At 40.5% G+C, this 133,346-nt stretch overlaps 1 protein-coding gene across 2 annotated transcripts; it reads left to right on the top strand.

Moving 5' to 3' along the window:
- Positions 1–28,863: 28,863 nt before the first annotated feature.
- Positions 28,864–109,599, top strand: LOC134577368 (G-protein coupled receptor family C group 5 member C-like). Of its 2 annotated transcripts, none has more exons than XM_063436079.1 (4): positions 28,864–28,956; positions 107,060–108,139; positions 108,790–108,854; positions 108,967–109,599. In XM_063436079.1, exons 2-4 carry the CDS (start codon positions 107,077–107,079, stop codon positions 109,018–109,020), a joined length of 1,182 nt encoding a protein of 393 aa, XP_063292149.1. In that variant the 5' UTR covers positions 28,864–28,956; positions 107,060–107,076; the 3' UTR covers positions 109,021–109,599. The 2 variants fall into 2 exon arrangements, with proteins under 2 accessions (XP_063292149.1, XP_063292148.1); XM_063436078.1 differs by lacking the exons at positions 107,060–108,139; positions 108,790–108,854; positions 108,967–109,599 and adding exons at positions 75,981–77,060; positions 80,214–80,278; positions 81,231–81,841.
- Positions 109,600–133,346: the final 23,747 nt, after the last annotated feature.

The raw sequence follows: 133,346 nt of genomic DNA, 5'->3' as shown, positions 1-133,346 counted from the left end.
AGTATGTCTGTGTGTGTGTGTGTGTCAGTATGTCTGTGTGTGTATGTCAGTATGTCTGTGTGTGTGTGTGTGTGTGTGTGTGTGTGTGTGTCAGTATGTCTGTGTGTGTATGTCAGTATGTCTGTGTGTGTCAGTATGTATGTGTGTGTATGTCAGTATGTTTGTGTGTGTATGTCAGTATATTTGTGTGTGTGTCAGTATATTTGTGTGTGTGTATGTCAGTATGTTTGTGTGTGTGCATGTCAGTATGTTTGTGTGTGTGTGTATGTCAGTATGTTTGTGTGTGTGTATGTCAGTGTGTGTGTCAGTATGTTTGTGTGTGTGTATGTCAGTGTGTGTGTGTGTGTGTCAGAATGCCTGTCGGTGTGTATGTTAGTATGCCTGTGTGTGTCAGTATCCCTGTGTGTGTGTCAGAATGTCTGTGTGTGTCAATACATCTGTCTGTGTGTGTTTCAGTATATCTGTCAGTGTATGTGTGTGTCAGTATGTCTGAATGCATATAAGTATATATTTGTGTGTCAGTGTATGTGTGTCAGTATGTATCTGCGAATGTTTTAATATATCTGTCTGTGTGTGTGTATGTGTCAGAAGGTCTTTCAGTGTGATTGGGGGTTGGGCGTAATTGGGGGGGAGGGGCAGGGCCTAGGGGGCCCAAGAAAATGCTTTTCCCAGGGTCCTATTCATATTATAGACGGCCCTGACTACACACACTGCATCCACCACACAAATACGGCATATGCTACACACACTGCATCCACTACACAAACACAGACACTGCATCCACTTCCACACACACAGACAATGTATTCAATGCACACACTGCATACAATACACACTACATCAACAAAATAAAAACAGACATGATCCATGACACACACAATATGGGTTCACTACACACACTATGTCCACTACACAACACACTGCATCCACTACACACCTTGCATCCACTATACAACCAGACATTGCATTCCCTACACACACTGCATAACATAGTGGATGTTGGCGTGCTTTTAGTGCCGGGGGGCAACATTTCATTTACTCCAATGTCTTGGGCCGGCCCTGGCTGCCTGCCACTGAAGAGTTCAGCTAGGAAGTGAACAGTTCGATCAATCCCTTTCATCCTGTCCAGCACAACCTGCACAAAACAGTACGTGAATAATATGGGGTGCAGGAAAGCACACTTTGAGGGAAATGGGAGGTAAATTGTGTGTGTGGAGATAGTGTGTTTTTGATGGGGATGCGGTGTGTGTTTAAGGAATACATTGTGTGTGCTGATGATGCAGTGCGTGTTGGGAATATAGAATGAGATAGGGGAGGCAGTGTATGTGTGAGTGCTTTTGGATGCAGTTTGTGTATGCTGTGGGTGCAGTGTGTGCTGAGTATGCACTGTGTTTGTGTGTGTGCTGGGGATGCAGTATGTGTCTGTGCGTGTGTGTTAGGGATGAAGTGTGTGTCTGCAGAGGGGCTGATTTGGGAAAATTAGTGCTTTCCACCAGGGGCAGCAAAATGTCACCCCTGTCAAAGTGCTGCCTGGGGCCCCATCAGGATATATGGACAGGTTGACCCTGTACATATATAGAAACTGACATTCCACACAAGTACCTATTTTTAAACATGCACACGCAATTGTGCTACATATTACTCTGAAATCATAAAATTACCCTAGAAACACACTAAATACTAGACACTAGCAGGGAACGTCCAGAGAAGGATGTGGCCAGGGGCAGCAATGTATTTGCTGCGAGGCAAACAAGGCATTTGCCCTGGGTGGCACTTTCCAGGGGGCGACAAAAAATGCTGCCCCAAATGCCCAGGCAAATGCCTTGTGACATGCGGCTAGCTGAATTTCCGGCGGGTGGCGAGAGAGTGCTGATTTGTGAGCACTTTTTGCTCAGCTCCCTCACGCTGCAGAGTGATGACGGGAGCCGGTATATGACGTCATATTCCGGCTCCCGGCATCACTCTGCGGCGCGCGAGAGAACTGAGCAGAGAGACCTCACAAATTAGCGCTCCCTCGCCATCCGTCTTGACCTTAACAGGCCGCCCGACTGCCTGCACGCCTGCCTCCCTCCCTGCCCCAACAGCTCGACCAGCAGCCCCACTTGACCCCAAGTAAAATCCACCCAGCTCTCCCAAATGTAGGAGAAAATTAAATTAAAATGTAAAAATAACCTGTGAGTGTTAGGGGGGAAATGTGTGTGTGTGTGGCTGGCTGTCAGTGTGTGTGTATGGCTGTTACTCTGTGTGAGTGTGTGTGTCTGTCTGTCAGTGAATGTGTGTATGTCTGTCAGTGTGTGTCTGAGTGATTGTGTGTGTGTGTGTCTGTCTGTCTGTGTGTGTGTGTGTCTGTGAGTGTGTGTTGGTTTGTCAGTGAATGTCTATGTGTGTGTGTGTGTGTGTGTGTGTCTGAGTGATTGTGTATGCCTGTCAGTTTGTGTGTCTGTGAGTGGGTGTGTGTCAGTGAGTGAGTGAGTGTTTGTGTGTGTGTATCATTGTGTGTGTATGTCAGTGAGTGTGTGCGTGTCTGTCAGTGATTGTGTGTGTCTGTGAGTGAGTCAGTGATTGTGTGTGTCTGTCAGATTGTGGCGTTAGGAGGTATGATCTGGAGCTATGCAGACTGCGATGAGTATGTATAATGTGGAGATGTTTGCAAGTGGCTTTGGAGTGAGTTCAGGAATTGATGCCAAAAGGGAACCGAACATTCATTACTCGATTGCTCCCTCATATAGCACAGGTCATTCTAGGGAAAGTTATATTTAATGTCACAAAAAAAAACCCATTATTATCTTATGTCTTATGTCTCCTGCACCAGCCCAGTGGCTGCAATATGGTGATCTACAGAAATCCATGTTGTTTTATACATAGGTCTGTTATCAATCAGTGTTAGTGGACAAACCGGGCTGTGCCTAGTTTGCCCAATAGTCAGGGCCTCGTCTCTCCTGATGTCCCAATAAAAGTTGCTAACTGCATTTAAGAAGCATCCTTTTAACTCTTTAATGGATATTATGATCCACTATTAAACCCAAGTTTGTTTCTAGTGAATAAATTCTGAGACAGGCAGCAGTGTTAAACAGGCAGAGATGATGTGGTGTCAATCTGACATTATTACAAAATGTACGCTTCGCTGCAATAATCTTATATTCTCTCTGATCTCAGTGAAAAGAACAATGCACAGTGACTGTTTCGTAGCGTCTACTGAATGCTGATAAAACATATGTTTATGTGATTGGCAGTCACAATACATAGAAAACAGCAAAATATGTTTATTATGCAAATTAAGTCTAGTGCATTATGGTATGTAGGAATTGTTACGACAGGATTTGGTAATTGACTAGACAGAGAGCCAGCAAGGTATAGCTGATGGTAGCTGAACTGGAGGATGACAGACATGAAAGTAGCAGCACTTTAAGGAGGAAACACCACAAGTTCTGTTTTGTACATGTTAAGATTAACGAAGTAAGCAGCCATCCAGTTGGTGATAACAGACAGGCAGCCATAGACACAAGTCAAGAGGGGCAGCGAGAGATCAGAAGAGGACAGATAGATTTGCGTGTCATCACCATAGAAATTATATTGGAAGCCAAAGGAGCTGGTGAGTTTACCAAGGGAGGCTGTAGAGATCGAGAACAGTAGGGGACCAAGGACAGAACCTTGGGAAACACCAATCGAGAGGGGTTGGGGAGAAGAGGCAGAGCCAGAGAAAGAAATTCTGAAAGAGCACTGGGAGAGGTGGTTCGAGCACCAAGAGGTCAAGGAGAATTAGGATAGAATAGTGACCATGAGATTTAGCAGAGATTAAACGATTGAATACTTTGACCACAGCCATTTCAACAGTGTGACGAGCGTCTAATCCAGACTGGAGTGGGTGAAGTAGAGAGTTAGATTCAAGGAAATCTTGCATACACCTCTCTCTCAAGAATCTTGGAGACATTTGAACTATTATTTAAGAATTCTCTTTCTCTCTGGGTGATGTATGACTTATATTGTATCGAAATGGGAGGAAATTGCTCAAAGTCAATATAGAGGAGAAGAGAACCGCCCAAAAGACGCTTTGACATCAAAACTTAATGACGTCAGCCGCCAGGGTCAGAGAACCCGGAAATTACGTATGCGGAAGGAAAGTGTACATTTAGTGGATTTTAAAAATGGCGTGGGTCATGTAACGGATCACCTGGCACCCCGACTAGGTACCTCCGTTGAAGGATGCTCCTAGCACTTCCTGAGGACTCCAAGCACTGCAGCAGAACAGCTGAACAGGAAAAGCATACAATCAGCTTACACTCCTGGCAATCAGCATACAATCCAATTCCCTCAATAACGAGATGACACTTCGTTTTGAGGTCAAGCAGAACTGACTGTACTGGCACATGCAGCCTCTTTTATTCCCAATCCACAAACCTAGTACTGCCCACAGGGTTTTGAAATACAACCAATCAATCCGTACAATACATACAGACACTCCCACACAAAATCCTCCCCTCTGCCTGTGATATGATTACTGAACACAATGGTTAATATAATTATCACAGGCAGAGAAATACAGTATTAAAAAAACATATCACAGGGACCCAAAACATGCAATAACCCCATAAAAATAGATATATCCTCGGAACCGGGGGATCTGGGTGAACCACATATCCAAAATTCACATAGATCTGTTCAGTAGTTTGGAAGATACGGTTTAATGCAGATTCCGCAGAACATATACAGATTATATGAAAAATAATTACTGTTAAATGTGTCCCCTGTTCTGTAGTTTAAAACTACTGAACGATGTCTTTGTGCACCAAATACCGGCGAGATGGCACCGTGTAGAAAAGTCAAAACAGTGTCTGTGAGTTAAAATGGCCGCCATCCATTGTTCTCACCATGTGCTTCATCCATTGTTCTCACCAAGTGCCTCTGATACATGAAATGGTGGCCACCCAGTAACTCCACAGTATGTCCCCAGATGGTTCTTAAAGGGCCAGTAGCAGCATACTAAAATACAACATGCCCAAATCAGTTCCTAGAAGGGCAATACATCCCAGGACCATAGTCGCAGGGCAAGAGACTGGCAAGCAGTCCTCTCCAGGCACAAGTGGCGGGGCTGGTTGCGCCACAGGTCATAATGAGCATTATTGCACTTTGACAAAGACATTTCAAGTCGAAACGTGTTAGTGCTACCTGGTGGACTTCATGTTTTTATTTGACCCTGTTTGTTCTTTGTTCAAATGAATGTAAGTTTTAATCTTTCTCCCCCTCACTCAGCTATTTTATCTGAGCATGGAGGAGATTTCATCAACTTACTTACCATGAAGGAACTATCAATCAATTACTGAAGGATTCACCAGTGTTCTTTATTGAAACCTGTATATCCTGGGCTCACTTTGCTTATGTATATCATTTGATATACTACGATACCTTTTTATTGTCTTGTGTGCTCTCACCTAAATATTTATAGTGTTCTTTTTCACTATTTGCCTTTGTTGTAGAGTGTCCAACATATGGTAATTGTAGCTCCATTGGTTTATTGGCAACAATAGTCCTTCTCCATATTATCAGATTTTACAGAATTCCATGTTGCTTTCTACATTGGTTTCTTATCAATCAGTTTCACTGGGCAAAACCAGGTTTTTAATGCATAGTATGATTCACTATTAAACTTCAATTTATTTCTGGTGAATAAATTCTGAGACAGGCAGCAGTTTTAAACAGGCAGAGATGATGTGGTGTCAATTTGACATTATAACAAAATGTACGCTTCGCTGCTATAATCTTATGTTCTTTCTGATCTCAGTGAAAAAGAACAATGCACGGTGACTGTTTCGTAGCATCTACTGTATGCTCATAAAACATATGTTTATGTGATTGGCAGTCACAATACATAGAAAACAGAAAAATATGTTTCTGATGCAAATTAAGTCTGGTGTATTATGGTAGTTAGGAATTGTTACACTGATTTAACCGCATAAATGTAAACAGAGAGAAGAAATATATATGTAAGAAATTGGTTTTTTTTTTACCATATCATGTAGTCATATCAATTAATTACTCATTGTCTTGGCACATGGCAGACAAGACCGTTAAAAATAGGGCAAATGTAAAATAAATGCCTAATGTGTATTTGTAGTGTATGTAACGAGAACCCCCCGATATACAAATTGCTATATATGGAAACAGTGCCCTGTGAAGACATTATACATTTTTATAGTTATTTTTATATATTAAACGTTGTTATGGATGAAGCAGTCAACATAAGTAACAGTTACAAACATCACAAAACCTGATATTGCAAAAGTACTTTGAAATCTACATTTTGGAAGGGTATCACACTTCACGTGTATGCAAACAACTTGAGTACCGGAAAACTAGCAAATTCACAAATTTTTTTGGGGGGGACCCACTTTGCTTGAATATATTGCAGGAGAGCAAATAACAAGTAGTAGCTGCTGGGGTCAACTTTTCTTCTTGCATAATATTACACTGCTGGGCAACGCGTTTCATGGACCTCACGTTTGGTCCAAATGCTCGGGGAGAGTTTTTCAGTGATACACAGACAACATGTTTCAAATTGGGCTACTACCAGTGTATTAAGGGTTAGGCATCCCTATTTAGAGACAGAAGTTACAGCAAAAGCCACGTGTCAAGATTACATCAGCTACACACTCTATAGCTTATACAGCCACCAACAAAATGTATTTATGGTAGCTAATTTAAAAGGTCATCTTTCTGAGGGTCAGGAACAGGTTCTCTTTAAGCTGACATTTAACAATTGCATTATCTAAATGAGTCTATCCATCTTCGGTAGTCAAATACTAAAATGTTAACCATTTCAGTAGTATTTCAGTAATTTATATAAAGTAAAAAAGTCAATTATTTCAGAACTGTTCGGAACTATTTCAGATCACTGTTGGTCATTTGATGTCAGCAGTGCCACCAGCAGATGTGTTCAACCCCTACATATGTAGGGAGTCTGAGCCTAATTAGTTGAAGTCTGCCGGAACCAATGAGAGGTAATGCCTGAAATAAAGGAGGGCCCACTGAGATTGTAGTGATTGTAGTGAGGGTAGCGGTGGGAGGGTCACTTCACGCTGATGCTACAGGTAAGGGGAGGGATTGGTATGGTTTTTTATAGGGACTAAATTCCTCCCATAATTCCAGGTTTCCCACCTTTTATTTGTGGGAGGGACATACCAGTCGATAGAGTATAAATATGCATTCATACTATACATTTAATATGAAATAAGTTGGTTGAACTGTGAAAGAACCGACGAGGCATGAAATAAAAGAGGGCAAAAAAGATGATATGCATTGCGAGATTACAGAAGGCCAACCTAACTTCTTTCTCAGGTTGTGGCAAATACTTGCAATAGACCACTGACCCATGTTTTTTATAATGTGTGCGGGAGTATTGTGGCTAGAGGCTGAATTTTTGAGTTGTAAGAGAATTTCCATGAATTGCGAGTAAAGGGGAATTAGATTTAAGACTATGTAGAGAATGTTTTAATAAGTCAAACACATTGACAGGGTACCATTTATTACCTGTAGGATAGAAAGGTATCTGGACTGGGTATCCTATTTGAATAGTTTTAATATGTTGTAAGGATAATATATAATGATTGTAATTCTTAAAGGACCACTATAGTGCCAGGAAAACATACTTGTTTTCCTGGCTCTATAGGGTCCTTGGGTCCCCCTCACTCTCTGGGTCCCCCTCCCGTCATTTTCCAGCACCGGGCTCCCTCGGCGCTGGGGAATCTCTCCTTCTTCTGCGGTCATTGGTTGAATGCGCATGTGCGGCAAGAGCCGCGCGCGCATTCAGCCAGTCTCATAGGAAAACATTCTCAATGCTTTCCTATGGACGCTGGCGTCTTCTCACTGTGAAAATCACAGTGAGAAGCGCGGAAGCGCCTCTAGCGGCTGTCAATGAGACAGCCGCTAGAGGCCGGATTAACCCATATGTAAACATAGCAGTTTCTCTGAAACTGCTATGTTTACAGCAGGCAGGGTTAATCTTAGATGGACCTGGCACCCAGACCACTTCATTAAACTGGATCACTATTCCTTTAACTAAGTCTGACAACTTCAGGCATAGTTCAAGGTCAGAAATTTTGTTTGCCCTTTAGGTCTTAAGAAACCTTAAAAAGCCAGATAAAGCTTTGAGCTTTATTATTAAGTTAGCTTTGAGTATTTTTAGCTTTGAGTATTAAGTTGGTATTTAGTTCAAAAGAAGCTGAATCTAATAAGTCCAAAAGGCCCCTGACCTAACTACTATCAATAGGTAGTATTTTTGGAGGAGTTTCTATTTTTAGTTTTAATATGCCTTTTTCATAGGGTATGAGGCTAGAAAAGGTTTATTATTAGGGAAGGTGATTAACATGTGATGTTGAATCCCAGTCAAATATAACTTGATTGTGTTATATGCTAAGTTTAAAGCGACCAGTGTTTCAATAGCAAACATCTTTATTATATGAAAATCACAAACAAATTTATTTAATAGTTTATACGCTCTAGAATATGTAGTCCTTGTGTTAGAGGACAGACCTGCTTGGGGCAGAACTTTACTCTGGGACAAGAGTAAGTCTAGTCTATTAACGGGTCTTTGAATTCCGGAGGAACCATGGAGCGAGGCTCGGCTGTCGGGTGGATTAGAAAGTGTAACGGATCACCTGGCACCCCGACTGGGTACCTCCATTGAAGGATGCTCCTAGCGCTTCCTGAGGGTTCCAAGCACTCCAGCCGACACCAAAACCACCGTAGACTCCTCCAGAGAGCAAGGCAGGAACAAGCTCTTACAAGAGCTTAGTAGTGATTTAGCAAGGGAGTATGACAAGCATAGCAATCCCTAGTAGCAGATTCCCCCAATAAGAGACAGGACTCAGATTGAGAGTAAAGTAGAACTCAAGCTTTTAATCCAATACTCTGCTTTTATGTGCATTTTACAAACATAGTACTGCCCACAAGGTTTTACAGAACAACCAATCAATACGTAAAATACACTCAGAAACTCCCAGCAATTACACAGAAAATCCTTCCCCTCTGCCTGTGATATAATTACTGAACACAATGGGGTAACGTAATTATCACAGACAGGAAAATACACAATTTTACACAATATTAATAACTTTAAAAGTATACATCTCATTCACATAAAACTTACACTGTCAGAATTAGCATACTCCAAATACAAACATATGTCAAAATCAAACAAATTGGTCCAGGGGGTCAAAAGTTAGTTAGAAGTCCCTTTTTGACCAACTGCAAGCATGGCTTGGGTTTGGTAAGCCAATTATCTCCAGCATACAGAAAATATCTCCATTTACAACAACAGTAGAAACACATAAAAATACATAATTCCTATCATACTGAAAAGAACCCCCACATTCAACCTATCCCCAGATAGCTTAGATCTGAGCGCTCACTATATCCGAACAGCGTTCAGATCCCACAAACACAGTCAAATCGCCATGGGGTTAAACCATACCAAGGGCTGATGAGAGACAGAGGAGGGGAAAAACAGCAAGTTCCAACTGGTCTGGCAGTGTCCCTGGGACAACGCCCTGCTGGAGAACAATAGACAGGAAACGGAGGAGGGGCACACCTTCCCATGTATTCAAAGGGGCAGAAAAAGTGTTTCAAAATCCAATAAGCCCAAATAAGTTTCTTAAAGGGCAATACATTTCAGGGGCCATAGTCACAGGGCAGGAGACTGGCAATCAGTCTTCTCCAATGCCCAGTGGCAAGGCTGGTTCCGCCACAGAAAGAACTCCTGAAATTTAAAGCGTGATAGTGCCTCACCTGCCTTATTGCAGATACCAGGTACGTGAATACATTCAAGGTAAAACTGGCCGGATGCTGCTAACCTGAAAAGTCTCATGAGGGTGAGAAACTTGCCCTTGTTAAAGGGACACTCTAGGCACCCAGACCACTTCTGCTCATTGGAGTGGTCTGGGTGCCAACTCCCACTACTCTTAACCCTGCAAGTGTAATTATTGCAGTTTTTTATAAACTGCAATAATTACATTGCAGGGTTAACTCCACCTCTAGTGGCTGTCTATTAGACAGCCACTAAAGGTCACTTCCTGGGTTCTAGCACAGGAAACCTGTGCTAGAGCGTCGCTGGACGTCCTCACGCTGTGTGAGGACCTCCAGCGTCGCTCAAAACCCCATAGGAAAGCATTGAAATGATTTTTCAATGCTTTCCTATGGGGAGACGTAATGCGCATGTGCGGCATTGCCGCGCATGCGCATTAGGTCCCCTCGGCCGGTGGGTGAGATCAGTCTCGCCCACCGGCTGACGCAATGAAGAGGAGGAGCGTCGCGGAGGCGGAGACAGCAACAAGGGACATCGCCGCTGCCTCAGGTAAGTCACTGAAGGGGTTTTCACCCCTTCAGTAACCGGGGATTGGGGGGTGGGAGGGAGAGGGACCCTCCAGTGCCAGGAAAACGGATCGTTTTCCTGGCACTGGAGTTTCCCTTTAACTATATGAGCAGCGGACTGGCTTTCGGTAGAGAAGAAGTGCCACTTCAACAAGAGGGAATATTTCTAACAGAGCAGAGGAATTCAGAAAATTTGCCATTCGAAATACCTCGGCAGGCCAACGCGACTGAACCCATTCATTGCCAAATATAGCCGCGTAACCCACCGAAGCAGCTGAATCAGTACAAATTACTGGCGAACTATACGAATTACCGTATATACTCGAGTATAAGCCGACCCGAATATAAGCCGAGGCCCTTAATTTTACCCCAAAAAACTGAGAAAACTTATTGACTCGAGTATAAAACTAGGGTGGGAAATGCCGCAGCTACTGGTAAATTTCTAAATAAAATTAGATCCTAAAAAAATTATATTAATTGAATATTTATTTACAGTGTGTGTATAGAATGAATGCAGTGTGTGTGTATGAGTGCAGTGTGTGTGTATGAGTGCAGTGTGTGTATGTATGAGTGCAGTGTGTGTGTATGAGTGCAGTGTGTGTGTGTATGAGTGCAGTGTGTGTATGAGTGCAGTGTGTGCATGAATGCAGTGTGTGTGTATGAATGTAGTGCGTGTATGAATGCAGTGTGTATGTATGAATGTAGTGCGTGTGTGATGCAAAATGTGATGCAGAGCCTTGGTGGGGGGTGGGCATTTTTTTTAAAATTATTATCATTTTAATAATTTTTTTTGTTATATTAATATTTTTTACATTTTATTATTTTTTTATTAGTAATATTTTATTATTTATATATTTTTATTTTATTTTCGTCCCCCCTCCCTGCTTGATACATGGCAGGGAGGGGGGCTCTCACTCCCTGGTGGTTCAGTGGATGGGCACTGTGTAGGAGGGGGGCTGGCAGAGCTCTTACTTACCTCTGCAGCTCCTGTCAGCTCCCTCCTCCTCCGCGCCGGTCCGTGAAGCACCCTCTGTCAGCTCCCAGTGTAAGTCTCGCGAGAGCCACACTATGACCCCGCGGCTCTCGCGTGACTTACACTGGGAGCTGACAGAGGTGCTGAATGGACCGGCGCGGAGGAGGAGGAGGGAGCTGACAGGAGCTGCAGGAGAGGTAAGTAAATGCTCTCTGCAGCCCCCACAGCCCCCTGTCTGTATTATAGCAATGTAAATTGCCATAATACAGACATTGACTCGAGTATAAGTCGAGTTGGGGTTTTTCAGCACAAAAAATGTGCTGAAAAACTCGACTTATACTCGAGTATATACGGTAAGTGGAATTAATAATGATTTTCCATTCCAAGAGGATAAGAACATTTCCCCCATGTCTAAGTCTGCCCTGGTGTTTGTGTGGCAATGAAGATTCTAGTACCATCGTCAGGGAGACCGTGCAAAAGACAGAGTAGTCGTGATATATCGCCCCTGGGAATATCTCTCATTGCAAAGTTAAGTGAACCAATCAACGACTGGATTTCCTTCCTAGTACAGGAACCCTGCGTACAACAAACATTTACATACTCCATGATCTTGTTTACCTTATCCAAAGGCAAACTGGCTATCAAAGTCTCAGAGTTGAGCTGAACCCCCAAGAAGGTTATGACATGACTAGGGCCCTCTGTGTTCTCCAAAGCTACAGGGACCCCCAAGCTATCAAAAAGCTGGAGTGACTGATGTAACCCAGTGGGAGAAACATTATGTTTTTCCAAAATTAGGAAGTCATCCAAGTAATGAATCACCAATGGACATCTGCATGAATTAAGTAAGAGCCAGCACAACGTTTTCGTGAAAATGTCAAAAAGCTTCGGGCGGCTCTTGGAACCAAAGGTAAGAGCAAGGTGAAAAATCAGAGCATGGAATCAAGGAATTAAGGCAAGGTGTTGTAGAGGAATGAGGAGCCGAGAAATCTATGATCAGTCATTTTTTTATTGTTAAATTTACCAGATGCAACACAATGCGGACTGGTTCTCCAGCTGAAAAATGGGGGAGACAAAAAGGGGCCAGTATCAAACCCATTCCCTACCTCTTTGTTCAATGGTAAAGATACAGTAGGGAAATCTTGCAAGGCGGACTGTAAATTGGAACACTCCAATATACCAGTGGGTAAAGAAACTAAACCCGTATGAAATCCTTTTGAAATTCCAGTGCTCAAAACTTCAACCAAATGCCAGGAGGGGTGAGTAGACAGGAGATTTATCAATACGTCAACCTTTACTGGGGATAGTCGTTGCCTTGGAAAAAGCAAGTTTGGACACGTGGTTTTAGCATGTGCTCTAAAACACCTTGAGCATACATGTAACAACCTACATGCACTATACCCGCAACCCCCGGCATTAAAATTGTTGTAAAATTGTTACAAACTTGCGATTTGCCAAGAAAAACAGTAGTCCGACACAGCTTGTCCTTCAAGTCCTTTTGTGGTGGTATGTATGTGTATGGTGCCGCAGTCTGGCTAGCGGATGGGAAGCTAATAGACATGTGCAATTCGTTTCATTCTGAATGTTAATTCGGACGAATTTCGGGGAATTTGGAGACTTCCGAATGTCCGAATAGCTGAATTGCCGAAGTGCCGAAGTTCTGAACTGTCGAAGTTCCGAAGTGCAGATGTGCCGAAGTTCCGAAGTTCCGAAGTGCCGACGTGCCGAAATTCCGAAGTTCCGAAGTGTCGAAGTGCCGAAGTGGAAGAATGAAGAATGTTACACTGTATACCAGTTTAAATAAAAACTCTACAAACATAGCCAGGATTCAGCTGTAAGCATTTGCAACACTTACAACAATCAAGTAACACACATTCATATAAAATGTAAGTTACTTCCATTACACTCAATTGATGGGGATGAGTAAGTAGATAACTCCCTAATTCCCACGGTATTAGGGAGCTATCTACCAAAAGACTTAGTATTAGTAAATAATCTGCCTCTACTCTCTATACCACCACATGCTGCTCACTGTTAAAAAAAAAACAAAAAAAAAAACGAGTCCCCCCTCCCGAGCCCCCACCTGTGATGCAGACCTATTGCCCCCCCCAGCCCCCTCCCCTGAGTGACGGGTGAGGGCCCTAAATAAGGGATGGGGGCCCTAAATTAGAATAAGGGGGGACCTATTGTCCTCCCCTCGCCCCAGCCTCTGAGCGGCGGGTGGGGGCATTAAAGCAAAATAAAAGGGGGGGACCTATTGTCCTTCCCTCGCCCCAGCCTCTGAGTGGCGGGTGGGGGCCCTAAATAAAAATGCCCCCCCCAGGTGACTAGGGGTCCTCAATCCCCTAGTCACCCCTCCCCCAAAAAAATATTTAAATCCCTACCTACCACCCTCACCATAAAAATAGTGAGGGGGGGGGGGGGACAATAAATAAGTACCTGTAAAAAAAAAGAAAGAAATATTATTAAAAAAAGAAAAATTATGTTTTTTTGTTTGGCCTTTTCTGGGGCTGAAAAAAGAAGATTTTAGAAAAAAAGAAGAAATCAAATGGTAAGTTTAATTTCTTTTTTTTTTTTATAGGTACTTAGTTATTGTTCCCCCCTCACTATTTTTAGGGTGAGTGGGGTAGGTAGGGATTTAAATATTTTTTGGGGAGGGGGTGACTAGGGATTTGGGGACCCCTTGTCACCTGGGGGGTGTAGCATTTTTATTTAGGGTTCCCACCCACCGCTCAGGGGTGGGGGCCGGGGGGGAGGACATAATTCCAGGTTTCTTATATATATATATATGACCCTCTCATTCCCACAAACCCTGGCTTTCAGAGCGTTGCCATTGGTTACCATGGCAACATTCCAAATCCACACAGTGCCAGGGTGACAGCTGACACTCTACAGCGCCAACGGACCACCAGAAAATGCTCTAACTCTCCTCTTCCCTGGCCACAGGTAAAAATCAGGAGGGGTGAATAAACTTTACAGAAATTATATTTATAATAATAATAATAATAATAATAATAATAATAATTATTATTATTATTATTAAAAATAATAATTATAATAATATAAGGATAATATAAGGATATAAGGATAATATAATAAATATATGCTTCCACTCTCAACCTTCACAAAACTTAACACCTATGCTGCCCCACAACCTCTCTCTCTCACGACACACACACACACACACACACACACACACACACACACACACAGAAACACACAATGCATCTCTTACATACACACTGAAACACAATGCATCCATTACACACACTGCATCCCTTACACACACAGAAACACACAATGCATCCCTTCCAGACAGAGAAACACAATGCATCCCTTGCCCGTTACCTACTCCTGTCTGCTGCTCGCCCCCATACGGCCAACTCACGCTTGCAGGACTTCTTGCAGGCAGCTCCCTTCCTGTGGAATAGCCTGCCTACCGCCACTAGGGGAAGACTCCCCTAGTCTTCAATCGTTTAAGAAGTGCCTTAAAACCCATCTCTTTAGGAGAGCTTATGGCTTCCCAGAGTAACTTCTACCTCACATACCTGTCTCTTGCTCTCTACTAAAGGGCAGCACTTTACTCTCTCCTCCAGCTCTGCTTCACTCCCACCTTATTTGATTGCTATTTCCTGTCTTAACGTGTTTTATACCCGACCTCCTATAGACTGTAAGCTCATTTGAGCAGGGTCCTCTTCAACCTGGTTCCTGTGTTAAATCCCCCCTCTCATAATAATGTAAAGTGCTACATAATCTGTTGGCACTATATAAATGGCAATAATAATAATAATAATAATAATAATAATAATAATAATAATGCAGAATCACACAATGCATACCTTACACATAAACACAAACACAAGAACACACAACTCATCCCTTATACAAAAACACACACCACAAGTATCCCTTACACTGCATACTATGCACACACAACATCCATTATACACACAAGCATGGGCGTCCACAGGAATTGTTACGGGGTGGGGGGGGCATAATTATAATGACAGCCATGTTTGGCCCCTTTTTGACAGGGTCATTACAGCCTCTCTCAAATGGTTTAACCCCAAAGACTTCCTCCAGCTCCAGACCTCCAGGTCGCTCGGTGGTATTCGGATTCAAACGTGTCAGGAAGTGCAGATTGACATCAGGCATGGGTGCCACTGATTGGCTATAGTCAGCTGACACTCTAAGTCAATCGCTAGTTCCCGGTTCATAAAAATGTTGTACTTTTTATGAATAATGAGCTACTGATTGGCTTGGAGTGCCAGCTGACCGCTCTAGCCAATCAGCGACACCCCTACCCAACGGCACTCTGTGCTTCTTGACACAGTAAATAAAAGACACATTAACACTGAGATTTTTACCTGGGAAGATGAGAAAGCCCAAAGTTTCCCTGTCAGGCCTAGGTTCCATAGCCTTATCATGTGGTGTCCAGAATAAAGTGGAGGGATCACTTCACTTGTCCTTCTTGCTCCAATCTCCTTTTCTTCTTCTTCATTTGACACAGTCTTCTTATTCTTCTGACACTGTCTTCTCTCCTCCTTGGCTTCTTTTGCTCCATTACTTTTCTGCTACTTTCTGCTTCTTTTGCGCCCTTCTTCTCCTCTATCTTTCTGATCCCTTTCTGCTCTGTGCAGACCCATTCTGCTCCTTCTCCTACTTTACCTTTGTGCTCCTTCTGCCTCTTCCAGCTCATTGCCGCCTCTTTCTGCTCCTTGCTGTCCTTCCCTGCTCATTTCTGTTCCTTCTCCTTCTCCTACTTTACTTTGTGCTCCTTCTGATTCTTTCTGCTCCTTCTGTCCCTTCCTGACTCTTTCTGCTCCTTGCAGTCCCATTCTGCTCCTTGCAGACCCTTCCTACTCCTTGCTGCCCCTTCCTGCTCATTTCTGTTCCTTTCTGCTCCTTCTCCTACTTTAACTTTCTGCTCCTTCTGTCCCTTCCAGTTCATTGCTGACCGTTTCTGCTCCTTGATGTCCCGTCCTGCTCATTTCGGTTCCTTCTCCTTTCTGTTCCTTCTCCTACTTTACCTTCCAGCTCCTTGCCGACCCTTCCTGTATGCTGCCCCCCATACCTCACTTATTTCATATGTAGGCTGCATCCCCATGACTCACTTCCCTGATCTGTAGGCTGTCTCAACATCCCTCACTTACCTGATCTGTAGGCTACCCGCCCATGCCTCACTTACCTGATCTGTAGGCTGCCGCCCCATCTCTCACTTACCTGATCTGTAGGCTGCCCCCCATTCCTCACTTACCTTATCTGTAGGCTGCCCCCCATTCCTCACTTACCTGATCTATAGGCTGTCTCCCCCCATCCCTTACTTACCTGATCTGTAGTCTGTCTCTGCAGTCTGGGAGTTGCTGGCTGCACTCTGTGCTGTTCTCCTGCGGTTTCAGTCAGGTGAGAGAATCAGGGATAAGATGTAGATTCCTATCCCCGCCTCTCTCCATGCACACCTACTTGCCGGCACCAGTATTGCAGTGCCTAGTCCGCCTAACAGGTAGCGCCGGCCCTGGCGGGCGTTTCATGTGACTCAGGGTGCTGATGAGGTACGCTAGTATTGCCCGCTTGGCTTGCGCTTGTCGCGAAATACTAGGGAGCTTTTTGGGGAAGGTTTTTTTTATTAGAGATATGTTCCCTCCTGCCACTGGGGGTCCCTTGACTAAGAGGGACATTAGGGACTCCGGGAGGGTTGTGGGAAAATACCCACAATGATCGGATACACCCCATGACGTGCGGGAAGGGTGTCCGGGCATCGTATGTTCTGGATAGCATGGTCGGGGAAAGGGCTCCCCGAGAATGCTCCGCAAGGTTCTGCTGTCAGGACACTCTCTGGAACGCGTGTCGTCCCTAGGGTGAGCTGGGTTGGTGGATGAACGTCTTGTCAACACTTGGCGGTGCGACCCTTCTTGGCCTGGGACCGGATGGACTTAGGCCTCTGTTTTTACTTTATGGCTTGCCCGCCGCCTCAGCACGGTGCGTTTTTCCTCCTTTCTTGGGGAAGGGGTCATGGGGGGACACTCTGTTCCTCACTGGCCCCCAGCCATAGGCTAGGCTGTGGTTGGAAATTCACTGACGGGCATGGTAAGTGGTGGCCGTTCCAGCACGAGGGCTTCGTTTGCAGGGGGGCCCATCCTCCGCGGTTTCATGCGGGCAATCTGTCGGGATGGGGGCGTGGGTGCTCTCCGTGCAGGACCCTCAGTGGAGGAGGGGGGGTCGATATCGCCTGATTCCTTATTTACTCAGTTGTCGTTACCTTCCAGGGGTTAGGTATGTGTTGGCGTGGTATGACGCAGCGGCCTGCGTGGGTGGGACTGACGGTTTCTAGGAGCCTTGCTGACGAAGGCAGATGTGGAATCGGCTTTCCGGCTGCTGCCGGTGCGCCCGGCGGGTTATTGTTTCCAGGCTATATTTCTGACGGGCAAGGTTAAGTGGTTATGTGCTCCCAGAAGAATTGCTTCCAATGTCGCTTATGTGTGGGGCCGTCAGTGTCACATGTCCGCACTCTGTGTTTCTTGGGGTAGTGTTTCAGTGTTTCGGAGTTCCGTGGCCCAGGACATATCCGTGGGTCATGATACATGTTGTAGCCTCCTGGATAGTGGGATCGATTCCGGCCGGGGTAATGTCGGTTGCCCTGACTGTGGTTAAGACATCCGGCGAGAGGTGTCGGTGGTTTTGGGTGGCGTTGTGGGTTTCAGCTGCGCTACCCGTGGGCTCTCCTAGGTAAGCTGGGCTTTGCCTGTCGGTGTTGCCATTGGGGCGGTATAGTGTTTCCTTCTGGGCCTCCGTTACCGGTGGCTTGTGCAATCAGGCCCCCTAAGTCCCTTCCACTGACTTCCACCTGTTGCTGCTGCAGCAGGTTTGGGTTTTTTGGGGGCCATTTTGGGCTCTCAATGGTGTATTGACTCTTGCCCAGTAAGCTGGCAAGCATCGGGGCTCTTGCAGACTCTGGCTGTCTTGGAGCTTCCCCATTCTGGTGGCATGGTAGGCGTGGGGTACCCAACTCCCGGACAGGTGGGTAGTTCTTCCATTGAGACAATCGTGGGGTGGTGCAGGCTGTCTATATCATGTGACAGTACCCTCTACCCCAGTGGTACTCTGGTTGTGGTGCCTGGCTCGGCGCTGTTTGAGTCTGGAAGTGTCTGGTCAGGCGGGGTTTTCCCGGGAGTTCACAAGGTAATGGCCGATGCACTATCTTGTTCATTGTAGGACGTACTTCAGGCGGGGGCTCCGCGGGGCCAAATTATAAGGCAGTGGAGACATGATCACTTGGTCTAGATGCCTGATGAAGTCGGTCCATGGGTCGATCTCTGAGGCGGCGTGGGGCCCGCTACAGTAAAGTGTGAGTGATCGGGCCAGATGAGAGCATTTCCTTGGCGACTTCCCGTTCATGTTATGGTCATCTGCAGGCAGGGCCGGACTGGCCCACCGGGACACCGGGAAATTTCCCGGTGGGCCGTCGGCACCTGGGGCCGGGCAGACATCTGGGTCTGCTGGCGGCCGCAGAATGATCTGTCCTGTGCTGTCTTTGCTCCCAGCGCGCTACTGAATGAGACCGGGGCCGGAATATGACGTCATATTCCGGCCCCGGTCTCATTCAGTAGCGCTCGAGGGCGGGGGAGCAGAGACCGCACAGCTTCCCATGCAGCCGCCAGAACAGTTCCTTCCGCGGCCGCCTCCCCAGCTCCTTCTGCGGCCGCCAGAACAGCTCCTTCCGCGGCCGCCTCACCAGCTCCTTCCACGGCCGCCAGAACAGCTCCTTCTGCGGCCGCCAGAACAGCTCCTTCCGTGGCCGCCTTCCCAGCACCTTCTGCGGCCGACAGCACTCCCAGCTCTCTGCCCTGCATGACCCCCTAGCCAATCACCCACAGGTAATCACCCACAGATAATCACCCACATGTGTAATGCTGTCAGTGTATGCATGTGTGTTTGTGTGTGTGTCTGTCTGTCAGTGTGTGTGTCTGTCATGGTGTGTGTGTGTGTGTGTGTGTTTGTGCCTGTCATGGTGTGTGTGTGTCTGCCTGTCATGGTGTGTGTGTGTCTGTCTGTCATGGTGAGTGTCTGTCATGGTGTATGTGTGTGTGTTTGTGCCTGTCATGGTGTGTGTGTCTGCCTGTCATGGTGTGTGTGTGTGTCTGTCTGTCATGGTGTGTGTGTGTCTGTCTGTCATGGTGTGTGTGTGTGTCTGTCTGTCATGGTGTGTGTGTGTCTGTCCATGGTGTGTGTGTGTGTCTGTCCATGGTGTGTGTGTCTGTCTGTCATGGTGTGCGTTTGTTTGTCTGTCATGGTGTGTGTGTCTGTCATGGTGTGTGTGTCTGTCATGGTGTGTGCGTCTGTCATGGTGTGTGCATTTGTCTGTCATGGTGTGTGCATTTGTCTGTCATGGTGTGCGTTTGTCTGTCATGGTGTGCATGTGTGTCATGGTGTGCATGTCTGTCTGTCATGGTGTGTGTGTCTATCTGTCATAGTGTGGGTGTGTGTGTCATGGACTTTGTGTCATGGTGTGTCTGTCCTGGTGTGTGTGTCTGTGTCATAGACTGTGTGTGGCTGTGTCATGGTGTGTGTGTGTCTGTGTCACGTTTGTGTCTATCATGGTGTGTGTGTGTGTGTCTGTCGTGTTATGTGTGTGTGTGTCTGCCATGGTGTGTGTGTTTTAAAAATAGTGTTTTTACTCACTGACACAGGAAGCACCTCTAGTGACCGTCTGAGTGACGGTCACTAGAGGTGTCACTTGGAAGCAATGTAAACACTGCCTTTTCTCTGAAAAGTCAGTGTTTACATTGAAAAGCCTGCAGGGACAGGCTATAGACACCAGAACCATTACATTAAGCTGTGTGTGTGTGCGCCTGCTAGTGAGCTTGATTGCATGTATGTGTGTGTGTGTCTGCTAGTGAGTGAGCTTGTGTTTTTATGTCAATGAGCTTATGTATATCAGTGAGATTGTCTATGAGGCTGTGTATCAATGAGCTTGTGCGTGTCAGTGAGATTGTCTGTGTTGGCATGTGAGTATGCTTACTGTATAATTAAACGTTTTACTCTGAAAGGACCAATATTTTATATTAGAAAAAGCAATATATATACCGTATATACTCGAGTATAAGCCGAGTTTTTCAGCACATTTTTTGTGCTGAAAAACCCCAACTCGGCTTATACTCGAGTCAATAGTCTGTATTATGGCAATTTGCATTGCCATAATACAGACAGGGGCTGTGGGGGATGTCAGAGCTATAACTTACCTGTCCTGCAGCTCCTGTCAGCTCCCTCTTCCTCCGCGCCGTCTGTTCAGCACCTCGGTCAGCTCCCAGTGTAAATCTCGTGAGAGCCGCGGCACTCGCGAGACTTACAGTGGGAGCTGACAGAAGAGTCGCGGAGGAGAAAGGAGCTGACAGGAGCTGCAGGACAGGTAAGTTACAGCTCTGACAGCCCCCATAGCGAACTACCAATTCCACTGGACCACCAGGGAGTAAGAGCCCCCCTCCCTGGCCAGCTAGCAAGCAGGGAGGGGGGACGAAAAAAATAATAATAATAATAAAAATAAAAAAAATAATAATAATATAAAAAAATAAAATAATTAATAATATAACAATCAAAATGCCCACCCCCACCAACAAATACACAAAAACACACTGCATCACACACACTCACACTTCATTCATATACACACACTGCACTCATACACACACACACTGCACTCATACACACACACTGCACTCATTCATACACGCACTGCACTCATACACACTGCACTCATACGCACACACTGTAAATAAATATTCAATATATACACACACACAATGCACTCATACACACACACTGCACTCATACACACACACACTGCACTCATACGCACACACTGCATTCATTATATACACACACTGTAAATAAATATTCAATTAATATATTTTTTTAGGATCTAATTTTATTTAGAAATTTACCAGTAGCTGCTGCATTTCCCACCCTAGTCTTATACTCGAGTCAATACGTTTTCCCAGTTTTTTGGGGTAAAAATAGGGGCCTCGGCTTATATTCGGGTCGGCTTATACTCGAGTATATACGGTGTATATATATATATATATATATATATATATATACTCAATCATCTGGGGTGGCAAGACATAGCTTTACATATTACATGCGACAATATATGTCGCATTGACTTATGGGGCTGGCATAATTTTTTTTTCCAGGGCTGCTTTGCATCCCCAGTCCGGCCCTGTCTGCAGGTGGGAGGGTGTTTTGGTGGGTTAAGTAAGCATCGGAACGGACTTCCTTCAGGCTTTCGACGCTCGATGGCTGTTGTCTTTGGGAAAGGTAAGTTGTTAGCGGTTGGCTGATTCATCAATAGAATCTGTTCAATTCTTGGACGTTGCAGGGTTTAAATAACCAGGCCCTTCCGCATTCTCCTGAGGTAGATGTAATACATAGGGTAATAGTTAGGCTCCTAACAGGATGTACTAGGTTCCCAGGATAGTTGGAAATATACCGTTCTGATTGGGGGTGCCAGGTTCCAACATTTGTCCTGCTATTCCGTCCCCTGGGTTATTCAGCATCCTCACCCCTTGTTTGGTTCTCGAAGATGGGTTTTCTCTCCTGCGTCCATTTCATTGGGGTGCTCCACTTGGGGCTCCCCAACTTGGGTAAGGACGGTGGGGAGTTCAGGGGCATTCAGTCCGGCTAGGGGCGGCTACAGACACCTCCAGGCTAGGCGTGCCTGCACCACTAGTTCAAAGGGCTAGAATATTCTGTTTTCTTCCCAGAGGTTCTCAGGGGCTGGGCTGAGTCTATCCGTTCCTGTTGGCAGTGCGCTCAGCAATGTGAGTGCCCTGGTCCGCTGCCATCGGAAATCTGACGAGATGGGTCTCTAGGTGTGTCTTGGGGGCTTGGGGGATTCCAGTTCACGGGACGTGGCCTGGTTATCTCGAGGGGCTGGGTGCGCTTGCTGGAGGTCGGACTAGGCCTATGTTAATCTAATTAAATAAATTATGGATGTGTCATGCTGTATTTGTCAAATGTTATAATAAATGCTGTGGCCTGTTTCATCCATACTACGTTGTCTGTCATTATTTTGGAAGGGGGTGGATTTGGGTTGGTTTATGTATTATGCTGCATCGCGATTCCCCACTACGTACATACATGTTTGCTTGAAACTTGTCTCAGGGGTTTCCATAATTGGGATGCTCCCTGTATCCCATTTATGGAGACACTATGTGTTTGCTTACATGGAATCTAGTGTGTGCATAGGGGATCCAGAGTGTGTATGTCAGAAATGTAGTGTGTGCAGGGAATATAGTGTGTGTTTGAAGGATCCAGAGTGTGTATAGGAGATCTAGTGAGTGTGTGTGTGTGTATAGAGGATTCAGAGTGTATATGGAGATCTAGTGTGTGTATATCTGTAGATAATCCAGAGTTGGGTAACAAATCTAGGGTTTGTCTGGAATTTAATGTGTTTAGGGGTGCAGTATGTGTGTGAGGGGTTCTGTAGTATATATACATATATGTTTGGAAGTATTGTGTGTGTGTGTGTGTGTGTGTGTGTGTGGTGCAGCGTGTTTGGGGGCTGCTGTGTGTATGTGTCAGGTGTGCAGTGTGTGTGTGAAGGGTGTAGTGTGAATGTGTGAGGGTGCTGTGTGTGGGGGGTGCAATGTGTGTATAAGGGTGCTGTGTGTGTGACGATGCTGTGTGTATGTGAGGTGTGCAGTGTGTGTGAGGTGTGTCGTGTGTGTGTGTGAGGTGTGCAGTGTGTGTGTGAAGGTGTGCAGTGTGTGTGTGTGAATTTCCTATGGGGAATTGAGCAACACTGGAGGTCCTCACACAGCGTGAGTACGTCCAGCGACGCTATAGCACAGAAAACCTGTGCTATGAAGCAGGAAGTGCCCTCTAGTGGCTGTCTAGTAGACAGACACTAGGGGAGGACTTAACCCTGCAAGGTAATTATTGCAGTTTATGAAAACTGCTAAAATTTCAGCTGCATGGTTAAGGGTAGTGGGAGTTGGCACCCAGACCACTCCAATGGGCAGAAGTGGTCTGGGTGCCTGGAGTGTCCCTTTAAGTGGTGGGGTGGTGTAGTAATAGGGAAGTACTTCCTATCAAGGTGCTGTGGAATGTGGCTCCCATTATTCTCAGCAACAGACTTGTCTTATTTAAAGGGTCAAATAAAAAAAAATGGAAATGAAAACGTATAAGTGCACATAATTGCAATATGTGTTGAAGTATTCCTGGAAAGTAATCTGTAAACACATTTTTCCTATCTTAAATTTTAATTAGCTACTCATGTCTGGTTTCAAAGAATTGTGTCCTTATTTTTATTTTATTTTTTTGTTAATGAAAAACACTTACTAATCAAGGAATTAAAGAGAAGAAGACTAAACCATGAACCGAATTGTACCATTACCCTGGAATTAAACTCATTTTCCGCACTTTGTTTTCTAACTTTATTCTATTGTTGTGAAGTCAAGGTTCAGATCAAAGTTCTAGCCCCAATCAGAATTAACACTGCAGTCACTGTCTTACAGAGCAGAAGCATTATCCCAACATGTCTCACATAATCATGGTGTAGTGTTAAAAGCCACTGAAGCAATCTGATATAGCCTTCCCTTTTACATGTTTGCTAATTATTAAGCTGTGCATATTTTATTTTTAATGCTCTATTAATTCCAAAGCGGCAACCGTAGCACTCTCAATAATCTGATTATGCTACAGGAAAATACAAAGAATAAAAAAAAGATTCCAGAGACTTCAACCATTCATCAGGTCTTCAAAGGCATGTTTCCCTGAATAATATTCAACATATTGCTTAGTGATAATTGTGTACAAAGCTAGCGTGTTAATTAGGAAACTACTGAAACATTCAAGTTAATGACCCTTGAAATCTGGTGTTCTGTGATTAAAGCCAGTCCTCCCCCAAACCAGGTTGTTCATCACTTTTTTAATCTCTGGTACTTTTAGTTGATGTATTTGTGTTTTATGTGTACGGTCAAGAAAAAAGTGGCTACCTACCTGCAGAATTGAATGTATGTCACGAGACTGAGAACATTATAGGATAGGATTTTGCAAGAGAAACAATTTATATATCAGCACCAAAACCAGATATCATTTTATAAACGTCACAGATGAGCATTTATTGTAATTAACAATTAAAAATCTAGATTTTTAGAACAAGGGGCAAAAAGCAACAAAAAGCAGGATTAATACATTTACAAACTGAAACATACCTCTTGCAGCTGGACTCAGAATTTCCTTCACTAATACAATATCAAGAAAAACATAAATGAGAGAAAGATGACTTTTAAAAAGCGTTAAGATCATATTAACCATCATTAACCCTTTGACTGCCAATGGGAGCAGGTTAACATAGCTACAAAATAAACAGCCTACACATCTCATTAAAGTGGCATTGTCATATTTTTTTTCTTATCCTGCTTTTCTTTCACTATTCTTAACGTTTATGCTCCCCTTTGCCACCTGCCTTAAATGTATATTTCTGATCTTTCTTCCTTGTGCTGGATCTCAATCTCAATATCCAGGTGCCACCATTTTGTCTCTGTCTATTATGTCTGCAGTTTGCCCTTCAGTGGAATTCTTTTAAATTATATTAACCCCTTAAGGACCAAACTTCTGGAATAAAAGGGAATCATGACATGTCCTTAAGGGGTTAAAGGGATGCTCCACTGCCCAAATAAAAAAACAAGTTTAATACATAAATAAATAATCACTATTTAATAAATATACCCCAATGATAGCATCTGATTAGGCATTTTTTTCATTGGGGGTATATCTTTAGACTGTAAGCTCATTTGGACAGGTCTCTCTTCACCTACTGGTCCCATATGTCAAATGTATTTGGTTAGAATTAAGCGTTTGTCTTGTTTGCCTATTGCACAGCGCTGCAGAATAGGTTAATGCTATAAAAATGATTATATTGTAATCTAAAAACAGCTTACAAATGCTGAAGATAGCTTGGATACTGCATTTTCAAGCCCTTCCCTTCTTCCCCAGTAAAGACTTTCAGTGGCTGTCCAATTACAGATTTCCCAATGCCACTCATATCAGAAGTCTTTGCAAGACAGGTGTTCTGGGCAGGTGCTGCCTCTTGAGTGTAGCTCCACTTAGCTAACCCAACCAGGAAGTAACATAGGATTGACAGCCAGGGTGTGTAAAAAATATTAATTTATAAAAGTGACAAATTCTATTGAAATCTTCCATTTGTGTAAAATAAAGAAATCCAGCAAGCTGAAGTGCTTTAGGGGTATGCACTGTCCCTTTAACTGATGAGAACACCAACAATCTGGTTTTCCTCACAAAATAATTAGTCCCTACTTTTTCTTGTGTATAACTAAAACAAACTAAGGTGAATAATAAAACAAACAAACAAGGAGAAATAGAAGGGGGGGGGGGAATAATTAAAAACAAAAGTGGCACTACTGCTTTAACTCCACAGTAAATGTGGCAATAGTTCAGCCAGTTATATGCTCCTCGTCAGGGTCGGACTGGGACAAAAATTCAGCCTGGGCAATTAAAGGCAGAGCAGCCCACCAGGAGGTGCGGGGACAGAAAGGGGGCGTGTAATGTCACCACCATTGCAATGCACACCTGGCCCACCACCAAATGACAGTGTTTGTAAGATACTCTGTGTGGCTAGGGGCTGTAGTGTGTGTGTGTGTTCATTTCTGGGTTGTAAAGTGTGTGTGTGTGTGTGTGTGTGTGTGTGCTTATAGGGAATGTGGAGTGTGTGGGCATAGGGGATGTAGTGTGTGCATGTAAGGGCTGTACTGTGTGTTTGTGAGTGTATCTAGGGGCTCTAGTGTGTGTATGCATATAGGGGCCGTAGAGCACATGTGCATAGGTGCGGTAATGTATGCATAGGTGGTGTTGTGTGTGCAGGGAGTGTAGAATGTGTATTTATAGGGGATATAGATTAGTGTGTGTGCATGCAGGGGGTGTAATGTGTGTGTTTATAGGGGTATAAAGTATCTGAGTGCAGGGAGTATAGTGTATGTTTGGGGGGTATAGAGTCTGTTTACTGTGTGTATGTGAGTGCCAGGGGTATAGTGTGTCTATAAGGGGTATAGGTTGTGTGTAGTGTGTTTGTGTGAGTGCAGGGGGTGTAATGTGCATACAGGGATATAGAGTATGTGTATTTAACCTATTTATATATGATCTTGAAATAGGCATTGAAAGCCATGTTTTAGTGTTTGCAGATGACACAAAACTTTGTAAAGTAATAAAATGTGAGCAGGATATTGCTTTGCTGCAGAGGGAATTGGATAGATTGGGGGACTGGGCACTAAAATGGCAGATGAAATTGAAGGTAGAGAAATGCAAAGTTATGCACTTCGGGGTCAAGAATGCATAAGCAACTTACACCCTAAATGGTAGTGAATTAGGGATAACCACACACGAGAAGGATTTGGGAATTGTTATAGACAACAAATTAGGTAGCAATATGCAATGTCAATATGCAGTTGTTGAGGCCAGTAAGGTTTTGTCATGTATAAATAGGGGCATAAATTCTTGGGATGAAAATATAATTTTGCCTCTTTATAAATCGCTGGTAAGACCACACCTTAAAGATGCTGTGCAATTTTGGACACCTGTTCTAAAAAAGGATATCATGGCACTAGAAAAAGTGCAGAGACGAGCTACAAAATTGATAAAAGGAATGGAGCACTTTAGTTATGAAGAAAGGTTAAAAAATGTAAATCTCTTTAGTTTGGAAAAACGGTGCCTCAGAGGGGATATGATAACATTATACAAATAAATTTAGTGCCAGTACAAACCATTATCTGAGAATCTATTCATAAACAGGGCTACACATAGGACACAAGGTCACACATTTAGGTTGGAAGAAAGGAGATTTCATCTAAGGCAAAGAAAAGTGTTTTTTTTTACAGTAAGAGCAATAAGGATATGGAATTCTCTGCCTGAAGAGGTGCTTTTATGTTTAAACTGCAATTGGATAAATACTTGCAAAAACATAACATACAGGGATATAATTTCTGATTAGTGGTGTAATAGCTGCTTGATCCAAGGAGACATCTGACTGCTATTTTGGGGTCAAGAAGGAATTTTTTCCTAGTTTGTTGCAAAATTGGAAGAGCTTCAGACTGGGTTTTTTGCCTTCTTTTGGATCAACAGCAAAAACATATGTGAGGAAGGCTTGATGGACGCAAGTCTCTTTTCAGCTATGTAACTATGTAACTATGTAGTATGTTTGTGTGTAAGTGCAGGAGGTGTAGTATATATAAAGGGGTATAGAGTAGGGGTAGTGTGTGTGTGTGTAAGTGCAGGAGGAGGAGTGTGTATATAGGGGTATAGACTGTGTGCAGTGTGTTTGTGTGTAAGCACAGGAGGTGTAGTGTGTATGTATGGGTATAGACTGTGTTTGTATGTTAGTGCAGGGGGTGCAGTGTGTGCAGTGTGTTTGTATGTTAGTGCAGGAGGTGCAGTGTGTGTAGTGTGTTTGTGTGTTAGTGCAGGGAGTGCAGTGTGTTTGTGTGTTAGTGCAGGGGGTGCAGTGTGTGTAGTGTGTTTGTGTGTGTGTATATAATGGTTAGATATAGGCTTAAATGATTCATTTAATAATAAAAAAAATAAAATAAAAACATGTACTCCCACTTAAACCCTTGCAGAGGGGAGAGGGAGCATGCAGATACCTGGTGGCACAGTGAGAGGGAGCTTGTCGCACACAGATCCCTGGTGGTCCAGCAGGCAGGTTATTTGGTCTGTACCTCCGCAGGGTACAAACCACATCTCTCTCCCTCTCGCGAGCACCATTTTTTCAGAGCGTTGCTGTGAGTTACCATGGCAACACTCTGATAACCTGTGGATAACAGTGGATATATGCAAAAAGAAAAAAGGTTCCATCCTCACACCCCCTACGAGGTATGATGCAAGAAGGAGCCTGTGGAGACATTATTTATTTCTAAAATATTTTACCAGGAAAGATACATTGAGATTTCTCTCGTTTTCAAGTATGTCCTGGGTCCACAAAACATTGCATTGATACAACGGGGTGCAATAAAATACAAAAACAATATTAATACACAATATATACAAAATTTAACATAGAGCAGGTAGGAAATATATAATCAACCATGACACGTACATTACAAATCTTAGGCATAAATAGCTGAGTATAATGTTCTCAGCTCAGCTGTTTTGGGCTATTTGCAATTCTTTTGCCAAACCTCCAAAATCTGGTTTAGTAGATAAACCTTTTTAATTTTCATTGCTTCATTGCGTATATATTTTACAAAATGACTCTGACTCTTCCAGCCGTCCTGTTAAAAGTAACCAAAATGTCATACTGCCTCAGTGGCTCAGCATGGTGGGAGTTAGAGATTCCCAAATCTGGCTTACAAATGCAGCAGTGACAGGTGTGCGAGAAATAATATTACATTGAGTAAACCTCATGCCATCAGCTCCCTTTCTCCAATCACTCCTTTCTCTCTTTGTCTAGGAGGGGTTTGTTCTCCCTCCAACAACTTTATTAGAGGCTTGGCCTGGCATTGAGAAATGGGAGGGGGCTCACACTTTGTCTTTTCTGGATTGAAGAACTCCACGCTACAGGGTGATTGCAGAACTCCACACTGCAGAATAAAACAAGAAAGGGAAAGTTCATGGTAAGTAGTATTTACAATTTTACAGAAGCCATTCTAGACAATGCTGGAATGAAGAGTTGTAACAATAGAAAGGGACTAAGACCCCGTACAAAAGATGTTTTCCGCAGGGAAGCAGATGGATGCTGAGATGCCAGGATTCTACTGTTTGTTTCCAAGGGTTTAGTTTTGTTGCGGTATAATCAGATTAGATATTGTCTTCTTGTGATTGCAAACATTTCTGCAACAAAATAAGCAGCGTAATAATTGTGTAGCGTATTCTGGAGATTCTTCAATAAACATCAAATTCTACTGAATTGAAAAACAAAAAATTACAAAATTCAGGCTGAAGAAAAGACGAGCTGAGTTGGACAAAATTGACCTAAATGTATCCTAAAATTTAAAATTCTGTTTTTAATTCACAACAGTCATCAAATTCACCACAACTACTTAAACTCTGCCAGTGTACGTATACGTGGAGCTATATTTTAAATGTAATTTTAACAGATTATCGAAATTATGTCTTAATAATCAACTTTTGGTGTGTCTTTGATTTCCTTTTAAAAGTCTTTCCAATGTTTCAAACGATATTAACAATGGAGTTAATGTGATATAAAGCAGTACACTGGCAGTAAGTAGGTTCACAAGGAATGTAAACAAAGATCGTCATGTGAGATAAGATATTATTTGGCCACCTATGGTTTATTCGTTACGCTGGGATATTTTGCTGTTTTATTCTAACTTTATTTAGCCTGCTTTTTTCAATGCATTTCACTATTTGGTAGATAAAAAAACATTGGAAGCCCATTATCCTTTAACATCATATAGATTAGATATTTGAACTTGTGATTGTGTTAAACCACTTCTGCTGAAAAGTTGCTTCAGGTATCTACCACTGTTCTTGATAAACAGCACTTTCTCGTGCTCCCCCTCAGTCAGCTATCCTGACATTTTCAACTATGTGTTTTTGTTTAAGCATTACACTTTTTTAATAATGATTCATTGAACTTTTTAACATCTTCATTAAGGAGTTTAAGCACGTAACTTTATATTAGAGCTTACAAATGGTATGTAATTGACCATCAGGAGTTTAAAACTATTATACTGTTGAATTTTTTTTTTTTTTTTTAAATCTTAATTTAACCCCTTAAGGACCAAACCTCTGGAAAAGGGATTCATGACATGTCACACATGTTATGTGTCCTTAAGGGGTTAACCAGTGTGTATATTTTAAGTCTGTAGTCGCAGCTATATAACTCTTCATTTGGGTTCATCGTACATGCAGTGATTTTGACTGGCTAAGCAGAATGAGAGTTTCAGGTCGACATCAGTTGGGTTTCTCCAGGTTGTTCAGATCCTGAAGTCATTCTTGATACACAGCAGAACCTCTATTTCCCATTTAGATAGCTCACAGGTACTTTTATGTGGCACAGATGTTGCTGCATACCATCACAATGAACCACACAGCTGGAGTTATCTTTTTTTTTTTTTTCAGAAAAAGAGATTATAAATCTTTAGTGCTGGGCAGTAATAACAAACAAAAAAAACACACATACCATTCTGTGTTACAAAGGTTCTCTTATAGTATAATGCCAAACCAATGGATATTGAAAAGATAGCCAGGGTGCCAATTCTTAGTGACTCTTCAGAAGAATTGACAAGTTAACATCTTTTTAAGAAACATAGAAACCTAGACTGGGACGGCAGAAATGAACCGTTTGGCTCATTTAGTATGCTCAATTTTTTAAATACTTGCATTAGTCCCTGGCCTTATCTTAAGTCTAGGAAAGCCTTATGCCTATCCCTTGCATGCTTAAACTCTCTCACTGTGTTAACCTCAACCACTTCAGCTGGTAGGCTATTCCATGTGCCCACTACCCTTTCTGTTAACTAATACTTTATGATATTATTTTTATACCTTTGCCCTTCTAATTTAATACTATGTCCTCTTGTTGTGGTAGTTTTTCTTCTTTTAAATATAGTCTCCTCTTTTACTGTGTTGATTCCCTTTATATAGTTAAATGTTTCTATCGTATCCCCCCGTCTCGTCTTTCCTCCAAGCTATACATGTTAAGATCCTTTAATCTTTCCTGGTAAGTTTTACCCTGCAAACCACAAAAAACAGTTTAGTAGCCCTTCTCTGAACTCTTTCCAAAGTATCAATGTATAAAATAAAATATATGTATATAAATAAACAATAGTCTGACCCTCTGGCCATAAATTCCAACTATCCAGAAAGGGTATGATACCCGGGTGTCTTGCAGCGCTGAATATAGCAAATTCTTAATAAAGAACCAAACGCTTATCTTTTGTTGATTTAATACACAAAATTCCACAAAATTTCCACTCACCCACTAGCCACTTTTAAATAAACATTTAGCCCTGGTGAGTAGAAATCCCACCTGGTGAGTGTGCCTAGGACCCTTCAGGCGTGCAGTGGCAAGTGACTTTAGTGTAATGAAGCAGTTTTAATGTAAAGATCATACCCTTGCAGTCTCATTGCTTAACACTCTGCCATTTAGAAGTTAAATCACTTTGTTTATGTAGTCCTAGTCACACCTCTCTGCATGTGACTTGCACATTCTTCATAAACTCTTCCTGATCTAATGTCTACACGTCCTTTATTGCACAGTCTGTTTAATTTAGAATATCCTGCACTCCTGCACTGTTAATAGCTTTCTAGACCCTAAAGGAGCCTCCTATGTTTGAAAAACACTTCTTAAGCAAGTTAACATCTGATTGAAAATTCAAACTTTTTTTTCTTGCAGACTGTATTAGTCACAGCCAGAGGAGGTGTGGTTAGGGATGCTTAACAGAAACAGGAAGTGATTTAACTTTTAATTTAAAAGTTATTTAACAAAAAGAGAATTGGGTAGTGAGACTGCAGAGGCATGATCTATACACAAAAACTGCTTCATTAAGCTAAAGTTATTTTGTTGAGTATTGTGTCCCTTTAACTAGTAGTGTAGGGCATGAAATAAATAGTGTTTTAAAGCACTTGGACAGTACTTTGCAAAGCATTAGTGCATCTAAAATGTCTTTGCTGTAACTTGTGGCCTTTGGACTCTGCCTGCTTTCCATTCCTGTATACTGCCCTTCCTTTATCTGTATTACTGTTTTATTTGTCTTGTGTGCATTAGCCCTTCTACCTCCTGCAAAGGGGCCTTTTCCCATTTCAGTCCTTCTCAGATAGTCGTGATTTAAAGGGCATGCTGCTCTCCGCAATTGGCTTCCACTAACACAACATACCTTCCAACATGACATGCTTAAGCAGTGCTTATTTGGGACATGTCTTTGGTGGCCCCAGATGTGGGACCGATACCTCATAAGGACTGTTCCACTGCAACAAACAGAGGACACCAAATTCTGACATGATATTAAGTAATTGATAACACATTACGTGTCAGAACAGACAGCCAGGTCACCAGGTGCAGGGGGCAAATCCTTTATTTGCACTCCCCCAAAATCAGTTCCATGACCCTAAAAGATTGCTGCTCCCTTCTGGATTTTGTTTGTTAGTAATAATAATAGTAATAAAAATGACACAGGACAGATTCACTTTAATATCTGCTCAGTATGGCTAAAGGGGAAATTTACTTAAAAGTTAAGTAAGGTAAATTGATAAGGAAAGTGAGGTATCAAGGACTTGGAAAAATAGCTGAATTGGAATTTTGTTTTCCAGTTTGGCTACTTTGCAATTCCCTTGCAAGTTGGGGATTCAAACGGAATTTAACATGTAAGGCCAAACCAGAGAGACAGGGCTGGAAGAGTGTGTTGTGGTGTTGCTTATGTGGGGGTAGGCTGCCTGTGGTGTGTGTATGAAGGCTGCTTGTAGCGTCCATTTTGTGGGATATGGGCTGTAGTGTGTGAGTGGGGTTGTGAGAAGATAGGGGTTGTAGTGTGTGAGAGGATATAAGCGTTGTAGTGAATTCTTTATGGGAACATCTAAAGCTAAGCATTCTGATCTCATTCTGAATTATTATTGATTCTACTCCGGAAGGTCTGGAGATTTTTATTTCCCTGCTAGATGTCACAAGTTCAAGGATCAGTATTCTATAAAAAAGATAATTAAAAAAGTGTCTGATAAATAGCATTTCCAACTCAATTGTAAAAACCTTTTTTTTTTTTTTTACTTAATCTCATACTTACACGTTCTCAGAACGATAATAATAACATTCATGAACAATGTCAATGATACCAGAAGGGTAACATTAACTCTGGCAAAGTGATAGCGTTTGAGAAAACAAAAGAACGTGACGCAGAAAGAATCACTGGTTCATAGAAAGGAGATTAACGATCAAGTGACAGCAAAACTGAAACATAAACTTGTGATTCTGTACCTGGCACTAGGATATTATACTGATAGACTATGCTGTTGCTTTCAGGCAACAGCAAAGATCACAGTTATCTGGCAGTATGGCAACAAACCTCTTCGCTCAAATAAAGGTCAAATAACTGATTTAATGTATGTATGGTTAAGTAGATGCAAACATATGGAGCCAGGGTGTTTAAATAAGAAAAAAAAAAACATCATTCATTCAAGGTCACTTGCATTAATTCGAGTAAGTGGTTTTCTGTCTATGTTAAATTTAAATAATTCTGCCATTTAAAGCACACATTGATTTTAAGAAATAGGTTGGAATAATTATATTTGCCAGAAAGATAATCTAATTTGACTCATTCTGAAATATCGGTGTGTGTTCTATCTTACATTCCCAATGGTATAGTTATAGAAGGTGTCTTTTTCAAGTTCCAGGGGGCACTATGGTAGTGCAATCCCAGAGAAGGGTTTAGCTTGTACCGGACCGGGCCCTAGTCAGTTTACTAGTGTCACTTACCCCCCCCCCCCCCCCCCCCATTTCGTCACATAGGGATGGTTAATGGGGCCAATTAAATTCATGGCTCTGGAGCTCCAGTTTAAGCCTGGACCTAAGCCTAGTGTTGCCTTATGGTTAATTCTGCTCTGAACAATACTGTTCCCTTGCTCCTGGGGGTCAGTAACATTTCTGAATCACTGTTTCACAATTTCATTGAAACTTCAGTTCCTAATGCAGCAGACCAATGTATCAGGAACAAAATAATTGTGAAATCAGTGGTCTAGATATTATGTCAGCAGTTTGTTGCATAGGTAAGACATCGTAGGTCAAAACATTTTGTGAAAATGCTAAATATATGTTTGTAAACAGCATGCTGGCTCAAATCTGTTTACTAATTATTATTTATAATTAACTATAACTATAAAAACTATATATATATATATATTTTTTGATTTGTGTTTTTGGATTGGGATTAATATTCCAATAATTATAAGCTACAATACCAGTGGTCCCCAACAATTTTTGGACCAAGGTGGTATACTTCAATGGGAAAATATAAAGTCAATGTATTTGTGGCACACCTTAAATAGTTTCCTAGTAATTCTTAAATGGCATCAGCACATTGGTCCATGTCTTGGGTATGGCCACAGATGCATGGCATAAAGATGAGTTGAGTGCTAGAGCAGTGTTTTTCATAAGAATTCTGCTTAGAACATCAAAACAAACAATTGAGTATTAATGTCAATGAAAGTTGTTCCTGCTCCTTTAACTAGAATCCTTGTGCAGTATAGTGAAGATTAGGCAACTTCGAGGAAGTGTGTCTTTTAAAAACCACAATCAATACTTCCGTGGATTAGTGCACAGCAGTTTTGAATGGCTTTCCAAGAGCTTTCTCTGTCCATTTCCATGGTTGATTTAATCACCTGTAGACAATGACTTTCTTTGTTAGATCCCTTTGCTTATGTAGTCTCAAAGGGAGAAAGCATTCAACACTTAATAAAGACATAGAATAAAATTACACAGGTTTACATAGTAACAGCTGGATTTCAGAAAAGCTTATTAAAGGGACAACATCACCCAGAAAGAAACATGTTTACATGTAGAAATGCAAATATCACATATTTACTGTTAACATTACAGTAACATGTACTCATTTATTAGCTAATGAACATACAGTTTATATGAAGTTTTTCATCTCGAAGACATTATTTTATATTCAGTTTGTAAAATGTATATTTAGGTGGTCAAGCAACAAAATGTCTTTATTTTTAATAGGTTGGTCATGCTAATTTGTTTTTAAATGACTAAATATAAAAATTTGTCTAAAACACTTTCAGGATTATTTAGTAAAGTAATAAATGTCAGGAATGCAAAGTGAATTTGAAATGTAAAGGATTTCGCCAGATATCATAACAGCTCACAGCCTCTTCTCTTCTCTCCTCCAATAACTCTCGCGAGACCCGCGGAGCGTTGCCATGGCAACTGGGTCTCGCGAGAGTTATTAGCATAGAGGAGAAGAGGCTTTGTGCTGCCTGGGCCCCCTCCGCGGTAACAGGGAGCCGGGGGCCCGCGGCTGCACACATAGATAGCGATATTCGCTATCTATGTGTGCAGAGAGGGAAAGTGGGGCCCAGGACTGCCAGAGCTGATCATAATCACAACAGCGTGCTGTAGAGGTTATTTTGCCCAGAGTACCATGACCCAGTACCTGGGTAATGGGTAAAAAATGTATAGTAAAGGTTTTCTCTGTTTCCTGGGTCTCCTGGAATGGCTGGTTGATGTGCTTCTGACTTCTACAGAGCAATCCAGTCACCATTCATTGTCTGAGAGCGTTAGCTGACCACTCTCAGCCAATAAATGGTGCACTGTGCAAAAAAAACATTTGCACAGAATTAACATTAGACAGTTAGACAGCCCAGAACTCTAGCTGAAGGACCTATATCAAAAGCTGCCCACTGGAACTGTGTCTCACGGCCAAATGACTCCTGTTGATGGCTTTTGGAACAATTTAATAAAGTCCAAACTCCATAACTATATAAGGTGCACATCATCCATGCCCTATCATAGTTTTTCATAAAACATTAAATTGTTCGTTGATATAGTGTTACTTTTGTTATTGACTCTGCTGGTATAAAAACCTATTTTGGCATTCAAGACTGTGGTTAATGTTTCTTACTATTTGGTATACTTTGAGTATTTCTGGTGTCCTCGCCAAAGGTTTATTTATCTTTCTATTATCCTTTCTTAGGTTATCTGTTTCTTAACCTCACTGGAGGTTTTTCCGTTATCCCATCCATCTTGTTGACTGACAGTGCTCTCTCTCACTTTACTTTAATTCTTGCTCTTTCACCAGTTGGACATCCATTTTGAGAGAAGAGTCAGTACACAATGTTACAGAAATAGAGTCTTTAAGTGGCAATAATTATGACAGTATATATTAGACTGCCATCAGTCTGGAAATTTTTAAGATTTAGACCCATTTTTGAGCATACATGTAAAAAAACTCTGGTAAATTGCAAAGCCATATAATATTTTAATCTTACTGTTTACTTGTATAACCTCCGAAGGTCTTCATCTCCTGATCATTAAGTGATAGCAAAGCTCTACAGCTACTGATGTTAAATCTTCAAGAGCTTGCATGTGGACACAGAAGCCAGCCTTTGCACTCTTTTAAGGGTCTCATGGGTATGAGAGCTGCAATCAAGTGACTCTCTCTCTGAAATCTCTGGGTGCTGTGCAGAGCGTCTGTCTGGCATAGAGAGACTTCAGTGATGCTTTGCAAGGGCAGTTCTACTGCCTATTACACCAACCGCTACATAACAACATTGAGATACACATGAACGTGTTCCAGAATGTGACGTCATGTCTTGCCACCCTTTGCCTTTATAATGTGAAGCAGCAAGCTGAGAGAGCTGTGTGTGTCTATGAATGTGTGCTTGTATGAGTATCTTATGTATGAGTGTATGTCTATACATACAATGTGTGCTAATGTTTATTTACATGGTAATGTGTCTATGGAAGTCTGCCAATGTGTAAATATTTGCTAGTAAGTGTCTGTTTATGGGCTTGCTTGCTATGTCTATGCATATGTGTGTTGCTGATTAGGTTGATTCGTGTGTCGATATGTATGGTCATGAATAGCTAGTTATTTATTTGTAGCTAATTGTGTATGTTTTGTTTTCCTTTAGAAAAGGGGAGCCTGCAAAATCGTATTGCCCTGAGAGTGGACCTTTAGCACAGTTCCTTTAAAGACCAGTTTATGATGGTGGCTTGGAATCAAAATTAGCACTTACTAAAGGCTTTCATGCAGACCTATAAAAATGTACAACAATGCCTTACGTAATCTTCCCATAGCTGTGAAAACCCACCCTTATTCTTTTTTTATGGATGATGGGATTGACCATAATCCCCAGACATAATCTATACCATCTAATGATACAATTAAAGGCTACACTGTATTCTTAAAACAATTAAAAATAAATAAATCAAGGAATAAAATATTGAAATCATTTTTTTAAAAGGAACACTATAGGGTCAGGAGCACAAACATGTATTCCTACCCTATAGTGTTAAAAACACCATATAGCCCCCCCTGCAGTCCTCCCTGTTCCCCTCTAAATATTGTAATATCTTACCTTTATTCCAGTCTGCTGCTGCTGGCACTGCCTCGATCTGCCTGCTTGGCTGACATAATTGGAAGTGGTGTTCTGTGCCAATCACAATGCTTTCACATAGGAAAGCATTGTATTGCTGAGCTTGTCAAGGAAGCAGAGCCAGCACAAGCCAAACACAGTCCTGGCCAATCAGCATCTCCTCATCAATGCATCTCTATGAGGAAATCTCAGTGTCTCCATGCAGAGGGTGGAGACACTGAATGGCAGTTCTGCACACTGCACAGCACTGCCCCAGGAAGCACTTCTAGCAGATCTTGAGGAGTGGCTAGTGGAGGAATCTCTAGGCTGTAATGTAAACACTGCATTTTCTCTGTAAAGAGCCTGAAGGGAATGATTATACTCACCAGAACAAATACAATAAGCTGTAGTTGTTCTGGTGACTAAAGTGTCCCTTTAAGTTTTTAAAAATATATTATACATTATGTTCATTACTTTTGTTTATTCAATAAATTATTTTACTTTGTATTTTTAGAGATATTTTGTTTATAAACTCAGAAAAATATTTGTTTTGGTCAGTGTTAATTTCGGTGGCAAATTTCAGTTTAGTTTTAGTAAAACTAAAAGTCGTTTAGTTGTATTTTAGTCATCTGAATTGTTTTAGTTTTAGTCTAGTTTTAGTCGACTAAATGTCCAGTCGATTTTAGTCAACATGACTAAAATCTAATTGTTTTGTGAAAGCCTCTATCTGTCTCTTTTGCCCCTTCCACAGCCCCTCTGTATCTTTTTGTGTGTCCCCAGCCCCTCTGGGTGTTTCTCTCCCAAACCTCGGTCTGTCTCATTTGCTCCTTCCACAGCCCCTCTGTGTCCACTCAGCCCTTCTGGGTGTTTCCCTGCACAAGCCACTGTCTGTCTCTTTTGCCCCTTCCCTAGCCCCTTTGTGTCTTTTTCTCTCCATAGCCCCATTTGTGTGTCTCATGCCCCAGCACCTTGTCTCTTTCTTCCCCAATCTCGCTACGACACTTTGTGTCTCCCCAGCCCCTCCATGCATCTCATCTACCCCCTTGTGTCTCATTCCCACCAAGCTCCTCTATCTGCTCATTTCTCCCCCAGTCCCTCCATGTGTCTCCTTCTCCCAGCTCACCCATGTGTCTCATCAGTTCCAGCCCCATCATGTCTCTTTCTCCAAGCCTCCTTATGTGTCTCATTCTCCCAGCCCGTCCCTGTTTCTTATTCCCCCAGCGCTCCCCCAGCCCTCCTATGTGTCTCAATCCCCCCAGTCGCACATGTGTTTCAATTTCCCAGCCCCCCTGGTATCTTACCTGCCAGTGTTAATTTTGGTGGAAAGTTTCAATAGTTTTAGTCATAGTCTTTTGACTAAAAAGCCATTTTAGTTTTATTCATATTGTAGTCATCTAAATTGTTTCAGTTTTAGTTGACTAAATCTCAAAAAATGTAGTTGACTAAAATCTGACTAAAATTGTTAGTTGATAAAATTAACACTGGTTTTAGTAAAAAGACACTCTAAACACCATCATGACTACAGCTCATTGCGGAGGTTACAGTGCTAGAAAATCATGGGTGCAGATCGGTGTGTGTTTTTTTTTTTGTTTTTTTCAAGCAAGTTTAAACTGTTTTTTCAAAACCTGGGGATTTTCCCATCAACCTATGCCCACTTTTTTATTTTTACTTACTTTTATTTATTCATTAAATTATTTTACTTTGTATTTTTAGACATGTTTTGTTTATAAACTGCTACAGACATTATAATGAGAGATAGAGTGGAACGTTACACCCCAGTGCTCACAGTCTCTCACTGCTGATGTGAACATGTAGCCAAACAGATATTTTCAGGTGGTTAATGAGAAAATGAACCTCCTCATTATGATGTCTCTCGAAGAGCTGGTGAGTTTAGGGAGCCAGGAATTCCCCTCACTTTTGTCACAAGGGTCAGTGAGTGACAGGCACATGGCATCATAACAATAATAAAAAAAAAAGCTATATTATTATTGTGCTTGGAGAAGCCCTTTGAGTTACTTATAACTGAAAGTCAACATTTTGGTAATATTTTATTTGTTTTGCGTTTCTATTTTTTTTTTATTTTTTTTCAATTTGACAATTTTTATTTTGTCGTATTCGAAAGGGTGGGGGTACAGAAAAGAAGGGGGGGAGGTTAGTTCAAAATGACATCGTATTTCTATGTATCAGCGTCACATACAATGTGGGGTATTACCGAGAATACAGTACATGTTGTGTTAATAGTAGTCAAGCGAAGGTTACATTTCACGTTTGGCAATTCATTGACAGATTTGCATTGAAACATCTGCGAAGTACTGAGTATACATTACATCCTTCACATACATGGTAGGCTTTTACAGCATTCTTAGTTGTGTTTTGGCGGTTTCTTGTTGTTATTGAGGTCTGCCTCGCCAATGTGTGGTGTCTTATCTCGGTTAATGGTTACCGTGTCTGTTTGCTTTTGGTTTCAGAATGGGGGGTATAGGGTTCTTGGAGGTGGGGGGGGTATAAGAAAGGAGGGGGGGCCGGTTCTGTTGACCTGACACCATTCTTGTGTTGCTCCCGGTTACCTTGCCACATCTGTTGGTTCTTTATGGCATTCAGGCCTGTCCCCCCTCAACTATGTACATTGTGGGTTCTAGTTCCGCGTTGCCCTAGGTCTAGTGTGTTGGTTGGGTTGTCCCCTGGAACCTCGATCATGCCTCTCTAGTGGAGGCGCTCATCTTGTCCCTCCTGTTCTAGCGATTACCCCTCTCTACTGACTCTCTTTTCCGTTTCTTTTCGTGTCTAGCCTGTTTTTTGTTCTTATGGTTCCATCTCATCCTCTATCCCTGTCTTCTCCACATATAATTCCCACTCGTGTCTAGCTTGTGCGATGTGTTTTGCTGGGTGGAGCCGCCGGTTAGTCCCTATTTCGTAGGTCAGGTTAAGTGATGTCTGTTGTATCAGGTCTGTTCGTTTGGGTGCTTGTGTCTGTTTCCATCTCCTTGCTATCAGGAGGTTGGCATCTATTAGTATGTGGAACATTAGGCTGGCTTGCGTCTTTGTGTATGTTTCAATTGATATGAATAGTTTTCATATTTTTGACTTGTAATGCTCCCCTAATCGTCTCCTCCACTTTCCTCCAATATGTCCTAAGAACCAGGCAAGTCCACCAAGTGTGGAACATTGTGCCCTCCTCTGTTAAACATCTCCAGCATGTTTTGGGGGAATTGGGGTATATGCCCGCCAGTCTGGTTGACACTAGGTACCATCGGTATTGTATCTTGCGCATGAGTTCTAGATGGGATGAGCATCGAGATCTGCCTTTATGAGCCATGAAAGCTCGGGTCCATTGTTCGTTTGAGAATTCCGTGCCCATGTCTTTGTGCCATGCTTCTCTAAAGTTGTCTACCTGCGTTTGTTGGCTCGAGTCATTGAGTAGTGCATATAGGAGTGAGAGTGGTTTCTTGGGCATGGTCATGGATACACAAGCGTGTTCTACGCTTTTCGCGTATATCGGGGTAGTCAAGGTGGTATTGTGTGCCAGTATTCCCTTTAGTTGCAGGTAAGAGAATATCATGTTTTGCGGTAGGTCATATTCTAGTTGTAGTTCTGGGAATTGTTTCATTTGTCCCTGTCTGTACAAGTGTTTAACTAGCGTACATCCCTTGTCTATCCATTTGCGGTGGTCGAAAGTAGGGTGCGCTACATGAATGCTAAATATGGGGGTAGCTAGTGCCCAGGCGTCTGTGTACCCTTACTGTGGTTTAGCCTTGTCCCAGATTTTTAGCAGGGTTTCTGTGGTGGCGGGCATGTTTGGGAGCGGCGGGCGCCGCCCGTGCGGTACCCAGAAGAGGTATTTAAGGCTTTTGGGGCACGTCCAGGTCGATTACATCTCTATCCATTGTGGTGGATTTTGGGTTGTGTGTGCCTGTAGGGCCGTGGACACTATTGCTGCTCTATACTACGTCCGCATATCTGGCAGTCCCAACCCTCCCTGTTCTAAAGTCTTAGTAAGGATCTTCGTGGCTACCCTTATTTTTTGTGTGCCCAAACAAAACTTGTGATAGTGTTCTGCATCCGTCTCAGGTACGTGTTCGGCAGGGGGATCTGTAGTGTTTGAAGTAGATATTGATATTTTGGCAGTAACATCATTTTTACTGCTGCCAATCTCCCCACCCATGACATGTATTTATCTTCCCATTTTTTCAGCGTGTCGCTGTATTCTCTGTGTAATCTTCCATAGTTGAGGTCCATGAGACCCTGTGGATCTCTTGGAATTCTCAGGCCTAGGAATGTGAGGTGGTCATCTCTCCAGTCCAGTGGGAATGAGAGTTTGAGGTGTTCTATGGTGCTTTGTGGCAAGCCTATCCCCATCGCTTGGGTTTTTGTGACATTCAGTTTATGGTACGATTGTTCCCCATACCTCTCTATTTCCTGAAGGAGGTTTGGTAGTGATATGTGCGGCTGTGTAAGTGTAAGTAGTATGTCATCTGCGAACAAATTCATTTTGTACTCCCTCCCCCCTATCTCCATATCATGTATCGCAGGGCTTTCCCGTATCCTCACCGCCAGCGGCTCCAGCGCTAGGACATATAGCAAGGGGGACAGGGGGCATCCCTGTCTCGTGCCGTTCGTGAGTCGGAACGGCTCGGACAGAAATCCTGCATTGAGTACCCTTGCTGAGGGCTCTCTGTAGAGGGCCCTCACCACCGACACAAAGCTGGTGGGTATATCGAACTTGCTTAGCACTGCTCGTAGGATCCCCAGTGTAGGCGGTCAAAAGCTTTTTCAGCGTCGAGGGAGACCATCAGTCCCCCTCTTTGCTGGCTTTTCAGGTGATGGAGGATGTTGATGACCTTCCTGGTATTATCTGCTCGCTGTCTCCCCTTGATGAATCCCACCTGGTCATTGTGGATGATTTGTGGCAAAATGTTTCCCAACCGGTTTGCAAATAGTTTAGCGAAGAGCTTCGCGTCAGTGTTGAGGAGGGAGATGGGACGGAAGTTTTGCGGTACTGTGGGAGTCTTGTTTGGTTTAGGGAGTGTGACAATATGGGCGGCCAGTATTTCTTTGGGGAGTTCGCCCTTATGGGCTGCTTCTGTGAACATTCTGGCTAGGTAGGGTGCTAGTATTGTGGTAAACTGTTTGTAGTATTGGTTGTCGAACCCGTCCGGTCCCGGGGATTTTCCCGACTGAAGATTTTTGATTAGGTCCCCTATCTCTTGGGCCTCTATCGGTCCAGTTAGGGCTGCCTGTTGTTGTGTGTGAGCTTGGGTAGCTGCACCCCATCTAGGTATTTCCCGATGCTAATGTTAGATGGGTGTGTTGTCTGTCTGTCGTTCTGAATGTTATATAGTGAGGAGTAATATGTTGCGAACACCTCGCTTATTCCCTTGGGTGTGGAGATTTTGGTACCTGTCTGGTATGTGAGGTGAGATATTTTCTGATTCGCCTGTCTTGTTTTCAGTCGTTGAGCCAATAATTTGCTTGCCTTATTGCCTTGTGTGTAGTGTGTTATTTTGAGCTTCTGCATGTGAGAATTCATCGTGTCTAGTGCTTGTTGGTGCATGAGCTTTGTAATTTGAGTTATTTTATCTTTCGTCCCTGCAGATGGGGTCTGTTGGTTTAGTCTATTCATCTCATACAGCTCTACCTGCCATGCCCGTAGTTGAGTTTGGCGTGATTTTTTTACATAGGATGCCCTGCGTATTAGCAGGCCGCGCGCTACTGTTTTGTGGGCGAGCCATAGTGTTGCATCTGTGGTGTCTTTTGTGTCGTTTTGTTGAAAGTATGTTTGAAGGTCCCCCATCAGGGAGTTGGCAAATTCTCTATCCCTCAACAAAGAGTTGTTAATTTTCCATGGGCTGCGATGTTTAAAGTCGTAATTATTTTGTAATTCTATGGTCACTGGTGCGTGGTCGGACCACGTGATTTGCTGTATGTCGCTGTGTAGGAGTTGGTCTACCGCTGCACCTGAGATGAGGAATCCGTCTATTTTGGAGTAGGAATTATGCACTGCTGAGTAGTGGGTGTATGCTATTTCTGTCGGGTGTGTGACTCTCCAAGCATCATATAGATGATGGTTGTGTAGGAGTTTCGCAATAGCCCTGCATTGTCTCTTTAAGGGGCGGTGATGTTTCCGGTGTGGTGGTAAGGTTGTGTCAAGTTGTGGGTCAATTATGTGGTTGAAGTCTCCCCCTATCACCGTGATACCCGTCGGGATGTGGTTTATTTTGGTTAGGATTTTGTGCAAGAAATTTCACTGGTTTATATTTGGGGAGTAGACGTTTACTATGGTATATAGCATGTCACTAAACAACCCCTGGAGTATGATGTATCTACCATTCGGGTTTATGTCTGCGGAGTGTAGTGTGAACGAGACGGCTTTGTGTATTAGAATGGATGCCCCTCTAGCCTTCGTGGGAGACGTAGCGTGAAATTGGTGTGGAAAGTCGGTGGTCAGTATTGTTGGGTGATCATTGTGTCTGAAGTGTGTTTCTTGGAGGCATATTATGTCCCAGGGCTAACTTCCCTGTTAAGCAAGTGACGTTTTACTGGTGCATTGAGGCCCCTGACGTTAAAGGTACAGAGCTTCACGGTGGCTTGTGAGTGCGGTACGCCTTACATCTCACGTGACGGTCTATGGTTTGAGCGGTTCCTGCTTGCCCCAGCTTGGTCGTGCTGAGCAGTGTGTCCCTGTGTGCATTAGGTAGGTTTCCTATTGGGCTTGCGGAACCTTTGGTGACATTGGTCTGGCAATTTCCAGGCCTCGTCAATATTCGTGTGGCCATTAGTGTCGGGTTACCCACTAACCCTGATGTCTGTTTGGTAGCAATTTGCCCAACATGTGGGGCGAAAACATAGCATAGAACAAAATACATCAATACAGTAACATAAACGAAAGTATTTACATAAACATTCCTAACAACTAGTGGTGCCGTTGAGCCGGCGTGGCACTGCATAGTCGTGCCTTGGGGTAGAGGCTTATGGCCTCACATCCTTTGTGAGCTGTCTCCCTCTGCGGCTATTTTTTTGTTTTGTACATTGGAAAGTTCCAACTTTTGTCTAAAGCCTTAGATATTAAACTGATTACAGGTGTTTTTTATTTTATTTATTTTTTTGGACTTTTCTACCACTATAATATATCCCTGCATAGGGGGGGCGCATGTGGATGTCTCTCTGGCTGTGCACCTCCTATTCGGGTGGGTATGCTAGGCTGGTGCGTCTCTGCTCATTGGCCAAGGTGGGGATTAGTAGCCCAGGTTGAGCGGTCCCCTGGTCCCTCTGTGCTATACAGTAGAAACCCCCACCTGTCCCCTTGCTCAATCAGGAGCATATAAGTTACACCGTGTATGTAGTGCAATACAGTACTTTACCCTGCCCCATAGTTGGCGGTCTTGTGCTTTTAGGTGCCATATGCAAAGTCCACATGCAAAGTCTCTGTCTCTTATCTCTTTTTCGCCCTCTTCCATTCCTGTGGGGCCTTAGCCCTATTCCTCTCTTGTTCCGTCGTTGGTATGACAGTTATGTTCCAATCCCGCAAGATTCTTAGGCTGTCCTCCGGGGATCCAATGACGGTGGTTTTCCCTTCTCTCATCACCAGAAGTTTGGTGGGGTAGCCTATATGGGAGATGATTGTCCCTGAGCTGTGTGGTTATGTCTCGGAAGTCGCGTCTTCTTTTTAAGGTGTATGAGGAGATGTCCGCATATATGGTGGTCCCCTTATAAGCGGTTGGTAATTCTTTCCTTCTTCTGCTGGCATTGAGTATTGCTTCCTTAGCGTGATAATAGTGCATTCGTAGTAGGATGTCTCTTGGCGTGTCAGCCGGTAAGAATTTTGGATTGGCGGTTCTGTGGATCCTATCCAACAGGAGCAGATCCTGTGGTAAGTCTGGAGCCAGTTCCCTCAGCAAGCCCGTGATATGAGCGGTGAGGTCTTCTGTTTTAACCGCTTCGGCAACTCCCCTTATTCGCAGATTGTTGCGGCGTGCCCGGTCTTCCATATCCGCAATTTTGAGGTCCTGGCTGTCCAGTCTTGCAACCAGGCCCTCTACAGTGTCAGCCATGGAGTTGTGAGCCTCCGCCATTTCTGAGAGTTGATCCTCTGCGTGCGATATGCGCTGGCCTATATCTTGTATTTCCTTTCTTAATTCTTTGATGGCGCTGTCCATCTTCCCCACAATCTTGTCTGACATCTCTTCCAGAAGTTTTTTCAGGGTATTATGGGTCAGTGGGCTGTCGTGTTCACACTCGCCATGCAGGGTCCCTGTTTCGAGTTCCCCTCCGGCGCCATCTTGTAAGTGCTCTGCCTGATTTGAGGCCTTACCCTGTCCTGCCCTCGAGGCAAAAAAATTGCTTTTCTCTCCCCTCTCTCCGGTCCGCTTGCTTTTGGGCTGGGATATCTTGGCTTTCAGTGGTTCTTGGTCGCCTTTGTCGGCTTTAGCTTGTTTTAATGTCTCCTAATTAGTCGTCGCGGCACGGAGCTCTAGCTACATGCGGCTGCTCCAGTCCGCGTCCAGGACACGCCCCTTCTATTTATTTTTTAAATAGTTATTTATTTATTTTTACACCAAATTTTTTAAACACAAGTACATTATGGATTTTTATTTGGCCTATTTTGGGGCTGAAAAAAGAAGACATCAAATGGTTTTATTTTTATTTACAGGTATTTAGTTTTCTTGTTCCCCCGCACTATTTTTAGGATGAGAGGGGTAGGTAGGAATTGATTTAATTTTTTTTGGGTGTGGGGGGGGTGACTAGGGGCTTGTGGACCCCTAGTCACCTGGGGGGTTTACATTTAGCCCAGGGCCGGCGCCACCTGTAAGGCGACCTAGGCAGCCGCCTAGGGCACAACTTATCAGGGGGCGCCGGATCCCTGTCCCTGCTGCGCCTCCTCATGCTGCGCCGCCTGAGCGCTTTAACAAGCCCCAGGCGGCGCAGCACTGCTGCATGGAGGGCGGCCGGGTTTCAGTGACCGGCAGGAGGGAAGCGCAGAGCGCTCCCTCCTGCCGGTCTCTCCATGTAGCGTGGCCGGGTGGCGCGGAACCCGGGACAGGAACCTCTGTTTCCTGTACCCGGTCGCCGGCGGACTGAAGGGAAGCGCTCACTGAGTGAGCACTTCCTGTCAGTCCGCCGGCGGCCGGGTACAGGAAACAGAGGTTCCTGTCCCGGGTTCCGCGCCGCCCGGCCACGCTACATGGGCAGGAGGGGAGGGTAAGGACCACTATGGGAGGGGGGAATAACGGACCACTAGGGGAGGGGAGGGGGCAATAACGGACCACTAGGGGAGGGGGGGGGGAATAACGGACCACTAGGGGGGGAATGACGGACCACTAGGGAAGGGAGGGGGGGATAAGGACCACTGGGGGGAGGATAAGGACCATGGGGGGGTAAGGACCACTAGGGGAGGGAGGGAGAGGGGGGGATAAGGACCACTAGGGGTGGGTAAGGACCACTAGGGGAGGGGAGGGAGGAAAAGGACCACTGGGGTGGGTAAGGACCGGGGGGGGGGTAAGGACCAGGGGGGTAAGGACCACTGGGGGGGTAAGGACCACTTGGGGGGGTAAGGACCATGAGGGGGGGAAAGGACCACTAGGGGAGGGGAGGGAGGATAAGGACCACTAGGGGAGGGAGGGAGAGGGGGGATAAGGACCACTGGGGGTGGGTAAGGACCGGGGGGGTAAGGACCACTGGGGGGGTGGTGGTAAGGACCATGAGGGGGGGTAAGGACCACTAGGGGAGGGGAGGGAGGATAAGGACCACTAGGGGAGGGAGAGGGGGGATAAGGACCACTAGGGGAGGGAGGGGTGGACAAGGACCACTGGGGGGGGTAAGGACCATGAGGGGGGGGTAAGGACCATGAGGGGGCGGTAAGGATCACTAGCGGAGGGGAGGGAGGGAGAGGGGGGGATAAGGACCACTAGGGGAGGGAGGGGGTGGATAAGGACCACTGGTAAGGACCAGGGGGGTAAGGACCACTGGGGGGGGGGGGGTAAGGACCACTGGGGGGGGTAAGGACCACTGGGGGGGGTAAGGACCACTAGGGGAGGGGAGGGAGGATAAGGACCACTAGGGGAGGGAGGTAGAGGGGGGATAAGGACCACTGGGGGTGGGTAAGGACCAGGGGGGTAAGAACCACTGGGGGGGGGGTAAGGACCACTAGGGGAGGGGAGAGTAAGGACCACTAGAGGAGGGGGAGGAAGGACCACTAGGGGAGGGGAGGGTAAGGACTACTAGGGGAGGGGAGGGTAAGGACTACTAGGGGAGGGGAGGAGGGAGGAAGGACCACTAGGGGAGGGGGAGGTAAGGACCAGTAGGGGAGGGGAGGGGGGGAGCAAGGACCACTAGGGTAGGGGAGGGTAAGGACTACTAGGGGAGGGGAGGAGGGAGGAAGGACCACTAGGGGAGGGGAAGGTAAGGACCAGTAGGAGAGGGGAGGGGGGGAGCAAGGACCACTAGGGGAGGGGAGGGTAAGGACCAAGGACCACTAGGGGAGGGGAGGGTAAGGACCACTAGGGGAGGGGTGAGTCAGGACCACTGGGGGGAGGGGGTGAAGGAACACAGGGGGAACGGGGTGGGAAGGTAAGGACCACTGAGGGAGGAGGAGGGGAGGTCCACTAGGTGTTTGGGAGAGGGAGGACCACTAAGGGGGGGAAGGACCACCAAAGGGGGGTAAGGAGGGAGGACTACTAAGGAGAGGGAAGGAGGGTAAGGACCACTAAGGGGGTGGTGGGAGTAGGGGAAGGTCTACTAAGGGGTTTGGGAGAGGGAGGACCACTAAGGGGTTTGGGAGAGGGAGGACCACTAAGGGGGGGGAGAGGGGAGTGAGAAGACCACCAAGGGGGGACTGCAGAGGGACAGGGGGCCAAGGGAGAGCACTAAGTGACACACACACACACACACACACACAGAAACATACAATGCATTCCTATTCACACACAATACATCCCTTACGTTCTCTTACATAATTAATGCACCCCTTACAGACACACACTGCATTCAATTACATACACAGAAACAAACCTTGCACCCCTTACACACACACACACACACACACAGAAACATACAATGCATTCCTTACACGCAAACACACACTACATCCCATATAAACACACTATATCCCTTACATAAATTGCACACATAAAAAATCCCCAACTCATGGATGGGCCATGTAGGTGGATTTATGGGTGGGCATTGTAGGCGTATGCCTCCTGGAGGCCCAGACCTTGAGCTGTGTAAGGGGCCCTAAAAAATGGAGCTGCTTCCTGTTCGCTAATTGTTGTGAGCACTGTTAAAAACAGTCTCCAGAGAGCCTCTTCTACACCAGACCTGTGGAGCCAGACTGAGCCCATCATCAGCCTCTTGTCCGCATCTGGTGGTAAGTAGGCAATCCAATATATTATTAGTGGCACGAATCTCTAATTTACCTCACATTAAATGGATACTATAGTCACCAGAAGCACTACAGCATAATGTAGTGGTTCTGGTGTCTATAGCCTGTGCCTGTAGGCTTTTTAATGTAAACACACTGTCTTTTCAGATAAAAGACACTTTGTGAAGACTGGCGTTGGCCCATATGGCAGAGCATATGGGTGGGGCATTGTGATGTCACATGGTGGGCAGGACATATGGGGGGGGCGGCAAAAAATTTTTTGCCTAGGGCGGCAAAAATCCTTGCACCGGCCCTGATTTAGCCTCCACCTGTCGCCCATGGGTGGAGGCCAGTAGGGGAAGGACAATAGGTCCCCCATTGTTATTTAGGGCCCCCACCCATTGCCCATGGGTGGGGGCCAGGCAAGAAGAAAATAGGTCCCCCTGCATAGTCATTTTGGGCCCCCCACCCATTGCCCATGGGTAGGGGCTGCAGGGGGAGGACAATAGGTCCCCCCCATATTCATTTAGGTCACCCACCTGCCGCTCATTGGTTGGGGGCCAGGGTGGAGGACAATAGGTCCCCCCCATTTTCATTTAGGGACCCCACCCGCCGCTCATGGGTGGAGGCTGGAGGGAGGATAATAGGTCCCCCCCATTGTCATTTAGGGCCCCCACCCGCCGCTCATGGGTGGGTGCAGGGGGGGTTGTTTTGGTGCCTGGAGTGCCCCTTTAATGATGTAGTTATTCGTACTTTTGCACTGATTTTTGCACTTAATATATAAAAACAATTTGCCAGATTTGTCACCTATTTATTACTTTTTAGATTTTTGTTTGGTACTGCATCTTTAAAGGTGAAGGAAGCAATAATGTTAGTTTTTGAGACTCTTAAACAAGCTTAAGTTTAACTTCCACAGTGATGAAGTGGTAAATGAAAATAAATCCCACGATGATATAGAACTGATTTAAAAAAAAAAATTGAAAAATAACTCATTTAAGAAATGAAATATAAATGTAAGATCTGTACTATGGAGAAAAAATAAGACAACTCCCAGAGGGCTGTGTTTCTTTAAGAAGCCAGCGTTTGAGAAGAAAAATTAGAAATACCAGTAAATCTGTGAAGATGCTCTGGAATATTTTTCTTTTGAATGTATGGGCATAATTATAGCTCATAGAACTGAATCTCTGTCAAGGTTGGATGAATATATTAAAAATACTCCGGAACACTTAGTACCAGTAGTGGGCACTGAAGACTTTAATGAATTATCAGACAGAACAAAATATAATGTCGAAAAATTGTCGAAGGAAGTATTTTAGAGATAAATCAGATTATGAAAATGGCAAAGTAAGACATTTTAGCAATAACGGTTTTGAAAGGAAAAGAACAAATAGGAGCAGACCACTAAATTGGCTGTTCCAAAAGATAGTATTGGATTTTTAAAGAATTTCAGTTCGACTCCTGTGACTCTGAAAAATATATGATCTAGTTCAGGGGTGGGCAACCTCTTAGCAACACTGTGCCGACATAGGATTGTGATGTCCCGTAGCGTGCCGGTCCTATATTTTTAAATTGAGGTGTGTATGTTGCCGTATTCTGTTTGTGTTATTTATACTGCAGTTGCTTTGCATCCTTGTATTTGTGCATATATGAGCTATTATATTGTATATGTTCATGATCATGAGTAGTTTGTGGTATCGTGTATGATACCTATGAATGGGGGCTGTCAATCCGGTCCACTTTTTAATTGTGGATTTAAAAAAAATAAAGACTTTTCTCATAAACTGATGGTTTAAGTCTGTCCTTGATAAAACTATGAGCAATATTCCACCTTGAATTTTTCTGCCCGGGGCGCTTCTGTTTAAGTGGCACATACCCACTCTCATTTTGTGAGTCTGAACCATATGGTGTACAATATAGAGGGGTTAATTCATTTCCTTAACTGTGTTGCACTATATATGTTTTTTTTTCCTGAAGGTTTTAACCCCTTAAGGACACATGACATGTGTGACATGTCATGATTCCCTTTTATTCCAGAAGTTTGGTCCTTAAGGGGTTAAAGATGGCAAAAGATCCACTTGTATGTATAAGTTTGAACATCATAAATTTTTGTCCACCATCTTTTACATGTGATTTGCTGGAGGTATAGCTGAGCTAATTATTTGGATGCTAAGCACATATGGTAGCTGCCCTATAAATTATTTTAGGTTATTGATTGTAAGTAAACAAATTGACACAAGTTGATTGGACACTTGCAGGATTATTTACTAAAGTGAGAATTAAAAACCAATTTCACATTGGAATGGGAAAGGGTGTGATGTCATATCCTTCTGCCAGCTGCATTTGCCCATGGATGAAAGCCATGAGACATGCAAGCGCATTTTCTGTCGGTGCTCCCACACTATACCAATAGTGGCAGGGGGTAATCTATAGTGGGTGACTCTTTAGAGTGGTGCTTCACTGCACATTTTTTTTTTAAAACGTACATGGTCAAACCAATTGGCAACAAGCTGAAAAAAGGAGAGCAAAGAGCAGATGAAAAGATTTGTCGTTATTAGCCCCATAGTCGGTGCTGGACCCCGCCCCCCCTCCCCCAAGGTCCCTCAGCAACACCACTGGCAGCAAGATCATAGACCGGATGCTCATTATTTTCATGAATGCAGTAATGAACCAGGAATGTGCAGGTATTTTTGCTCAAGAATTAATGCTTTAGCAGCACGTTGAGCTTAAGCATACTTGCTTGGCTGTCCCACCATCCCAGGTTTGTACTCTGATCTCTCACTGGGTACATCAGAGAAATGTTCCTAGTAAGCACAACATGATCATCTGAAATACTTGCTGTGCTCAAAGTTTATTAAGGGAACATTATAATATTGAGAGTAGGGCAAGCCCACTATAATGTTTGCGAAAGCGTCCAGTAGCGAAGCAAAACACGTTTAGCTCCCAGTTTCATTTAAGTTTTTTTTGTCTTATTAACAAATCTTCTTTTTCTTTATTTGGGGTAGCGTCACATACTTTTCTTTTGTTTGCTTTATTTCAACTACGTACTTACAGGGTTATTCACTAAAGTGGAAATTGCTGGGAATTCAGAAGTTGTGAATTTCGAAATTTAGGCCAATATAGCCAAATTAGAAATAAATCTCCACATCAGTTTTGTTTTCAGTTTGGCAATAGCCTGAAATTTAAAAATGTTCACTTTTGTCAATAACCCTGCTATAGTAAAAATCAAGTCACGCTTTTGACACTTGATACACCCACATAACTTTTGGGGCCGTATTCAGTGGTGCTTTGACTTGCTTGTGCATAATCTCTTTATATTTAATTGTAGTAAATATATATGTTCTTGAGGTTTATAAGTTGAAACGTCACCATTATTGTCATTCTATCCTCTAAAAAAAGCATGGCCCACATAAAAACAGCTGTAAACATTGTGTATTGTCCGAAAATGTGTTATTAGTTTTATTATTATTATTGGCATTTTTATAGCGCTAACTTATTCCGCAGTGCTTTACAATATTATAAAGGGAGAAATTTAACTATAAATGAGACAATTACAAAATGTTTCAGGAACTATAGGTTGATGAAAACAATGCTCAGACAAGCTTACAATGAGTTAACCCATTACACACAACATTCACCAGATGTCTTGCTAATTGATTATTCCAATTGTTTGAATTTTTTAGGCATTTATTCACTAAATGATGAAACATTTTATTGTATCTTACTTTGGGCAGATTGTTTCAGCCTTGTTGTAAATGCAGCATTTAATGACTAAGTTTTTGGATAAATATAAAAGAGTCGGGTGGCGGAGCTACGCGACCGCACTGAATTTCCGCATGCTGTTTGAGCTCCGGACGGCAACTTTTACCCCTATTACACCGCCCAAAATCCGCATACCGGACACAAAACGGACGCCAGGGCTGCTGTCAAAGGGATAGGGCGGAAAATGAAAAAATCCAAACCCAAAAGCCATGGCAGAACATGAGCATCGGCGACCTCTGGAGACAGGCACAGAGTGCAATGGGCCCAAACATGGCCACCTTCTCGGATGAATGCTCCGACATCTCGGATGATTTCTCAACAGGCACAGAGGTAGAGCCCCCACCCGCACCAAAGACCCTTCGCCAGTCTCCTCCACAACTTGACTCATCCCCAGTTACCACAGCGGTTATGAAGCAACCAGCCCGCTATATTGGCTGACATGGCCCAAATACGAACAGACCTGCAGGGCCTGACAGGCCGCATGAGCGCCCTGGAACACGGCTCCAACCAGAACGCCAAGCAAACAAAGCATCTGCAACAACTGGTCAATGATCTGCAGAGACAGAACCTTAAATATGACCTCCAATTTGCAGCATTGGAAGACCAGAGGCGAAGCATGAACATAAAGGTCAGGGGGATAGCGGAAGAGATGCCGGAGGCTGAATTGCCTCACTTTGTACGGCGGCTCCTCACAGCCCTCCTAACACTTAAGCATGCCAAACATCCAGAGGGGATGTTCCGTCTCCCATGGCCTGCAAAAGCTCCAAGCACCCTACCCAGGGATCTCCTGGTACGCCTCCCCAGTCAGGGATAAAACAGCGGTGATGAACACAACACAAAACCAATCCCCTTACTTATTTGAGAACATGTCGCATTCATTCTACACAGACCTGTCTCGGTCCACAATGGCCTGGCACCGCTCTCTCCAATCCTTCACGTCTCTCCTCCGCACGCAAAACATCAACTACAAGTGGAGGGGCCCACACGCGCTACAACTATATCACGGAAACTCCCCGTACACCATCCACGGCATGCAGAGCGCAAGAGATCTCGCAATCTACTTAGCATGTCATAAGCCACAAGTTCTGCCTTTACTTATGTTTATTGCATGATGTTAACAATTTTACTGCTCGCTTCAGGCACACAGAACGTTATATTCTCCACTGCAACTCAGCAACAGCAAACACTTGCGGCAACATGAGCATACATATTATTATTATTATTGAGCCACCTTATCATCAACTACATTACCTTTTCTTAAATATCATGATATACACGCCATCACTACTTGCATGTCTTCTGGACAAACGTTTACTAAATACAAAAATGTGCAGTATATACAAAAGCCATGTAAATGACTTATGTTGATTGTCTTTATCGTGCTTGTTACAGCTATCGTGGCGTTTCAAGCCTGTTTGTTACCTTTTGCACGTGAAAAATAAAGAATTTTAAAATATATATATATATATGTATATAATGAGTCAGTGGTAGGCAAAAAAACAACAACATTTTACTTTGAAACCAAACATTTATTTTATTTCTAAATGCAGATTGCTTGTATTGTGTGTTTGACAAGATACATTAACAGTTATCCTGAAGTTGGTGACAAGAAAGCCTTTTAGATGCAAGCTGTTCAGGCATCCTGTGCAACATGCTTTAAAAGAAACAAGATCTAGACTACATGTGTAAATACAAGAAGTGTTTGTTTATTTGTGTTTTGTATTTGTTATATACAGCACTCAGTCTTTGCATGTGTTCTCAAACACGGTGCTAACATTGTCATTTTATTTATGATGCTTAAAGAAATACTTTAAGCAACTAAGCACCAGAGTCAATTCGGCCTCCACATAGAAAAACTTGCAGCTCAACTTTATCCAAAACTAGGTGCCCTGTACAGAAACAAATCCTGCCTAAGCCCTGCAGTAAAGGAAAAGATTGTACAGTAAATGCTGATGCCAATCATTGATTTTGGGGATGTAGTATATGCATCTGCACTGCAAACCCACCTTAATAAACTCAATGCCTTGTATAACTGGTTCTGCCGATTTGTACTACAATGTAATTACCGGACCCACTATTGTGACATGCTAAAAGAACTAAACTGGCTGTCACTGGAATCCAGACACACCTTGTGTTTCCAGCCTTGTGTTTAAGAGCTTTTCTGGGAAGCTCCCGCACTACCTGAGCAGAATGCTCTCATCAGCTATTCCCACATCCTATAACCTCCGATCCAGTACCAGCACTTTATTTAGTCTACCTCAATACAAAAAAGATAGCGGCCCGATCCTCCTCCTACAGAGCACTGCAATTATGGAACGACCTCCCGTACAATTTAAAATCTTCCCCAAGCCTAAAATACTTTAGGAGATCCCTCTCCACATACCTCAAAACAGAATGCACGTGTTATGGTTGATTATATATTTCCTACCTGTTCTATGTTACATTTTGTATTTATTGTGTATTAATATTGTTTTTGTATTTTATTGTACCCTAATTTATCAATGCAATGTTTTGTGAACCCAGGACATACTTGAAAACGAGAGAAATCTCAATGTATCTTTCCTGGTAAAATATTTTAGAAATAAATAAATAAAACTTGTAGTGGTTGTGTTGTCAGGGATACTCTGGCACTGTCCCACAGTAATTAGTTAAATCAATTCAGTTTGGCAACTTACCCAGGCATCCATGGTCACAGTCCCTCCAGCTCTTTTTCTCTTTTAGGAGAATTCTTCTACAAAGGTTAGCAGGACAATGCAAGAAGGTGTTAGTCAATCAGCAATGGTTTAAATGTTCTACAATTATTTATAGGAGATGTTAACGGAACACTCCAAGCATCATAACCACTGCAGCACACTGAAGTGGTTATGGTGCCAGGAGTTTTAACTTCTTATATGCTGGCTGCACCCTTACCATCTACACTACCTCAGCCAGTAACTCTGTCGGATCCAAGCCTAAAGTCACTGAGAGGGCTAACTGGCTCCCTGACTGAGGTAGAGTAGGTGAAGGACCTGGAGAAGTACAGATAAGGAGTTAAACCGTTCCAAAACTGTTTGACTACTTAAAATGGGGAGAGGGTGCTAATCCAATAACCACTATAGTGTACAAAAGTTCTAAAGGATTGCTCTTTTAAAACTCTTGTCAGATGGGGATTACCAGTCACAATTGGTAAGTTTTTGTAGTGTGGAAATAGACGCTAGTCGCTAGTTACCAAGACCAATTTTAACAACCTTAGGCTAGCTGATGAAACTTTACAACATGGAAATGAGCCTTAGTAACATAATAACAACATCTGTACTGCAGTGGCAGATAACATCTAAAAATGGGAGAAAACACCAATGTATTATTCTTGTTAAAGGACAGAATTATTGTATGGTTATGACTTTGTTTAAATAAAGTAATATTTTGTAACTATAAAATATATAAACTATAAAGTTACTGTTTCGGACCTAAGTTTGATGTTAGAGAGAGATCAATTGATCAATGCAATAATTGTAGTAACGGTTTGAACCTCAGGACCATAGGTTAAATTCCAGACAGTATTGGCTGAACCTTTAATCCAACAGTGGATTCATTTACTATGATTGAGTTGGCTAACAATACTCAACCATGCTTGACAAAAAGGAAAAAAAACACTTTGGGATCTATTTACTTTACATTGAATGATAACCAAATTCTAAAAATGTAGGCAAAAAATGCTGACTTGTAAATATTCTTCATATATGGGCAAAAAAAATAAATATCACATCTAGTGTCCATAAAATCAAAATGGAAATGGAATCGTGGTGGTTTAAAAAGAAGAAGAAAACAAAATCACAAAAAAAAAACCACAAAATAGTATCAAAGTGACCAAAAAAGTGGACAGCGCAAAAAAATTCTTATACAATGTGCAACACAAGAAATTGAAAAAGTGATAAAACCAGCAGCAATCACCTAAACTTGTGACAGCAATAGGAAACTATTGTACAGCAATAGGTAAAGCTTGGCTGTTTTAGAATAGATTTTGCAATTCAGTTTTCAATTTATTAAAATTTGGTGTTTGGTGGAACATCATTTATTACTGTAATAAAACACCACAAGTCACTTTTTAATGAATAATCGTCTTAATATAACGTGCAGGGGTCTCGATTAAGAATAAATCTTTATACATAGAGGGTTCAAATGTACAACTAAAGTATATTTTAAAAATGGTTTACTGCATTATTGGTTAAAGGAACACTAACCTGTATTCCTAACGCTTTAGTGTACCTGTCCCTAAGAAGGACGCCCCCTACCATTCTGAATAAAAATAGTAAATAAGGGTATTTACTTACATTTTTCCTGTGGCTATTCTACCATGGAGATCCTTACTTTTTCTCCAATGCTTCTCACAGCAGAGCATTGAGGACCCGATGTGTATGTGCTGAGTACTTTATTGAGCTGAAGTGGCCTGGGTGACTTTAGTGATAATAGTTGGTGTTTGCATAGCATGCATGTATATGTGTAACATTGTATAGTGTATGTACATGTGTAACTGTGTGTATATGTCTAACAGTTCGTCTGCATGTGAGTGTATGAGTGTGTGGGTGTGTAACAGTGTGTATATGTAACATTTTCTGTGTAAATGTTTAACATTGTATAGTGCATATATTAGTGTATGTGTGTGTAACTGTGTGTTGGTGTGTCTATGTAAAACATTGTTTGCCTATATGTAACTCTGTGTGTGTATGTCAGTGTATGAGTGTGTATATGTGTATGGGTGTGTAACTGTGTGTGTCACAGTGAGCACGTGTATGTGCAGCATTGTATAGTGTATATGTGAGAGTATGAGTGTATGTGTGTGTGTATATCAGAAATACAAAAAAAGATGTGGTAAAATTAGAACAACCTTTAATAATATAATATTCTGAAAAAAAATATTTACAAAATACTAATGGCTATTGGCTCTAAAAAAAAAATCCTAATTCTCGTATATAAACCAATATCGATCATATCTGAACAGGTAAAGTCAATGTGTTGGCTGTGAAAAAAACTCTAATTTTTATTATATGTACATCATAAGTCAGTTATACCTGGACTAGTGAAACCCAACAAGGAGGAGGTTACAAATAGTCAATTCATTCAATACATAGTTATAGGAAAACAAAATCATAAATATCCCCTCAGCTAAATTTCCATCTTGTCTGGACCACTAGGGTGTGTCCCAGACTCCCAGCTAGATCTAATAATCTATTAATATATGTAATACAAATCTTGACCACTTGGGTTCACTCTAAACAATATATTTCTCACAGCACTCTTGATGATCCCAGTATTTAGTCAGAAATCCAGACCCTCGTCATGTCCGGTGCAGCCATATCACATCTGCGGATGCGGCATCATCTGTGTCCTGTGCTGCACATGCGCACTAGCACTCCTTGCAGATCCAAAAATCTGATGGACATGCTGCGAGCATGCGCGAGACCACAGCATCACTCCTGCTCCCTTAGGATCACGGTGTGTAAAAAAACTTCTCAACGTGGTCGTTTAAGGAAAGTAAAGCTACTTTAGGGTAAAAGTGAGGGTTAAAATTAGGGTTAGTAACTAATTTAGCCTCTTTCAATTCTTATTTTAACCCAAAACCTAGAAGTAAAGTTAAAATTAACCCTAGACATAATTGTAAATGTTGTGTTTTTTCCCTAGGTGTCACTAATCTGTAAATAAAAATGTCTAAATAGACAGCCTGGAAAGAGTGAACTCTTACATGAAATGCTCTGCACATTTTTATCTTTTAGTAGTTCGACCCCAAAATAAAACTTCCCGCAGATGATGTATGCTACGACATGGGTCAATTAATTTGTGTATAAAGTGGTTGCCCCTCACATCGGGCTATATTCTATTTCAGATAAGCTTTTCACTTGTAATTGAATAACATTGTTCCCATAGAAGTCAAAACTCCTATTCTGTTACCAGATTTAAGTTAATCTCTGGTAATAGAATCCAACCCATAATGCACTGCACTCGGCCGAGAAATGTACATCATGAGCAAACAAAGCTCTTCTGTTATGCCAGGATTGCCTTAAAAAAGACATATTCACAACATATTCAAAATAAGTATACATAAAGAAATATATGTGTTGCTAATACTTTAAAAATTTCTAATTATACTTTCTTTATGATAGATTACAATTCCAATATAGGTTTATACAATGCTCTGAATTTATTCAAATAATTGAATAATATGATTCATAGAACTTGATTGGGTTGGTGTTTTAGGAGGTGCTTAAAGGGACAATATAGTCACCAAAATAACCTTAGCTTAATTAAGCAGTTTTGATGTATAGTTCATGACCCTGCAGTCTCACTGCTTAAATATCTGCCAATTAAGAGTTAAATTACTTTGTTTGTGCAGCTCTAGTCACACCTCCCTGCAGGTGACTTACATAGCCTTCCTAAACACTTCCTGTAAAGAATCATCTAGTGTTTACACTTCCTATATTGCTAATTTTGTTTAGCTTAAAATGTCTTATTTCCTTCTCTGTTAATAGCTTGCTAAACCCTGCAGGAGCCTCTTGTATTTAATTAAAGTTCAATTTACAGAGCAGGAGATACAATCTTGTAAAGTAAGTTACATCTGATTAAAAGTTAAACCAATTTTGTTTTTCATGCAGGCTGTGTCAGTCACAGCAAGGAGAGGTGTGGCTAGGGCTGCATAAACAGAAACAAGACTGATTTAACTCCTAAATGGCAGTGAATTGAGCAGTGAGACTACAGGGACATGATCTACAAAACTGCTTCATTAGGATAAAGTTGTTTTGGTGACTATAGTGTCCCTTTAAGGCAATCATTTTCCTAGGGCTGAAACCCCTGGTCCTTTTACCATCTAGCAACAAACCTGAGTCACAAAGATTGCATTGGGAGGAAGCACATGATGCATTAAAAGTGATTATACAAATGCTTACTCACATACATTGCACCATATTTCCTGTCACTTACTTGCTGTAACCATGACATTATAGGAAGCATTGATTTATGCCCTTAGGCTGTGCTTCCACAAGGAGTTCTGCTAGAAAGCAAGACATTTCTAGGCCATGAAGCAAAGAAGTATTTGCTTCATTGATTCTTGGGGGATTTTTTTTATTTTTTTTTTACATCACTGTTCCTTTAAAAAAACTGTTGGAGGCAATATCCATTTTTAACTTAAATTTAGTGAACTTCAGATGCAATTACATATTAGGATATTGTTTAAATGTTTGTATGTTAAAACGGGATCATGCTACCTTAACAGGAATGTAAAATTTCAAACATGTTAAGGGTAGACTGCCTATGTTTTAGTTAAAGTTAGACTGTGTATGTTAAGGTTAGACTGTCTATGTTAATGTTAGACTGCCTGTGGTTTAGTTAAGATTAGATTGTCTATGTTTTAGTTACTGTTAGACTGTCTATGCTAAGGTTAGACTGTCTATGTTTAAGTAAAGGTTAGACTGCCTATGTTAAGGTTAGACTGTCTATGTTTTAATTAATGTTAGACTGTCTATGTTTTAGTTAAGGTTACTCTGTCTATGTTTTAGTTAAAGTAAGACTGTCTATGTTAAGGGTAGACTGTCTATGTTTTAGTTAAGGTTAGACTGTATGTTTTAGTTTAGGTTAGACTGTCTATGTAAAGGGTAGACTGTCTATGTTTTAGTTAAGGTTACTCTGTCTATGTTTTAGTTAAAGTTAGACTGTCTATGTTAAGGGTAGGCTGTCTATGTTTTAGTTAAAGGACCACTCTAGGCACCCAGACCACTTCAGCTAAATGAAGTGGTTTGGGTGCCAGGTCCCTCTAGGATTAACCCTTTTTTTTTTTTTTATAAACATAGCAGTTTCAGAGAAACTGCTATGCTTATAATAGGGTTAATCCAGCCTCCAAATCCTCTAGTGGCTGTCTCACTGACAGCCGCTAGAGGCGCTTGCGTGATTCTCACTGTGAAAATCACAGTGAGAGCACGCAAGCGTCCATAGGAAAGCATTGTAAATGCTTTCCTATGCGACCGGCGGAATGCGCGCGCAGCTCTTGCCGCGCATGCGCATTCAGCCGAAAGGGCGGATCGGAGGCGGAGAGGAGGAGGAGAGCTCCCCGCCCGGTGCTGGAATAAAGGTAAGTTTTAACCCCTTCCTCTCCATCCAGCCCGGCGGGAGGGGGTCCCTGAGGGTGGGGGCACCCTCAGGGCACTATAGTGCCAAGAAAACAAGTATGTTTTCCTGGCACTATAGTGGTTTTTTAAGGTTACTCTGTCTATGTTTTAGTTAAAGTTAGACTGTCTATGTTAAGGTTAGACTGTCTATGTTAAAGTTAGACTGTCTATGTTAAAGTTAGACTGTCTATGTTAAGGTTAGACTGTCTATGTTAAGGTTAGACTGTCTATGTTAAGGTTAAACTGTCTATGTTTTAGTTAAGGTTAGACTGTCTATGTTAAGGTTAGACTGTCTATGTTAAGGTTAGACTGTCTATGTTAAGGTTAGACTGTCTATGTTAAGGGTAGACTGCCTTTGTTACGGGTAGACTGTCTATGTTAAGGTTAAACTGTCTATGTTTCAGTTAAGGTTAGACTGTCTATGTTAAGGTTAGACTGTCTATGTTAAGGTTAGACTGTCTATGTTAAGGTTAGACTGTCTATGTTAAGGTTAGACTGTCTATGTTAAGGGTAGACTGTCTATGTTTTAGTTAAGGTTACACTTCCCATGTTAAGGTTAGACTGTCTATGTTAAGGGTAGACTGTCTATGTTTTAGTTAAGGGTAGACTGTCTATGTTTTAGTTAAGGTTAGACTGTCTATGTTTTAGTTAAGGTTAGACTGTCTATGTTAAGGTTAGACTGTCTATGTTTTAGTTAAGGTTACACTTCCCATGTTAAGGTTAGACTGTCTTTGTTTTGTTTGGCTGCTTCTGCCTACAATATACATTGTGTCCAGCTAGCAGTTTCCTAGCTGAGCAATGCTGGGAATTATATTCTATGTTTGTCAAAAGACTCTTATTCCAAGAAAAAGCAGAGGATGGTCAATAGATCCCTCTGTCTTTTGCTGTCTATTGCTAATAGTCAGTCTATTTGCAGGAGGTCTCTCGGTTTATTTTCATGTGTGCATTTATTATATACTTTAATTCATTCAGTGCCAAAACAGGCCCACACTGTTAAACAGAGTGATTAGCTGCAGGCCTCCCAGGCACATAAGGTATTAATAGCACTTTCATTAGTTTAAAAAAGATAAAAGGTGGCACAGGACTTAGCCTAGTTGCGGATGAGTCTTGTTCATTTTTACATTTCCCAGCCAGCATTATAATGATATTTCACAATTGAAAATTGATAGAGAAGACAGCTCATGCTCAGCTTATGACCAGCTGAACATTATAAATTGTAAGTTGCAGCATCTGGAGTGTCAAATACTCACTTTTGATGAACTGCTCTTTGTGTGTTGGTTTCAATATTTTCTAGACTTGTGCATGGCGAAAAAAAATGTGGTTTGTCCGAATTGGATCAGACAATTTTATCCAGGGAAACAAATCCGGAAAAAGGATTCAGACGAACCAAAAGAGCATACAAATGGGCCAATCAGTGTACTGCAAAATATAAATACCATTAACGGATAGTTTATCTCCACAAGTCTTCAGTTCTGCGCCTGTCAGTTCTTCCCACCTTCAATCAGGAAGCCTCGAACTGGGTGCCATGGATAGGCTGAGAGCATCAGCTAATACCTTCAGCCTATCAATAGCTAATCATTCACAAAATGGAGTAAAAAAAAAGATAGGTAACTAAAAATGTAGGTGCAAGTATTTTCGCTCACTTTTTCATTCAGTTGGCCTGTCTATCAATGTCTCCCAGTTTGAGGCTTCCTGATTATAGCCTCAAGTAGCTGGACAGAGCTGATGGGTGCAGAACTATAGCCTTTCGGGCTTAAGTGTTTGTTAATGGTTTTACCCCTAAAAGTAAGTCGGTGCCCAGAACCTCTTCACACCAAGACAACTCCAATCCGATTAAGTTCTTATGGAGCCCAGAGTGTCCCTTTAAAAATTGAATATTCTTCTCAAAAAATTTAAATTTTCAAGGCAAAAAAAAGCATTAGTTCAGACTCAAAGAATTTGCTATAGTATTGGTACAAGTTAACATTTTTAATAGACACTATAATCTAGACATTCTATATTCAATTATAATTCTGACCCATAATTCTGACCCATAATTAATTTATCAGGTCTCATGATCTCTGTCCAATGCTGAGCTTCTCATATCACTTTAAGATGTTCATACATTGGTGTAATATTATTGCACAATCCAGAAAAAATTATTATAATAAGAAAATAATTTCAAATGATACCTAATGAAAGCTTTGCCATCCCAATAGTAGTAGAAAGTGATGGTATTTGCAGTCCACTTAAAAATAGAAGTGAGATTGCTGGAATATCTGTGTAACAACTTTACAGTAGAGTTTATCAAGTATATCTGAATAAGTATTGGGAAAATGCAATATTGTTTAAATCATCAGACAGCGGCAGAGTCAAGGCACAGTCTGGCTTCAAGGGAGTGGAGAGATCAGCAAAACCAATTAAATGAGCAGGGGTCTGGTTTACAGTAAATCCACAGAAAGAGATATCATGTAGCAACATTGTATGGCAAAATAACAAAATATCTTAGTGATACAAAGTTGCCTCAGCTTCGCTGTAATGGGAATGTCAGCTTCCCTGTAATGGGAATGTCAGTTTCCCTGTAATGGGAATGTCAGCTTCCCTATAATGGGAATGTCAGTGCTTTGAGATTACTGAGATTTAGGGATTTATATAAATAAAATTCATACTTTATGTATTAGTTCAAGTGCTGTTTTTTTTAAAAAATATTGATTAAATATTTCTATTTAAACAGTGACTGGTTATATAAAGCTATTTTTACCTACATTTTTTTTATCATGCTCAGTTAACCACTTAAAAAGTACCTACACCCAAAACATAATTGACTATCTTACATTTTAGTTTTCTTTCAAATGTGAATAGCAATAAATTTTAAAAAGGTACACACAACATATAGCTGTATTCTATGTGGAAGGCTATTGTTAGCTTAAGAGGACACGCTCCTTCAACTGTTTTGCATAAAGAATTCCATAATTGAACTGCTGAGCATGAGAGAATATGTCAGAGAGAGTTGAGGACCATTGAAAGGCCATTAGCTTGGCTTAGCTTGTGAGTTTGTTATACTTATTGTTAGCATAGTAACCATATTGTGCATGGTTGATTTTCTTTAACTATCTTTTTTTTTTACTAGCTTTGAGATGCTTGAAAAGTAGGGGAGGTACTATACTTACTTAGAAATTCAACCGTCTTAATGTGCTTCTCACTTGGGAAAGAAATGTAATTATTGTTTAAGTGCTCTTGTTGTGAAAACTTTGTTTTGTAAAGAAAGACACTTTTTGTGTTCCATTACAGACTTTATAGAAAAAAATTCCCAGAAGAAATACTATGATCTGATTTAATAGTTTTATTACAGAAGCACATCCTATTTGTCAGCCTTAAAATAAAATCATGAAAAATGAAAAATAAATCGTGAAAAAGAACAAAACGAAAAAGAAAAATTAAACAAATTCACTTCAGATAGAAAAATGTTGAGGACATCACTGCATACATCACAAGTCCCCAACGGTTCCTTATTTGGAGAAACAGTCCATCTCGTGAACGCTCATCCCCTGTTTTACTACTTTGTTTCTCTTTTCTAGGAGCTCAGAAAATGTTGTATTTAGGAGTTTCCTTTTGTATCAAAATGATGTGGCTTTTGCACACATTGGCATTGTAGTATTGTTTCTATGTGGTTGCTAGGGCCCAGCTGCTGGTTACACTGCACTAATGGCACACTTTTGGTAAGAGTGGATCTCTCTGGCAAACAAAGCTGTTGAGAGCAAGGCTTCATAGTGTAGGGCTGTGAAAATGAACATGTGGGTGTAATTTGTACACTATGGAAAACTTGCTGGGCACAAGGTGATAACGAATGTGTATTTTGGAAACGGTTCTTGACTTTTCCGATAGCTCTTGGCTGTAAGTAAATGCATTTACTCATCTATTGCGTGTATATATATATATGGCAATAACACAGCCATACACAATAACAAGTCATACAACATTAAGGGATCATATTCGTGCACATCTGCGAATGTGGTGTACGTGATACAGTGTGTGACAAAGGTTGCTACATTGGAAAAACTGGCCTTAAACTGCATCTCAGAATGAATCTACACAGACACTCAATCAAGAACCACAAGGAAAACGGATAATGTACCCCTGTTGGTCATCTCTTCATCCAGACTGGTCACTCCATCCAAAACCTCAGGATTAAAGTTCTTAAAGGGATCCTATAGTGCCAGAAAAACAAACCCATTCAGCCCACGGGGCTTTCAGCTGGTTACCTGAATCCAGCGCCGGAAACCTTGGCGCTTGCTCAGGCTCCATGAAAATGAAAACATATTTCAACACTAGAAATGAAGGACTTAATGTTTACTCTGGCTTTCTCACACACTACCAAAACTTTTTATAACACACGTCTTAGTGTCTTATATAGTTCCTTTCCAATATTTTCGTTTCACCTTTATTGGATCAATTTATATACAAACATATATGCAGCTATATACTTGCATGCCCTGATCTGCTGTTTTCTTGTTGTTGTTTTTCTTGTTTTTTTCTTTCTAACTAGCTTATTGACCCTCCTCTGTTTATTTACTTTTGACTGACCCCCTCCCCCCCCCCACCCCACCTCCCGTTCTCTAACATCAGTTGTTTTAGGTGTTAAACTCTATCAGATTGATCAGTATTGCTTCATACCTGAGGAAGAGAGGAAAACTCTTGAAAGATTGTCGTTAAAATATTATGTTAGCCCAATAAGAAAGGTACCATTGCATACTTCAATACTCTGGTATTTTGGCATCTTGTCTACTGGACTAATACGGCTAATCTAATCTACACTATATATATATAGTCCCAGCAGTAGTATTCCCAGTTGTGAAAGGAGCACTCGGAGCTGTGACTCCCAAGTTGGGGGAGTGGGTTCAAAAGATTCCAGGTGGGACATCTGAGATCGCTGTCCGGAAGAGATACTGCAAAGAACCCTCAAACTCCCAGGCCTCTGGTAGATGATCCGGGAATGAGAAATAAACATACCACCCCAGAGGGGTGAGAAAATCCATTTTTAATTTTATATATATAAATATATATGTGAATGAAGGAGAAGGCTGCACTCACGGTCTTCCTTTAAAATTTTCGAATATTTATTGGATATGCATTAAAAATCAATGTTTCAGTCCTGCTTCAAGGACTTTCTTCAGCATCAAACACATAATGCAAGTACAATCAAAGACAAATATATAGGTAAGAAATAAGTGGAAAATAGACTCACTACAGGTGCTGTGTATCACCAGCGGTGTCCTACTGGGTTACGGGCACATGCGCATCTTCATTCATTTGAATTTTCTAGCCCTGGCTGGCACCCGGCATTGATATTATTTGAGCCTGTTTGCAGGGACCTTTACCTCTTTTATATATAAGGTATATGGGCTTTTCCCATGATAAATCTAAGTAAAGTACATTAGAATTGTGCATGGCGGAAAAAAAAATATTTCTGCCAATTCACTTCACTGCCAAAAAAAAAAGAAATGTAAAATTCCGTATGGCCGAATTTAGGACATATGGCTGTTCAGCTCCGCTGAATTTTGTTAACGAAAAAAAGATTCAGATGAACCGAAAGAAAATGGGCCAATAAATGGACTGTAATAAATATAAAACATAAATATGATATATATTTTACAGTACACTGATAGGTGTATTTTTCTGTCATTTTGTTCACAGATCAAGTGAGAAAAAGTAAATATTTTTTACTCCTCCTCCTTTTCCCCCTCTATTGGATCCTTCTCACTTGATCTGTATATAAAATAATTTTAAGTGACTGCTTCCTAGCCATCAGTCATCTTTTTTCCCCATCAATCATCTCTGACTATACCATTTGTCTAGCTAAAAAAAGTGCATACTTTACTTTTGTGTGCTCCATGCATGATCCGTGAGTTTTGTTACTAACTCTGAATTGGGCCGATCAGGTTATGTGGCTTTAAAGGGCTTTCATTTAGTTTAAATTATTTTGATAATGATAACAGTCATGTACAACATGCTCCCTGGTGACACTCTCAATCAATCTAGGATGAGTGGTTGCTTGGCAAAGCATGCATGAAATAAATCCTGCCTGTAATGAGCACACACTAACGAAAACAAGCTTTATTGGCACTAAATCAGGACAAGAGAATAGAAACACAGGTGGAGCCAAAAAAAATCCCAATACTTTTCAGATCTTAGACATAGGTGAAACATTTATTTTTTTCATCTTTCATTGTATTTCTGGAGCAGTGGAGCTCTGTATGCCCAGGCTACCTTTCCTAACTGATTGGTAAAGTAAAACCCCAGGAATACAGGAATACACAAATTAAGTATCATATCATTCTCAGCATCATAATCACTATATCTCAGTGTAATAGTTATGGTGCAAAATGCCTACAGGCAGCCTCTCTCATATTATTTTTTTTTTTAATGAAACTACTTGGGAACAGCTAAAAAAAAAAAAAACGACAACACATGGCTCTCCCTGCCCCGTATATAACACTTCTCTTTATCTGAATTTATAATGCTTATCAATGTATCAGTAATTTCTTCCTCCCTCATGGTCTCAGCCTATCACAGTTATAGGCTTTGGATGAATCGTATATTGATAATGCAGACGTATGACCAAATTCCATTTTAGAATGCAATTTAAGTTTCCATTCACAACAAAGTCTTTTGAAATTTGACCATCACAATCCTTTTTATAAAACAGCAAACTTGGCATAGAAAATGATACTCTGTTTGCTTGTAAACTAATGATTTAAAAAGAAAGCCTTTTACACACATTGAAGCAAGAAAACAAATATATTTTGAACCCCTTAAGGACGGAGGCAATTGTACAAGCTCTGACCAATACCAAAATATGTAAATAATATGAATTAGAATTATATTAAATAATTGTATATTATTTTGTTATAATTGTTTTTTCATTATTTGGGGGTTCACTGGCGATCCGGTTATGTGATTGTGATGTCATTGGGGGTTGTCACACAGTCCTCTGATGATCACATCAGTATCCGCGATCCCTGCAGGGCTAGACTATTACGGCAAACTATGTCATCGGTGAAAGTACAGTTTGTGTGTGAAAGACGCAAAAAAGCCAATAAGAAACCTAACTTTGGCTAGGGTTTGTGACTCAGTGACTGCTAAAAAAGGCTGGACAAACCCCAATTTTAATACCCTAGCTGATCTATGTTTGCAAATGGCATGCCATGACGGGGATCCTTATCCTTCCTAGGCTGCCATATGTTCTCAAAGGCAGCATAGGCCCAGCAAGCCAATCTGGCAAATTAAATGTCTAAAAACGTAAAAGTGGAAATTCCTATGTTTGACTCTGTAACTTCCAAAACCCTATAAAACCTGTGCATGCAGGATACTGTTTGTTGTACTTGTGAGGCATTACTGAACACAAATATGTGTATTTTATTGCAGTAAAAGCTAACAGTATTATGACCTTTACAGTTAAAATACCATGCAGAACATACATTTCTTAATTTCTTATACTTTTTAAAATGTTATTCATATTAAATTATGTTTCATATATAACTATTTGATTTGATATGAAAGCCATGTATCTCCTGAATACAATTATATATATTTATAATAAGTGTGGGTGCACTTAATATGAAAGAGGTGAATTATGGTTGAACAGACATATAGCTCAAATTCCACGTTTTATTTGATCCGAATTTGTACAATTGCCTCCATCCTTAAGGGGTTAAGAAACAGGCTTATAATGTCTTAATTTGATAGGATTTCAGTAAAGAAAGAGTAAAGCAGAATATGAAGCCTCCTGTCATGTAGTAACATTGAAGATAATGCCGACTTCTGTATGCTGTACTCTGTATCAATAATAAGAAGCTCCTAATTTGATATCCTTGTGTATTTAAAACATGCTGTTCCAGACAATTCCCAATTTAGTGAATAAGAATCCTTCCAGTAAAAATACTAATCCCCCAGCTTTTTGGGGTTCATATGCCATGGGCTATTTATATTTTAAATCTGTAAATACAGGGAGTTTCAGTCTAGTTTTCTTGAAGATTCTAGAGCAATGTTCCACTTCACCAACTTCCCTTTGAAATGTTAATGTATTCTAGTTTCACCAGAAACTCCTCCAAGAGGTCTTGTTTGACATGTGCTTCCTGTGAGGACCACCAGGTGTACATGACAGGCTTAGAGTCTTCAGCACATTGTTAAACTGATTCACAATTGTTCATTGTTTTTCTTTGACTTAATTGGTTGAATGGCTGTTTAAAAATTGAGTTTTGGTTTGTACTAGTCACTAATTAAACAGAGAAAGTTCTTTTCAAGTAATGTTAGCTAGATTTTAAGAAGAACTAAGTAATTAGTGTTTAAGCAGGTGTACACACTCATCAAACTTGTGATTCCATTTCAAAAATGATTTCTGTGTTAGGTGGCAGTGCAACTATTTGTAAAACCTTTCAGAAAAATATGTGAAATCTACAATTTTTTTTTTTGTGTAATGAAGGGTGGCTGACAGGTTCCCAGGTCTTTTCTCTCTCTGTGCTCCCATCTAAGTGAATGTTTGTCAGGGGCAACCACTTGCCTGACCGAAGATAGAAACATGGAAACATAGAATGTGACGGCATTTAAGAACCATTCGGCCCATCTAGTTTGTCCAATTTTCGAAATACTTTGATTAGTCCCTGGTCTTATCTTATAGTTAGGATAGCCTTATGCCTATCCCACGCATACTTAAACTCCTTTACTGTGTTAACCTCTACCACTTCAGCTGGAAGGCTGTTCCATGCATCCACTCCCCTCTCAGTAAAGAGATGCTTTGCCCCTCTAATTTAAGATCACACTGTGTAGGTTGACTGCTAATCATGTTGGTTGGCCCCACTTAAAGGACCATGCCAGTCACCATAAGTTGCTATGGTGTACGAGGACCCGGGACACACTCTTACCTTAAGGGGTTAGCTGCTCTCGAATAATTTAACCCCAAAGCTTGCCTCCAGCGCCAATCTGCAGGTGTCCCAGATGGCATCTGGCTTTAGAATCTCAGTTACAGGAAGCAAGGAGTTCCGCCAGGCAGGGGTGCCTCTGATGAATTAGAGCAATTAGCTGATGCTCTATGCCAATTTGTAGCTTTAGATTAAGATGGTATGGTTACCGGAGTGTCCCTTTAAAGCAGGCACAGTGTAACTTCTCACTCTGTTCGTGCTTCTAGTGCCCAAAGCATATCGCCAGAATGTCTAATGATGTACTTGTGCTGTACTCTCAGGGAACAGTTCTCTGGTGTTAATAAATATCGGACACCAGGGAACAAATCTGGGATGGTGGGGTAATAGCCCAAATTCGGGACTGCCCTGCTGAGAAAGATTAAGATCCCACAGGCCCCCCCTTCCATTTTCACATAGGAATCGTTCATGGGGCCAAGCAAACTCATGATTTGGGGCCCCTGTCGAACCCTTGGGCCATGGACGGCTGCCTAGCGTTGCCTAATGGTTATTCCAGCTCTGCTGCAATGCTGGATGCCTGTAATGTGAATATGACATTCAAAGCAGTATGATCTTTATTTTATTTGGCACTTGCTCCACATAGCGGGTTATATAAATGGTAGCAGCAGGGACAAGAACTTTGTAGGCATCCAATAGTGTTCATCTAAAAGAGGTGTGTTGGACCTAACCAGTCTTTCTAATATAACATTCTTCAGGATGATAGCTGGGGTAAAATTATGAAAATTGTAATATGACTCAGTGAAGGGCAGGCAACATTGCCACCGCCCATGCCACTAGCAAAAAGTAATAATGGACTTGCAGAACCATTCTTCTACTGATTGAAAGCAGCAGGAAGTATGTTTTTGCTTGGACTTAGTGGTCCATGATCTGAATCCTCTCAGAACAGGACTGGTCACGTGGGATATTTCTCAGAAGACTGTAGTATCCGGAGTCAAGCAGGCTGGCAGACTATGGTCATTGTGTAGTGTCCTCCAGGAGGTGTTTGTAATTGCCTTAAAAGTGAATTAAGACAGTGCTTAAGAAATTAAGACAGTTGCAGGTTGTCTTTGGAGTAGTGGGAGACAGAATCCCCACCTCTAAAATCTGCATATGTCTATGTGACTGAGTCCTCATACCGAAATCTGCAACGTTCTTATCTATTCAACAAAATCCATAGCTATGAATAAACTCAAACAGGTATGTCTGGTTTAATTTTCACTAGGGCCAATATGAGAATGCATTAAGTAGCATACTGTTACTGTAATGAGGTTCTCCGGATAACTAATTATAAATACTGTATCTTGATATTACACATTTTTACCCGGGAACAGAAACAAAACCATACAATGTACTCATCAGAGTTAAAATAACAAGAGTTAGTAATGATAATTATTATCAGGAATGTTTACTTGTGGCATTGATGTCAGCTCTTCGAATGTTTTAGGTGTTTAGAGTTTGCAGTATTTTTTAAAAAAAATAATATAAAATAAATTCAACAGAAAAGTCAATAGTGAAATAACAATAAAACAGTGTGTGGGGTGCAAGCCAAAGAAAAACAATATATATATATATATACTTAATAGTTGTAAGTCTTGAAGTTAATCTGAAAGATATAACAAAGCACAGTGCTTTACCGATGTTATTTATTTTTACCGCGATTCTTTTATTGATGTTTATTTTATTTGAGTAAATACTTTTTTTATACTTCATTGATCCTGGTTTGCCATTCATCCTTTATGCGTCTGGGGAAGGACATCAGTTAATACAGGAAGATCGTGGGGATAGCTTGAAAAAGGGTATTTTTCAAAAGTGATGACAGCTAGAGCCTGCTATTTTAGGCTCTATATATCGTGAGTGACCCATTACCTGTGTCATATATATCCGATTTGTACACATACAGTATTATGCTATGTATGCATTGTTATATCTTTCAGATTAACTTAAAAACTATTAAGTATATATATATATATATATATATATATATATATATATATATATATATATATTTTGTTTTTCCTTGGCTTGCACCCCCCACACTGTTTTATTGTTATTTCACTGTTTGTTAGTGTCTTTTAGTGATTTTTAGACACTGGGGGTAGTTGCCGCTTTGTACTATCTAGCGCCAATCCACCTACACTTTTTTCTCCTTTAAGGTGAAAAATTCTGTTGTTCTGCAGAAAAGTCAATAGTCTATGTTTATATGTGTCCACCATTTCTAATAACTATTGTTTTCATGTTGCACTTTCAGAATATTTATTTTTATTTTTAAATATCTGATTGTTCTTAAAAGGAAATTGGCAGTTCCAAGGATTTCTAACATTAAGTTTACTGTTCACTTATAGTAAAAAATGTTTATTTTTGAAGTGTAAAATAAAATTAAAGGCAGAAATCCACACCTCTTTATCCTGCAGCTGGATGCCTCCATCTTAGCTCCCTGGCAATATTTGTTTTAAGCTCTGCCCTATGCATCTGTCAGTCAGCATAGAAAAATCACCGTACAGAGAACAGGAGAAATGAAACACGTTTGTTTCTACTGCTCATGTGCAGTGTTTCCCCTGGCTTTGTCTTGTCTGAGTTGGATTCTGATGTTGTTTGTTTACTCTATAATATAAATTTAAAAGAAAATGGATTGATTCTTCAAAAACAAGTTATACTATATTTTTCTTTTATTTACAACCCTTTAAATGGAACACATGATTTGTGAAGCAAGCAATAACAGCTCCTAAAGAAATGTACATGTATGTGGCCTTCATTTTATTCCTTATGGAAATTAGTAGACTTATGCACGGCGAAAAAATACATTTGCTGTGTCCAAATCAATTTGGCTAAAACGCTTTTGTTTTGGGTGAATCGGGTTTCATCCATGTGGCTTTTTAGTTCAGTTAAATTTTGTACATGCAGGATTTTGAAAAACAATTTGGACGAAAGCACTGACAAAAACATTGGCAGATAAATGCGCTTATTAGTGTTCTGCAAAATATATATAGAATATAAATAGTATAGATATATATTTTGCAGCAGACTGATAAGGGCATTTTTATGCCATTTGGTTCACAATTCAAGTAAGAAGTAATAAGCAATAGAGAGTAAGAAGGAGGAGCAGAAAAAAAAATCTATTTATGTATATATATTAAGTATATATTAATACACATAATATATAAAGATAGCTTTTTGTTTCTTTTAATACTCGTCCTTTGTTTCCCTCTGTTGGTTGCTTCTCACTTGATCTGTGAATAAAATCATCATTTATTGGCTGTCCCCTACCCATCAATCATGGGTTTTTTTTTGGCACCACAGACAGAACTCAGAAATGAAATGAAAATGCTTTTCCTACCTCATTTCATTTGTTTTGTGATTCGGTCATCTGGCGATTTTGAGTTATGGAATATTAAACCACTCTCTTCAGATGAATTGTGATTTGTTTGAAACTAAATGCATAGGAAAATTAATATATATATAAATAGTAAAGTAGATGGCTGCACTCACGGATTCCAGTAAAATATAACTTTTATTCTAGCTTCTAAAACAGATCAACGTTTCAGTCCATCTTGTGGACTTTCATCAGGATCATGAATGATGATGAAAGTCCACAAGATGGACTGAAACGTTGATCTGTTTTAGAAGCTGGAATAAAAGTTATATTTTACTGGAATCCGTGAGTGCAGCCATCTACTTTACAATTTGGATGTCTAAAGCCCTGGTATTGCACCCGGTTTGGCAATTTTTGGAGCCTGAGTGCAAGGTATTATCTTATTTATATATATATATATATATATATATATATATATATTATATATATATATATCCATTAATTATAATTGAAATTCCCCTCAATAATGAACAATTAAGTTGTGATGGTGCCCGGAGTTCCCTGGTGTTAAACCGAGACCTGTGTTTAACCGTTATGGAACGGAATGACGCTTAAGTAGTGTCCCCAAGCACTGATCACGCTGCTACTCTTCTGGTGCTTGGCTAAGGAAGAAGCATTCACTCGGGCACCTGACACTCTCAGTCTACCACTGGCTATCCATCGTTAGCAATCGTATATGCAATGTTCAAGTTGTACTGAAGATAGAGGGTCTGTAATAGGCTGATGATCCCAATCTATCAGTGTCCTCCACCGCTACTCCAGTGAAGTGCCAAAAGAGAGGCGGCACAATGGGCACCCAGAAACACTACTTCTGTGTTAAACAATCAAAAAACTAATTAACACTGGAAAGTAAGGTAGTTCCAGAGGACTCCATGCACCATAGCCACATAATTTAAATGCAGTTATTATGGTGTCCAAAGTGTGCCTTTAAACCAAAATGTGCAATTCACTTATCTACTTAGTAATATGTCTTTATGAATAAACCCTACAGAGTATGTCTGGTTTCTTCTTCATTAGCTTTGGGCCAGTATGAGAATGCATTTAGCAGTTTGGCATACTGTAATTATATGCTCTGTAAAACTAATTATTGATACTGTATCGTATTATGACACATTTTGCCTTGGAAACAGAAACAAGACCAAACAACATATAACCAGAACTAAAGGGACAACAATTAAGAGCAGCTATGGTGTTTTGATAAACATTTGCTTATTAAAAAATAAAATATTCTAATCCTAGTCTCACTTTATTAAGAAACTCCAAACTCCCACCATTGGTAGGTTTATTGTCCTGGCAATTAGCTTTATCACTATGCTTATTTGTCTTCACTGGGATTCAAACCAACCCACAAAATCTCCCATTGGCTGCCATGACTTTCTATTCCCTATAAGTAACCTTCAGCAGTCAGGTAGACAATATAGCATTCACCAGTCTGAAGCAGAGAATCACAAAGTGAGCATTGGACTCATCAAGACCTTTCTATGTGGCTTATTCGAGTGATTGGGTCAACCCTGCTTTTGGGATTACTAAACATTTGAAGAGAAACGCCAGTATTCTGAAAGTGAGTACTAATATACTAATTGCAGTTAGGTAACTATTATTTTTCTTGAGGAAAAAAAATCATAAATAGGTCAATTGACTTCTCTATTTGGATTGGATGTGGGCAGAAAATATGGCATATCTGGAGATTTTTTTTTGTGGTTTATATATGTTTGTTGGCCTTTGGTCTTATTAAGCTCTATTTTCTTAAAATTACTTGTTTGGATATTTCCATGCAACAGGTTTATTGAGATTGAGTATTTTATTTGATGGTATTAGTTGCAAAAATTTTTAGCAATAAATAGCTGGTGTGTATTTTTGAAAATAGAGTTTGGAATGTGTATTATTTTTTTCTAGTTATGTTGAATCAGGCAAACAGCCCTAAGCAGTTAACTATGATACTTCAGCAGTTTTTGTGGGTAAAGACTGAAATCTAGTTCATAGACCTGTGATGGTGAATGTAATTTAGTCTGATTGTCCAGTTTCTGCCAAAAGTAAGAGATATGAATGTCATAGGAATTAAATTTCACTAAAACAGAACTTTTGGCACCTCCTTGCCAGAAAGCCTTTGTTTTGCACAATTAGAATTTTTAATATAATTATTTGCACTTAACTTAGCAAATTGTCTATAGCAGCTTCCCAAATGTTGATTGCATACAAATCCCATAACTATTTAAATCATCAGAGTTGTAGTTCGTTAACATCAAGAGCGGACAGATTTTGAGGTGCTTTGTCTACAGTATGGCACACATGGATTGCTATATTAGACTGTTTATTTTATATAGTATATTGCAATTAATGTCTTTGTTTCATTTTGATACAAATGTTGATTATTAAATTGTAAAGAGATTTCCAGTAGTTGTGTCCCTGTGTTCCGTTTGGCATGTGATTGCATTTAATTTATTGCAACTATTTTACACACACATTTTACACACTGGGTCACTCAGCACCCCCACTGAGATTTATTTTTATAGATGTATATTTAGGGACCAGTAAGTCCCCTGCGTGGGAGGTGAGATTTATCTTAGGCTCTATGTGACAATATTTGTGTAGATATTGCATGATAGAACCTAAATACATGCAACTCGATAATTACTCATTTTGTCACGTGTGTCATTTGAAACCTACTTTAGTAGGGAAAACTAAAAGACTGGTACCCAGTTCTTGGTAAACTACATCTCCCATGATGCTTTTCCAGCCTTGAGGTCAGTCCTGGTCTATAGGCACCTAGTGAAACTCTGTTTTGTTTCTTATACATATCTGGTTTTAGACAGTTTTATAAATTATTTGAAGCCTTGTGCAGTTTAAAAATGGGTCATTCACTGTTCTTAATGACTATCCCATGAAATCAGCAGTCAAAATCATTCAAGTTTGACGTACTAGGTAAGAAATACAGTCTGAATATGAAAGGTTTAGGTATTTAATTGTGTTTAGTTAGATCTGAAGTAATCTGTAAAAAATAAAATAATGGAAAATGGAATATTAAATATATAATTGTCTTTTTTTTTAACAGCAATACTATACCTGACAATGGCAAGCAGATATCTTTTGTTTATCGCATTGCTGAACTTCATAAAAGCTGGTTCCACTCAGAATCTCACGACCTCAGTTCCAGGCTTGCAGAACATCTCGGTTGTGCCAAAAGGATGTGGACATGATATCAAATCAATGTACTTTGCACTTTGTGATTTGAATGCAACATGGGGAATTATAATAGAAGCCGTGGCAGCCTTAGGAATAGTTTTCACCTTTGTGCTGATATTGATATTTTTGGCTTTGGCTCCATCAGTTATTCGGGATGAACGCAAAGGTTCCTTAGCCATTAATGCTATGTTTTTAGTAGGTGTCTTTGGCCTTTTTGCTTTAGTTTTTTCCTTTCTCATTGCACCTACTGCTGTGATATGTGTGTGCCGCAGATTTTTATTTGGAGTGCTATTTGCTATGTGCTTTTCATGTTTGGTGGCACATTCAGTCAGGCTTAACTACCTGGTGTTTCAAAATCGTGGACCTGGTGGGTGCTTGATATTTTTTTTGGCCCTTGGACTTTTCATGGTAGAGGCTGTAATAAACATAGAGTGGCTTCTTATCACAAATGTACGTCACAATCTTTTGTCTCCATCTCAGCCTGACAGCCCCTGTAATATTACCAACCAGGACTTTGTGACTGCATTGGTCTATGTGATGTTCCTCATACTGGCCTCACTGTTTATTCCTTGCCCAGTGTTCTTTGGACATTATTTACAATGGAAGCGCCATGGAAAATACATTGCTTTAACAGCATTTTCTTCTCTTGTTATCTGGATAACGTGGATTGTGGTGTACATCTATGGAGTTGAAAAATTAGGTTACATGAAAAATTGGGATGATTTTATTCTGGCAGTTGCTTTACTAGTAAATGGCTGGGTGTTCGTTTTGTTTTACATTATCCCAGAGCTAGTAGAAATGACCAAGACTGGTTACCATTATGAAGAGGACAACCTAAACATAATGAAACGATTATCTGAGTCTCCACCAGTCATTATGGTTGAAAACAAGGCATTCTCTATGGATAATCCAGACGTTAATGAGGAAATAAACAATAAAAAACCACAAGGTGAATTTCAATAAAAAGTATCTTTAACCGTGCCGACCTATATTTCTATAGAACTAAGGACTATTAGTGCCCTAGGTGAAGATATATATATATATATTTTTTTTTTTCTAATAGTGCTCATTCAATGTCCTGGTGTCTGGTGCAGCTTAGCCAAAAAAAAATGTTTGAGGTCAGTGGAATGGCAACATTTTGGCTCATGTTGGGAGCCAAAACATTGCCATTCCACTCCAATAAGGGTCTGCAAGTTTGCACGCATCTTGTATGTGCAGACATTTTATCTTTTTATCTGGTATGGTTAAGGAATATGTAGTCTCCCTGGTTTGTGAGACACTGAGGAACAACAGCTTTGATCATTCATATTAAGTGTGTGTGGTCCCTGTTTAGAATTATGTAGTTTGCACCTACGGCCATACTGCTCAGTGCAGACAGCCCCCTCCAGCCATTGGTTGTCCACTGGGTGCAGTAAGAATTTACAGCCTAGCAATGCTCCCTAAATAGCTCTTTTTCTTCTGTTAATGGGTTAAGTTATATTGAGCTATGGCAAATTCTCCCATAATGTTTTATTAGTAAACATAAAAGCCTGGATGATGTTTTTCAGTGCATGTTAGGACTGTATAAATATAAAACCCTTAGTCGTGTAACCTTTTTTTTTTTTTTTTTAAATACACCAATAGATAAAAAATCACTCCTAGGTCAATATACGCAAACACTCCATGCTCATTGCATTGGAAAAACAAGAAAAGTAAGGGAACATGTAAAAAAAAAAAAAAGAAAAAAAAATAGAAATAGAGACATAAAAGTAGCTGGACAAATAGAGAGGGAATCCCTCAAAACCCTTAGAGAACAGAAAGTAAGAACAAGAAGGAGGTAAGGGCTGCGTCAAAAGTCTAGTAACAATCAATATACAATAAACAATAAGAGACAGACCGAATGGTCTAAATGGTGATACAATAGTAAGTTAAAAAGTCTCACTAAAATGATAAAATAGGGGTGCAATCCTCAGGAGTTGATCCGTCCGGATAGTAAAATATTCATATAAAAGTCTCACTAATATACCAGGATAAAATAAGGGTGCATCCTCAGGAGTTAATCCGTCCGGATGGTTTAAAATAGCCGTATATGTGGAGAGAAAAAGGGGAGTTATGACAAGAAGCCAGTAGTGTAGTACGTCAGAATCCAAGGGTAAAATGGATAAAAGGAAGGTAATAAACTCATATTTAAAAGAGCTTAAACAGCAGGTGGAGGGCGTTTAGAGGTATAATCCCCGCTAGAGGACATAATGGAGTGATGTGTCCGTCAGTCCGGTCTGAATATCCAAAGCTCCAAGGTATATAAGAAATAACAATAGTGCTCTCAGTTGGTAAAAGAATGAGATATAAAATTATACTCACAAGTGTAGAGCAGAGGTTGCTGCTCTATCACCTTGATAGGTGATAAGTAACCCCCCAAAAATGTATTGCTAAAATATACAAATAAAACTATTAACACGTTTCACCTATCAAGGCTTCTTCAAAATGGAATAATAAATAAATATTATTCCATTTTGAAGAAGCCTTGACAAGTGAAACACGTTAATGGTTTTATTTGTGTATTTTAGCAATAAATATTATTCCATTTTGAAGAAGCCTTGATAGGTAAAACGCGTTAATGGTTTTATTTGTGCATTTTAGCAATAAAAGTTTTTTGGTTACTTAAAGCTGAACCAATTCTCTTTTTATTGTATTTTATATGCACTTTTTATAAAAATTACTCCTGGCATTTTTAACTGATCCTGTACTCAAAGAAATCCTAGGTGGGGATCATCCCACCAACGCTATTATAATAGAGCAGTAACCTCTGCTCTACACTTGTGAATATAATTTTATATATTTTTTATATCTCATTCTTTTACCAACTGAGAGCACTATTGTTGTTTCTTATATACCTTGGAGCTTTGGATTTTCAGACCAGACTGACGGACACACCACTCCATTATATCCTCTAGCGGGGATTATACTGCTAAACGCCCTCCATCCCAGAGCTGCTTTAAGTGAGTTTACTACCTTCCTTTGATCTATTTTACCCTTGGATTCTGATGTACTACACTATTGGCTGCTTATCGTATCTCCCCATTGTCTCTCCACATATACGGATATTTTAAACCATCCGGACGGATCAACTCCTGAGGATTGTGCCCTTATTTTATTTTGGTATAAGTGAGACTTTTATATGAATATTTTAATTTGCGGACGGATCAACTCCTGAGGATTGCACCCCTATTTTATCATTTTAGTGAGACTTTTTAATTTACTATTGTATCACCATTTAGACCATTCGGTCTGTCTCTTATTGTTTATTGTATATTGATTGTTACTAGACTTTTGGCACAGCCCTTACCTCCTTCTTGTTCTTATAAAAGTAGCTGGGGCTGGCCAAAACGATATTACCTTAAAGGGACTCTATAGTCAGCAAAACAACTTTAGCTTAATGAAGCACGTTTGGTGTATAGAACGTGCCCATGCAGCCTCACTGCTTAATTCTCTGCCATTTAGGAGTTAAATCACTTTGTTTATATACCCTAGTCACACCTCCCTGCATGTGACTTTCACAGCCTTTACTAAACACTTCCTGTAAAGAGTCATCTTAAGTTTATCCTATCTTTATTGCAAGTTCTGCTAAATTTAGATTTTCTTTCCCTTGCTATGTTAATAGCGTGCTAGACCCTGCAAGAGCCTCCTGTATCTGATTAAAGTTCAATTTACAGAGCAAGAGATAAAATTGTTTAAGGTAAATTACATCTGGTTAAAAGTGAAACCAGTTTTTGTTTCATGCTGGCTGTGTCAGTCACAGTTAGGGGAGGTGTGGCAATGTCTGCATGAACAGAAACAGCGTGATTTAACTCTTCAATGGCAGTGCATTGAGCAATAAAACCTGAAAAGCATGTTCTATACACTAAAACCGCTTCATAAAGCTAAAGTTGTTTAGGTGACTATAGTGTTCCATTAAGTAAACAGGGAACAAGCCTTGAGCACAACCTGGCAGAGAATAGCAGAACTGAAAGCTCATTGGAATAATAAAATAGTTTTCACTGTCCAACTTGTTGTAATTGTGAAGATGTTAGTCAATGAGAATTTATTTAACAGAATTCTAAATATTCTTTTTGTTAATTTTCAGGAATACCCATTTCTCCTTATAGCAACTACAATGGAATTTATCCTACGCTGCCTTTGTACCCATCAGTAAGTACACACCTTTATTTAAGCTAGCACATACCTTTTTCTTTTACTTGAACAGTCATCATTCAATTTATCTCATACCTAATACTATGTCTAAAACTGCTTTCCACATGTGAAAAATAAAAGGTTAATATACATTAATGCAGTGCCCAAAAGGTAGATCTCCAGATTTTGTAGTACTGCAACTCCCATGATGCTTTTCATGCCCTGAATGACAATAGAATAGGTGAACTTGCCCACAAAAATATAAAGCATGCCAACACAACACAATGTGACAGGAGACCTCCTAACCTACAGAATGATCATAGGTTGTTATTGTGTTCACAGCAACTTCAGCTGGGTGTAGTTGTTATGGTGGCTGTAGTGCCTGCATGCCATTAGAATGTAATTTGTCAAACCGTTTCAGATAGTTTAATACCTTGCTGCGTTGAGTGGCCTCTGATCATTCTGGTTTTGAATTACAATGATATAAAATAAAGGGGGTCCAGCCAAGGAGTGCCTGGACCCCCTTTATTTTATTTCATTGATCCTGGGAATCTGGTGTTTAGTTCCAGTCACAGAAAGCACCCTGACTCTGACTGATGGGAGTGAGTGCAGTTCCATACTTTTTTTTAATAAATTACAATGATAAGCAGAACTTCATACTTCCTCATTATCATACAAGGTATGGACAATGTATATTAGTAAGAGTATCAACCGATGAAGTCATCCAATAAATAATGTCTGCACCTGGTATGAATTGGTATGATAATGCAGAATTATAAACTTATACTTATATGAGAGTAACACAGACCTACAGTACCACAGGCACCCAATGCAGCAAAGTAAGTGGTAAACTATTAAATAGTATGACTGATTAAAGTCAGAAAGCATCCAGTGACTTGTATTCAAAACAAAAATTACAATAATGTGTTAATAGCTTTGCTTGTATTAAATTAATATATATTTTCCCTAGGAAATGGAAACTGTAAACCACATCCACCTACCTAGAGTTTCGATGGAACCATGGAGATATCATCTGTAGACGCTGGATCCCAGCAGTAACAAGTAATCAGGCTGAGGAGAAGATCTCAACATCTAAGACTTTGGTTAGAGGTGTTAGCCGTTCTAAGTCCACATGACTTTATACACTTGTTACAGCCGAAGGGACCCAGATTAAAGCAGTGAAATTCATTTTCGTTATCCTGATACAACAGTTTTAACGAGATTGTCTATCATTTCTTTTCTCCACTCCATGAATATTTGATAAGATGATTACATTTTAATTATTTTCAGTACGATTTGCTGTCTTCTCTACTTGCCAGCCTGTCCCCTGAGGTTTTAGTAACCAGCCTGTTAACAATTTAGGAGAACAAGTGTTTACTTGGTGAACACAATATAACACATTTTAAGTCACTTAACTCCTGTCTCTGATAATTTTTTCAAGTGCACGGCAAGGAGGAAGTTCATTACTTGACAGTAGAGCAGACTTTCTAATAGTGTAAAATATATAAATGACATGCTCAGTATTTTTCTATCCTTATTAAACATTTGCTAATTAGATACCACCTAGCCATAATTAAAATATATGTTCCATTATTACTTATAATTAAAATATATGTTTATGTTAGGTGTGCTTGTAATTTTACTTAAATTGCAAATCTACAACCATAATAATACTGTTTTCTAGTTCTGTTGTACTGGTGAACAAAACAAAATAAAATATTCACATAGCAAAAACTAGTATGTTAGCTATATTATACATTTAAACATCTAATATTTATTTTACATCATTTACACTGATTCATTTATTTATGTTTTTTCCTGACAAAGCACCTACTCATATTGGAAAATGCTGTATTATACTTAATGATTTGATACATGTATACAATGCTGGCTATGTACATGAATAAATATATATTTTTTTGTTTGTCACATTAGAAAACCTCTTTCGTATTTTTCATAACCATTTTGGACATAGTTTTGGCTTGAAGAGATACATTGAGTAGCCTTTCTGGTCTGATATCAAAACACCATATTTTGATCACATAGTGAAAATTCGGTGAGAATGATTAAAATTAGACCGTATTGGCAATTCTCATATTTACTAATGTAAATTCAGGTGGTAATTTGTTGAACCTGACTGAATCTAGACCATGCATCCACATACATTCTGTATGTAAAGTATAGAATTTGGACATTTACAAACCACAGATTTTAAGGAAAATTGGGGCCGAATGCATCTGGCAGGATCATGCACATTTGCCAATTAGTATTCACTTGCGTTTTGCAAGTAAATGATAATTATGAAGACTATTTGCCCCTTGGAAGTGCTAACATTAAGTTAAAAACCCAGTGTGCAAGTAGATTCAGTGATTTTCTGGCTGGCCAGTGTTTGCTTTTCAGTTGCTATAGCAAAATTAAAAAAAATAGTAAATTAATTAATAAAAACCTATGGGGGTGATCACCAGACCTCTGCCATGGACTTATTATAGTATAGTTCTATGCAGACCGTGCCACGCCCCAATTACTTAAGAGACATACAAAGAAGGCAATTCAGGAAAATGTCTGCTGTTTATTAAACAGAGCAAAGGGTTTATAATAACACAGGGAGTCTGGGAGAAGTATAATTAATTACCAATTAAATCATGGGTCGTCAACCTGGTCCCTACTGCCCACTGGTGGGCGTTTCAGGATTCCAGGTGGGCAGTAGGGATTTTCTCATTTTGAGAGATTGGGTGGGCGGGCGGGCAGATGCGAGCCAGCGGTACCCCTGCGACCGGGTACCGCCATCACCATTTGCGGCCCCATCCCGCGCCGGGGCCGCCGTCCAAGGAGTCCATCGAGTGGCCCATGCTGTCAGGGCCACCCGATGGATGTGGATTGTAAGGGGTCCGGTCAGCGCTGGGCGCTTTAACAGCGCGACCGGGCCCCCTGTGATTACATCACAGAGCTGGGAGGAAGTGACTGCACGTCACTCCTCCCAGCTAACACACAGACCACGGGGGGAGGAAGCAGAGCCACCACTGGACCCCAGGGAATGTCACTCTCCTGCACCTAAAAGGTAGGAAACAGGAGGGTGACTAAAATATTTAGTGTGTGTTTGTTTGTGTTTATGTGTCTTTATATGTATGTCTTGTGTGTGTCTGTCTGTATGTATGTGTCTGTATGTGTGTGTGTATGTGTCTTTGTATGTATGTGTGTCTTATGTATGTGTCTTTGTATGTATGTGTGTGTCTTTGTATGTATGTCTTGTGTGTGTGTGTCTGTCTGTATATATGTGTGTATGTATGTGTGTCTTGTCTTTGTATGTTTGTGTTGTGTGTGTATGTGTCTTTGTATGTATATGTGTCTTATGTATGTGTCTTTGTATGTATGTGTGTCTTGTGTCTGTCTGTATGTGTGTATGTATGTGTGTCTTATGTGTGTGTATTTGTATGTGTGTGTCTGTATGTGTGTGTCTGTATGTATGTGTGCCTGTATGTATGTGTGCCTGTCTGTTTGTATGTATGTGTTGTGTGTGTGTGTGTCTGTTTGTGTGCCTGTCTGTGTGTGTGTCTGTATGTATGTATGTATGTATGTGTGCCTGTCTGCTTGTATGTATGTGTCCTTGTATGTGTGTCTTGTGTGTGTGTCTGTGTGTGTTTATGTGTGCCTGTCTGTTATAGTGGGCTATAGTAAGTAATAGTAAGTGGGCTACCTAGCTCAGCCTTCCTACTGGGCATTGCTTTAAGGAAGGTTAAAAAATAGAAAAAAGGGGGAAAAAAAGGTGGGGAGGGGAATTGAGGAGGGAGAGGAGGGGAGCTGACGCACAGATGAGAAATCATATTATGCACAAACAGAGAAGTCGTCCGAACATCACCGAAGGAGGAGACCTTCTAAAAGTTCCTTATGGAAATCGAACCAGATATCAAATATTTTTAGTCTCGCAGCATCAGCCTTAAGGATCTCATTAATCACTAGTAAAGGTAATTTCAATTTACTTTATTGTTTTCTCATTAAACTTTATAAAGTTAAAAACATTATAAACATGCATTAAGTAGAAATAAAAAGATAAATGTACGTACATTTATTTTTTAAAAAACACCCTCCTTTCTAAAAAATATTCCGCACTTGCGCAAAAACTGGTGGGTGCTTAGGACATTTTTCTATCAAGAAAGATGCATTAGTGGGCGGTAGGTAGAAAAAGGTTGACTACCACTGAATTAAATAGTGACAACTATTAACTAACATCATAAACAAGTTAATGCAAACAGCAGGGTGAGAGCATATAACAAACCATAGCTCTAACATTTATCTTGGGGGATGTAATAGGTGCATTCTTACTAGAATAGGAGGATGTAGGGGTAGTGTCTTCATAGAAGACGGAGGATAAAGATGGTTATGTGCCAAACTATGTATGTGCCATCCTTGCAATCTACAAGGTTGTTATGTTAGTCTTATAATTTCAGCTGAAGAGAAATATGAACCCTTTCAATCCCTCCTTTTATTCTGAAAGAGTAACTAGACATCAGCATACTACATATAAATCAGTAGGGATCGGTAAATGGGAATAATGTCATCAGGATACGACTGATAAAGGTAATACATATAGGAGGTGTGGGTGTAATCAAGAACAACCAACAGAGCAGTTGGAATTCCCACTAGAAAGATAGCTAAGATGACATCAGCTGAAACACCCCCTGAAAACAAACATTAACCACATTAAATACTTAAAACAATTAATAAAATATAAATGAATATAATGATTACTATCAAGATACCAGTGCACCTAATAAGGAAAATAGGCACAAAGTGCCAGGTAAGCTGACATTTCTGTGTCTGTTCTGTATCTTTGTATTCAAGGGCAAATAACAATTGGCTTTCCTTGGCCACTAGGATACAAAATAAATTGTCTTTAAGTTTATGGTTATAAAGACAGTCCAGGTCTGCTGCTGCTTGAAGATGTAGTTAATTTAAAAAGTAGCAGACATCTTTTACTTCTAAAAGACTTTATCACAGGTTGGGCAAATGATATCAATACCATAGTGACAGGTATGACATTTTCTGGATAATCTGGATTTGCCAGTTGCAAAAGTATGAGGAGAATGTCATTGGATGCCTGCTGGTCATTGATATGATCACCTGAAAGGATAGCTCACATAAAATTTTAGATCACATATTTATTCTTAGAGAGTGCAAGAATTATATTTTTTTTTACTTATTCTTGTGATAATAATTCTAATGCATTACTTAAACTCTCATATTTTGAGTATAGTACTCCTTCTGGATCGCTGTGATGACGTGGACCTATCAGAAATTAGGTAAGCCTATTTAAGGCTTGGCGTAGCCCCCATTCATTGCCCTATCGTGTTTTCTGTTAGAACCTCGTTTAGTGCTCCTAGTGATTCAATTGTGATTTCCTGTGTTTGACCTCAGATTCATACTTGACTCGTGATTTCTGGTATCCTGACCCCGGCTTTGTCTTGAATCAGAGTATTTCTGTAATTCCTGCTCTTGATTTATCTTGACCCTGTTTCTTGTTATATTAATACTTTAAGTCCGGCCATTCTAAGACTTGGTAATACGTTCTCAGATCCACCTTTTGTGGGTTTCCTCTTTCCTGCATGTTGGAGTACGACTCCCGTGACACCCGTGAAGTTCTCTTTCTCTTTCGTCTCACTGGAGACTGATCCAGAAGCACTCTGAACTGTAAGAAACAGACTCAGCCGTCGCCCCCCAGTTGCAGTCCCACTGCGTCATCACGGTTTGGGTTTATTCTCTTTTTACAGTCTATTAGTATACACTGTTTTTATATGGTAATATGTGTTTGTGGCAGGGGGCTCCCAGTGCCAAGATTGCCACCCCAACCACTTACACATCTATAGGGCTTCCAGTGCCAGGACTGCCACCACATCCACTTATACATCTTTAGGGCTCCTAGTGCCAGGACTGCCATCACAACCACATACACATCTATAGGGCTCCCAGTGTCAGGAATTTGCTTATTGGTCAAGATTCCTGTCATCATTCACGTAAGTTTCTCTCCCTCTGTATTGTTTTGCCACTTTTTAGAAATCCAAAGCACCTCGGCATTTCTGGAATTCGGACCAATGTCATTTGGTTTGATTCGGCACTTCCGAACTACCAAACTTTGGAACTTCGGACATTCGTAAGCATCTGAATGTCCGAATTTCACGAAATTCATTCAAATGTAAATTCGGAATGAAACAAATTGCACATGTCTATATTCAATCATACTGTGTCTCAGGGGTCTCATCACTGTATATACTTGTATATTTCACTGTGTTATTAGGTTCCTTAGTCAGGACTGCTGCTTTCACTTGAATCTGTTTCCGCGTTCAAGGTGGGTCCTGGTTTATAGACTATATTTTGGCTCAGGGCCATTACTCATCTTGAATAATATGTTTTATTTACAGGTTATGGGATACTCAGGATTTCAGGGCCGCATTTGATTAACATACTCAAATTAAGTATGTCTGTTACAGATTATTTTCAATTGGTTTCATGATTTGGCCCTTATGATTCCCAAGTATGCTATATGCCGACACGTCTTTCTCATTATTAGGTTCTAGGTATCAACTATTTACTGCTCGACCTCCAACTTATTTTTGAAGCTACCTGCCAACTCATTAGGTATACAGGGAGTGCAGAATTATTAGGCAAGTTGTATTTTTGAGGATTAATTTTATTATTGAACAACAACCATGTTCTCAATGAACCCAAAAAACTCATTAATATCAAAGCTGAATATTTTTGGAAGTAGTTTTTAGTTTGTTTTTAGTTATAGCTATTTTAGGGGGATATCTGTGTGTGCAGGTGACTATTACTGTGCATAATTATTAGGCAACTTAACAAAAAACAAATATATACCCATTTCAATTATTTATTTTTACCAGTGAAACCAATATAACATCTCAACATTCACAAATATACATTTCTGACATTCAAAAACATAACAAAAACAAATCAGTGACCAATATAGCCACCTTTCTTTGAAAGGACACTCAAAAGCCTGCCATCCATGGATTCTGTCAGTGTTTTGATCTGTTCACCATCAACATTGCGTGCAGCAGCAACCACAGCCTCCCAGACACTGTTCAGAGAGGTGTACTGTTTTCCCTCCTTGTAAATCTCACATTTGATGATGGACCACAGGTTCTCAATGGGGTTCAGATCAGGTGAACAAGGAGGCCATGTCATTAGATTTTCTTCTTTTATACCCTTTCTTGCCAGCCACGCTGTGGAGTACTTGGACGCGTGTGATGGAGCATTGTCCTGCATGAAAATCATGTTTTTCTTGAAGGATGCAGACTTCTTCCTGTACCACTGCTTGAAGAAGGTGTCTTCCAGAAACTGGCAGTAGGACTGGGAGTTGAGCTTGACTCCATCCTCAACCCGAAAAGGCCCCACAAGCTCATCTTTGATGATACCAGCCCAAACCAGTACTCCACCTCCACCTTGCTGGCGTCTGAGTCGGACTGGAGCTCTCTGCCCTTTACCAATCCATCCATCTGGCCCACCAAGACTCACTCTCATTTCATCAGTCCATAAAACCTTAGAAAAATCAGTCTTGAGATATTTCTTGGCCCAGTCTTGACGTTTCAGCTTGTGTGTCTTGTTCAGTGGTGGTCGTCTTTCAGCCTTTCTTACCTTGGCCATGTCTCTGAGTATTGCACACCTTGTGCTTTTGGGCACTCCAGTGATGTTGCAGCTCTGAAATATGGCCAAACTGTTGGCAAGTGGCATCTTGGCAGCTGCACGCTTGACTTTTCTCAGTTCATGGGCAGTTATTTTGCGCCTTGGTTTCTCCACACGCTTCTTGCGACCCTGTTGACTATTTTGAATGAAACGCTTGATTGTTCGATGATCACGCTTCAGAAGCTTTGCAATTTTAAGAGTGCTGCATCCCTCTGCAAGATATCTCACTATTTTTGACTTTTCTGAGCCTGTCAAGTCCTTCTTTTGACCCATTTTGCCAAAGGAAAGGAAGTTGCCTAATAATTATGCACACCTGATATAGGGTGTTGATGTCATTTCTCATTAGACCACACCCCTTCTCATTACAGAGATGCACATCACCTAATATGCTTAATTGGTAGTAGGCTTTCGAGCCTATACAGCTTGGAGTAAGACAACATGCATAAAGAGGATGATGTGGTCAAAATACTCATTTGCCTAATAATTCTGCACTCCCTGTACTATTATCTCTATAATAGTAGCTATACTATTATCTCTATAGGTATGGTATACTATTATCTCTATAAAATTATTTATGTCAGATACCACATCGTCCTAACATGATTTCATTACTCCTATAGGTCTGCTCCATACACTCTTTTCTAGAGATGTAGCACATTACTGATTTACTCATTTACAGTTACATCAATTTCGCATGTACTTATATGCTACCAAAGCTTCTTCCTTTAGTTAGTTTTGTTACTGGCTAACCTAACAGGGTTTTAGGAGTCCAATAGTTAATAATTTTGCAAGTCTCTGCGCCTTAAGTTAGTGGTCCCGCGAGGCCAACACCCATCCTCATTCTCGGAGGTACTCTACTCATAGTTATTCGCCTGCATGATGGCATAGGGAGGGCCTCACCTGTCACTCCCATTCCATCTTATGCTTTAAAAGTTACAGAGAAGCTAACACCCCGCCACAATGTTTGGTGGCCATGAAATCCTCTCATGCCAACGCCGCTTGGCATTCAGCAGGGTCTCACCTGTCACCAGCCTAGTGTAATTTTTTCACTGCTTGGCATTAGCTAGTAATTCAGTACGTTATAGAGGTATACACTTATTGTTACTTTACATTATCTAGCATGTCTCAACTACAAGAAGGTGGCGAAGAACTGTCCCTCCCCAGCACTCCTGCTAGGACCGGTACACCTTCACGCAGAGGGGACATAGCTAGTCCTACTTCTATTAGATCATCAACTATCCCTGATCCCATACTACAGTCAAACCTTGTAAACGGTCCATACCGTTTAATGCAGGTACTTGTGGCTTAAGCGCATGCAGGCTGTTGCATATTTGTTCTAATTGTTACAGAGCCCATGCTAAGACTATGTGCCCCAATAAAATGTATCCTTTTCCATACTTAACCTCTGCATATATAATTGCTTTATCGGCTATGTTATCAAATCATCCTTCAAAACACCTGGTTGATTTCTTAGTTTCTGGTTTTTCTCAAGATTTGCATACAGGTATCATTTATATGCCATCAGGTACCATAAATTGTAACAACCAATCAGTCTTTTTTAACCCAGAGACGGTTGATATACTTTTATAACAAGAAGTTGACACAAAACTCTGTAAAATAATACAATGTGAGCAAGATATTACTTTGCTGCAGAGGGATTTAGATAGACTGAGGGACTGGGCACTCAAATGGCAGATGAAATTTAATGTTGAAAAATGCAAAGTTATGCACTTCGGCATCAAGAATATACAAGCAACGTATACCCTTAATGGAAGCGAATTAGGGATAACAACACACAAAAAGGACTTGGGAATTGTTATAGACAACAAACTATGCAACAATATGCAATGTCAGCGAATTAGGGATAACAACACACAAAAAGGACGTGGGAATTGTTATAGACAACAAACTATGCAACAATATGCAATGTCAATCAGCAGTGGCCAAGGCCAGTAAGGTATTGTCATGCATGAAAAAGGGCATTCATTCTCGGGACGAGAATATCATTTTGCCTCTTTATAAATCACTGGTAAGACCACATATTGAATATGCTGTGTGTAACGGATTGCCTGGCACCCCGACTGGGTACCTCTGTTAAAGGATGCTCCTAGCGTTTCCTGAGGACTCCAAACACTCTGGCAGACACCACAATCACCGAACCTGAGAAGTCAATGGAGTATATTCGAAGCTTGGGCTTGTCACCAGTGGGGTACCTCAGGGATCTGTACTTGGACCCATTCTCTTTAATATTTTTATTAGTGATATTGCAGAAGGTCTTGATGGTAAGGTGTGTCTTTTTGCGGATGATACTAAGATATGTAACAGGGTTGATGTTCCAGGAGGGATAAGCCAAATGGCAAATGATTTAGGTAAACTAGAAAAATGGTCAGAGTGTTGGCAACTGACATTTAATGTGGATAAGTGCAAGATAATGCATCTTGGATGTAAAAACCCAAGGGCAGAGTACAGAATATTTGATAGAGTCCTAACCTCAACATCTGAGGAAAGGGATTTAGGGGTGATTATTTCTGAGGACTTAAAGGTAGGCAGACAATGTAATAGAGCAGCAGGAAATGCTAGCAGAATGCTTGGTTGTATAGGGAGAGGTATTAGCAGTAGAAAGAGGGAAGTGCTCATGCCATTGTACAGAACACTGGTGAGACCTCACTTGGAGTACTGTACACAGTACTGGAGACCATATCTTCAGAAGGATATTGATACCTTAGAGAGAGTTCAAAGAAGGGCTACTAAACTGGTTCATGGATTGCAGGATAAAACTTACCAGGAGAGGTTAAAGGATCTTAACATGTATAGCTTGGTGGAAAGACGAGACAGGGGGGATATGATAGAAACATTTAAATACATAAAGGGAATCAACACAGTAAAGGAGGAGACTATATTTTAAAGAAGAAAAACTACCACAACCAGAGGACATAGTCTAAAATTAGAGGGACAAAGGTTTAAAAATAATATCAGGAAGTATTACTTTACTGAGAGGGTAGTGGATGCATGGAATAGCCTTCCAGCTGAAGTGGTAGAGGTTAACACAGTAAAGGAGTTTAAGCATGCGTGGGATAGGCATAAGGCTATCCTAACTATAAGATAATGCCAGGGACTAATGAAAGTATTTAGAAAACTGGGCAGACTAGATGGGCCGAATCTGCCGTCACATTCTATGTTTCTATGTTTCTATGTTTCTCTCAAGCCTCTGAATGCTGTAGACAGTTGAATAGGAACCAAACGAATAGGTTTGCACTCCTAGCAGTCAAACTTGAAACAACATGCAATAAATCCTCCCCCAAGAATGAGACGACACTTCACTTTGAGGGTTAAAACAGGAACTCTAGATTTATTCACACAACCTCCTTTTAAGACATTCTCCCATGCAAGGGAGGGATTTACAATAATTAGTACAGCCACCAATACAGTTTAAGGTACAACCCACACATCTCTTCCCTCTAACTTATCTGTTAACACAATTAAACAGTACACCATTTCCCCTAAGTTTCAGATGTACCCCAAATATATATGATACACCTCTAAATAGCCTGATAGCCCTGATCTGGGTGAGCAACATACTCAAAAATCACCAAGATCGGACCAGGGGTTCGGGAGTTATGGGCAGGCAAAGATTTGACCGACTGCATGGGTAAAGTATCCGAAAATAATTCCATGTATTTTGGCCCTGCGGTCGGTCACAGAAAAGGGAATAAAAACACACGAATTGCCTGGGTTATGGAGCCTGGGGAGGATTCAAATGAATCCCCTAGTTCGTGGGGTTCTTTCTACCGAACGGCAGGCCGTTCGGTAGTTTCTACACGAAATACTGGAAGTCTGGAGGTCTCAGCGGTGTTTGCCTAGTCGGGTGTCTGATTTTAGAAGAAATAAGGGGGAAGGAGTGGAAGCTTATAAGGGAACACTCATAGTGGGGTTAACCCACAAAAAACTACCAAGGTAGTGAAAAAATAGAGAACAGTTGAGTGCCCTAGGTAGGATTAAAAATTAACTTTTAATGAATGTGTTTAAAATAAACGTACAGTGCTATATATATCAAACATAGAAAACGGTGGTAACCAATTTATAAATCGATATAATAAATAGATAGTTGCCATGTAATATCTATTGATAGTTTAAATTGGATACGTGTAAATTGGTGACGTACTTGATCTAAAATGAATAGTAGATACAAATGTCAAAACCTATAGCAAACACAGAGGATCTGTTCAAAAGTTTTCAGAATGCCTCCGGAAAATACAGACTGCAACAATACAATGTTGCAGTTTATTAGATACATAGGATCTAATGACATCAGAGATGAGATGTGGACGAAACGTGCGCGTCAGGGGCCAACGGTGATTCCTAGCGACATCCTGCTGTGTGGTTCATAGACTATATTTGCCCACACTCTCCTCTGAATCCCGTAGCAATAGACTGTCTGTAACTGGGTAGACTTATGATAACGATTTTTTTCGTCACCCCTATGTATCTAATCGTCATCTTGTGTATTGGGGTCCTATAATATTTAGCCACTTGGCAATCCGTTCCCAGTTTTCCAGTCAGTCTTCCTAGACTAGCCTCTGTATTGTAACGACGATACCTAGAGGTTTTCAAGTGGTGAACGGCTATCACCTAAGCAAACTTGTTCTTTCTGGGACCTTGTAACTATTATTTCAGTTTATTTCCCTCAATTTTTTGAGCTATCCAGAGTTATATATCTCTCCTCAGATAGAACCAAGTAATACAGTTTCTGTTACAGTTAACTATAAACTGCAACATTGTATTGTTGCAGTCTGTATTTTCCGGAAGCATTCTGAAAACTTTTGAACAGATCCTCTGTGTTTGCTAAAGGTTTTGACATTTGTATCTACTATTTATTTTAGATCAAGTACGTCAACAATTTACACGTATCCAATTTAAACTATCAATAGGTATTACATTGCAACTATCTATTTATTATATCGATTTATAAATTGGTTACCACCGTTTTCTATGTTTGATATATATAGCACTGTACGTTTATTTTAAACACATCCATTAAAAGTTAATTTTTAATCCTACCTAGGGCACTCAACTGTTCTCTATTTTTTCACTACCTTGGTAGTTTTTTGTGGGTTAACCCCACTATGAGTGTTCCCTTATAAGCTTCCACTCCTTCCCCCTTATTTCTTCTAAAATCAGACACCCGACTAGGCAAACACCGCTGAGACCTCCAGACTTCCAGTATTTCGTGTAGAAACTACCGAACGGCCTGCCGTTCGGTAGAAAGAACCCCACGAACTAGGGGATTCATTTGAATCCTCCCCAGGCTCCATAACCCAGGCAATTCGTGTGTTTTTATTCCCTTTTCTGTGACCGACCGCAGGGCCAAAATACATGGAATTATTTTCGGATACTTTACCCATGCAGTCGGTCAAATCTTTGCTGTAAACAATGTCTTTTCAGAGAAAATGCAGTGTTTACATTACAGCCTAGTGATCACTTCACTGGCCACTCCTTGGATGGCTGTTAGAGATCCTTCCTGGGTCATAGCTGCCTAAAATGCATCCAAACAATCAGTGTCTCCACCCTCTGCATGCAGACACTGAACTTTCCTCATAGAGATGCATTGATTCAATGCATCTCTGTGGTAATGTGACAGAGTGAGTGTGGCATGGTTGGGGAGAATGTGACATGGTTGGAGGAGGGAGTGTAACAGGTGATGGGAGTTATGCATGACAGGATTGGGGGGATTTATGTGACAGGGTGAGCGTGGCATGGTTGGGCGATAAGTGTGTCAAGATTGGAGGGATTAATGGGACAGGGTGAGTGTGGCATGGGTGAGGGGAGAGTGTGACAGGATTGGGGGTGAGTGTGGCAAGCTTGGTGGACATAACTGGAGGGGTTAACGTGATAGGGTCAGTGAGGCAGAGCAAGGGCAGGTGAGTATGGAATGGTTGGAAGGGGGAAGTGTGACAAGATTAGGAGAATAAAGAGCGACGGCAGTTGAATGTGGCTGGGTTAAGGAGTTGACATTTTATGGGAGGGGGTGACAGTGTGTGAGAGGGCGTGATAGTGGGTAGAAGGGAAGACAGTGTGTGGGGTGTGATGGTGGATCAGAAGGGGTGATGGTGTGTGGTGCAGTTATAGTGGGTCCAAGAAGGTGACAGTGGGACGGGCAGATGACAGTGGGAGTGAGTGACAGTGGGTGGGATTGGGTGACAGTGTGTGTGTGGGGGTGACAGTGAGTCAGGGGGAAGACCGTGTGTGGGGGTGTGAGTAGGTCAGAGGGGTGACAGTGTGGGTGGGTGAGAGTGGGTCAGAGGGGTGACCGTAGGGGTGCGTGAAAGTGTGTGGGGGTGACAGTGGGTTGGAGGGGAAGACAGTGTATGGAGGGGTGACAGTGAGTCAGAGGGGGTGACAGAGAGTGGGTGGCAGTGGGTCAAGTGGGGTGACAGTGGATCAGTGGTGGACAATGCTTCTGCGGGGATGTCAGTGGGTTGGAGGGAGAAGGGGTGAGAGGGGGTGACAATGTGTGACATTGGGTTGGGGGCATGACAGTGGGTTTCGGGGGATGACAGTGTGTATGGGGGTGCTGTGTTTCAATGACCAGCCTTCCCCCGCTGAATAGCTTGAAATACCTATTTTGTTGATGAATTCCCTGGTGGTCTGGTGGGCTAGCTCTCCCTGGTGGTCAGGTGGGCTAGCAATCCGGTCTGCAGCCCCGCCGGGTGCAGAGCTGCAGACCATGTGGTAAGTGTTTTGCAAGCTCTGGTCAGAGTGTTGCCTTGGTAACCCTGCAGAATTTCAGACCGGGCAAGCCACCAGACCCCCTCCTGATACCAGTCTTCCTAAGGCGATTTAGGGAGCCGCAAAGCCCCAATCAGCGCGAGGCCTTAGACGGCTGCCTTAATTGCCTAATTAAAGAGCCGCCTCTGGTGTTTACTCCATTCTAGAGAGATAACCTTGCAGGACTGACAAAAAGTGGGTCAAATAATTTTGTTTAAAAATTTAGTTTTTCAAACAATGCACATTTATTACTCAAAAACAAGATACTTAAATTATTAATTAAAACTCTTACTTAATTCAGGATAGTACTGAAACTATTTAGCAATACACCTAAAATCAATGTGGAAATCTTCCTCTATTCTACAGTCACAGTTACGTTAGTTTGTAACTATGAAATACTTTAAAATTGGTCTGAATCACAATTAGTTGTGTCATGTATTATTAATTATTATTCCTATTATTGTTGCCATTTATATAGCGCCATAAGATTCCGTAGCACTTTACAATATTATGAGAGGGAGGATTTAACTATAAATAGGACAATAACAAGAACACTTACAGGAATGATAGGTTGAAGAGGACCCTGCTCAAACGAGTTTACAGTCTATAGAACGTGGGGTATAAAACACATTAGGACAGGAGATGGCAATCAAATAAGGTTGGGAGTGAAGCAGAGCTGGAGGAGAGTGTAAAGTGCTGCCCTTTAGGAGAGAGCAAGAGACAGGTATGTGAGGTAGAGGTTACTCTGGGAGGCCATAAGCTTTCCTAAAGAGATGGATTTTAAGACACTTCTTAAACCATTGAAGACTAGGGGAGAGTCTGATGGCATTAGGCAGGCTATTCCATAGGAAGGGAGGCGCCCGCGAGAAGTCCTTCAAGCGTGAGTTGGCCGTACGGGTGCGAGCAGTGGACAGGAGAAGGTCACGGGCAGAACGGAGAGACCAAGAAAGGGCATACCTATGGATCTGTGAAGAGATGTAAGAGGGGCTAGAATTGTTCAGTGCTTTATAGATATGGGTTAGCACTTTGAATTGACTCCTATAGGATACAGGAAGTAAATGTAAGGACTGACAGTGGGGTGAGGTGTGAGAGGACAGACTAGAGAGGAAAATCACTCGGGCGGCAGCATTCATTACAGACTGTAGCGGGGCAAAACGGCTTTTGGGAAAACCAATTAGGAGAGTGTTACAGTAATCCATGCGGGAAATTACTAGAGCATGGACAAGCTCCTTGATAGCATCTTGCGTAAGAAATGTCATACTATGCTTTTAAAATGGAATCTACAGGATTAGGAAACATACTGGATGTGAGGCTCAAAGGTGAGGCCAGAATCAAGTATGACGCCAAGACAGCGCACTTGCAAGGATGGACGTATGTGGATACCACTAACTTGAAGAGAGAGCGGAAGAGGAGGATCAGTATTAGGAGGAGGAAAGACAAGGAGCTCAGTTTTAGAGAGATTGAGTTTCAGAAAGCGGCAGTACATCCAGTGAGAGATGGAAGAAAGGCAAGCAGTGACACGTTGCAGGATGGCAGGGGAGAGTTGCGGGAAGGAGAGAGATATCTTGGTGTCATCAGCGTACAGGTGGTAGTGGAATCCAAATGAGGTAATAAGTTTGCCAAGAGAGGCAGTATAAAGAGAAAATAGAAGGGGACCCTTAGTCACACTTCCTACTCACACCCCCTAAATTTAAACATCTCTCTTTGTCTATCTGAAATGCTTCAGGGCATGCACTCTGTTTTCCACTTCATTTTATAATCCAACACCATGTAACAAACAACAACAACAACAACTGTATTACTTAAAGTGACACTATAGGGACCCAGACCACTTCAGCTCATTGTCCCAGCACCCTTAAACCTGAACATGCAATTATTGCAATTTTTAATAGACTGCAATAATTGTCTGCTAGGGTTAACTCCTTCTCTAGTGGCTGTCTACCAGACAGCCACTAGAGGGACTTCTGGGTGGTTAGAGGATTTTTGGTTACCTAAATGATGCTGGACGTTCTCACACTAGGCATCTTACAAGAGAAGAGATTCTGATTAAAAGGACACTCCACTGCCCACATACAAAATAAATAAAAGTCACTGAATGAATGAATGAATGAAAACTTGCATGCATTTAAATAGGCATTTTTTTTTCATTGGAGTTGTATCTAAAATTAGCTTGCAAAAACTGCAAATCGTTTGCTTGCAGCCTTTGCCAGCCCTCCTATTCTAACCTTGCCCATACTTTCTGTGGTTGTCTAATTACAGACTTTTCCATGCAGCTGAATGAGACGTCTTTGGGCAGACTAGATGGGCCGAATGGTTCTTATCTGCCGTCACATTCTATGTTTGCAAGGCAGGTGCTCTTGAGTTCTATGCAAATAAGCTAACCAAACCATGAAGTAACAGGACCACTTGTCTGCTTGAAAGGCAAGAAGGGGTGTAACCAGTATAAATTATAAAAGTGTACATTTCTATAGATAATCTACACTATTTCCAAAATGAAAAAAGAGGACACACTCTTCAATCATAAAGCTTTTCAGAAAGCTAAAGTGCTTGAGGGGTCTGGAGTGTCCCTTGAATATCTGAATTTCAACAATTTATCAACCATTACCAAATTCATAGTTAAAGAATTATTGTATATTTTCCATCTATGCTGCAGACATAGATTTCAAATATACATAGACTGTAATACAACTGGGATATTACTTATTCAACATGATGAATTTTAACTAGCTATTTCACTCTTATATAAAACATAAATATTAATCATATATCACAAAGAATTAGAAAAAGAAAAGTACTGTAATATAATATATAAAAATAAAACAAGTGCACACTCTTACAGCTAAGTATAATCAGGCTCAACACTTAAGTGGAGGGTTCCCTTAACCTTCACGAATAGTTACATGCAAAGAACAAATATAAGTGGAGCACTGAGATACCTGTACAAACGATAATCAGATGTATATTGGTGGGACCGTATTTACAATGTCCTGTAAATAATAAACAACCAAATCATAGTGCAGACATGTGTAATAAAAATAAGAAGTAGCACAGAAATTATGTAAATTTCCAACTCACAAATATAGAGCCAAAAGGTCACATGCGTTCCACGAAGACGGAGTAGGAAGCCAATCAGGTGATTGACGCATAGACGCACGCATCACCCAGCCACGTGTGCGTTCCACGGACCGGACTTCCGGAAACGTCGAGGTCGGCAAGAACGTGCGTGTCATACGTGCGTTCCACCGAGTGGATGCCCGCCCTCACAGATGCCGGTAATAGACTAATTAGGGACCTATAAAAGAGGAAATGTTTGTATTTGTATTTTCACACCAACTGAGGAAGCCAGTTCGCTGGCGAAACGCGTTTTGGACTTATTTCAAGGATTTATTTTATGTAAACTTGATTCAGTAGAAACTTTTAAGTTATTTTATTTGTAAATTTTATTGAATAAATTACATTTTGATCATTCTTGGAGACCTTCCTGCCTACATCTCTACTTTTACATTTGGGAGTGGAAGAAACCAGGAGGAGATAAAGAGAGGGTAGTGGATCCCCTTTTAAAGATCCCAAGGCGTCTATCACTAGAGCCAGGTGACCTTTTGGCTCTATATTTGTGAGTTGGAAATTTACATAATTTCTGTGCTACTTCTTATTTTTATTACACATGTCTGCACTATGATTTGGTTGTTTATTATTTACAGGACATTGTAAATACGGTCCCACCAATATACATCTGATTATCGTTTGTACAGGTATCTCAGTGCTCCACTTATATTTGTTCTTTGCATGTAATATATAAAAATGTTCACCATCAGATCTCTGCCTAATAAATTAAATTGACAATCTGATAATAATGAAAAGGAATGCTGATTGTTAAAAATCTGATCATGGTCTTAACCTTTTGGGCAGGGTTTATAGGAAGGGTTAGAGTCATAGGATGTGTAAAAGATGTGGGGTTGACTGAGAATGCCCCTAGAGCGGGGTAGTGGACATCAGAACACACTCTAACCACAGAAAATATTGCCTAAGTCCACAAAGCGAAGACGGGCATTCTGCATCTCAATACACGGAAAAACATATATCTTGTCTTTCACCCTGCAGCTTCCAAAATCACCCAGGGATTTCTTATACCACATTCTCTGACTTGTCTAACAACTTGGCACAATCGTTCTACATAACATTCAATTAATTGACTCTGAACTTTCCTTCAAGGACAACATTCTTTTGAATCTTATAAAACATAATTACTGTTCTCACAAATTTCTGCCTGACTTCTCCCATGCTAATATTGTCACTTAAAAAAAAAAAAACTTTCACTGTGAGCTGCTGTTCCATATATCAAAAACGTAAACATTTACATAGAATTTCTGAACATCTTCCCTTTTTTTTGTTACAAATGCTGCTTGCAATTCCTATCCTATATCTATTTACACTATCCTTTCTCATTACACACTAGCTTCTTTCAGCCTTAGAAAAATGGAGATGGGGTGTGGGGGGTGATTTCTGCTGCTTGTGATCGGAGACACACAAATCCACTCTCACTCTTATCAAACATTCATTTTCACTCATATTTTATTTGACTACAGCAGCTTTGTAAACTTTTGGGATTTCCCACTTTTGTCTCATCCTGGAAGCATATATTAGCAAGCAGTGTGCAACCAAACTGAAAATGGAAGGTATCAGGTTAAAAATAGCCATTTACTTTAAACAACGTCTAACAATATACACCTTAGTGGGTGGGCTTAGATCTGCATAGATGATACCTAACCTGATTTTCCTAAAACCATGGAAAGTCTATTGCTTTCCTATAATACTGGAAATGGCGAGGCTGGATTATGTGCTTTTCCTAAAACATTGGAAAAGCCCCATGCTGTGTCTCTTTGTTCCACCCACGTTTCAGTATTCTGGGGGTAATCCCCCTCCGGGAGGCACACAAAAATAAACCAGTTATGCCCTCACCGGTCGTTATTTAGCCAGAATTCCAGACGCAGCCCCCAAGACTGTTTGAACATACTCCTAGATGATCACCAGACCACTGCCATGGAATTATTATAGCATAGTTCTAGCCAGACTGTGCCAAGCCCCAAGTACTTGGCGACACTCTTAAGAGACCATACAACAGAGTCAATTCAGAAAAATGTCCGCTGTTTATTAAACAGAACAAAGGTTTTATAATGACACGCAATAACAAGAAGTCTACGGGCAGTATAATTAATTATTAATCAAATATTGACAACTATTATGAACAAGCATGTGCAAACAGCATGGTGAAAGCATATAACAAATCATATCTAGGGGGATGTAACAGGTGTAATCTTAGAATAAGAAGATTAGGCAGTGGCATACCTACCACGGTCTCAGACATCGCAACTGCGAACAGACCCGTCACTCCAGGAGACCTACATCCTCTGCGATTGTAGGCTGCATTTACTTCAAGTCTGGTGCATCGACACAACGCACTGGGGGACCGGCGGGAGGCGAGCACTGTTAAATAGTATGGGTGCTAATAACCCTTTCCCTCTCACACAGTCAAATAATCCAGTTATTCTTTGAGAATCAAGCTTCATTACAGTGAGCAATAACAGAACAAATAATGCTCATGAACAAGGTCTGATTATTGTAATATCTGTTTGCTATGATGCTATTTGTCATTCACCTATACTTATCATAATACTGGTCAACTTATTTAAATCATCACCAAGCAGTCTTGGAGGCATCATAAACCATGTGGCCAAAGATAAAGTGTTTTATGGATATTAACAGATCCCTGAGATGACATTACATCTCTACTTACAACGGGGAATCCCAGGTATCAATCAATACATGGGGCTCACCTCTGTCAGTTGGGGCCATTTCTACTGGTCCTGGACTGACAGATGAGCTATATGTAGCGTTCCAAGTGAGAGCTGCAGATAGCTCTTTAAATTGAGATTTGACCCATAGGCTGGAAGACAATGTGAGCAGGGTTAAATCCCTGCTCACATCAGGTGACCCAGGTGTCCCTTTAAAGTTGAGTACAAGCAGGCACAGTGTAACTCCACACTCTGTGCATGTTTCTAGTGCGCAAATCACAGCACAAAAATGTCTAATGATGCACTTATGCTGCACTTTCATGGAACAGTTTGCTAGTGTTAACAAAAACAGGACAACAGGGAACAAATCTGTAATGGTGGGACAGTAAATCAAATTTGAGACTGCCCTGCAGAAAAGGATTGAGACCCCACAGGACCCTAAGCAGGTTACAAGTTTACCCCTCCCCCCTAATTCTTCATATAGGGCTGGTTCATGCGGCCAAGCAAACTCATGATTTAACCCTTGGACCATCGACGGCTGCCTAGCGTTGCCTTATGGTTAATCCAGCTGTGTTGCTTTGCTGGATTCTGGACAGTTGGGATTCTTGTAATATGAACAAGATGACCTTTAAAGCAGTATGATCTTTATATTGTTTAGCACATGCTCCAAATAGAGGGTCGTATAAATAGCAGTGTAAGGGACAAGAACTTTGTGGTATCCAATAGTGTTCATTTAAAAGAGGTGTGCCGGACCTAACCATTTTTTTCATTTATTTGCATAATTTTCTTCAAGATGATAGCTGGTATAAAGTTATGAGAATTGTAATATGACTCAGTGAAGGACAGGCAACATTGCCACCCTGCAGGCCACTAGCAAAAAGTAACAATGGGCTACACACTACAGAGCCATTCTTCTATTGATTGAAAACAGCAGGAGGTGAGTTTTTGCTTGGGTTTAGTAGTCTGTGATCTCAATCCTCTGAAAACAGGACTGGTCACCTGTGATATTTCCCAGAAGACTGAAATGTCTGGAGCCAAACTGGCTGGCAGACTATGATCATTGTGTATGGTCCCCCAGGAGGTGTTTGAATAGTGAAGTAAGACAGTGCTTAAGAAATTAATCACAGGTGCAGGTTGTCTTTGGAGTTGTGTGAGAAAAAGTCTCCACCTATAAAATCTGAACAGGTGTATGTGACTCATACCGGAATTTGCAATTCTATTGTCTATTCAACAAAAGCCATGGCTATGAATAAAAAAATAAGTAATGTATGGTTTAATTTTCACCAGGGCCAGTATGAGAATGCATACAGTTTAGCATACTGTATTGAGGTCCTCCAAAGAACGTATTATAGATACTGTAGCTTGATATTACAAATTTGTCCCCGGGAACAGAAACAAAACCATACAACGCATTAATCAGAATTAAAATGACAACAGTTAGTAATGGTAATTATTATCAGGAATGTTTACTGATATCACTGATGTCATTCTTCGGATGTTTTACGGGTTTAGATTTGTGTATATTTAAATAAATTTAAAAAATATATATTTTGAACGGAAAAGTTAATAGTCTATGTTTATAATTGTCTACAATTTCTAATAACGATTGTTTACATGTTGCCCATTCAGAATATTTTTTTTTATGTTTTTTTAGGTTACATATTAAAACAGCTGACAGTTCTTAAAGGTAACTAATATTTTATTTACTTTTCATTTAAATTTGAAAAAAAAGTAGTTTTTTTTTAAGGTGTGAATAATAAATGTAAAAGCAGAAATTCGTTTAATCCTGCAGCTTGGTCTTGGCTCCCTGTCAGTAATTTCTGACAGTAAGATCTGCTCTATGTACCTGACAGTCAGCAGAAAAAAATCATACAGAGAAGAGGAGAAATTAAACATATTTCTGTTTCTACTACTCATGGGCAGTGTTTTCTTGTCTGAATTGGATTGTAATGTTGATCGCTAAAGCTATAATATACCTTTAAAAAAAATAAAAAAAATAATCTCATTAAAAAAAGCTTAAACAAGTTTTATTCAGTGGTTGAAATGCCAAAAAAATATGTATTTTATTAAAGACATCTTAGATGGAAGAATTGTTTAGTGAATCAAGCAATAAGAACTTACCAAGGAAAGAAATGTTGTAAATGTATGTGGCCTTTATTTTATCCCTTATGGAAATTAGAAGACTTAGGCACAGCAAAAAAATTAGCTGTGTCCAAATCAATTTGTCCAAAATTATATTTTTTAGTTTCGGGTGAATTGGGTTTTATCCATGTTGGTTTTCATTTCGTATTAAATTTTGTATATGGGTGGAATTTAGGAAAACAATTTAAACAAAAAAATTGTGGAATGAATGCGCCTATTAGAGTTCTGCAATATGTATAAAAAATGTATAAAATATATATTTATAGTTTGCTGTAGGCTGATAAGGGCATTACCATGCTATTTCGATCACAGTTCAAGTGAAAAGTAACCAATAGAGGGGGGGGGGGGAAGAAGAGCAGTAAAATAAAAAATAAAATCTATATATTTTAATATTATTTATTTATTAAAATACATAAATTATAAATATAGATTGATTTATTTTTTAACTGCTCATCCTTTTTTCCCCTCTGTTTATCGGTTCCTTACGTGAATTCAATTAAAAATGTTTTGGCTGTTCCCTACACATCAATCAGACAGAACTCCTAATCACGAATTAAAACGAAAAGGCTTGTTCATATCTCATTTAATTTGTTCTGTGAATTTGTCATCTGGTGAATCAGAGTTATGGAATATCAAATGACTTGCAGGAAGTTTAGACTGGTTGCAATTCTCTTAAAGGAGAGAGAGAGATATATCTCCTTTAATTATAATTAAAATCTCCCTCCATAATTATAAACTACTTTAAACAAATGAAACAGCATATGGTCATAAAACAAATTCCTTATTGTGTGAAATAAGAAGATTGCTATTGATGGAAACCAATACAGTGGTTATAGTGCCTGGTGTCCCCTACTGTTAAATCAAGAGCATTATGAAACAGAATGATGCTTAAGTAATGTCCACATGTGCGTATCGCACTGCTTCTCCTCTGGTCCTTGGCTAATGAAGAAGCATACGTTCGGGCACCTGACAGTCTCAGTCCACCACTGGCTACAATTGCACCACTGGCTCGTACATACAATTTTCAAGTTGTACTGGAAAAATGGAGGTTTGTAAAAGGCTGACGATCTCAATCTATCACTGTGTCCCACCGCTGCCCAAGTGAAGTGCCAAAGGAGAGGCATCACGACAGGACCCTGGGATGACTACTTCTGTGCCACACCATTGTAAAACTGAATAACACTGGAAAGTAAGGTAGCGCCTAAGGACCATAGGCACCATAACCACTTAATTGAATGTGGTTATGGTGTCCAGAGTGAGGCTTTAAGCCAAAATGTGCAATTCACTTAGCAATATATCTTTATGAATAAACCCCACAGGGTATGTCTGGTTTCTTCTTCATTAGCTTAGGGCCAGCATGAGAATTTATTTAGCATTATAATTTTAGCAGTTTGGCATACTGGAATGAGGTTCTCTAAAAAACTAATTATTGATACTGTAGCATTATTATAACACAATTTGCCCTGGACACAGAAACGAGACCATACAATGCATTTGCAGAATTAAATGGGCAACAATTAACAGCAGCTATGTCTTTTTGATAAACATTTGCTTAGTAAAAATAAAATATTCTAATCCTAGTCTCACTTTATTAAGAAACTCCAAACTCCCACCATAGGTAAGTTTATTGTCCTGGTAATTAGCTTTATCACTATGTTAATTTGTTTTCACTGGGATTCAAACCAACCTACAAAATCTTCCATTGGCTGCTTTGACTTTCAACTCCCTATAAGTAACCTTCAGCAGTCAGGTAGACAATATAGCATTCACCAGTCTGAAGCAGAGAATCAGAAAGTGAACATTGGACTCATCAAGACCTTTCTATGTGACTTATTCTAGTGATTGGATCAACCCTGCTTTTGGGATTACTAAACATTTGAAGAGAAACGCCAGTATTCTGATAGTAAGTACATATATACTAATTGTAGTTAGGAAATTACTTTTCTTGAAAAATTTTTTTTCATAAGTAGGTCTATTTACGTCTCAACTTTGGATGTGTGCAGGTAATATGACATATCTGTCATATATATATATATATATATATATATATATGTGTGTGTGTGTGTGTTTGTTGGCCTCTGGTCAGCGAATTGATTGAGGTGGAGTGTTATGTATGATGTTATTAATTGCTCATTTTTATTTTGCAATAAGTAGTTTTAGTGTATTTTTCATAATAGAGTTTGGAATGGTCATGGTTCATTTTATCTAGTTATTTTAAATCAGGCAAGAAAGTCTATCTTTCCACGTATTTTATCCATTTGTTCCACAGGATAAAGAAGTTATTCATGAATAAAATTATTGTTGATTTATAAAATGCATTGGCTTATACTGTAGCCGCATTATTTATTTAGTATTATTTTAACTGAACTAGAAGATAAAACTGCAGATTTAGAACAGTTTAAAACATAAAATGCTAACAATATCATCCTGTTTCATTACTCTGGGATAAAACTGATAACTATTCTACAACATTGTAATATGATATAAAAGTAATTTATTTTAATTTACAACATAACTTTCTAAAATACAATAAAATGTTTGTGATAGAACACTGTCCTGCTTTGACTAAAAAGAGCAAAATAAATAAATACATAAATAATATCGCCATGCCCATGGCAAACATAGATCATGATAGATAAACAGAGAGTTTGTATAATGGTATATATGCATACATAATCAGGTTGTAACCATTTATTTTCTTTTATATGTATATCATTAACGTTTTTTATGTGGACATAAATTTAAGATACATGGTGTATAATTTGAAAAAAACAAATTCAGAAGAAGATTAAAGTCAAATATCTCTAAGCTCTAAGCAGCTGACTAGGATACTTAAGCAGTTTTTGGACAGTAGGTAAAGACTGAAAATCCAGTTCATAGACCTGTGATGGTGCACGTCATTCAGTTGGATTGTCCAGTTTCTGCCAAAAGTAACAGATATGAATGTTGTAAAATTGCACAAATAATAGCCTTTTGGCCCCTTCTTTCAAAAAGCTCAATAATCATTTTTATTAGTATCATTTGACTTCACATGAATTGTCTACAGCAGGTTCCCCCCAAGATGTTCATGGCCTACAAATCCCATAATTGTTTAAATCATGTTCAGCACCATTTGGATGGGCTATGTTTTGAGATCTCTGGTCTACAGTATGGCACACATGGATTGCTATATTAAAGTGTTTATTTTATATAGTATCTTGCTAATTATGTCTTTGTTTCATTTTTATACTGTTAATTATTAATTTGTAAAGAGATTTCAAGTGGTTGTTTCTTGTGTTCCGTCTGGCATGTGATTGCATGTGTGCTATATGCAAGTACTTAAATTTATTGCAATTATTTCTCACACGGGTCACTTAGCACTCCCACTGAGATTTCTTTAAATAGATTTATACTTATGTACCAGCAAGTCCCCTGCGTAGGAGGTGAGATTTACCTTGGGCTCTATGATATAATATTTGTGTAGCTATTGAATGCCTGAACCTAGTTACATGTAACTCAGTAATTGCTAATCTTGTCATCTGTGTTATTTGAAACCTACAATTATTTTAATGCTCAGCTGTCTTTAGCATGGACATCTAAAAGTTTGGTACCCAGCTCTTGGTAAACTACATCTCTATAGCATTAACAACTATAGACCAGGTATGGCCTTGAGGCCAGTCCTGGTCTATAGTGTTTAATGCTATATGTAAATAAGTGAAGCCCCTTTTTTGGGGTTCTGATCCGTATCTGGTTTTAGATTGTTTTATAAATTATTTGGAGTTTGGGGCAGTTTAAAAAGGGGTCATTCACTGTTCTTAATGACTATCCCATGACATCAGCAGTCAAGATCTGTAAAGTGTAAGTTTTGCGCATAGACTGACCTTTCTGGTTAGTTTCATTCATGCACTCCCTTAGCAAATAGTCCAGAAAAATGGTCTTAGCTAATTAGCCCTAGGTATTTCCTAATAGAAAATATTCTAGGGCAGCCAGTGGAGATCTTTAAAATAAATAAATGTCTAGCTGTATTCTGGAGCGAGATGTTACGACAGGGTGAGGGATGGGGGATGGAATGGGGGCCAGGTTAATACCAAATTTCAAGTAAATCACATCACAGGAAAATACAAAGAAATTCCCCATAATTAAACAAATTTCTTTTTTTTTGTTAAATTTAAGGCAATTTAAAAATTTGATTAAGCATTACTATCACTGATATGGAAACTTTTCTTTAACTCTGATATATCTTTTTTTTTTATCTCTTTAGCTTTTATTATTTGCTTCATTTTAAATTTGAAGAAGCCATTTTTAAAATATTTTAATGTCTGTTTAGGTATTTATTTGTGTTTTGTTAGATCCAAAGTAATCTGTAAAAAAGCAAATAATGGAAAATGGCATTTTAATCATCTAATTTTCTTCTTTTTTTTTACAGCAATACTATACCTGACAATGGCAAGCAGATACCTTTTGTTTATCGCATTGCTGAACTTCATGAAAGCTGGTTCCACTCAGAATCTCACAACCTCAGTTCCAGGCTTGCAGAAAATCTCGGTTATGCCAAAAGGATGTGGACATGATATCAAATCAATGTACTTTGTACTTTGTGATTTGAATGCAACATGGGGAATTATAATTGAAGCCGTGGCAGCCTTAGGAATAGTTTTCACCTTTGTGCTATTATTGATATTTTTGGCATTGGCTCCATCAGTTATTCGGGATGAACGCAAAGGTTCCTTAGCCATTAATGCTATGTTTTTAGTAGGTGTCTTTGGCCTTTTTGCTTTAGTTTTTTCCTTTCTCATTGCACCTACTGCTGTGATATGTGAGTGCCGCAGATTTTTATTTGGAGTTCTATTTGCTATGTGCTTTTCATGTTTGGTGGCACATTCAGTCAGGCTTAACTACCTGTTGTTTCAAAATCGTGGACCTGGTGGGTGCTTGATATTTTTTTTGGCCCTTGGACTTTTCATGGTAGAGGCTATAATAAATGTTGCGTGGCTTCCCATCACAAATGTACGTCACAATCTTTTGTCTCCATCTCAGCCTGACAGCCCCTGTAATATTACCAACCAGGACTTTGTGACTGCATTGGTCTATGTGATGTTCCTCATACTGGCCTCACTATTTATTCCTTGCCCAGTGTTCTTTGGACATTATCTACAATGGAAGCGCCATGGAAAATACATTGCTTTAACAGCATTTTCTTCTCTTGTTATCTGGATAACGTGGATTGTGATGTACATCTATGGAGTTGAACAATTAGGTTACATGAAAAATTGGGATGATTTTATCCTGGCAGTTGCTTTAATAGTAAATGGCTGGGTGTTCATTTTGTTTTACATTATCCCAGAGCTAGTAGAAATGACCAAGACCGGTTACCATTATGAAGAGGACAACCTAAACATAATGAAACGATTCTCTGAGTCTCCACCAGCCATTATGATTGAAGACAAGGCATTCTGTATGGGTATTCCAGACGTTAATGAGGAAATAAACAAAAAAAAAACACAAGGTGAGTTTTGCTAAAAATAATCTTTAACAGTGCTGGGACTCTTCTTGTTTACTTCCCCCACTATTTCCACTTTTTCTAGGGTTAGGGTTAGAATAGTAATTGAGTGAAGCTAAACTAGTTCTTAAACCTAATTTTAAACCTCACCGTAATCCTGAATGTCCTCTTATCTGCCTTCCACTATTTATTTTCTTGGGGTTAGGGGTAGAATAATAATTGAGTAAAGCTAACGGTTAAACGATTTTAAAACAGTTAAAATTCAAAACATAAAATTCAAAAGAAAATTAGGGTTAGGAACTAATTTAGCCCCGAATTATTATTCTAACCATAACCCTAGAAATAGCACAAATAGTGCAGGGCAGATAACAGGAAAACCCTAGAAATAATCATAGAAAAAGTGGAAGACTTCAATATATAAACAGCAAGCCCTCCATGCTCGTTGCATGTAAAAACAAGAAAACTAAGGGAACATGTAAAAAAAAAAAAAAAAAAAAAAAATACAAATAAAGACATATAAAAGTGGCTGGGGTTGGCCATAAAGATGTTTTCTTAAGTAAGCAGGGAACGAGCCGTGAGCACATCCTTGTGATGATGTTAGTTACTGACAATTTATTCAATATAATTCTAAGTATTATTTTTTATTTCTTTCCAAGGCCTTTCTATTTCTCCTTATAGCAACTACACTGGAATTTATCCTACGCTGCCTTTGTACCCATCAGTAAGTACACACCTTTATTTAAGCTAGCACATACTTAGTTCTTATACTTGAAAAAATTACAATAATGTGTTAATAGCTTTGCTTCTATTAAATTAATATATATTTTCCCTAGGAAATGGAAACTGTAAACCACATCCACCTACCTAGAATTTCGATGGAACCATAGAGATTACCTCTGTAGACGCGGGACCCCAGCAGTAACAAGTGATCAGACCGAGAAGATATCAACATCTAAGACTTTGGTTGGAGGGTTAAGCTGTTCTGAGTTCACTTTGTACACTTGCTGCATCCGGTGGGACCCAAAGTAAAGCAGTGAAATTTATTTTATCAATCCTGATACCACAGTTTTAACAAGATTGCCGATCACCTCTTTTCTCCATGAATATTTGATACGATGATTACATTTGAATTATTTTCAGTTCTTGCTGTTTTCTCTACTTGCCAGTATGTCCCCCAAGGTTTTATCAACCAGCCTGTTAAAAATTTAGAAGAACAAGTGTTTACTTGGTGAACACAGTGTAACAAATTTCGTGTTAACTCCAAATCCAAAAGGGGTGTTTAAATCAGCCAGTTTTGAGTGCAAGGAAGTTAATTACTTGACAGTAGAGCAGACTTTCTGATAGTGTAAAATATACAAATTACATATTCAGTATTTCTCTATCCTTATTAAACATTTGCTAATTGGACACCACCTAGCCATAATTATAATGCTTGTTTATGTTACATGGTATTGTAATTTTGCCTAAGTAGCAAATCTACAACCCTAATGGTTTTGTTGTACTGGTGGTTAAAAATAAATAAAAAAAAATAAAAAATAAAGGTTCACATAGCAAAAACTAGTACTGTAGCTATATTATACGTTTGAACATTAAATATTTATTTTACATCTTTTAAACAGATGATGATTCATTTTTTAAAAATTTTGCCTGACAATGCACCTATGTATATTGGAAAATGCTGTATTATACTCAATGATTTGACAAATGTATACATTGCTGGCTATGTACATGAATAAATATATTTTTTGTTTTTTATATTATAAAACAACTCTCTTGTGTTTTTTTTTTAAAGAGGTAGAGGTACAATAAAGGGACACTATAGTCACCTGAACAACTTTAGCTTAATGAAGCAGTTTTGGTGTATAGAAAATGCCCCTGCAGCCTCACTGCTCAATCATCTGCCATTTAGGAGTTAAATCCCTTTGTTTATGAACCCTAGTCACACCTCCCTGCATGTGACCTTGCACAGCCTTCCATAAACACTTCCTGTAAATAGAGCCCTATTTAGGCTTTCTTTATTGCAAGTTTTGTTTAATTAAGATTTTCTTATCCCCTGCTATGTTAATAGTTTGCTAGACCCTGCAAGAGCCTCCTGTGTGTGATTAAAGTTCAATTTAGAGATTGAGATACAATTATTTAAGGTAAATTACATCTGTTTGAAAGTGAAACCAGTTTTTTTTTCATGCAGGCTCTGTCAATCATAGCCAGGGGAGGTGTGGCTAGGGCTGCATAAACAGAAACAAAGTGATTTAACTCCTAAACGACAGTGAATTGAGCAGTGAAATTGCAGGGGAATGATCTATACACTAAAACTGCTTTATTTAGCTAAAGTAATTTAGGTGACTATAGTGTTCCTTTAAGTAGCTTTTCGAGCATAATAACTAAACACTCAATTTTGAACATGATAATCAAAATTTAGTAAAATGGCTGAAATTAGACCTTATTGGCAATTCTCATATTTACTTATATAAATTCAGATAATTTATTGAACCTGACCGAATCTATACCATTCAACCACACATACATTCTGAATGTGAAGCATAGAATTCAGACATTTACAAAGCACAGATTTTTAAGAAAATTGGGTCTGAATGCATCTGGTAGGATGCAAATTAGCAAATTTCTATTCACTTCTATTTTGCAGATGAATGATAATTATCAAGACTATTTGCCCATTGGAAGCGCTAAAATTCAATATGCAAATTATTATTATTAATATTATTATTATTATGTTATTTATATAGCGCCATCAAATTCCGCAGCGCTTTACAATGGGTGGACGAAAAGACATGTAGTTGTAACCAGACAAGTTGGACACACAGAAACAGAGGGGTTGAGGACTCTGCTCAATGAGCTTACATGCTAGAGGGAGTGGAGTAAAATGACACAAAAAGGTAAGGATAGTATTAGACTAGTGACAGTTGCAGGAGAGGAATCAGTCCGGAGCTATTAATAGTTCAATTGATACGCTTTTATGAAGAAGTGGGTTTTAAAGATTTTTTGAAGGAGTGGAGACTGGGTGAGCATCTAACGGAGGCGGGAAGCAAGCTCCACAGGAATGGTGCAGCCCTCGAGAAATCTTGAAGGCGACCATCAGAGGTGGGATAGTTAATTACGAGTGACCAGACCCCACAACAATAGTTGGATTACGAGTGACTGAACCCCACAACAAGAGCCAAGAGCACGCCTCCACCCCAGTGACTGAAATGGGGTGAAAAAATCAGACTTTGGGACCCTATCATTATTAGCAACAAGATCCTCTAAAATATTTAGAGAGAAATAGCACTTACAATTACATAATTTGTAACAGTTTCACTTTAATGCTTAATATTTGCAGTTAATTTACCAACACAGTGTAGATATTGCTGTGAGTGCAGTGTTTTAATACAGAGGTTTCAGGTTCAAAGCTTAATGTTTTGGGTTAATTTTGCAGTTGAGAGTTAGTTGAGGCTCTAAGCCAATCAGTAGCTCACCATTGATAAGTGTTTCTTTTTTATCAATGGGGAGCTACTGACTGGCTTAGTGCAGGGGTTCCCAATCCTTGGGTACGCATACCCCTAGAGGTACAATTCAGTACTCCATGAGGTACGCGAAAAAAAAAAAATGGTAATGGCAGTGGTGCAACCGCATTGCACGGATTGGTTCCACAAGGTGAGAAGGTCCATTGGGTGGCCCATGCACTCAGGGCCACACGATGGACATGTGCAATAAAAGGCCCAGTCTCGCTATTAACTTGTATGGAGTGCTGGGAGGAAGTGAGACGGTCACTTTAACCCAGCTGTAACATACCAAGCTGCGCGGGAAAGAGCTGTGAACGGGGTGAGGATTGGGAGAAGAGATAGCCCTCAACTCACAGCAGCCCCAGCCAGCAGAAGCCATCCAAAAAGTATGTGTATGTGTTTTCGGTGTCAATATGTATGTATGCAGTGTTTGAATCTGAGTGTTTGTGTATGTGTCAGTGTATCTGTATGTCTGTGCATTTGTATGTCTATATCTCTGTTGGTATCTGTATATTTGTGTGTGTGTCAGTGTATGTATCTCTGTTCGTGTCAATGCGTGAATCTGTATGTCTGTGTATGTGTCAGTGTGTGTATCTGTATGTCTTTGTATCTGTGTGTTTGTCAGTGTGCGTGTGTGTATTTCTGTGTTTCTGTGTGTGGGTCAGTGTGTGTATCTGTTTGTAAGTCTGTATGTCTGTATTCATGTGTGTGTGAGTGTGTCTGTATGTCTTTGTGCCAGTGTGTGCATCTGTATGTCTGAGTATCTGTGTGTGTTGTGGGGATATTTATGGGATAATAATAGTAAACAGTTGAGAATTGCCCACTATTTAAATTCTCAGATCCCAAAGATCGTTATCGTGTAAGTGAAATGTATTCCATATAAATAAAAATCACAATTTGTTATAAAAATAGATACAATTTATTGAGACAATTTACATAATAATAATAATATGTAACATGCGTGATAATAATCAATGAATATTCAGTATAACATAGTATGCAATACAATATGGTAATGTAAAAACATCTCCCAATGGCTAACACAGTCTTAATTGTCAAGACAATGATTTATGATAGCACTTCACAGAGAAACGAAAGTGAAACTTACACACAGACACAGAGCTTGCAGCTTATGGCCATAAAACTTTAGCTGACCGTTATAATAACCCTTTCAATGCTGGTTAGACCATTTCTAAATATCAAAATCTGATCGTGATTTATCCAGTCATATATCATGCTATAGAAAATTTTAATTAATTTAGATTAATTAAATGAAACCAGTATAATTACCAGTTGAGTAGACATTCTCATCTGATGAGTAGGTAGTCTCAGGAACTGAATAGATGTGTGATTGGTGTGTAAGAAATTCTAAGTGCCCTGGAGTGGATATCTGTCTGCATTGCCCCCGACTGCTCACCTCTTGCTTCTTTGCTTCCTTTGCATTCCTATCTCTTCCCTTTGTCTTAACTAAAGGGAAAATTCACTAGGTGATGGACCAATAGAAAACTGTTGGTGTGGTTACCTTCCAGATAGCAATTTAAGTATTTGGAGTATTTGGAAAGAGTTAACTTTTCCTGGTGGCTATTTTGACATCATTTAGCTTATTTTTATGGTTATCTATAACTTACGTTTTCTGTCAGTTCAAGAGTTTCTTTGAGTTTTGTCCAGACTATGTGTCTGGCAAATTCTGCTATCATTTCTAATATGACAGTTATAACTAAGTATGACCCCTAAACTTACAATGGGACGTTATACAATATCGAAAGTAAAATTCAATTATTTAATCTTCTCTGTCATAAATGTCTGGGTTTAGAATTGATTATATTCCATTAGCATCTAGACAGTCTGTCCATCCCCCGTTCTCATCTCTTATAAACAGGTTTGTATATACTAAGCATTCCTTTAGCTCTGGCAAAGTGGTTAGTTTTACAGAAAGGATAGAAATCTTGTGTCTTTTGTTAGCTTGAAGATAACAAAATGGAGTCTGCCCTGTTCAGAATGATTCAGGCAATATACCCTTTAATTTCTATCATAGCACAAAATGTCTGCCGATATAATACTCTGACAGTGTCTGTGTGTGCATCTGTATATCTGTGTGTGTGTGTCAGTGTGTGTATCTGCATGTGTGGCAGTGTTTGTATCTTTGTGTCTATACATCTGTATGTGTGTATCTGGATCGGTTTGTTTGTGTATCTGTCAGGGCCAGCCCATCCATAGGTTCCAGTGGGACCATGGCTCCAGGCTGCATTTTGACAGGGGGCGGCATTTTGCCTGCAAACACACAGACATACTACATCCCCAGCACATACACTTCATCCCCAGCACACATACAAAGACACATCTCATTCACAGCACACATACTACATCCCCAGACTAATGGCATACATCCCACAAGACAAATTAACTTTTTTTTATTTTTTTAACCAAGTGAAAAAATACAAAAATAAATAAATACACTACAAACACAAAGATGGTGACAAAATTTCTCTCTAATAGTCCTCTATAGTATTCCTATATTAATAATTGGGTTAGCTTTTTTATTACTTTTACTTTATTCTCCCTTTATTTCCTAATTTATTTCCTAATTTACTACAGCCAGCTTATTTAGCCATTTATCTATATCAACAATCTTTTTTTTCTTCAGATTTCTATTTACACCTCCTTCCATTTTTAATTGTAGGATTAGCTATTTTTTTTTACAATTTCCCAGTTTGGTACTATCTTGCTTCTCCATCTTCTAGATATTGAGATCTTTGCTGCTATTAAAGCATGAGTGAAGAAATATTGCAGATCCAAATTGTATTGGCTAAAATTTAGGTGCAGTATAAGCATTTCAGGAGAGAAGGGGAATTTAGTTCCAGTTATTTCTTGAATTTTACTTAGAAACAATTTCCAAAATTCTTCTATCAGAGGACAGCTCCACCAAATGTGTATCAAATCTCCTACCTCTTTGTCACACCTCCAGCATATGTCTGATATGTTCTGATCCATTTTATTCATGCGGCTGGGGACCAGATAGAGTCTGTTTAATATCTTAAAATGCAACTCCACTAAGTTTAAACATTTAATATGTTTAGCAACTGTTAGCCATGCTTTTTTCCACTCTTTTTTGTCAAACTTTTTTTTTTTTTTTTCAAATCTTTCTCCCATTTCTCTATGGCCGGGAATGCAAGATATTCTTCCCCCTGTCTCAGTATCGAGTTGCACTTTTTTAGTAGATTTATCATATCTTTCGCCTTTATTAAGTTACTTAGTTTACACTTAACTTCAGATTTTTCCTTCTCTAGTACTTTGTTTAAGTAGGTTAATCCTTGTATAATTATATTTTTCACTTTCTGGAAGAGCAAATTTAGTACGTATTTGTTCATATGATTTGAGATTTGATGCTGTCATTAAATCTTCTATAGTTTGTATGCCTGCTTTGGTCCAATTCTTTAAATTTAGATCCTCCATGTTATTTTCCAGTATTAAGATAGGTAAAGTGTTGATAATACGATTTTTGAGTCCCAGATTTTTCCTTATCTTACTCCATAATTCTCTAATATCTTGTAACACCATGCTTTCAGAACTTGGTTGACTATTATCCGAATTCCTTTTTTGAGTGAACCAAAAGAAAATTAACTGATCTTTATTATTTGACATTTCTTTTTCTATTGCATACCATCTCTCTAATTTAGACTCTGTCTGTTGTGAAATAATACAGTGAAAAAGAGTACTCGCTTGGTAGTACTGTTGAATTATTGGAAGTCCTACTCCTCCATGGACTTGATTTATCGCAAAAAGAATTCTTGCCATTCTTGGTTTCTTTGCTTGCCATATAAATTTGGAGAAGGATTGTTGGATCATTAACAGCCAGCTATCGGGTACTCTTAAAGGGAACATTCTAAACAAATACAACCACTTTGGTAGGATATAAGATTTAATAATATTTATACGGCCCCACCATGAAAATTCCAGAGTTCTCCAGTTTTTTTAGGAGCTTATTCATTTTAAGAAGTAATGGGAGAAAATTGATCGCAACTATTTTTTGTGGATCCGTACAAATATTTATTCCCAGATAATTAAATGATTTCTCAACTCAGACAAAATCAAACCTCTTTCTTCTCTCTTTCTTTTCTTCAATATTTACATTACTCACTAAGATAGTTGATTTGTCTGTATTTAGTTTATAACCTAAAACCTGTGAGAATTTTTTTATACTTGTCATAAGATGTGTTATTGATTGTAAAGGATTTTCTAAAGTTAGAATCACATCATCGGCGTAAAGGTTTATTTTTATATTTTCTTTCTTATGATCAAAACCTGAAATTTTCTCTTCTTGTCTAATAGCTGATGCCAGAGGTTCTAAAGATATTACGTAAAGTAGCAGGGATAAGGGACACCCCTGTCTTGTTCCATTGGACAATGAGAACCACTCTGATCTAAAGCCATTTCCCATAATTCTTGCTGTTGGTATGGTGTATAGAGCTGAGATATTCTCGAGAAGTCTTCCCTCCAATTCCAATGCTTGTAGTGATTGCCTCATGAACTCCCAGTTGACCCTGTGGAATGCTTTCTCTGCATCCAATGACAGGGTCAACACGGGAGCTCCCGTCTTCCGTACGGAGTTCAAAATGTCAACTAATCTTCTGATATCATGTGTTGACAACCTACCTGGGACAAACCTCTGGAATAATTTTTTTTTAAACGTTCTGCTATCATGGCCGAGTACAGTTTAATATCAGTGTTTAAAAGAGAGATTGGACGATAGTTCTTTATTTTCTCTACATCCTTTTCTTGCTTAGGGATTGGTACTATATTTGCTTGCAGCAACTCTGCCGGTATGCTATTAGGTGTTACGAAAGAATTGAAGACTTCACTTAAATCTATTTTGATATTATCTCTTAGTAATTTATAAAAGAGGTTGTCAAATCCGTCTGGCCCTGGGGATTTATTCTTTGTTTGTTAATGCAAAAGATCAGTTCTTCTTCTTGAAATACTTTATTCAGCGCCTGTAATTGTGTATGCGTAATTTGGACTGTTAATGTTCCCAAGGAATTCACTAATATTCGCCTTTTTAATTGGATCTTGGATATTATATAATTCCTGATAATAATTCTTGAAGGCTTCTGCTATTTTTTCCGGCCTCAGTAAAGTCTCCCCCTTATGGATGATTTTGGTAATGACTCTTTTCGATTTTTTGTCATTAATGCTTCTGCTCTATTTCCAGTACCATTTCTGCTTAAAGTAGATCAGAGCTTTATTAGCCTTTGCCATTAGATGTTCATTTATTAATTTTTCAGTTTCTGTTATTGAGTTAGTGATACTACTCAATGGATTATTTTTATTTTGGTCAAGTAAGTTATCTAACTTTATATACAGCTGCTAAATTAGCTTTTTTTAAATTTAGTTTACTTTCTTTAGCTGATAAACTTATTAAAAAAAGGCCCCTTATTACTGATTTATATACACACCAGGTCATTGCTGGAGAGACTTCATTATTTCTATTTTCTTTAAAAAAAATAATCTGTTGTTTCTTTATTTTTTTAAGATTATCTTTATTTTTCAGTATCCAGTCTTTCATTCTCCAGTCTGCTCTTGTTCTTTGATGTTGTTCCTTTATATCTAAGATAACCGGGTTGTGATCTGACCAGGTAGTAGCTATTATGAAAACCTTTTTAATTTGACTCGCTAAGTTTCTGTCCCCCAGAAACAAATCAATTCTAGAATATGAACAGAAGGTTTTTAAGAAACAAGAAAAATCCTTTTCTTTCGTGTGGAATATCCTCCAATAATCCAGTAACTCAGCTTGTTTAATCTGTTCTGAAAATGTTTTGGCATTCACCTTCAGGTTTTTATAATTGCTACTTTTTGTTTTAGAGCTCCGATCAAGCTCTACATCAAAAACACAGTTGAAGTCTCCCATAACGATAACTCGGCCCATTTTAACATGTTCAATTTTATTAAGCACTTTTTTAATAAATGTAATTTGTGATTGATTTGGCGCGTATATATTAACTAACGTATATTTTTGGTTATTAATTTCTGCTACCAAAATAATGTATCTGCCTTCTATATCTAATTCCTGATGTAAAATGTTTAAGGAAATACTTCTCGAGAATAAAAAGGCTACACCTCTTTTCTTTTTTTGACTCATAGAGGCGCTAATTATAGTAGGAAAAAACTTAGATTTAAGATTGTTTTTTTCTTGTACTTTCCAATGGGTTTCTTGGAGAGCTGCTATCTGAATTTGTTCCTTTTTTAAAAAATTCAAGGATTGTATATCTTTTAAATTGTGAATTAGTCCCCTGTGCATTGATCGTTGCTAATATTATTTTATGAATCCTACTTCCTTTAATTGGAGGACTAAGAGGTTCACCATCATAACTAACAAACATTTAAAACACAACAAAATTGTACATTTTCAACCTTTTCTTAGGCCTATACCTATGTACCTACTCCCTCCCTTGTCTTTCTCCCTTCCTGGATCTCCCATTGCCTCCAGGGGGGAGCCCTGACAGAAATAGCGAGAGAAAAAAAACGACACTAACTCTCTACTCAATATTGTATATATCCCCTGTAACGGATCACCTGGCACCCCGACTTGGTACCTCCGTTAATGGATGCTCCTAGTGCTTCCTGAGGACTCCAAGCACTCTGGCAGACACCATAATCACCGAATCCGAGAAACCTTTAAATTCTCCCAAGCGTATGAATGCTGTAGACCATTGAATAGGAACCATATGAATAGGCTTGTACTCCTAGCAGTCAACTGGAACAGCATACAATAAATCCTTCCCCCAATAATGAGACGACACATCACTTTGAGGGTAAAACAGGAACTCAGGACTGGCTCATCCAGCCTGGCTTTTATTCACAAACAGGTACATACAGGACACTCCCAGGGGGAGGATGATATTGACCAATCACATGGATGTACCTCCCACACATTTCCTCCCCTTAGATTACCACTTAACCCAATTATACAGTACACACTTTTCCCCAATTCCTGGATGTACCCCAAAAACAGGGGGTACACCTTTAAATCCAGCATCGCTGGATAGCCCTTATTCAGGGGGACAACATATCCAAAATTCAAGTAATTCGGATGAATGGTTCGTGAGATATGGGGTTCCAAAGATTTGACCGACCGCATGGGTAAAGTATCCGAAAACAGTTCCATGCATTTTGGCCCTGCGGTCGGTCACAAACAAGGGAATGAAAACAGGCGAATTGCCTGTGTTATAGAGCCTGGAGAGGGTTTGAATGAATTCCCTTGTTTATGGGGTTCTTTCTACCGAACGGCGGGTCATTCGGTAGTTTCCATACGAATTTCTGGAAGTATGGAGGTCTCAGCGGTGTTTGCCTAGTCAAGTGTCCGATTTTAGTTCCAGACACTCGACGGCAAAACACCGCTGTTCGGTAGTTTAAGATGGCCGCCGCCACGTGTTTGTTTCCCGAATGGCGGCCACCCAGAGGACAAAGACTACATTACACTGATTGCCAATTACCCGTTTGCAACATTGTTGCAAACTGTAATTGGAGGCACACTTATTCCTGGGTGGTCTGGTTGTTCGGTAGTTTCACTCAATATAATGAATGGAGTGATTCTACCGAACAATCAGATGAATGCTGCATACATATCACCCAGGCTAAACTTAACACATGAATACATATACAATATTACAGGCAGCACACTAGAACATGCTTCACAGTCTTAAAGGGACAGTAGTCCCAAAAGTCCCAATGTGTCCATAGATGCTGTTAAAAGGGCCAGTAGCAGCAATATACAGTACAATATGCCCAAATATAAATCTTTAAGTGTACCAATTTTCCAGGGGCCATAGTCAGCAGGTAAGAGGCAGGCAGCCAGGCCCCTCCAATGTCCAGTGGCGAGGTGGGTTCCGCCACATCCCCATTCTCTAAACTCGCAAAAGGTTTCAATACCGAGATCTGCGAGCTAGAGTACTCTCCTTGGCCAGGAGGATTGGTAGTTGTTTGTCCACAAGCAGGAGGGAGAGAAAAAAAATCTTTTCTTTTTACACCTATAGACTTAAACTTAAATGTTTAGTCATAGCCCCTCTTCTTTTCCTTGTTTGTTTCATTTTCAAAACCCTATATTATTAATTAATTTAGTGCTTATATACTTCCATGATATTAAATTTATTTTATGCCTATATCTTTCTCTATTTGTGATTCTAATTATTAGTGCACATGTTTATTTTGTAAATCATTAAATATCAAAAGGAATGCAAAATTAATATTAAGTCCAATTCTCTTCATTTCTATTGTGATCTCTCCTTTCTTTTATCGTTTTAGCCTTTCCTTTTCTCTACAAAAAGTGTTAACTTACTAGTGCAATTCTAATGTTTCTCTCTGTATTACATCTGAGGTGTCTTATATAATATTCTTACTTATTTTCTAATGTGCAAAATAAATAAATAAATAAATAAATAAATAGTGATGTCCCGAACGGTTCGCTGGCGAATACTTCCTGGCGAACATAGCTTGTTCACGTTTGCCACGGATGGCGAACATATGCGATGTTCGGTTCGCCCCCTATTCGTCATCATTGAGTAAACTTTGACCCTGTACCTCACAGTCAGCAGACACATTCCAGCCAATCAGCAGCAGACCCTCCCTCCCAAACCTTCCCACCTCCTAGACAGTATACAATTTAGATTAATTCTGAAGCTGCATTCTTTTTTTTAATTCAGAAGTGTGTTATATTTGAGCATGCTAGGCTGAATGTGCGTATATCATGACTAGTTGCAGTATGAGTATATAGCAGTACATTGTTGTGAAAGATGGCTGTCATGTTTAGGGTGTAGCTTGCACGTTATCAACTGTGTATTTATATCAGCAGCTCCACCACTAGTTATAAATCAAGTGTGAGTCGCCCCATGAGATGAGACTAGTGAATAACATAATACATGAACGGTTAAGGTAAAGGCATGCAAGGAACTACGACAATAAACTCTTTAGGAGGTGAAATAATGACATGCTTAAACGCTTGCTACTTTACGATTAGTTAATGTGCAGAGAGCAGTTCATGTGATCAAAGGCATGGTGTGGAGGATCGGCTATAGTGGGACATGCTTGGCAGGCTGCTGTTTACTGCTTGTGCTCATCTGATCCCTTTGATGAGGTTTGTTGGCAATATGCTAATTTATTGGGATAGCATTCCCCACATAGTGTTCCTGGAGGCTAGAAAGGACTATATGGACTGATATAAAAAAATAACGATTTATTGTAGAGATAAAAAATAATAAAAGCTACTGAGGAAGCTCATACAAGAGTGAAACGCGTTTAGCTGGAGTTTGGACTTTTATACTTGGACTTTCTACCATTTAGCTTATATGCTTTTGAGAAGTCTTAATATTGTTTTTATTATTTTTTATCTCTACAATAAATCGTTATTTTTTTATATCAGTCCATATTGCCAACAAACCTCAGAGCCAGGAATTCAAGGCTCTGTCTAAGGTGAGCATAACCATTACTATCTCACTATTTTGCATACACTATCTGTACAATACCACCTATGAGGTTCTCTCTCTCTGCTTGTTCCATATCTTCGGGAGAACATCTTTTGGGATAAAGGGGTGTGTTGCTGCCTCAAGAGCAAAAAGGAGTCAATTACGGAGCCAATAGCTTATAGGCTCCAACCCACGTGAGTGGTTTCAACCAATTGCTACTATTATTAATTTTTTATTTTTGTAAACCATCTGCACTATATTCTCTCTTTTTGTTGTTTTACTTTGTATGTACATTTGGACACATTGTATCACTATGTTGGAGGGGTGAGTATACCCCCTCATTATTTATATTAATATTCATTATATCGCTCCACTCGCTGGTATATTGTTTATACCTTTTTATTCTTATAAGTATTGTAATTTGCTCAGACCACCACTTCTGATGATGTCAGCAGACAGTCAGTTCAGAGGCAGAGCCAGGAGCTGCAGACTTGAATACAAGTAAGATTTTACTATATTTAGGGAGGCAAGAAGGGGCCAGGGTGATGGTTTTAACATAATAGGGTCAGAAATACATGATTGTGTTCCTGACCCTATAGTGCTCCTTTAAGAACGAGTATGTGAAGAGTAGTTAAGGTTTCCATCATTCTTGGAAAAGAATACCAGCCTTAATCATTTGTATAATTAATTAGTTAAGCGTGACATCACATGATGTAAATCACAAGGAGTGACATCAGAGAAAATTCTGTAAAATCACCAACAAACTACTCAGTTTGATTCTGCTGTATAGATGGATTGCTCCCAGTGTCTCCCTGTCTCACAGTGTCTCAGTCTCGCAAGTCACCCAGTGTCTCAGTGTCCCTATGTATCACAGTGTCAGTGTCCCCATGTCACCCAGTCCCCTTGTCTCCCACTTTCTCAGTTTCCCCAGTAAAATACCAGTCAGGTGACAAACCTAAGAGTAGTTTGTGTGTAAAAAAAAATAAAAAAATGCGCGTAGTCTTATCCCGACACACTGGAAACAACCCACGGCCCCGACGCTGAGAGAGTGGCTAGCCAGAGTGGAGGACATCAGACAGATCGAGGAGCTGATCCTCTCAGCGGCCGGACGTATACAGCGCTACCACGACACCTGGTACCACTGGCTAAGATGGCTCGCCTCCCCCTCCGGGACCGGAGGAGACACGCAACCCCCGGGATCAAATACGAGGCCCCCCCTGCCGGAGGGCCCAGACAGGAGCGACGGAACATCGGAGGCAGTCCCGACGGAAGGACGGATCCGAAATGAGCACGCCGATGCCGGGCCCAGGGACGGGGGGAGCTGGGACGCGGACACAGGCCCGGGAGCCCGAAGCCCACACCCCACCTCTCACACCCAGGCACACCCAAACTAATTCCTGGTCACCCCCCGCCATCGCTACCTCCCCTTCACTCCCCCCCTACTACCCCTGACCGCACGTCACCCCCTGCCAGAGTGACAACGCTGAGCACGAGAACCACCTGTGACACCTGACACACAAGACTCCTCCCTCACACACCTGACTGAGGCCGACACAAGCCACACGCCAGGTAACGAAAGGGGGCCCTGTCAGGGAAGCAAAGCAAACACACACTACAGAACCCCGGCGACAGACCCCTTACCACACACCACGGACCAACCTGCTACCTGAGGTCCCCAATACCCATGACTCCACGCTACAGGCGACTGTAACTGAAGGGATACCTCGACCCACATCTCCCTGCTGCCCACAGGCCGCCCTCCCTCCTCCAGAGCAGACCCCGTGTTCCAAACATGGAACATCAGAACACCACATACCCCACCTTATGGGGCATCACCCACCGCAACAAACCTCTATCACACACCATACCGCACCAATACCCACTCCTACGCAGATGACATCCTCACCACAAGCAGTCAGTGGCAAACAGACGTCGGACCCTATACATACACTGCGAGGTGACATACTATTGTAAAACCTCAAACGAGCGTCAGCCCCGAATGTCACAGACATAGTAATACCCTCTGTATGACTCACTGTAACATGCAATTGCAAAGTCTACTGCTACTTGGGAGGCACATGATAGCCTTCCTTAATGTATATACAACTTACGCAAAAACAGGCAGCGCTCCTCATTATACGTAATTGCTACAAGCTCACTAGATAATAAGCTTCTGGTCCTTATCCTTATCCTCGCTACTCCCGAGCTAAACTCATCAATGTTTCTATGAACCAAGCAACTCACTAAACTATGTACAAGTTTCTTTCCTACCACAAATATGCTCGTACACTTGTAACCAATGCGCTTGTTAAGGCTGTTGTGGCCATACAAGAAATGTTGTGATCTTTCATGCACCATAAAAATAAAAAAAAATATTGGAATAAAAAAAAAAAAAAAATATATATATATTTTTTTTTTTAAATGGGCCTATTCCATGGGCCTGGGCCTGGAGCTGCAGCTCCATCAGCCCCTATGTTAATCAGGCCCTGTTCACACGTGTGCGTTTCAGGGCCTGCCAGGGCACAGTGTCACACCAGTAGAACTCATATCTGGTGTAACAGTAGTGTACATTTTAAAAAAAATACAGGGGGCTTGTTGTCACCTTTCGGGGACCCTTGGTGTTGTACGTGACTGGGTGGAGGAAGAGACCTTCAATGACATCAGTGAGGACAAGGAACGGGACATGGCTAACTTGGTATCCAACCTTGTGCAAATGGGGAGTTTGCGGTTGTGCAAATGGACTGTTTGCGGTTGTTTGCGGTGCGTTAAACGGGGAGTTTGGTCTGTCACTGTGAAGCGGGCGTAACCCTTACACTACCTGATCGATGCAACATCATACCTGATGTTTTGAAGCACGTTATTCCAAACAATTTAGGAATGTTAGGTGATTTATGCCCTTTATGGATTAAAACCAGACTCTGCATCAACTATGTAATTTTCCATGGGAGTTTTGCCATGGATCCCCCTCCAGCATGCCACAGTCCAGGTGTTAGTCCCTTTGAAACAACTTTTCCATCACTATTGTGGCCAGAAAGAGTCCCTGTGGGTTTTAAAATTCGCCTGCCTAATGAAGTCTATGGCGGTTCGCCCGGTTCGCCCGTTCGCGAACATTTGCGGAAGTTCGCGTTCGCCATTCACGAACGGAAAATTTTATGTTCGCGACATCACTATAATTATTTTTTTCCTATTTTCCCCTGTCTATTCTTTTTACACCTCCCGACTTAGACTTAAATGTTTAGTCATAGTCCCTCTTCTTTTCCTTATTTATTTCACTTTCATAACCCTTTATTTTAATTAATTTAGTGCTTATATACTTCCATGACATTAAATTGATTTTGTGCCTATATCTTTCTCTGTTTGTGATTCTAATTGTTTGTGCACGTGTTTATTTTGTAAATCATTAATTATCAAAAAGAATACAAAGTTAATATTAAGTCCAGTTCTCTTCATTTCTATTGTGATCTCTCCTTTCTTTTATCTTTTTAACCTTTCTTTTTCTCTACAAAAAGTGTTAACTTACTAGTTTTTCTCATCTTTATTTCATCTGAGGTGTCTTATATAATCTTCTTACTTATTTTCTAATGAAAAAAAAAAGAAGAAAAACAATCTTTCATATTTTCCCCTTATTTTCTAATGTGCAATCTTAAAAAAAGACAAATTAACTTACACCTTTTTGGTTTGTTATTGTTAATGATCGATGTATATTGTACTTATCTAATATTTTAATGCCACTACAGAAGCATATATGTTGTGATGTTTAATTTAGTATGTAATACTGGAATGTATTTATCTAAACGTGATATATTTCATTTTGGTTTTATTTATCATAATACAACATAATGAATGTGGGCTTGCTTGCTTTGGTCGCATGGTTTTGGGGAGGGAGGAAGCATTTTATTCTTGGACTCCTCATATTTGTTTGTGTTATAGTATCTGTATGCCTGTGAGTGTGTGTATCTCTGTGTCTGTATCTGTATGTGTGTCAGTTTATATCTGTTTGTCTGGATGTCTTTTTTATCGGTCTGTATGTGTGTGTGTGTGTGTGTCAGTGTATGTATCTGTATCTTTATGTGTATATGTGGCAGTGTTTGTATCTGCATTGGTGGCAGTGTGTTAATCAGTGTGTCTGTTCAAATGTATGTATATCAGTGTTGCCATCTGTGTATCTGCATGTGTGGCAGTGTTTGTACCTGTGTGTTTGTACATTTGCATATGTGTTGTTTGTATCTCAGTATGACCTTGCAACAGTATGTGTGTCAGTGTGTTTATCTGTGTATCTGCATGTATGTCAGTATGTGTATCAGTGTGTCTGTGCAACTGTATGTGTGTCAGTGTTTGCATCGGTGTATCTGTGTATCTGAATATGTGGCAGTGTTTGTGTCTGTCTGTATGTGTGCCAGAGTGTGTATCGGTGTGTCGGTATCTCTACGTGTCAGTGCTTTCTCTGTGTATGTGCATGTGTGTCATTGTGTCTGTGCAACTGTTTGTGTGTCTCTGTATTTTCATGTGTATCGTCCATAAATCTCTATCAGTGTGTCTGTGCAACTGTATGTGTATTAGTGTTTGTATCTGTGTGTGTCTGTGCATCTGCATGTGTGTCAGTGTTTGTATCTGTGTGTGATTTTTGTGTGTCTGTATCTGTATGTATGTCAGTGTTTGTATCTGTATCTGTATCTGCATGTGTATCAGTCTGTGTATCTGTATGTGTGTCAGTGTGTCTGTGTATCCACATGTGTGTATCTGTATTGTGGGGAGCCTGGGGCAGAGGAAGAGCAGTGGAACCTGGGGCAGAGGAAAAGCAGGGGAGCTAGGAACAGAGAAAAGGGGGAGATGGTGCAGAGAAAAACATATACATTTGAAATAACATCAACTATAATAATTACTAATATTTTGCTAATATGAAGGGTACAATTTATGGAAATGGGTTGCCACGGGATACTCAAGAGAAAAAAGGTATGGAACCACTGCTTCAGAGCATCAGTTGACTGCTCTAAGCAATCAGCGGCACCCCTACCCGTTGGCACTGCGGGCTTCCTGTAACTGAGATTCTGAAGCCAGCCGCCACCTGGGGGACCTGAAGTTAAGCACTCGAGGCAAACTTTAGGGTTAAACATTACTAGAATGATTTAACCCCTTAAAATAAAAGTGTGCCCTGGGGTTTCCTGGCACCATAACAAGTTTAGATGAAGATGTTATGGTGACTGTAGTTCCCTTTGATGTCGAGCACAAGCACGTACAGTGTACCTCTGCATAGCACAAGAATGTCTAATTATGTGCTCATGCTGCATTTTCAGGAACAGTTCCCTAGTGTTAACAAAAACAGGACTCCAGGAAATACATTTGGAATGGCGGGTCAGTTGCCCAAAATCAAGACTGAACTGCAGAGAAGGATTAAGATCCCACAAACCTAAGCCCGCCATTCTTCACAAAGGGGTGTCTTATGGGGCAAGCAAATTCATGGTTTGGTGGCCCCTGTCTAACTCTTGGCACATAGATGTCGCCTCATGGTTAATCTGCTGCCGGATTCTGGACAGTTGGGATGCCTATAATGTGAACAAATTGACTTTCAAAGCTGTGTGTATTTGTATGTGTGTAGCACATGCTCCAAATAGAGGGTCATTTTAATGGCAGTGTGCAGGGACAAGAACTTTGTGGGCATCGGTAGTGTTTATTTGAAAGATGTTTGTTGGACCTAACCAGTCTATCTTTTATTCACATAACATTCTTTAAGATGACAGCTAATATAAAATTATGAAAACTGTAATATGACTCAGTAAAGGGCAGGAAACATTGCCACCCCCCAGGCCACTAGCAAAAAGTAATAGCGAGCTTCAGACTTACAGAACCATTCTTCTACTAATTGGAAGCAGCAGGAGGTGTGTTTTTGCCTGGGTTTAGTAGTCTGTAATCTCAATCCTCTCAGAACAGGACTGGTCACTTGGGATATTTCCCAGAAGGCTAAAGAGTCTGGTGCCAAACAGGCTGGCAGACTATGATCATTGTGAATGGTCCCCCGGGAGGTGTTTGTAATTTCCTTAATAGTGAATTAAGACAATGCTTAAGAAATTCATCACAGGTTGTCTTTGGAGTTGTAGTAGACAGAGTCTCCACCTTTAAAATCTGCACAGGTGTATGTGACTGAGTCCTCATACCGAAATTTTCAATTCTATTATCTATTCCACAAAATCTGTGGCTGTGAATAAACTCAGTAATGCATGTCTGGTTTCATTTTTACTAGGGCCAGTATGAGAATACATTTAGTAGTTTAGAATCCTGTAATCAGGTTATTCAAAGAACTAATTAAAGTTACTGCAGCTTGATATTGCACATTTTCCCTGGGAACAAAACCACACAATAGCTTAATCAAAATTAAAATGACAACAGTTAGTAATGATAATTAGAGTCACGAATGTTTACTGGTATCACTGATGTCATTCTTCGATTTTTTACGTTTAGATTTGTCTATATTTAAATAAAGAAATAAATAAATTTAACAGAAAAATCAATAGTGTATGTTTATACATGTCTACGGTTTTTAATAACTATTGTTTACATGTTGCCCATTTAGAATATTTTTTTTAATTAATGTTAGGTTACATATTAAATATCTGATTGTTCTCAAAGGGAAATTTTTTACTTCCAAGGATTTCCAATATTATGTTTACTTATCACTTATCTTTAAAAAAAAATGTGTATTTTTGAGGTGTGAAAATAAAATTAAATGCAGAAATCCACACCTCTTTAAATGGAAGAGTTGATTTGTTAATTAAGTAATAACAGCTTGCAAAGAAATTTATATTGTAAATGTATGTGATCTTAATTTTATCCCTTATGGAAATTACTAGACTTGGGCAAGGCACAAGAAATCTGTTGTATTCAAATCAATTTGTCCAAAATGTATTTTGGTTTCAGGTGAATCGGGTTTCATCCATGTGGCTTTGCAGTTCAAATGAACTTTGTATATGGAGAATTTGGCAAAACAATTTGACTTCAAACTTGGTGAATAAATGTGCCTATTAGTGTTCTGCAAAATGTATATATATATATATAAATGCAGACAGCTCTTGCACTCTTCACTATTTGTAAAGTACCTGGTGCTCTGGTAGCTCATGCACAGCAATATATATATATGTTAAAAGGCCTGAACTTGTGGAGGCCTGAATTTGTGGGAGGAGTAAGTCCCCTACTTAAACTCCCAGCCCCTACTCACCTCTGCCGTTCAGCTGATTGTTTGGTCCCCATAGCAACCAGCACTTCCGGTTCCCGCCAGAATTTTCTCGTGTTCCAGCAGACAGACGTTCAGAACAAGTCCTCCGTCCGTTCAAAGCCTCCAAGCCGTTTCCGGTCGAGGTACCCGGCTTCCGGTCTCAACACCGGCACGTACTCGTGAGTTAGGCGAAGGAAATAGCGTTCCGCTATTTTCCCGCCGTTCGGGACTAAAAACGTGGGGGTAGGCTCCCTTTAAACTTAATCACACTATTACATGCTCGTTTAAACTAATCAACGCTCGCACCTGTACTTTTTCTCATCGTTTACATATCGTTTACATATCGTTTACATATTCATACGTTATTTACGACTTAGCTTCTGATTCCATATACACAATAATATTACCGGTATGCCCTTATTACGTGCGGTCACCCAGGACCACCTTATTTCGTTTGTTTTAAGTACAAACACGATGCTCCTACACATATTCGATTAGATCTTATTTAAATAGGCTACTGTATGCACTTAGGTCTATTTTAAAGAATTCTACAAACTTTATGTTATACCATGTTCAGGTTACTATTTAATACCTACTCGTCTGTTTGGTGTTATATTTAACTCGTTTAAATACCAGCCTTTTGATTTTCTATCAATGTTAGCCAGCAATATTCATTTTACTAACCTTAAATACGCCCACTACTATTATAAAACATACGGTTCGCTACATATCTCCTAATTTTCTGCAATACGTCACATATACTAATAAATGCTTTGTCTAAACATAAACACCCGGAACTTTAAACACATGTACTAAAGCATTTCTCATATAATCACGCCGCCACATATTTTTGACTTTACAGAGTACTTCGGTTTCTCACTTTCTGAGCTAAAGTTGATAGTTTCAAGGCCTTTTATTACAGGAACAGGTACGGTATTTCATCACTCTTTGTCTTCACGGTCTAAGTAAAAAATTCATTTAAAAAAATAAATAAATAAATAAATAAATAAATATAAAATTCATTACATACCATCGCACCTGTTGTTAACTATGTATATTTTGTTCGGTTAATCCTTAAGCTCCTGAATTAACCTAGGCTTCCACCGGTCTACACTGGTAACCTACTACGTCCAAACGAAATTTCTGTACGTCTAACCAAGGTATAGTCCTCTATTTTCTACTTACAACTCTTCATACAAGACCTCACGTGGTCTCATTATCTCTTTTCTGCTTTTTCAAAGGCTTACGCCCACGATACGTTAACTCGTTATTTTATTTTTCTATCCAGACATACGGTCATACGGCCTTCAGGCTCTGGAACATACACCAAATCCTGACCCGGTACTCAGCCATACCTTCAGGTACTTACGCCCTTCCCAAATACGTCAATTTTCCAACCCTAGGCCTCATTCAGCCTTCTCTAAAAAAATAGCTAAAATCATCCCAATCAAACACCATAAACATTCCAGATCCCTCAACGCAGGATCACACGTGCCGCCCCTATCAAAAAAAATACAAATCATACGCCACCACGATACGCATAAATACATCAACATCTTTCTTAAATTCCCAGGATTCTTCCTCGAGGACAACAAGACGACAAGACTCACTACATTTAATCTGCCTAAAAGGTTCCAGAGACCATTTGCGTCCAGTCAAGGTTGGTATCCACACACCACTCCAGGCCACGCATTATACCCTTAGTATACAATCGAACTGGCTACAGGGTCTAGGCCTTATGCCTTAAGCTCACCCTATTAGTCCTAATCCTATCCTGCGAGGCCATCCATACCCGCCCCACCTCAACACGGAGGTACGGCCCCACGCCCATACATAGTTAGAAGCCTCGCATGCCCTACTATAGGGCTCTAGTCAGGGCCTCACCCGTCACGGCCACACGTTTTGATCTCTCTTTACTGTCACCGAGAGGCCAACACCCCGCCACCACGTCTGTGGCAATCACGTCATAAGCCAAATCATAGGTAGAGCCTCTCACCGCCACTTGGCATTAGCAGGGCCTCACCTACCAAAACATTCAACAGTTAAACTCTTCGCTTCGGCATCTAGCATTACAGTCCAGTTCTTCCATTTACTCCACCCCCCACACACCCCAACTTCCGTACTCCCTCACTAATGTATCTTCACATACTCATTCCTTTTTAGAATGTCCCAAGAACCTATGCCAACTGAAGAACTGACTGAAGATATACCAACCAGACCCGAGTCTCCAGGCGATTCTCTCACCCTTTCAACTCCCACGTCCTTGAGAGCATGGACTATTCCCAAAATTACGGCCGAACTTAGGCTCAGGGGAATCCCCTTTCTGGCCACAGCCAGAAAGGCTGAACTTTATAGGCTACTGACCCACCAAGCCCCCGAGCCTAGGCCAGGCACTAGCTCTCAAGGACTACCACCAAGCTACAGCACGGCCAACCAGGATACCCTGGCAGAGATCTTGGCCAATCTACAGGCCCTCAATAACAGACTATCCAAGGTGGAGAGCGCCATCTCCTCCCCAGGTACTACCACGGTAGTCCCAGCCCCTATCACGATAGTCCCAGCCCCTATCACGATAGTCCCAGCCCCTATCACGGCTGTACCCGTCATACCTACATGCCCTCCCATACCCCCCCCCCCCAGCACCAGGCACAGCCATTACACCATTTGAGTCACCAGCACACTCCGTCCCTGACTCTATCAAGAAAGATATCTTAGACGGGAAGGACGTGTGTCTGGTGTCGCTGCTCATAGCCTCTCAGGATGGTCTTGAGAACAAGGCCTTCAACTATGGCGACATTTCTGTGGTGCTCAAGACAAGGGATCCCAGGCTTAATAAGAAATTGTCAATCCCACAGTTTGTGATAGCCTTCGGGATATATAGAGATGTTATTTGCACAGTGTACCCCCACAGGAGAGAGGAGTTAGACCTTTATCTGCACAAGGTGGTGGATCTAGGCATCAAGTACGGGGGCTCCTCTTTCTATGACTACCACAAGTCAGTGTCAGCGAAGGCGGCGACCCATCTGAAACAGTTCAATATCAAAATGAACTGGGGTCAGATGGACACTGAATTGTTCTGTCGCCACTTCGCTGGACTCAGGCCCCCGGCTTGTGCCATATGCAACTCGACATCCCACATGGCGGACTTATGTCCAGTCGAAGCAGATCCCACCACCTCCACACCCACCTCTCACTCTTTCACACCTCACTCCACTTTCACCCCCTACAGCAAGTCATCAGGTGGTCTTCGGGATAAGCTAGGTAGGCCCATCTCCTTTCTAGGGAAGGCGCAGGTGTGCAATAACTTTAACGCAGGCTCCTGCAGTTTCAGCGCCTGTAGATTATTGCACATCTGCTCCATATGTTTCAGGGCACATACAAAGACCATGTGTCCAGCCAGGTTGTCACCAAACAAATGACTAACCGACATAAACATCGACAACCTGGTTTTTTATCTAAGGTCTCACCCTAGCAGGCATCTGGTAGATTATCTCACCACAGGGTTCACTAAAGGGTTTCTCACGGGTATAGTTGCCATTCCCCCAGGTTGTCAGGATCGGGACAGGGATCCAACACGCAGAGTCCAAACAGTAGAAAGGTACGTGTACCGGGCCTTAGAATGGCCGGACTAACGTACAGAGAATAACAGAGAATGGTCAGAGACAAGCCGAGGTCGAGGGAACGAGAAGACAGGTAAGCGAGAGACAAGCCGGGTCAGAGGGATAACAGAGATAAACAGAATAGTACAACAAGCCGGGTCAGAACCAAAGAGAATACTAGAATACAAGAGCACTGAGTGACTAGACAAGCTAGAACCACGACAGGGCAATGAGCTGAAGAGAGAAGCAAGCTTAAATACCCTGACTCCGGAGAGTAGACACGCCTCCGACAAGTCCTGATTTGATATCGGACAATAGAGTGACAGGTCACTCGGGATTGGCGTCATGACGTCACGTACTGAGCGTCATGTTAGAAAAGGAAGCGGATCCCTCGCGGCCAGCGTTTAAGTGACTGGATGGACCGCGAGGAACGGAGGAAACGGCTCGTCTAGACGGATAAACGACTAAGTCTCTACCTCTCTCAGAGGTAGAGACCTCAGGTACCCTGACAGTACCCCCCCCTCTCAGATACGCCCACCGGGCGGAAGGAACCGGGACGAGATGGAAAGCGGGAGTGAAACGCCCTGCGGAGGCGAGGGGCATGAACATCCTCCTGAGGTACCCAACTCCTCTCCTCAGGACCATATCCCTTCCAGTTGACTAGATATTGTAGCTTCCCCCGGGAGACTCGGGAATCAATAATGGAATTAACCTCGTACTCCTCCTGACCCTCCACCTGAACTGAACGAGGTGAGGAAACCGTAGAGGAAAATCTGTTGCAAATTAGCGGTTTCAGCAAAGACACATGGAAGGAGTTGGGGATGCGTAAGGCAGATGGCAGAGCTAGGCGATACGCAACCGGGTTGATACGAGTCAGAACCCTGTAAGGACCTATGTAACGAGGAGCAAACTTCATAGAGGGAACTTTTAAACGAATGTTCTTAGTACTCAACCATACTCTATCCCCAGGAACAAAAACTGGAGCTGCCCTTCTGTGCTTATCAGCGTGTTTTTTGAACAACATAGAATTATGCAGGAGAATTTGACGAGTCTGATCCCACAACTTCTTCAGATTGGCGACATGATCATCAACCGACGGTACTCCTTGGGAAGAAGAGACCGAAGGAAAAATGGAAGGATGAAAACCATAGTTCATGAAGAAGGGGCTAGAACGAGTAGAATCACAAACGAGATTATTGTGTGCGAACTCCGCCCAAGGAATCAAACCGACCCAATCATCCTGGTGTTCGGAAACAAAGCAGCGCAGATATTGTTCAATCTTTTGATTGGTACGTTCAGCAGCCCCGTTAGACTGGGGGTGATAGGCAGATGAAAAGTTCAATTTGATGCCTAATTGAGAACAGAAGGATCTCCAGAATCGTGAGACAAATTGAGAACCTCTATCAGAAACAATTTCAGAAGGTATCCCATGTAAGCGAAAAACCTCTCTCG

The sequence above is a fragment of the Pelobates fuscus genome, chromosome 11 (genome assembly GCF_036172605.1).
Source record: "Pelobates fuscus isolate aPelFus1 chromosome 11, aPelFus1.pri, whole genome shotgun sequence".
Taxonomy (NCBI): domain Eukaryota; kingdom Metazoa; phylum Chordata; class Amphibia; order Anura; family Pelobatidae; genus Pelobates; species Pelobates fuscus.
The sequence above is the reverse complement of the archived record's forward strand: the minus strand, read 5'-3'. Positions and strand labels throughout refer to the sequence as shown.

Coding starts and splice junctions, on each gene's coding strand:
- LOC134577368 (XM_063436078.1), top strand. CDS start 75,998: ATGGCAAGCAGATATCTTTTGTTTATCGCATTGCTGAACTTCATAAAA. Junction 77,061..80,213: donor AAACAATAAAAAACCACAAG/GTGAATTTCAAT, acceptor GTTAATTTTCAG/GAATACCCATTTCTCCTTAT. Junction 80,279..81,230: donor CGCTGCCTTTGTACCCATCA/GTAAGTACACAC, acceptor TATTTTCCCTAG/GAAATGGAAACTGTAAACCA.